The sequence below is a fragment of the Pholis gunnellus genome, assembly GCF_910591455.1.
Source record: "Pholis gunnellus genome assembly, chromosome: 7".
NCBI classification, from domain to species: domain Eukaryota; kingdom Metazoa; phylum Chordata; class Actinopteri; order Perciformes; family Pholidae; genus Pholis; species Pholis gunnellus.
This window is the reverse complement of record NC_136533.1, coordinates 16,927,515-17,045,199: the sequence shown is the minus strand read 5'-3', so window position 1 is coordinate 17,045,199 and position 117,685 is coordinate 16,927,515. Positions and strand designations below refer to the sequence as shown.

The window sequence follows — 117,685 nt, the reverse complement described above, 5'->3', positions numbered from 1 at the left end:
TATTTGGATATTATCTATTCCCACAATGTTTGTCTGAACCTCTTTGATCACTTTTTACATGTATTGGAAGAACATAACTAAGTACGGTGCATTTACACGTTCTGCACTCTTAACTTTATGCTACAAGACTCATGCTCCAGTCAATTGCAGAGGCAAATATTGTGCGTTTTACTCAACATTTATCTGACAGATATAGTTCCTGGTTACTTACTTACTTAGATTCAGTTTTGAAATACAAACGATATGATCAACCTACAAAATGTACCTTCTTATCTATTGAACTACCCAACAATACAGTGTTAAAACTAGTTCCACCATGACCAGCTACAGCGGTAGCTTAATGCACCAGAAACAACAATCCAATAGTATCATAGAGTTTAATATAACAATGAGTTGATGCATGATGACTCATTTTATTTTGACACTTGACTAATTACATTTAGCTGACAATAGTTCAGTAGTTTTCCTTCAGTAAACCTAAAATGTGGTATTGCTTCTTAACTTATCCTTCTCTTCTTATTGAACCTGTGGTCTTTCCAGGAAGTTAAAGAAACAAACAGGGAGATCGCCTTACAGCACTCCACTCCTAAATGACGCACGATTACATAAAACTGATTTGCATTAGAGCAACTGAAAAGAAAAAAGAAAACCCCCTCCAGGAAACAGTTTCACTTGTTTTTAGAAAAAAAATGTTTTTTAGTCTCTCTCTCTCTCTCTCTCTCTCTCTCTCTCTCAAACACACACACACACACACACACACACACACACACACACACACACACACACACACACACACACACACACACACACACACAAATCCATAGTCCCAGGTCCCCCGGCACCCCACAACCTATTATCAGCAGAGATGCCTTGGCTTACCAATGCAGAGTCCTGCCCCCTCCCTAAAACAAGGTAAAGGGAGGATTAGTGAGCACCATTTAGGGGTTCCTTTCAGGCCCCCATTTCATTTCATTAGCTTGTGACCTCTCCAGTTAATTATTTTGATCTGGCCAAAGGCTCGGCCTGCTTTTAATGATCCTGACTGACTCACCGCCCCCGTCAGAACGCACAATACTTAACACACCCATTGAGGGCAAGGAATAGGAGTGAAAAGGAAAGAGGAGAGAAAGGAGAGAGATTGAAAGTGGCATTTACCAGTCACCGGCAGAGGCTGTATGGAAGGGAACCTGGTGATGGCAGGGTGGCGTAACGCCCTCAGACTTTTTGTCAGAATATACTATTGTTCCTCATTGATGGAGTGGCTCTCCTTTTTGAAGGGCAAAGTCGTTGCAGAGCTTTAAGCTGATTGCAGTGGAAAAAAAAGAGAGAGAATAAAGGAAAGGGAATCTACTGCACCTCCTTCTTAAAAATAACAGTGATGGAAAAAAAAGCTGTTCTTTAGAAATCATTCATCTGAAGTGTCATGGCACTGAGGAATTGTTCAGTTTGCTACGGGGCCATTCAGAGGTGAGGGATACAGTTTTGTGATGAGGGTTGTGTTTCATCCAGAGAGCATACACACACACAACAGAAAATACAAGACATCTATTTGTGTAGACTTTCAGGTTAATCTATATTATGAGTGTTGAATCTCATTGTATTGTCTTTTTAAAATAAAGCACATACAATTAATGTAGCAGGTTTTATGAATCAAATTGCTCCACTCCTCTCCTCCCGTCGCTCTGTTGCTGTGCTGCACTAATTGCCTGTATTTGTTAATCATGTGGGTGTTTGCGAAGGGATAGCTGCCGTTTACCCACGGCCACGCAGCTCCATATTGAACGCAAACACAATAAAATCTAAGCAGCTTGTGCTATTTAATGCCCAATAAGCATGCCACCCAATACATTTCTCATTTTAAGCAAACACGAAGGATGAAACGTTTTAGAGGTGGAGCAAGTGGATGGTTGGGTTATTCTGATATTCTGTCCCCCCCCCCCCCCCCCTCTCTCTCCGTTCTTTCTAAGTCTGTTTTTGAGCCTTGTATTTGCTGGCAGCGCTGCTGGCCAGTTTACTCTGTCTGGCTATGCATGTAAAGAGTGTCCCCTCTTTGTTCCGGCCTTGGCCCGCAGCCAAGCTCCCCCTTCAAAACTTAAGCCACACACACACACACACACACACACACACACACACACACACACACACACACACACACACACACACACACACACACACACACACACACACACACACACACACACACACACACACAGTACCCCACTCACCCCCTTTTTTTACTCTCTCAAAAACTCTCTCCCTCTCCCCTGCGCTGCCCTCAAATTGCAAACAACAAAAAAGGAGGATAGAACTGCAGAGACAAGCATCACTTTAAAAGGCAGGTGTCCAGAACTTTTCAGTGCTCGTCGATTTCAAATGGAGACCCTTTAACCTCCGTGCTTTTCTAGCTGGTGGCTGAGGTAGCCAGTCAGAAGCCTAATCAGTCTTGTCTGACAATGCTGGGAGGTTGAGGGCTGTCAGTCCTTCTTTCAGACATGGGGCTCCAATGAAGCCGTGGCAGGGGAACCCCTGATTGATTAGTGCCTCTTTATTGAAGTGCGTGTGTGTGAGCGAGAGAGTGTGTGTCTATAGGGGCCCAGCCAGGAAGCTTTATTTAAATCCAGCCAGAGAGAGTACTATAATTATGACTTTTTCTTTCTGCTGGCCGGTTAAAGCTGACAGAGAGGGTTCTTATGGCTCACTTCACCCTCTCAGCCTCCTAAAGAGAGATTATTACTGGCCCCAAGAGCTCGGGCCAGTCAGGCTCATCAGAGTGGCTTTATAGACCTGAGAGAAGGGCCGGGTCCAGAGTAGGACTCAAAAAAAGACACACAAAAAAGGGTGGAGGACTGAGCTGAAGACAAGTCACTGTGTAATCCCATTTCAGCCTTATTCACTGATGCCAGTATGTCAAATAAATAAATAAACGAAACCAGACAAAGCTCTAACAGAGAGCAGCGTGCCAGTTCACCGCTATCACTGGCATTTAGATGCGTTACCCCCCCAACAAACAAACAAACAAACACAAACGGAAGCCGACTAGGGGTCAGCTGAATTAGTAAAATGTGTCTGATCCTGTGTGGCCTTGCTGGTAGGAGGTCTTCCTTTTCTCCCTCTCTCACTCCGTCTCTCTTTTTACCAGGCCATCCACTATCAGTATATGTGTCTGCAGCGCTGGCTGCTCCTCAGCTCTGCTTCCATTGTTCAATGACGGCCCCTATCTGCTGACCATTTTGAAATGTGTGTGTACGCACTTGCAATGTAGGTGGGCTGCCTCACAATGTATGCATTTCGGCTCACTTTCATTGACCTTTATCTCAAATTTGGAAGATCACTGTTTCGCTCTCTTTGGTGACACTTTTGTCTATAAGCGGTTATTGCAGGTGTGTTTTTGGAGCTAACTTCTCAGAGATATAAACAACGTTTTCCCGAGATTGTTGTCGCAGACAACCAGTTCGTAATAATGCAAATGTCAGGACTTTCATCAGCGGGTCATAGGCTCAATCACCATTGTGTTATCTCATTTGGTGATAGATAGTGACTTTTTTGGGGGGAGTTTTTCCTGTACCGAAGTGAGGGTCCCAGGACAGAGGATGTCGCATGTGTACAGATTGTGAAGCCCTCTGAGGCAAATTTGTGATTTTGGGCTATATAAAATAAATTGAATTGAATTGAATTAACAGACATTTCTTGAAATGAAACTCTTCGAGGCTATTACTTCAAGTAAAAATAGCAATGGCGCAATGTAAAAATACTGATTGCACACTTGGTCCCTCTTAAAATGTTAAACTACAGTATTACAAGTAAAGGTTTTACAGAATGTAGTGTCAGCAAAGTTACTTAAAGTATGAAGAGTAAAAGTACGCAAAGAAAAATGCTCCCCCTGAGTGTTATATTAATGTACTGTATATTCTATTGGACATGAGTACCATTTTACTGATGTAGATGTATTCTAAGTACTTTACATACTGAGGGTTAATTTAATCTAATAATGCATTACATTTTATAAGGTCAACATGTTTGTATTTAAAGTCTTAGTTCACAAAGTAAGCACTACGTTTACTGTCAAGTAAATGTTACTATGTAAAGAGTACAATGTTTTTCTCTTAAATGTGGTGACGTAAGAATTAAATATGGAAACACCTAACTCCACAAGTCTCAAAATTGTACATACATGAGTACTGTTAATTTGATTTATTACATTCCACTACTGGACAAGGACTTTGCGGTTTAGTATCCACTTTTATTGTGTGTGTGTGAGGGAGAGTCTGTTCACATTGTATTTGGACCATTATAACATGCACCTCTGGGTGTGGCGAGACTTTAGCTTTACTGACAGTAGTCACTTTTTACATGTGCAGACCTATGACACACACCTACACACACACACACACACACACACACACACACACACACACACACAAAGGCATGCCAGACCTTCAGGTTATCCTGGAGTCCTTGAACCACATTGTGATGCGGCGCTCCTGTGGTATCGACACAACACATCACAATTACTGTCACTCCTCAAACCTGACCAATTTATTGTCCGTATACCTACACATGGAGGTGCACCTCTGTGAAGAGTTTCTGGGTAATGTTCGGTCTCACTGTGCTTTAAACTCACTGAATATTCATCAGTGAGTAAAAAAAGAAGGCTAGCATTAACAACATTCATAGATTTGAACAGTTCCTGGTTTGTGCTTTTGTAATAGCTTCCTTGAAGTGCAGTACTTTCAACTTGAATCCCCCTGTTCTTGACTCACTGGACGCAGTGACAGACCTCAGAGTCAATATTTAGACTCAGGCAGAAAGCGCTTGGCTTTTTCCCCCTTGTGTTTTTGTTGCCAGCCGTTTTAACCCAGGCCGTCCCAGGTATCTCTCTTGTCATTTGACTCCCGGGATTAACACAAGCAAAGGGTGTAATCCTAACACTTTGAAGTGTGTAAGATCTTAGTATCTCACATCACACAGAGCCCCCGAAAAGACCTGTCATTGTTATTGATCTAAAGAAACTGTCAGCCTGCTTTTTGGCTTTGAACATTTTCTTTTCTACTGTTTTAGTCATTGAGAGGAATGTCAGAGGCATTTCTTAGAGAGTTACAAAGAAAGAAAGAAAGACAGAAAATGAAGGCTGTGACTCACCACATTCATTGAATTCAATTATCCACCTCACAATAAGCATTAACAACCCATCTCTCTTTGAATTTCTGCGTTTGGTTTTCGTTTAGTTTTGATGGCGTGTGGCAGCAGGTCTGCTGTGCTCACCATTAATCACAGTTCTTTAGATAACAACCCCATTCTCTCTTTCCTCTTTATGTCCTGTCCAGGTTCATGGCTTCTTCGAGGATCCACAGGCATCAATACAGCTACACCTGCTTAAGCATTAACCACGTCAACCATAGGTGAATAAATGCACAGTCCCTCACATATCCTCTCTCTTGACATGTCAAACACACACACACACACACACACACACACACTCACACCTGTGTTAGGCATGTCTATAAATTAGAGGGGGAAAATTCCGACATAAGCCCATTTATCAGGGGGGGAGGTGAGCGATTAGATATTGGTGATAAAGATTTTGAGTCAACATCCTGGCAGGTGCGGAGCGCTTTTTACTGCACACGAGTGACTCCACTCCTGGGTCTTTATGGGCAATAAAGGATGAGACCCTTCTTCCCTTCATCCGTCCCTCCTCCCCCATTCCTCTTCTCTGGGCAGAGTCCAGGCTGAGGCTTTACCACTCTGCAGACGGGCAGAGAGCACACCACCCTGTAATTTATAGGTATCCCACAAAATGATTTAGTATGTCATCCAAGTAATCATCAACCAAGTATAAAGAACGCAACACCACACGGATGGGTCCAACAATCAGCGATCTTTAAGCCAGGAGACCGCTGTTTGTTTCCCGGCACTTCCTTATTCCTTATAACCCAAATGACACACTTTTTACTGAACCAAGTACAAAAGTACTTTAGTTGTCCAAACCTAACCCAAGTATTTCACGATCTATTCTTAAACCTAACTAAATGGGTTTGTCGCCTGAACCTAACTAAGTATTTCACAATATTTTCCGAAACCTAACCAAGTAGTTTAGTTATCTAAACTGTTGTAAACTTGTTTTCTGTGAAGAAGAAAGACATGTGTTGCTGGCTTTCGCAGGAAAAGGCAGAAAAAAGTAACTTTTCCAAAGATATCATACCAACTGTTGTATGAGGATAAGTTGCCTTCATTATTGAGGGACACTAAGAAGATTTCTGTAGCTAACTTAGAGTCAATATGTGATATTTTACTTCAACAATTTAAATGAAAGTACCACAAGTAGTTTGACTTCCTGTCAGCCGTCTGTCTCCTATAAGCTAATTATTTAATATGTATTGCTTAATTAATTTAGAAAGTACCTACAGCGCAATTTATTTCTAGATCCCACAAATTTCTTATCTCCTGCTTCCCTTGTTGGCCTACCTACTGGTGTACCCTGTAAGTATTTGGTATTTCATTGGTACCCCATATGTACACAATATTTACTTTATTACATAGCCACAATTATGAAACCATTTGTTTAGAAATCCTTACAGTATCTGCAATATATTTGAGAACAATTTCTACACATATTTTGAGTCAGTGTATCAGTGTACCAGTGTACCAGTCTAATTTCAGGCTGGTTAGCTCGTAACACTTTTGGAGGCATCAGTGTTGAGAGAGTTTGACACCCCAGAGTAGCCCAGAAGCATACACTGTTCGTCATGCTGTGACAGGTTCTAACTCATAAACTATAGATCACCCAGCTACGATGACATGACAAATGCAATGATTTCAACCACCGAATGTTAAGATGGGGCATCGCCCTGTTCTGACTGCTGAGGAAGTTTAATTCAATCAATGCATCCGGTCATTTAATGAGAAAGGTGTACTACTCCAGGGGTTGAAGTGAAGGGCTGTCTGTTTGACCCAAAGGCGTCCAGTGTCACTGCAGTGATAAGTAATCTCCTTGTAGACACAGGAATGTGTGATGTGCTTTCACCTCTCCTGGGGGGTCCACATTCACTCACCTCAGAGACAGCAGCGAAGACCTCCAGCAGCAGCAGCAGTAGCATGAACCCTCCAGTCGTTACGAGCCACCTACTGAAACCGGCTACTCCATCAGACTTTGACAGGGATGAAGCCACTGGCTGTGGAAATTAACTAAGTTAGCCATTCAAATTGTATGGCAGGCAGGGAAAATCTGGTCCATTTGTTCCCTGATCAATCAAAGTCCATTCTTGGCCTTCTTTTTGGTTTGGGATCAGAGAATTAGGTTGGATTGTCTTCCTAGTGATCCATTCCTGTGATAGTTTCATCACAATGGACAACAGAAGAATGCCAGTTGGTTTTCCTGCAAGGATTCTTTACTGTATTGGACAAATACAGATGGATGGACAGCATGGACAGGGAGCTATTGTTACACGGTGAGGAGGTTGTCCTGCATCTGCTTCCCACTGGGACCGGTTACTCCACTCATAGTCCAAAAAAAAGTCCATTCATTCAGCCATTGTTGTGTTTTATGGTACACTGATGAAATAAAGAGACAGTTTCTGTCCTCAAAATTCTTAAAATCCTATTTTAATTCTTGTCATATCTCATATTTTACCCTATAAATACTAATTGTTGTTTTTAGACAATATTTATGTGGGAAAGTAAGGACATTTTTTTTTTTTGCTTACAATATCATCACTTTATTTCTATAGGGTAAACATGCTAAAGGTGAGCTAAAAGACAATTCTCCTTTTTCTTTACCTCTTCTCCTTCTCTGCAATTCCTTCTGACCGTAAAGGCAGCTAAACACGCATGGACACACGCACACACCCTGTATTGGTTTGCTTGTAAAGAAGAAAGATGCATCTTTAATAACCCCCTTCAAGATAGCAGAAGGAAAGGAGAGTAAATAGAAATAAGATAAAGCAAAGAGGAACCAATAGCTGGTAGTCTGGTGTGCTGCCACAGTTTGCTTAATGTTAAACCAATAAGATAATACTGGTACCATGCAGTCTGGAGTCGCTCCATTCAGAGATAGAGCTTGGACTGGGGACTGTTTGGCGTGTGGTCTCGGTCCCTGTATCAGTGGCTCTGATTTTCAGTTAGATAGTAGGGCCAAAACGTGTGTGTGCTAAGTAAAAAGATAGTGTTTACAGCACCCACTTATTGGCAGGTGTAACTTTAAAGCGGAGTGTGCAGCCATGTGAACTTTGCCCCTCACGCTGCGAGAGTTGGTCAAACAGCCTTTTAACAGAAGATGTTAATAAAGGGTAGGTGTGTAGTAAAGTTTCAAACAAGATAAGCAAAGAAAGGGAAGAGAAGCAGAGAAAGACAAGATGCCTGTTCCGCATAGAAGAAGTTGAATTTGACCTAAACACCCACCACCCTGTTTCCTCACAGCTCTCCACCCCACAGCTCAGCCCCCTTGGCGCGTGCCCCATATACCCTCCACATGTGTGCGCTCCAGCGATGCTCCTGTGCGACTGAGTGAACGGGCACTTGCTAATTTGTGACCCATGTGCAAAGGAAGGGATAATGGTCGGGCTTTGGTGGGGAAATTTGGTTTAAGGCGCAGCAGAAAGTTGTCCAAGCAGCGGGCCTTCACAAATGTGACACGCACCCACGGGCTCAGGGCTTTGGGGCCTGAATGAAGGAGAACAGTAGAAAGACAAGTGGACAAGAAGTAGGTGAGATTTGTACTCTTCGCCGATCTCAATGCTCTTGCAATATTTCATGTGATTTGTTTGGCCTATCTCATGTTTGATTTAGTAAGTGCGTTTGCATGCATAATAAAGAAAAGCGCAAGCCCAAACTTTGCACTTTGTGTGTGTTTGTCATACACTGAACACCAGTTGAGGTACACAGTGAAAAGAAGAGTGTGTAACTTGCGGTCCCTAAGGCTTCATTGCAGACACACACGCTCTCACACACACAAACACATTGATGTTTTTCCTCAAACATCTTTGGATTTTGTTCTGTTGGGCTGGCAAATCAAGATTCCCAAGTACCAATACAATTTTCCGTTTGGAAGATGGAACACAGGTCTTTGTTTATTCCCCGCTTCATTCAATTACCCCCTGTTTGGTTTGTTTAACATTTCATACTCATGATCTAATTTTTTTGTTTGATTGCTCTTCAGATCTGTAAATGAATGCCTCAGCTGAGCGCAGAAGCTGCATGTGGTGTAGAATTCATTAAGCCTCCTTGTCCCCTGCGTGCGTGTGTGTGTGTGTGTGCGCACACATCACAGAACGACGGCATCCCCGGAAAGAAAGTGTGTGTGTACATGTGATGCTACGGTGAAAGGCACCATCTGTTCCATGTGACAGTAATGAAGTGAGGGGCATTGTGGTACAAAGCCTCAGACCCATTCATCACAGCTGTAGGCGGGCCAAGCATATTCCCCCTGTCTTATAGGGATACCTCTACACACACACACACACACACACACACACACACACACACACACACACACTGCAACCCCACACATACTTTGCTATTGCCTAAATGTGTGCGTATGCAAACAATTATAGAACAGTTATTCTGAGGGACAAGTGTTAACTCTCTATGAAATACCGATGCTTTATCAGTGAAATCTTGCGCAAGGTTCATTTGCATGTCGTACGTCATACCTGAACATAACTGTAGGAAGAACGGCACTGCCAGGTTATGTGGGGTCATTTTGAATTTGCAGTTACAACCCTGGGCTCCTGCTGTACTAGAGAGGTTTGTAAATCATCTAGATCAAAACAAACAATTGAAACATGAGCTGCAAAATCTCCCGCAGAAAAACGAGGAGGCCCTTTTGTTGTGACAGAGGAGGGTTTTGGTGTTGTTACGCCTGTTTTGTTTGATTTCTCTTATGTTTTACCAGAGCTGCTCTTGTCACTGTAATTACACAGTAAGTCAGTTTAGAATGTTCTGCATACATTTTAACATCAACTGATAATATAGAAAGTAAGCAATAATAACGCTTTACACACGGGAGATACATGTTTCAACACCTATGGTCCACCTACTCAGCTGTTTTCACTTATTTTGCCTGATCAGACTCGTTCACAGGACCATGTGGGCAGGTTATAGGCTATTTTCAGAAGAGACATTTTGGCATGTCACAGTAAGAAAAGCACAGATGTAAATGCTAAAAAGAATGATGGCTGAATACCATTTGGCTGCTTCAGTTTCAGGGTCCTGGTATTGTCATTCCTTCTCACTGGGACACTTGAATAGTGTGGAGGCATCGTTAATGTTATAAGTAACACCTGCTTTTCCTAATCTGACAAGTCAAAGTGTCTGCTGTAAAAGGGGCATGTTGACGTTTCTCTGATCCACCCGGCAGTAACAGTACAATTTACATCGTAATCATTCTGATTTGTTCCTGAACTTCAGCTGAGAAGAGGTCTAATCAGTCAGAATAAATGGAAACACCTGTGTGCAAGTGCAGAGCCTTTAAGTTGACCCAATGACCTCATGTTTGCACACACTGTCTGCTTTGATGCATTTAAATCCAAATATAATAATCTATATTAAACTATATTACGTTTTTTTTATTTAATAGGATAAAATTACTTGCAATAATATTTTAATGTTTGAATTGTTAAAGCTTTTTTGATTAACCACAACCACAACATCCATTTACACATTTCTAATAAGGAATTACAAAAACATTAGCATTTAACTTAGACATTTCTAGGTTACCACCTCGAAGGTAAAATAACAAGATCATAAGACCTGATTTTGCACATCACAACAATGTATGGTATACCTATTAAATGTCCCTCTGGCAAACAGACTCAGCTACTGTAGAGGTAACTGTGCTTTCAAGTAGTGATCAGTTGCTGCTGCCCAGCATTTGTCGGTGTTCCAGATTTGGACTCTGCAGGAGGTAAATCTGTCGCTGTGGCTACTGGCTACTGTCTACCCATAGTTTTCCCAAATAATACAAGTTGCTGCTGACCACCTACTGTATCTTCATCTCATCACAAAAATATTTCAATGGGTTATGGCTCAAATAAGACAGAAGGGATGGTTAACGATAGGAGACCTGGCACAGCCACACAGATTGTTTTCAGTTATTGTTGCTGAACAGACGTCTGCTCAGGTTGAAGTTTGGTGGTAATATTAAGTTCACCAATCTCTTTGTATAAATAAAAATGATGAAGCTGTATTTTGTCCCAAATATGCGCAACCAGGCAATAAGGGAGATATCAAATATGCACAGTCTGTGCCGACCACACAGTCCTGTTAAGAGCTCTAAGCTGTAATAAGTGAAAACACCTGTGTGAGAGGATGATGGGTGGGCAAACTGAAACTCATTAATACAGTAAACACCTGTATTGGCCCAAACCACATAATCCAAAGTTGAGGGTAATGTTGCCCCACTTTTTAAAGGTAAATCTTATGCACCGCACTTGGAAATTAGGACCCGATAATGTTCTTTAGTCTGGTGTTGTGAGAGCATGTGGCTGCTCTCACTGCCCTTTCCTTGCAGAACTAACTGCTGTCTTTTTTTCACATATTGGTGGCAGCATTGTGTTTTCAAACTGCTTTAAAGCAGCCTCAGCATGCAGTGCAACACCGTGAATGCCTTTGAGGAGAGACTGTCCGAACATGTGCACCGTTATTTTAAGAGAGATCGAGGATGCAATATGATTTAGAACAGCTATAACCACTTTTGCATTTAGGTGTGGTTGAATTACATACCAACAAAATGTAATACTCAATTCATCATTGCACCAACACTTGCTGATCCATGCACTGCTGATATTTATGGTTATTTTGTGACAAGGACCGCCAAATTATTACACCTTAAAACAGAATCTCAGCTAAATACTATAACTGGAATTTATATCCTGTTAAATCAGGATCTGATTGTTTTCAACACTACCCCCATCTGTCCATTCAGAAAACTATTCTAACTCCTCTTACTATGCAGGACTCTCTGTCAGCGTCTGATCTATTAGATAAACTAAGGCAGACCTCATCTCTGTGCAAATGATGAGAATCATTGTTCAAACATGGGACATCAGCTGGAAACGCTTTATTCCCTACTGTGTTTAACCAGACAGGGCTTTCTTAATGCCACCAGCACTAATATTGACTCTTACGGCCTAATCCCTCAACGTTTTGCCTTGTCTCAAAACTATGAATGCCGACATTAAACAGCCCATTTATCATATTTTCAGGGACTGACTGGAGGTGTCCCGTCTCTGGGACCTGCCCTCCCTCCTTTCTCTGCCCGCTGATTGTTTTGTCGGTGCACAGTTCAATGCCAATACGCACTTTCAGTTTCGTTGTTTAGATTTGGACCCCCCCCCCCCTCCCACCAAAACTACCACCACCCCTCTATGCTCGGCATCTCCCTAACGGACATACAATGAGGTTCATTCTCTCCACTTGTTGCCCTCTCCCTGCATGAGTTGCTTGTGTGTCCTCCATCTTTACACTATATAAACACACGCTTTGTACATAACTGCCCTCCGTGACCCCAGACCTGACACACACACACACACACACACACACACCTACACACACACGCACACAAACACACACACATTTGCATGTTTGTATGACCACACATGCTTGTGCTTGCATTAGTACACTGGGTGTTTGTTTGTGTTTGTGTTTGGAATTGTGAAGTCTGACTGGGTTTCCTGTGTGATTCTTTCTCTCCAAACTCGGCGTGAAGTGTTGATCAACTTGTTCTGCGCAGGTTAACTCCTCCCATACTTTTGAACCTCCTCTGCTCAAGCGACCTTCCCTGCTTCCTTTCCTCGCCGTGCGTGAAAAAGTAGAAACCTCCAAGACTTGCTGACCATCTCAAACTGATATTTATTAGGGGATTATTGCACCGGAGTGCAATTCACCTGTTTGCTCACCATTACAGACTGGAGCAGAGTACAACATTTGCAGCTTTAACAGAGTGACTGTTGGATACAAAAAGACGGTATAAACTCCCTCTTCATGATTGGAAAGCATTGTTGTCACTTGCAGTTTTACAAATTGCTCCTTACATCTTTTAATGGTTCTCCTCTTCTTGGTCTGTTGTGTGCAAGTTTAATTCTCCTCTCTCTTCATCGCCGTCCTTCAGTCCCCGACCCGCCCTCTCTCCTCCCCGCCTCCTCCCTCTCCTTATTTACTGGGTCGCTGGTGTGCCTCATGCTCTGTATAGGGCCCCACTTTGCATTTTCCTGCCTATCAGAGAGCTTGTGTGTGTGTGTTTATGTATAGGAACCCCCCTTCTCCTGCTAGCTGAAAGCGTAAAGACAGCGTCCCTCTCCTTCAGCCCAGAGGCTAAGTCTACTATCATGCTAATGCCCATGTCCTGAGACTAATAGGTCCTTTTACACTGGAGGTTTTCATTCCCCTTGCCTCACTAAAGGGTTTAGTGCCAAGGCCCTTTCTCTCCTTCCTAAACTTTTAAACAGGATAAATATTTCTGTGATTCCTCCGCCTGGACGATGGGTTTGGAGACCGTTCTTTGTATAATTGGCTCCAATGGCCTTGTTACGCTTTCTGTAAATACACCACGCAAGATGCAAAAACGCACAATTAAAAAGGCTGATCAAAAAAATTTGAAAAAAACAGGATTGTGCTGTGCATATGAGAGTATGTGTCTATACGTGGGTGTATGTGTGTGTGTGTGTGTGTGTGGATTTTGGGGCATGTAGGTGTGGCTGTGTTTATGTTGGAATGATTTAGATGAAACTCTTGGTTTCTCCTCGTTGCTCCCTATAGATTTAGATGTGGCAGTAAATCAAAGTTGTAAATCAAAAGCTTGTTCATTTATTACCTTCAGGCAATTATCTTCAGAGAAAACCTTCAAGAAGACGGCGAGTCTTATTGCAAACAGTTGTAATGTAAATAAAAAGAGTTATTTCATTCAATGCCATAAAGGCATTATTTACTCTTAAAGACCGTATCTTCATACAATTCACATTTCTTTAAGATTCACATTTGTCTAAAACATATAATCCCCTGTATTCTTGGTGGTGTAGTGACTACTCTCTGGCTTAGTTAGAGGACCATCGTAGCTGGTGAGCTAGCCGTGAACACACTAGCAATTAAGTCAGGAAGATCCAAGTGCTATAGCTCAGTCATTTCCTATAAGTTATATCCCATAACTTTCCAGCTCACCGTTCCCTCAATGCTAGGTTCACTTTTGACAGTGATGTGTTAATTGGTCAACAGTGCAAATTCACAAGTTCACCAAAACTAAACTAGATGCAAAAGAGTTGCACTGATTTACTTTGCTTCATAAGGGAACCAACTCGCAGCAATTCCATTTAAATGATTTGATTTCGCAATGACATTTTGCCATTTTGAATTAAATGAAGGTATTAACTCTTTCTTGTACACAGACTCTCAGATGGATCTTTTGGCAAAAGTTCAGAGTTTGATGTTCAAACTCTCTGAACGTTTAACCAAGCTTGCATAGTTTCTAATGATGTCGAATATGTCCATATATTGTGTATGAAAATATTACAAACCACATCTAGATTTTTCCTTTTGATGTTCACCACTTATCCACTCAAAATCTTCCCAAGGCGCTTCAATGACGTCACCTTGACAACTTATATTGCTGTTGGATCAAACAACTGTGTGCTGTTTTAACAACTCCTCTTTGATTCAGAGCTGATTCCCTTACTATGTTTGGGGTTTTGCTTATCTTTGCTTTGCTTTATAACAAACAGACAAGGCGTTGGCAGCAGACAATCGAAGCGTAGGCCAACCGCTCCATCCCTCCAAGTGTGAAGCTTCCAAACACACACACAACATTGGAGCTGTAAAGGCAGGCCCTGCCAGTGTTTGTATTTACATCAAGCATGAAGAAGGAGTCAGATACCGGTGAGTTGTTGTTGTGACACTCCGGCAATCGCAATTCCAGGCAAGAGACTAAATATGATTTCAGCAATGACTTTGCTTCTCCAATGTATTGTTGCGTAACAACCTGTGGTAGACAGTTCTCTTCAACTTGGTAAAATGTATAAATCAACCACTGCTGTTTTTCTTGTGATACATCATCTGACAATTCTGCAGTTGGCATTTCATGAAATGTGTTCACAGTGTGAGTTATGAGTTTTATATGTCACGGTTATAGAAAAGGACTGAACTTTAAAGAAAATAGCATGATAGTTGGGAGGCATGATTTATTAACTTGACCCCTGGCAATATGCTCAATTGCAGTTATATAATGTATTAGAGTGAAATTCATAAAGTAATATGACTCCCTCTTTCTTTTTATATATATATATATATCGGGTATGTGTTATATATATATATATATATATATATATATAACACATACCCGACTAATAATATTGGCTCAACACATACATCTTATACTGTACATTCACAGACAAAAACACATAGCCTATTAGAAGTCAGTTGGCGGTTGAGGGCATTCTCCTGCTATAATTTGGCGTGGGATGTGACAGGCAGGTCTGCTCACGTCTCAGCACACACAGCAGAGAATGAAAGTAGCCTGGAGCAAGGATGGATTTTACTCAGTAAGCCTTTGTGTCAGCGGCAGCAGAAAGTTGAGGGGAGAACATAAAGCATGAACAATATTTTTGACTGTCGTTTCGAACAAGTTCTGAAGTTAAAACTTTCAGTCTGGTTATGTTTGCTCTGTGGAGTAAAATGCCAAGTTGTGTACACCAGGGTCTGACCTGGTGGACGACACTGAGGTGCATTAGCACTAGGGCTGGCTCACGGGGCCTCAGACCATGTCCCCAGTCCACTTACTTGCACTGTCAGATTCTGTATGTTTACAAGTCTGTCGTACCTTTCTTTGTGTGGATCTGTCTGTCCTTATGGATCAAGACACCTCCCAGGTCTCTTCCTTCTATTCTCTGATGGAGGAATGTATGCCCTGCAATCCCGATAGCAAAGGGGACGAGCCGATGCATTCTGACAGCTCTGTCAAGCACAAGAAATGGCTGCTGGCTGTCCCTGATGCTGCTGGGTACCACCACACATACACGCATGTATTCATGTACATACCTATGTACTAAGTGCAAGTACACAAAGCATGAATAGAATTTTAATTCTAGCTTTTTTTTCCCTCCAAAATTAAGAAAACATATTTCATTAACTCATTTCAATAAATCCTTTCTCTTTTTCTCTCTCCTTTCCTTTCTCTGTCCTTCTCGTTCCTCACACATATGGAAACAAGTCAGTGGGCATGTTGAGACTGAGTAACAGACAGTTTCATACCAAGCCAAAAGAAAAAGATCGCCGAAAGCACGCATCGTTGTTTCATATTGATACTGCCAGTTTACGTGCACCAATTGCATTCTTTGCACAGTATTTTGTGCATATATTCCCTTGTAGTGCCTTTTTAATTCATGGTTCATGAGAAGATGTCTGAGAGGAGGTAAGGAGTTGCTGTCTCTCCCTCTACCTGTCAAGCAGAGACAAAGTGACACACACACACACACACACACACACACACACACACACACACACACACACACACACACACACACACACACACACACACACACACAAACAGGGACGCTGTTAAAGAAACGTAGCCACTTTTTTGTTTTAGTACACTACTGTAAATAGGTGGCAATTATATTTTAGGTATAGTTACAGTAAAGAAATATGACTTTACTATTCTTTGCGTACACAATTTTCTTTTGCAAAGCCTCATGTGTCAAAAGGTTTCATAGTATAAATAGATTTGCATTGATTCACACACACACATGAACACAAGCATTACATATATCTATTCAAATATCCAAAGGGCACACAGTTCAAGAAATGAAATGGGCTGAACTGCTTTTCATTATATCCACTCAGGGACTATTTTACAGCTGGGATACTATATGATGCAATGTTACTGTAACTACATAATAGAAAAAAGAATACCCGAAGTTCTCATGTGCCAAAACTTGTGGTTCCTATCAGGTGTTCGGAAATGGCAGGTGTACCCTGAATATATGACTATTTGACTGTTTGGCTGAGAATGAAGGCAGACTGATCTTGAAAAGTGGACTAAGAAAGGTGAGAGGAGAGAGGAAAAACAAGGAGGCAGTTGTGAGGAAATTAAGTGACCCTCCGGGCAGTTGTTCCTCGACTTTCCCACCAAACATCTCTCAAGGTGAAATATGCACCAGTGTGGAAATATGACAGATAACAGTGTCATCTTCTTTACAACTCTGACCTTTTAACTTTCTCTTGCTTGCTGGCTTCAGGCCATTTATGAACTTTTGCTGAAAATGCAAAATCAATGGTAGAAACAACAAACAATATTGCATTTATATCTTGTGCTTTAAATTAGCATATATATACAATACTGAAAATTATCTATAGATATTTTTTCCTGTATTACTTTTGAGGAAAGATAATGAAACTCCCAATATGACCATATTAAGGTCAATATCCATCCATCCATCCATTTTCCTCCGCTTATCCGGGGTCGGGTCGCGGTGGCAGCAGGCCAAGCAGGCTGACCCAGACTTCCCTCTCGCCCGCAACATTTTCCAGCTCATACTGGGGGATCCCGAGGCGTTCCCAGGCCAGCTGGGAGATATAATCCCTCCAGCGTGTTCTGGGTCTTCCCCGGGGTCTCTTCCCAGTTGGACGTGCCCGGAAAACCTCCAGTGGGAGGCGTCCAGGAGGCATCCTAATCAGATGCCCGAACCACCTCAGCTGACTCCTTTCGATGCGAAGGAGTAGCGGTCAATATATACTTCAGTTTTGTAATATTATATTTATTAAAATAAATGTAGAAAAATGACTAAATTAGCTGAGATCAGTCCAAAATATCCCTGAAGCAACAGATAGACAATAAAGTGAGAGAAATGATATTAATCGTTATATTGTTTCAAGACTTGTCTTGAACTGCACTTTTCTGTATGTAGCTGTGTTTAAAATATGATTGCAATATAAATTAACAAAATAATAATAAACAAAAAGATGGAGCCACAGCTCGAAATACTACTTTCCATGAAAAATTACAGGAAAAATACAAGCGCAGAGTTAAAACAAAGTTACATTAAACACAAACAGATTGCAAAATACTTATTTTTAACCAAAACTAATTGTTTAGACAACTGCCGACTGCAGTTACATGTGACTGTAGTGACTGAGATTATTAGTTCTGAGCACTAATCTTTATGTTGAAGGCAGCCTCTCTGAGCCATGACATGCTGTGATTGACAGGTAACCTGCAGGGGAGAGGTCCAGCTATGCACACGGCTCTTCCCTCCGTCTCCATGTGTGAACACCTGATAGCTAGTGACAGGCAAACTGCACTGTCTGAACTTTGTTCTCTGTCTGTGTGTGTGTGTGTGTGTGTGTGTCTGTTTGTGTGTGTGTGTAGGTAAACACCAACTGCAACCACTGCAGCAGCAAAAATCTGTTTATATTCAAACCTCTTTACTTTTGCTGTATTTAGGAAAACAGGAGCCACTGGGAGTGTCATTCATCGTGGTTTAGCTAATGATTTCTCACCATGGCAGGAGTAGCTGTGGGCCTGGTATTCCTGACATCCAGTTACAAGATATTAGCTCTCACATGTCAATCTCCAAAACACACACACACACACACGCACAGTTTTACAGAGGGCGCATTAGCAAAAATGACGTGTATGTATAATTTACTGTTTGCCTCCCTGTGTTGACAGAATGATGTCTCCAAGTCTGTTTATGTTGAACACACGTGCATGTGCACATAATAACACACACACTAATGCCACCGTTAGAGACTGTTATAAAGAAGAACATCAGGAGAAGAGGAAGGATGATGACAGGAATGAAGACAGGTCAAGCCTTGCTCTTTGTGTGTGTACATGTGTGTGAATAGGAAGTCGTGATGAGATATATTGCCAATGCATAAGAGAAAAGAATATCCTGTTTGACCCTGCGTGACCTGCAGTCTCAAGACAAAAACATCAGACCTAACTCTTGTTTCTTTTCTGCTGCTGAACTTGGTATATTTGAGATTACTGTAAACATTAGCATATGTGTTACCTATAGCCAGATGAGACAGGCAATCAGATATGTGGCTCATTTAGATTGTTGTGCTCTTCTGCTCAACAGTGACTTCATTCATTTGCACAGTTCTCTATTTTAGAGTGTTTTTAAACCCCAGAGAAAGGGAGGTTTTAATATTTTATTTTGAATATTACATTTATTTTTTGCCTGCCTTGCATTCTGCAAGGTTGGTTTTACCGAAAAAGTAAAGTAAAGCAAAGAAGTTTGGAAAACATTTACTCTCTAAAATATTGCTCAATATATTGTAAGAGAAATAGCAGAATACTTACTCTCTATCCCGAGCCATTAATACCCCATAATGAAGACAAGATTCACTGTAAAAAAACAATGTCATTGCAAAACCTCGTCTGGGAAATGATTTGGATTAGAGATTATTAATGGGAGTCAAGGGAACATGAGAAAAGAAGTCTCACAATGAAAAGGTGCCAATTTTGTGTTTGACTTAAAGTCAAGTTTGTATTATTAGCACATGGCGAGGCCGGTGGAATTAATCTCATTCCAGATGCAATGGCTGTGACGGTACACCACAATCAATATCAGTGCAAAAATAAGGACCAAGGCACCAAAAAAAAAAAACACACAACTCGACAAACAATTACATTTAGGCCATTTCTTTGTGTGTTCAACAACAGCACAGCCTTGTGGAAGAAGCTCCGGTTAAGGCGTTCTGACCCGCCTCCTAGTCACCTGTAGCTCCTGCTGGAGGGGGAGATGCTGAAAAAGATGGTGAGCTGGGTGTAGAGGGTCAGCCGTGATCTTGATTGCCCGTGAGATGGTGTGTTGTTTGTATATGGAGTCCAGTTTGGGCAATTTGCAGCCTATGATTTTAGATGCTTCTGTCCATTTTCTATATTCTGTACTAAGGTGTGTTTCCATAACAAATAATTGATAATCACAGGATTCTTTGGATTATGGCTGTGTAAACTTGGACCTATAGACGCTGCCATAGGTCCAAGTTTCTGTTGGGCTTTTTGAATATGATATTTGGCACCAAGGCCCGATTTCAGGTTATGTGTGTGCCAAGGAGCTTGAAGACTTCTTTTATTGTAATTGATTGACTTTCGAGGATGATAGGTGATTTTATTGATTGTTTTGTTCTGAAGTCGATGATCATTTCAGTATTCTACTTTTCCTTCAGTACCAGGTCATTTAACCTGCACCAGTGGACTGACTTCTCTACCTCCAGCCTGCCAGCCTCTACATTTTCATGTCTGCCAACACTATGTGTTCAAATGCCTTCATAGCCACCAATGTTATGGCTGCAGGCCTGTAATCATCAAAGGAGCTGGGACCTTTTGTTGACTAAGCGAGGAGTTGTAGATGGCCGTGAAGACTGGGGCCAGTTGGTCTGAACAGTAAGGCTGGGTTTAGATGATCTGGTTTGGGTTTGCTGCTTTGCTTTTTGTATAGCTTATGAAACACCATTGTTGCTGTATTTCTTTTGATTGTGAATGGGGAAAATTGATGAGAGGTTAAGAATGGCAATGTGTTTCCAGTGAAATACTCAAACAATGCAAAGAAACGTTCAACCTGTCTGGTAGTTCGGGGTCTGCATCAGTCGGGGTAGGTGCGGTTTTCTTTGTAAGTGGTCAATTCTTGAAGACTTATTCTATTGTGCCTTGGAGTGGTTTATGACAAATTTGTACTCTATTTTTTTTTCTTTCCTTATTGCAGACCTGAGTTCATATCATGCCTTGCATTTTCCCATGTCCCCACTTTTATATGAGGCGTTTCCATTGGATTACGTGAGATCCGGGGTTTATTGTTGCCATATGATGTCACAGATTTCATAATGCAGATGTTCTATGTCTGAGAATTCGTCCAGGGTTTCACAACTTCTAAGTTCATGATGATCTCACAATATTTTCAATTACAGATAAGTAGATGCAGAAATGTATTTAGGAATCAAAAGAAGACAAGAAATCCTTGACTATCTTCACAGCAGACAGTGTGGCAATTTTATGATGGCTGAAATCAATTTCACTGCTTTAGTTTCAGGGTCCTGGTATTGTGCATGCTAGCTTGCCGTCTTGTCCTTAATTAGTAACACCAGTTAATGTAAAGCAACACATTATGGAGGGATTATCTGAAGTAATTAAGATTTGATCACTGACATTTTAAATTCTTATGTGGACTTCAGTTGAAATGTGATGTATGGTTAAAGTGCTACAACTGGAAAAACCGTACATTGCCTGTCATGAGAAACTATACTTTGACTTTACAAAAGAAGCGATTATGATGTTAAAAATGTAGCAACAATGCTGACATGTTGGTTGTTCATCATCCAACAATGCCATAAGAGAAAATAAGTAAACATGTTTTCTGTTACATATTTCATGGGTTTCCCCTGCACTCTATGTGCCGCATTAACCTTCTTATCTCTTGAGTCCGTTGTGTTTTTAAGGCTGCCGTTGTCTGACCTCAGGCTAAACCCTTGTACTGCAGCATTATTAAAGCACACACCACAGTGGCTAACCTCCAACCACACAGTTGTTCACTTTTCACATTTTGTGGGCCATTGTGTCGGCGTGGTTTTCCCCGAGTGGTGACTTTGATACCCGGCCAACTTCAGTTAGTTTGAAGCAGATAACAAAATAATAAATAAATAGCCACTCCTTAGACACACTGACTTTTTCCAAGGTGTAGGCAAATGAGATGACGTGAGGAACACACACCTCTTCATTACTGTAGATGCTCCTCGGCTGTTTGGTCGGTGAATAGATTGAGACACTTTGATCCCGTCGTTAAGGAGGATGAATAAGAAAGAAACAAACTGTGACAGATGACTACACACATTAAGAGACGCGTTAAATGCTCTTGAACCCACACATGTCCCAAGAAGAATATAATTACTGTAGCACAGGTACTTTAACAGTGATTCATCATTGTCATAATCAAACAGATCACTTGTGTGCTCCTCTCATGCAGTTGTATGCTATTAAGATGACACACCAGGGCATGGTGTCAACAGGAGGCACTTTAATGTGTCCATTTTCTTTCTCTCCGTCTCTCTCACTTGCTCTGTGCGGTTGATGGAGGTGATGTGAAAGTAGACAGATGGGGTTGGCAGCAAGACAACAGGCTGTTGTCCTCTGCGTCTGTTACTGGGCTCTCTTTCCTCGCTCCCATGTATCCCATGTGCTCCGTCTCCTCCATCTCCTCATGTAGTCCCGTTCTGTCTTCACACCCTTCTCTCACCAACATTGCTCACCGTACTTATTTTTTTTTACCACTTTTTCCCATTCTATTATCAAAATGTTTCCCCATAATTCTCTCTATACCCCCCATCTTACCTCCGTCCCCCTGTCTCCATTCTTTTACCCAGTGCCATTATGGCCCCATGCTAACGGAGGCCTTCATTAAATGTCAATTATACACCAGAGACCACACAGTGGAAGGAGAGGACACAATGATTTCTGACCCCAAAAGGTCAACATGCTTACAGGCATTCAGCTCTTGTTGAAAAACCGTCTGTCTACTCTGAGGTCGTAGCAGACCCAAATCCAACCATCCAATATATAAAAAAAAAGTGTCATCTTATGCTGTTTGCGAAATACTTCACGACATTAATATGAAGTATTATTCCCAATGAACACAGGTTGATAAAAATAGAAACTTCACAACAGCAAAAGTGTCTTGTTTCTTTTTGTGCCAACTCCCCCCAAAGAGATCACAGCGTCTCCATATGTGCACGAGCATGGGAATATTTTGATCACACATCTGTGCGGTCCCTAGCGTGTTGCTGTGCGTGGCTCTCATACCGCAAAAAAGACCAGGCCAGATGGTGAGTGTTGGTAGGGGGGGGGGGGGGCGCCACATGTTGTGAGTCTCCATTCAGACAAGCTGTGCAGTATGGACATGCCCTCAGCTCTAAATAAACCTGTGGCAGCACCTAGGGTGGAGCCTATAGCACAGACAGCGGTAGATAGGAGGGTGAGACGGAGGATAAAGTGAGTGAAGGGATTTTAGCAGGGAACGCATAACAAGAGCACTGTTTGTCGTTTTGGGTGCATACTGTGCGCTGTCCCATATTTTGTCCTGAGCTCCATGTCGCCCTTTGTATACTTTTGCGCATTGTACATAACGGCGCAGCTCTACATTACTGGACTTCCACACCAATGTCTCCATCTTCTGACCCTGTGTGAACCAAATTGTCTGTCATGCAACTACGTGAGATAATTTGCACAATACTTTATGTGTGTGTGAGACAAAGACATGAGGGAAAAGATGGTGTGAATTTCCAGAAACAGACTGTGAGACAATAAATGTGAAGGGAGCGATAGATAGAGAGCCATCTGGCAATTTTTTAGCTGGCCTCAATGAAAGGGGGGTATTCAGAAGGATTCGGTGTGCAACCCCAAATGAGTGCAGGGTATATCTGAAGGAGTATAAACCCCAGTGAGACTGAAATTCTCTGAATTTTGCCAGGGCAGGCTGTATATAGATAAGAGCACCTTTATCACAGGAAAGATGTACCATTGGGAGGTTTGTGGGGGTACATGCAAACCCACCGGCGCAGCAGTTTTATCTTTTTCCCTTCTTTCCAGGGATATACTCCCAGATTACTAATGCATCTCCCTGTCAGCAAGGGCTGAAAATAGGTGAGCACTGACCCATTTAATCAGACTTGTGCTGACCCCTAACTAAGGTGAGAGCAAGCGTTTGGTCAGGAGCTACAGGAACGACTCAGATCATGTGCGCCCTGCGGTCTTTCAACTGAAGGTAAAGTGAGGTGAAAATTACAGGTAACGGCTGAATGGAGCAGTTTGACTTTGGGATAATCTAATGTTTCTACATAGAGGTCATGGTATCCCTTTTGCATCACTTTCCCACCCTCCCTGCTCGTTTCAAGGTAGGATACTCGACTCGAGATCACAGATTGTTTGTCCAGCTAACTGGTTTAGCACTTTCTGAAAGGTGGAGAGAAGTGACAGAGGGTAGATTCTCGTGGGAGACTGATGGTTAAGTTCAGCTAGCTCGCTGACCCACGTCCTCCCTCTCTATCTTTCTCTCTGTGCTTCTATCTGCCCCTTTTGTGGCCCCTGGTCACCACCTCTGGTCCTCTGGCCCCTGACATCCACCCCCAGTGTGCTCCTGTCCACCCACTGCGTCCCCTCAAAGAGCCCCCGGGTCAAAGCAGCAGCAGTGAAGGTGAAAATGCATCTCATCCTCGGCCCGTTTGTTCAAGGCTGCCATTATGCTGGGTGGGATCAAGCAACCAAGTTCAGTTCCAAGATAAACCGACCCCCCCCCCTCCTCACTCTCTCCTCTCTCTGTATCCCCAGGGAGATTCACCCCCAGGCGGAGTGTCTTCTCTCTTTCATTGCACCCCATCTCTGGCAGAGGACCTGCTCCCTGTTTATTCTCTTTTCAACACCCCCTCTTTTGTACCCTCCTTCTTTTTGGTCTTTCGCTATCACGCCTGCGCTCGACTCTTTCTCATAACCCTTACCCATTTTTTAGTTCTTCATCCTCCACGTTCCCTCCTCTTTCTCCTTACTGTTATTTTGGCATGACTCTTTATTCCCATCTCATCGTTTCTGAATCTCTTCTCTGATCTTCTTTCCTCCTTCCATCTTTCTTTCAGTGTGGCCTAGACACCCCGTAGTCTGGAAACTGGCCCATCCCAGCCCTGCCCCTGAGGCCCTCCGCACGGCCCCGTGGGTAATGGGCATTGTGTATTCCCACTGATCCCTGACGGGGCCATATTGTGCCTCGGCGGGATGTCAGAAGCACAAAGCCAACCGGCCTGCCACATTGTCTCACACTCCAAATGAAGAAGTTCCTCCTCTGGCTCCCAACACAGCCTTGAAATGTCAGCAGAGAGGGAGGAGGTGTAGGATGGTGGTGGTGTGTGTGTGTGTGTGTGTGTGTGTGTGTGTGTGTGTGTGTGTCTGTGTGTGTGAGGGTTGTGTGATGCTCATTAATGCACCAACACTCCACTCATTTGGATCTAAATCTCACAGCAACTCCAAGAGACACACACACTTGTGGGTGCTTACTCTCATTCTTACAAGGATTTCTTACATGGAGATGAGTGCACACACACACACACACACACACACACACACACACACACACACACACACACACACACACACACACACACACACACACTCACGTTGGGCTTCGATTCCAGCTGGGAAAAAAGTCTAGATTTATAATTACGAGCTGTTTTGCTTTGTAAATGTTCTTGTTTCCACCAGCTATCAAAGCAACATGTATTTCAAAGCCAGTAGTTACTTGGAACAGGTTAACACAATACAGCATTATCTTTTCATCCACATCGGATTTTCTTTGAACTTGAACACAAGTTCACTGGCAATCTATCTGCTCTGTCATGTCACACCGTGACTGTCAAAGGTATTCAGATGCTGCCGATGTGCAGCTAGATAAATAAAGATAAGGGGCTTCACAGGCAGGTCTTTACCTTCACAGCTATCACAAAGCTGGAGTGATTGGGAAGAGACGTGCCATTCGGACCTCTCTGTCAGCCCATGTCCGTCTAATAGAAGTCAATATTAACTGTCTGGAGATAAACTCGGCCCCAGCTTCTAATTTCCTGTTGTTGTTAGTTTTTTTCTATGTCTGACCTTGAATTGATTGATTTAAAATGTAAAAGTGTGACAGAAATATTACTTCGCTCATGGACTTTATGGTGAGCGATATTGCTTTTGATCACTAAAGGGCTGGTGATTAGACGTTACCGTCATTGTTTCTCTTTCAGGTTATCTAGTTTTGGTACATTAACCATCACAACACTTCTATATGAGTAGTTTTTGAAGTGCACAGAACAGACTATTTCCATTTAGTCATGAGGACTTGTTGGGTTATTCATAAGAGGGATGCTGATTTGCAGGGTATCAAGATCATTTAAAGGGTCAGTTCACCCAAATAAAATATAATCATAATCTCCACCTGCTCCATGCAGTTTTAGTTCAATCAGAAATGTCAGAGGCGGACCCAGATGACAAAAACAAACAAACATACTACTTGCATGGCCTGATTCTGCCAAAGGTAAATGATGTGATTTTTGTAACTTCCCTATATTTTGCTATATTTTTCTCAGACAAATATGGTTCTATAAAGTTGTTTAAATTCCACGCATTATTAGAGGAGGATAATGAACCTGTGAATGAAGCTTCATTTGGTTTACTTGTCTAAGTGCATATAAAGCAAAGTAACCACTTAATCAAATTATCCCTGCCTGTTTACAATGCACTCTGCTCTGCACAGGAATGTTGATCTCACTCAAACATACCTTCACCTGTTACCGCCATCACATTCCAACAATTACATTTGTCAGTTAACAAGGATGGTATTTGTGTAACACTTACGTTTACCAAAGCCTTACAGAAGTCCAAGTAGTAGTTGAATGAACCAAAGGTACATGTGTGTTTTTATTTACGTTGCACTTCCTCAACAAACCCGCTTCCACCGGAGTGTTTCAAGAAGCTTAATGAAGTGGTGTTTGCGGGTGTAAATGTGTGTATTTGCCTGCCAGCTGGAGCAGCCAGGTCAACAGGACGTCTGAGGCTATTGCCTGCAGGTTGAGCAAACTGCCCCGTGTGAATCCAGTGTGGGAGCTGTTGACACTGAGCACAGTTAGATTGTCTGTGGCTATAATACGAACATGGCCGGGGCTCAAGGGGCTTGGCTTGGGGTCGAACCCTGCTCTGCTAAGTTGTTCAGACAGTCTGCATGTCTGAGCTGAAGAGCACTAATCCTGACAGCACCGGCCACGCCAGGGTCCACTCTCAAAAATGCCCATATTGCAAAATGACGGTGACGTTTTTCAGTTTTTTCTACCTTCTGTTCTCTGCTCAGTTCTTAGATCCCATCTGTTTCTTCCATCATCTTATTGCCACTTCTGTCTCCTTTCTTATCAGAGCCCGTCTTCTGTGAAAGTTGTTACTTATTGGTTGGAAATAAAAGGAATCATATATACTTTGTAGTTTCTACCATCATTTATATTGGTTATGATAATGTTGTACACATCAGAGACTTTGATGAGAACTGGAAACGACAAAAAAAACGTATGTAACTTTTTGGGATGTGAAACTGGAAGTGAGCGAGCCTGAAATGTCAGTAAAAACCCCTATTGCCCATCCTGTCTGCTTGAAATAACATTTTTACACAGCTAATTTGCAAATGCAAATATGTTTTGTAAGAGATGTAATGCCGCCTGGATTATGTGCTGTGAGAATTTCTTGTCTATTTCTACTCCTTACTTGAGTCACTGACAGTTGGTACCCACCCTCTTCTCTTGTAGTCGTGCAGTCTGTACATGCACATCTCTTTAGTCAAATTCACACAATCTCTCTGTTTTACATTTCAACTGTCCCTCCACTCTCGCCTTCTGTCTCTCACTCCCTCTCTCCCCCTTCTCCTTTCTTTGACTTATCTTTCCATTCTGCAGTAATGAGTGTGCTGTAGCTGCAGGCCTGTCCGTGCTCTGTGTTAATCCTTCCTTTCAGCTGGAGGGCCATTTAGAGCACAAGCACCCAAAGCCTGTTTCAGAATTTAATTAAACATTCTTGGTGTCGCTGTGTTACCTTGCACTTGCTCTCTTTCTCTCTTTCAGACATGCACACGCCCGCATACACATACACACACCTCCACCTAAAAAAAACAAACTTCCAGACGATTCCCACTCCACAACTTCAATTTATTTGTGAAGACATAGGGTTTTTCCAATGTCAGTGTGTACTCTTTACCCCTAGGGTCCATCTAGTGGAATTAATGCACATTAGATTTACCCTCTAACTTGGCAGTGGTTGTGCCTCATACCTGTCTGCATGGTGGATAAATTCAGTCATCCGTCACACTCATTGCAACTGTTTGATATGAAGTACATTATCAATACAAAATCAAATAAGTGACAAAGCAGCAGCAGTCAGTGATGCAGTTCAGGTCATCAGAATATGTGCGAGTCGTTCCGTGACTTGCTCAAATGTTTATTTTATTGTTCTCTGAGTGACACCTAACAGGTGCAATTGAAAGGGAATTATTGCAAAATGGCCGTGTTATTCTTCTACTTAGTGATTAGAGTAGGGCCTGTTACAATTTATTTGACTGCGAGGAATTTGCTCCAGGCGTCTCTGCAACCTCATATGGCTGATAAAGTTTCAGCTCCATAAATCAAAATCAGCACAAAAAAACACCTCAACCCAATGGCTCATGTGGTGAGCACTACAAAACACCCAATGCGTGCGTGCACACACCTTTTGTGTACATTCATGTTTGAGACAACCGCAAAACATTTTTCTCCAATAATGGAAATTGCTCCGAGTGGCGTTTTGGTCGTTGCCATTCATCTTTGGCTGTATGTGTTGTTTGTGGCTTGGCTAGGGCTTCTCTGTCTTTCTGCAAGTCTGGTACACGTCTGGCAGGTTGTCATGGCTTAATGATCAAACTCTCTGAGCTCGAAACCTAATCAGGAGGTGGCAGAAGGCTTTTCATTTCTGTCCCACAAATGTACTTATAAGGAGGCATACATGTATGTATGCAGGCTCTGCGCACACATAAACACACACCATGAAAGCATCCACCACGGCACCATGAAACAGTTGGACAGGTGTAAAACATTCCGCGGTCAGTTATGCTTATCAGCCAATCAGGACAGCGAGTCGGGTCAAGATAAATAATTTCTCGCCAATCAGATGTTGAGGAGGTCCAGAATAAACAGCGCGAGTTCCCCCTCGCTGTGAGTGAGTGTGTGTTATCTTCCCTGGACTAACAGAGGCCCTCATTCATACTCAGGTCTTTATAACTGGCCAAAGAAAGACTAATTTGGGTGGAGGTTTTTTTTTGGCGGAGGGGGCAGTATGGGGGAGCTGTATTGTTTGCCTAATCCGCAGTGACTGGGAAGTTGTACGCTGTGCAAATAGCGCATATTTGAGCAGCTCCGCTCCAAAGTAAAGCCCCTTCTGCCCCAAACGTTGAGATAAGCATTGGGCTTGGTTTTATTCAGGGAGCAATGTCTTAACGGTCAATTTTTTTTGGCTCTCGCTTATGCCATTTTGTTTCCCATCAGAGCTGCATAACACATTAAATCCCACTGGGTGTACTGACATCAGGAATGATTTGGGACAATTGTAGAATCAGCGCCTGTATCTGCAGAAAGGATGGAGAGAGTTATAACAATTTTCTTTTATTAGAAATACATTTGCAGACAGTAGAGATAATAGAATGATGGAAAAAACTCTGGCTTCAGGACTCCCTTTTGAGTTTGTGTAATCATTTCTTCCCGTCTCTCTTTGTGTCGTTTTCTCTGGCCTCTTCTTCTCCTTCTCTCTTTCTCTTTCCCCAATACCTGAGCTTCATGTTGGAGAAAAGCTTTTTGATAAAAGTTTAGAAAAGCACTCTGATTTAATTCAGTGTCCCCAAAAGTTCTCTGTGTGGTAAGATGTGGGGTGCTTTGATTTATAACTAAAATGTGGACAGTCAGCAAGTCAGCATGTCATCCTTCCAATGTTTCATTAAAATCAATCAACTGGGTTTGCAGGAGATATTATGAGGGTCACCAAATAAATGTGCAGAATTTTCTCCATAGTCATTTATTTAAAATGTGTCTCTGCAGTACACCTTTGAGCCACAGGGGAGAGCCTGACTGGTTTTATTGTTCTGATAATCTTATAACATTGCATCTATTATTAAAGTCTAGGGTACATTCTGTTTGTTGTAATTATGAGAGGAAATAAAAAGAATGACATATTTATTTGATCATATTTATAAATGATTTAACATGTTTATCATTTTAATAAAAAATGCACAAAACGAAGTTGTGATTAAGCAAAGAAATATGTACAAAAAAATGGCTGGTTTACCTATTCAAGATGATACAAGGTGATCCATGAATGGCAGTGAAATTGGAAAAAAAAAGGTTTGCGAAACACTGAGCTGGAAAACCTGCAAATATGTCAAATAATTAACCAACCAGTAGTCAACCAACCAGTCAGTTAGGTGAGGAACGTGTTACATGTAGTTACCGGTGAGACAGGAAACACTTACCAGAAAGGACGCTTTGAGCAAAAGATCCATGATTTTGATTACTTATCAGATGCCAAAACATCACACAGCAGTTTCATACCATACAGCATCATGCTCTGAGCCTGGATTTTACAACTCCGGAAATGTACTTTACTTTATCTTGATCTTTTATTGTGACGATCACAAAGTAAACAGCATTTTTCATCATCATTCTGGATGATGCAACCTTAGTCTTTCAGTCAGTCAGTCTACTGGTTGGATGAGGTCCAGGTCTTTTAGTCTCACCCTGGGCAGAGGGGTCAAGGTGAGACAGCACTGTGATGTGGTAATTTTGCAATTTTCCTTTTTACTCTGCTGCTTTATGATGGTGTGCCCGGCGAGAGTGGTTTATTCTCTCACAGTACAGAGTGTGCATGAGTGGGACAGTCGTGTGTTTGTGTGTGACAGTTAGTTGGCATGGTCAGGCCTCGGTGAAACGTTTCACCTTGTTTGACGTGGAGCTTGAACCACGGCCTCAGGCTGCATACGGAGTGTTTTGACGATGCGTCAGTGTAAATCCAAACGATCTGACACACTCCTTTCTCCACAGCTTCAAGTTTCTTTTCACTTGGCCCGAGGCTGACTTTACTATCTTGCCCACTATTTGACTTTCAGATCAGTCAATCTATTACATTTCCATAGCGCTGGTTTTGAAACACTGCAGACGTTTCGGGCTTGGAGCACATAAGTCAAACAGAGTGCACGGGGAGGTTTGATAAGGAGTATGGGCCCAACAGCTAAATCCGCTGTTTATTCTATGGCTTTTTAAGGCTCAATAAATTCAGACAGCTGCAGCAGTTAGCGCCATTGTGTTACCTTTTGAATTATTGTGATAGATCTCTGTATCAGAACTTTAAAGGCCTTGTGTAGTACAGGCCTTTCCTAATCTCCTGTCATCTGCATAGAACTGCATAAAACTACCGCTCACAATAGCAGCGCCGATCAACACCAACAAGGCTAACTTGTCCAACAAAGTGCTGCTTTATTTCATCCACCCTTTAAAACACACAAGCTGTAATCTATGGGGGGAGTGTTTGGATTTGAGGTCTGAATCTCTCAAAAGCAGTGCTCCCCTTTCTTCCCTTTTTCGCTGTATTGAGGAATTCCCTTATCTTGCCCCACCAGTGGCGTAGCACAGAAAAGAGCAGGCCGCTCTATTGTCAGCCCCTTAGAGTTCCAGTCTTGTTTGATAGTTTTTTCTGCGGGTCACTTGACACCCCCCTCCTTCTTTTTTCCAACACCCTCCTCATGCACCCTCATTGTTTGCCTCTTCTATTATTCCCCTAACCAGATTCAGTGTGGGGATGTGGGGGGGGGGGGGGCCATTGAGAGGTGGATGAAGGGAGGATAGGGAAGTTTGTCATCGGTTTGAAACAGTGAAAGGCCTCAGTCTGCCAGCAGTCAGCCAGGGTGAACCAAAAAGTCATGGAACCATATGGAGACAATCAAATTACTTTTTTCTCCTCTCTTTGCCTTTCTTTCTTTCATTTTCTTAAAGGAATTATCGCGGACCTTTGCATTTGCCACCCCAAGACAGGGAGGGCATAAGTGGAAGATGTGACCAAATTCCACCGCTCCTAATAAGTTAATGAAATAATGAGATCATCGCTTGTCCATCAGGCCCTAAAGGATTCTCGGGGAAATGCCTTGCTCTAAAGGTCACATATCCCAGACTTCCATGGAAAAACGTGCCCTTTTTAGAAAATGGGTGTGCAGCACAATATAATAAACCTATTTATGTTACATAATATATATTTAAAATGACATGTGGATAAATATACAATATATTTAGAAACACATGTCTCTCCACCTCTTGTGGCACTAATTATTCTGTTGTTCAAATTAAGTGAAGCACTTGGTTGCGCTGACACAGCCGAGTGAAAACTGTATGCACTGTATACGCATTTTCCAGTTAAGGCTGATGACAGAGTTGTAGCTGATGAAAAGGATCACTATTTTTGCACCTGTGAAAAATGTTTTTACAATTTCCTCTCGGAGTTGCTTTCATTTGCCATGGTAACAAGCTTCCCTCCAGTCATTTAAATGGCAAGGTAAGTGGAGAATAGCCAGAGGGTGTTTCATGGGACCGAGGGACATGCACGTGTTTTGGGGTAAGAACTCACGCCAGAGTCAATGCCTGGGTGGCCAATTAGCAAAAAGGAAAGAAAAGACCCTGTGCTATCAACCAATGACGGCTGGGGGAGCAGATAAAGGGACGTTTTTTTTTGTCTGTTTTCCTCTCCCTTTCCTCCCACCCTCTGTTCCTCTTTTACTCTCTAACTCTGTCTGTCAACTTGGTGTCCACAGCAAAACTCCAACAGAATACGCAATGAGGATTACTAGACTGGAAGCAGTGGGATTTCTAGGGTTGTGTGCGTGTGCGGTTATGTATGTATGCGTGGCCATGTGTATGTGTGTGTCTCACTTGTTTGTGGAACAAAAATGTCCTAGTGTGTCCCTAGACAGACATTTGGCTGTGTCCCATTGGCCATAGACGATTACAAACCCTCTCTTTGCCTCTTCACACTGGCCCACAGTGCTCCACTCCCCCTGGCTAATGACCCAGTGAGACACATTCATTCCTTCAAATAGACCACAGATCTGGGCTCATCTCTGATATTTCCTCAACAAAACATTTGAACACCAGAGGCTGATAACCACAAAATCAGGCACATTAAAAAAAATCACACCCTTGAGTTTTTGTGCTCTTCCTTCTATGTTGCTTTTTGTGCTTTCTGAACTTTGACAAGTTCAAGTTGCAGAAAGCAGTTGCTACGACCATTTATTCTGAGCTATCCTTTGTGGGATTTCTAAAACACCACAGAGATGAGACTTTATCTGTTATCTCAAAATGTAATGGCTGGCAGGCTAATGTTGATGCTAAAGGCCCGGAAACAGACCACCGAGCTCCAGTTGTTGTACAGCGCCTTGTGCAATTGCTCAAGATGCTTCAAGAGATCAACAAGGTGGTGGTTTAACTGCGTTCCTTCCAGGCCTGTTCATTAATGACTCGAGAGTAGATGGAGTGTAAGAGAGACCTGTGGGAGCCTGTCTTCCACTCGCCTTTGCTTCAGCCTTCTTCGCCTCGCTGTGCCCCTCCAGATATTCCACAGAGCTGATCCTGCCTGACGCCACGCCGAGCCCTGAGCACGTTACTCCCCTTTCAGCAATACAGCCCTTTTATACACATCAGGGTTGTAGAGAGTGGAACGCTGCCAATTGTGGGAGAAGCTAAGAGCTGCAAAAATGAGTTTTGATCAAGAAGATTCATTTGAATGTGAACGATTCATTTATTGATACTTAGAACATACAGTTGTTGTTACTGAAGGAACCAGCAGAGGCTTACTGTGCATGTGTGGTTCACATAATACTATAAAGACTTCTCTGCTTATATGTTCAGCTATGCACACGTGTATGAAAACGAGTGTGTCTGTGCTGTTGCACAAGCAGCTCGCTTTAATGACTCCAGGGCTCGCTGTTGAAATTGAGAATAACTAATGAGTGTGTGCCGGTGGGTGTGCACGCATTTCTGTGCAAGCATGCATTTTTGTGTGTGTCTGCGTGTTGAGGAGCGCAGGCCTGGAGTGGGGTGCTGCTACTGTGTTTGGGTCTTTGTGGCTCTCTGTGAAGCGGGGTCGACCTTGTGGGGCTCTCCTCTGGGGCCCAGACAATGCCAGTGCAGGATTATCCACCCCGGGACAAAGTGTGTGATTACCATGAGAAAACAGCCAGCTCCAGCCCCATAGCCAAGGACTGCCAGGCCTGCTGGAGAGGTGGGCCGCCACTCATTAGCTGCAGGGAAATGCTGAATGCAGGCGCACACTCACCGCCTTACACGCACACACAAGGAAACACAATGACACACACGCACATAGTGACACGCATGCTCATACTGATACACATGTGCACATGTTCACAAATGTAATTTGCGCAGACATTCTTACACAATTATTACGTTTTGCAAATGTATGCAAATTTGAGCCTGTTCCCACAGGGAATTTGGACTTCTTTGTTATTTATATGGTAAATGCAAAGAACCGGAGCCAGTTTAGACTAAACCAGCGCTTTTTATGCAAAGCTAAACATGCAAAAACAAAAATAAATACAACATGAACGTAAAAAGTGTCGGCCGGAATTCGAGCGAATAGATGTCATAGCATTTTCACTGTTAACTCCAGTAATATACAGATTTGTTGTAATGGTATGAATAACTATATCCCTTATCAATATGATGATAATTTGTGCTTATGACCAAAATGAGTTCATGTCAATTAGTTCCGTTATCCAAATGAATGCTTCAGAGTAAATTGTAATTAAAAACGAGCAAAATGATGCATGATATATAGACAGTGTTGCTTCGTTAATGTTCGTATTTGCATAATGTGCATCATTACTTTGATGACTCAAGTATGCTATGCGGTGGCAGCGAGAGTGTGTGCTCCATAATGCACAGACAGATCGGTATCCCGTCCTGCTGCGATGACCTCAAAGAGAGCCACAGGTCTATTGAAGAGTTTGCATCTTAAGCCCCTGATCAGTGGATTTCCCACCTCTTCACTGAAGAGTCTTTCTGTCTACCCTGGATTAAAGGGATGAGCTGATACTCCCCTATCTCCTCATCCATCCCTCTGTCTCCTCGGCGGAGGATGAGAAGAAGACGTCTTTTGTTGGAGGGAGGTAAACCCACTTGAGTCGAGCTGGGGAGGGTCTTCGATGGAGGAGGTTTGGGGGGGAGGAGAGGAGCAGACGGTAGAGGGAGGATGGGAGACATGATTACTGATGAGGTCGATGTTTTTAAAAGACGCCTACCAGAAGGTATCTCAATCCATTGACACTAGAAGACAAGCAGACACACACACACACACACTAAGAGAGAGGGAGAGATTATGAACGCATTGTTTTAACTGGGTGGCACCTCTCGGTCACAGGGGAGGTCAAGAGTTCGGGCCGTTGCTACTTTGACCCCCTCACAGTTACAGCATTTTTTTGTGTGACGCCACTCTTTTATATTTCTTAGCGTTTTACTACTCTGTGCTATTTTACGATCTCTTTGTTTCCTCATTGTTGGAGGGGTAGAAGTAGCACGAGCAAGACGGATTGAGCATGGTAGGGAAACTTCTCTTTGCTCTGTTTGACGTCGTCTTTATTTCTTTCACCATTATCAGATTATCAACTTTTGTTTTTTTTCTTTTTCTGTCATTTATACTTATGGGGCACTTCTCCTCCACACTTCTTCCCCTCTTTCAATGCATCTCCTCGCCCTTCCTGTTCTTCTTTCCCTCTCCAGGGTGGGAGACAGGTCACAGCTGTAGGGGGACGGCGAGCCTGTCACGTGTTGCTTTGTCTTGGCCTTCACCAAAACATACCGACACAAGTAACCCTGGCGACTGCCTTTCCTTTAAACAACCCTACTGTAGTTAGGAGGAAATGGCAGCTTTCCTCCTGCGGCCAGTATTCTCCAGTGACTCCCCCGAAAGGTCACTTTGACTTTTAATTTCTCTCCTATGGGTATGATTCATGATCTCTCTTATATGGGCCGGTTGATGTTTATATTTGACTTCTGGAAGAGCTAAAATAAATTCAGATCTGATTGGACACACGGCTATTTATCTACCCGGAGATGGCTGCCAAACGCTATTCGCTGAAGCAGGAGTTAGTGAATGTCACGAGAGAGAAATGAATCTTGGTGTGTAGCTCTATAAATATTTGACTCTCCTTCCTCGAGCCCTCACCGTGAGAGGAGGCTCTGCCTATTCCTGCTCTCCTTACCGGAGGGAACAGGGTGGCAAGTCGTCTGATTAATTGACTTAAAGAGAACATAGATCATGTTTTTTGGAAGACCTAGAAAAAGTTTGGGCCTATCCTCTGTATCCTACAGAACATCTTATTCAGCATTAAACCTGAGCCTGTTATCAGTGAAACATTATGCCGCTAAAGCCTGCCCTGCTTCTTCCCACATTCCTTTGCAGTCTCCTCTTTGAACTGAGCCAAGTATGTCTGTTGAAACCAATTCTTGCTCAGTGTATTCCCATCTCGGTGTCTCTTTTCTATTTCTAGCAACTAGTTAAAGGGCAATTTGGGCATTTTTCAACTTGGGTCGTATTTCACACACTGTCATCACCTTTGTTTCGGGAAACGCAACTTTGTGGTCAGTTCGGTTAGGCGGCAAGTTGTCCCAGAAGTGGATCTCTATACTGTTAACTACAACAGCTAATCCATAAGGCTGCAGTCAGTGTTTACTTTTGTACAGATTCAGGAAACAAAACCAGGCAAAACAATTAGATTTGGGAAAAGTAGGGTAAGCCTCCCAAAGCTTTCCAAGTAAACTTTAATTTTACATAAATCATTTCAGGGAAATGCAGGATAGCCATCGTTTTATCTTAAATAAGTTGCTGAAAGTATCAAAGAGCTCAAATAGAATAGATATCCGCACACTTTATATTTAGCTTTCGCCTCAAGTACCTTCATCAGAGCATACATGGTTCAGCTGGAATGGCAGGTGTAGGAACAAACAAATCACATCCCAATCACTGTATGCAGAACATGAATCATTTCAACCTCTTTCCTCTGAGTCAGATTCAAATAAACACAGAAAGCCACCACCCTAGATTACCAATTGTAGCAATATGCATAGCGATCTATTGTCGGGACAACTAGCCAGCTAACCAAACTAGTTCTCATTTTCCTGAATCTCACATTCGGTTAGCATGACCCATAGTCAGAGTGTGTTTCATAATTATATATATATATCGCATATTTCCTCTTCAATAAAACCCAATAAAGACACAAATTAGAAAATAGGTTGTCAGTTTTCAGCACTGTGTGTATATATTGCTCTGCTTTGCAGTATGGCGTCCCGAGGGTATAGCTTTCACTTGAGTGCGAGTGTGTGTTTAAATGTGTGTGTGTGCGTGTGTGTATGTGTTTCATCTGTGAGATCATCTGTGAGTATCACAGATGGCCTGGGGTCCCTTTGCTGACATGACTCTCATTTATAACCATCAGGGGTGGATGTTGCACCCTTGCCTCTCTACCGAGCTCATTCTCCTTCTCCTTCTCTCTCTCTCTCTCTCTCTCTCTCTCTGTTAGACACACACATACACACATATACACACACAAACTATGGACTAGTGCACTCTACCTAGCAACGCTCGGCACTGAATGGCATCACACTATACTCCCTGGTCCAACTCTATGGTCAGCGGAATCAATGGACATCTGATGTTTGAGGATCTGGCTGCTGTCCACAAGGGGGACTGTTTGTCTTTGCTGATCTATCATCACAATCCACACAGCATTATATCATCTTCCATTCATTCAGATGCATAGATTCAGTTGAAAATGAAGAAGCTGCGTTTGACAATATATGCATAAAATGAGACCAAATATAATATTTTGGAAACTGATAAATCTCTCTATTCAACAGTTGCTATGCTTTTTCAAATTCAAGGGAACTCAACAAGCTGTTACACATAACCCCCCCCCCCCCCCCTTTCCTTCCTATCAATCCACACAGCAACCAGTGCTCATTGAAGAAAAGGATCAGCTCCTTCTGGTGTGTTCCCTCGGCCCGTTTAGCATAGGTCCCCACCCTGGGGCCTTCGGGCATGGCTCTGTGCCCTGACACCGGAGTCTGAGGGAATGCGTACCCTGCTGAATGCTTTCTAATGGCTCAGAATGGTCTTTAATGAGCTTGAAGATGCAGCGCTCCGTATGGCGTTGTTCACCTGGGAAAATCACAATCTGTGCACCCCAGGACTGGACACAGGCCGACGTATATAGACACATACACACACATATACATGGCCAGCACATACACGCACACACACACACACACACACACACACACACACACACACACACACACACACACACACACACACACACACACACACACACACACACACACACACACACACACAGAAACACACTTTCAACTGGCTTTTTGCAGCCTCAGCGCACTATTGTCCTTTAAGTGAATAGAGCTGGAACGTGGTCAGTCACGGTTGCATTAGGGTGCTGTGTGTTTGAGGACTGATGTCTGCTTATGTGTGTGTGTTGTTGTTGTTGTTGTTGTTTTTTGTGTTACTATGTCTACTCTTGTGCTTGTCTTCTCCAGTCTTGCAGGTTTTCCATATTACATATGTATTGAAAGAAAAAATATTGTATTTATTTACTAATATTGCTTATAGTAGAATAAATATGATGTATAAAACGCAATGGCCCCCACTTCTCTTCATGCTGATGCTAGGCCCTAATTAACAATAGCGGTACCACATATAACCCCATTCATTCCCTCTCTCCACCCCTCCAGCCCCCTCTAATTCCACCAGTCTACTATCTGCCTCACAAGTCTCTGGGGTCTCATAAAGTAGCACACCGAGTTTGGACAATCCAACATGTGCTTTGTTTCCCCCGACCAGGGCTTTCTCCTCATTAATAATTTCTCTGTCTTCTAACCTTTTCTGTATAACCTTTTCCTCAACAGTTTTCCTGGCTTGCTTCAGTTGTTCTAAGTATTACACTTTTTTTTGACTTGCCTTCTACATCCTCTTCTATACACTTCAATCTTTTATACACCACTCTTGTTTTTCCCCTGTCTAGTCTCTCTCTGTCTCACTGCCTGTCTTTCGCCTGTCACCTCTGTTCGTGGCCACGCAGCTGCAGGGATTTCTAACATCCATGACCAGCAGTGAGAGGTGCTCTATCAGCAGAGGGTGTGAACGTGACCAAGCGGGGACTTCCCTCTCATACTTGGACCACAAAGGCAGGATGGTCTGAAACAGAAAATCAGCACCAACAGAAAGGCACCCGCTTTTGTTTGCACTAAATGGATGCTGCCCATTCACTTATTCACTCCCCTCCTCAATCTTACTTCTTTTTACTTTTTGGTTTCTGTCCTCTTTTTTCTCTCTCACACGCAGTGCTATTAAAGGTTTCTTTCTTTCTTTCTTTCTTTCTGTGCTCTAGTAGCATTACAGTTGAGTGCACATATCACAAAAAAGTCAAAGGTGTCTTTGATGTAAATCTCCTATCCATCTTCCTTTAATAGTTCCTTGCAGATGTGCACTCAGCCCCTCTCCCCGCACCTGAGTTTTACTGTTCCACTTCACAGAGCACCAGTGGTCAGGTCAGCAGAGCACGGTAAGTCTCGGCTTGCGGGCCCCCGAGTCAGGAGTTCGGGGCCCCTACTGCCCCCCAGAGGGAGTGCCCGTAGACGCAAGGGGAGGGCCAGGGCGGCCCTGTTTGACAGCTCAACACACAGGGTCTGCTGGTGACCAGGGGGCCATCGAGGGGGACAAACTATACTACTTTAGATCGCACAACACCCCGGTTCCATCCCCCAAGCCCCCGGGCTGTTGTTCCCTTGGAGAAAAGGGTGTGTTTGCAGGAGAGACCAGGCGAGGAGAGGCAGGGCCCAGGACAAAAGACGGTCCTCCGGCCAGCACTGTTCTGCATGGTAGCGGCTATATTCTTCTCCCCTCTTTTTTGCCTTTTCTTTTCTTTGGGTTAGCTGCCATTGTGGGGATGTGATGGAGACTGGGGGGCAGATATGATGGATGGAACTGGGGAGCATAGACAAGTTGGGGGGGCTGCAGGGATGGAGAGGCCCGGTGTCGTGCTCCCTGTCTGAGAGGAACGTGCGTGGCATGGGGTGGCCCTAGGCGGTAGGCGGACTCTGGCCGGGGGGGGGGGGGGGGGGGGGGGGTTTATGGTTTCTATGTTTTGTGTTTCATTTTGTAGGAGTGAAGATGGAAATGGGGGGAGGATGCAAGCCTTGGTGAGAAGGAGTGTGTCGGGGTCCAATGCAGAATCTATGGCTGAGGAAATACAAGTGAAGAAGGATGTTAGGTGGGGAATTGTTGGAGTTGAGGGCACATGCTGAAGAAAAATAATCACTGTTTTGCAATGTTTCCCTGATGAATGATGACTCTGCAAGAACAGTCGTGCACAAGCAGATCTGTTCTCAGGTTGATACATATTGGCCAGTATTCCAAAAATGTTGTATATGATGCACTTAAATATCAAATATTTTCATGATATATAATTTAAAACTTTAACATACAACTGCAAGTTGAAAATACAGTCAATAATTGGCATTTTCATAGGAAGAGAGTAGAGACTAGTGTGTTGCACTGCCTACTGCCTTTATGTGTGTGTGTGTGTGTGTGTGTGTGTGTGTTTGTCATTGTGCACGTGTGTGCGCGACTGTGTGCCCATAGTATGTGTGTATTCTTGGGTGCTGCTGAAAAATGTGGAGCTCAGTTCTCTGGGGGTGAAAAGACAGATGAGGGTACAGAGTTAGAGTGAGGACACAATACTTCATCATGGACACTGCAGAACCAGGCCTGGATAAAATCTTTAAAATAATCATCATATGGCTATCCGTTGGCCCACAACATATAATACCACACACACGGTACATGATCTTATCATCAATTTTGAAGTTTCACTCTGCTTTTTCTGTGCTCATGTTCCTTGCGTAATCTACATCTTCCTCTTTATTTCATCACATCGTGAGGATTAGGAATACTAGTATTCCTTAGGGACTACCCTCCTCCTATGGCCTTCTTACTGCACCTTGCACTGTGGAATGTCCTCTCAACAAATCAATGTCTTCCTGCTTCTCGACTCTGCTTCCATCTCCCACTGTCCACCTTGCAATGTGGAATGCTGTAATCCATAGATAATCATGAACTGTTTATAACCACAGGAACACCTTTCAGTAATTTGCATAAAATCTAACCCCCATTCAATTGCCTGACACCATTCAAATTCAGAATTTCTTGCAATTTGACCGGTAATTGCAAAAATAAATGTATTATCAAAGACCTGTTTTTATCAACAGCAGAATCCACTGTTGATGCTCCTTTATCTTGTTAACCAATTATTTGTTTTCAAAGCTTGTTTGAAACGCTTTAGATTGCTGTCTAGGTCACTGAATGGGGCTTTAAGACATTACGTTTGAGGTTGTTGCCTTTAAGATAAAAGCAACCTCATACCACTCCCACTGTACCCTATCAGATTAGCTGGAGGTCTTTGTTGACACATACAGACCACCTGCTGCATGACAAAATGCCCTTACGCCAAACTTTCACTCTCCTCTCATCAAGAAAGATAGCAAACCTCCTCCTGGTGCATCACAGACAGGAAACAAACAAAAAGGAAACCAGGACAGACGCCAATCTTCCGCCCATCAGATACCAATCAGGGCCTGGCAACCTGCTGGCATCCCTCTGGAGGACTGAGATCAGTATCTGGCAACATGCTGGTTGTCCAGTAGCCGGCAGCCTGGTGGCTGTCACCCAGTGCCCAGAGAGAGACATCCTCTTAGGGCTGGGACAAAGGTGGTCGGTCCTCAGGGATTACCCATTAGCATGCTAGTCAGTGTGTTTAACACTGGTCTGAATGGAGAGGACAAGAGCCAGCACCCTGGTCTATTCTTAAGCAGGGAAGTGTTACTGTTTCAGCTGCTAATGCCGGTCTGACTTATGCATATATACACATACATGCATATCAGAGGAATTTTTGTTTCTACCAGTATGTTTACTGAGGTAATGACAGCTAAGATGTGACGCCGTATATCATCAACTTAAAACAGACAATTCATTCAATAACTACAACAATAAACTAAAACCTTTCCTTGACTTCCTACCAACAATGTGGTCAGCTGACCTTTTGAACTTATGTGTTGGTCCTTTAGCGGTTATCAGACTGTGACATCCGCTGACTTAGTAGAACAAATACATAGTGTTTGTTGTCAGATTTGCAGAATCGGTGTGATTGGTGACAGAATGGCATGAATCGCATAGAATGGCAAGATGAATGCATCCGTCCCATTCTGGGATTCATGCCACAAGCTATACAAGGAAGTTGAAACCAGGTGGAAGCTGAAATTATTGCTGATTTATTAATTCTGTGAAATTAGCCAACTTCTCAATGGTGATTTAGCTATCTGTATTTTGGGGTGACCACAGTCTTTCATTTTCTCTCTCTGTGTGTGTTGCCTAATGATGCGTTAAGACGCCTGTATGGAAATGTGTATTTGTGAATCTCTGTGATTGTCCTCAATGATTGTGTCTATGTGTGTCCGTGATTGTGTGAAATGCTCCTTTTTTTGGTGCTGCTGTGTGTGTGATTATGTGCTCAGACTTGCTGGCTGGTGGCTGATAATGACACAAGAGGCCGTGTGTTTGTGGATCTCTAGCTGAGGAGATTCCCACCATGCTCAGCGTGTCTGGGCTCTGTGTGTTTTTGAGGTTGCACGCGTGACTCCGCCAGCTGTTCTATTCTCCTGTTGGCCCCCTCAACCCTACCCAGCCCTCGTCCCTCACCGACCCCTCCTTCTCTCGGAGGCCTGCTCTTCATCTGATAAGGGCCACGCTGGCCAAACCCTCGGCAGAGCTCCTCAGAGCCCCTCAAAGCTTCTCCATGCTAACAATACACCCTCCTTCCCCTCCACGCTCACACCATTTACATGTGAAAACACTGGGCCTTATCTCCAGTTCACTGGAGCTATGGCACACCGGCCAAGAGAGTGTGCATGGTCCTATATGTGTGAGCAAAAGTGCATGAGTGAAAGCAGGTGAACACATCCCTTTATATCTCTTCCTTTTTCCCGGAGAGAAACATTATCGGAAAAAATACACATCAGCAGTCAGCGCTAGTTGAAAGAATTAAGGTCTTTATTGTCAGTGGGACACAAGCCAGCTTTGTCACACTTGCACTGTATCCAATAGCTAATGGCCAGTAATGCCAAATGAAAGACCCCCAAGAGAGGAAAGGTAGTCTATCTTTTCTGTCACCTTGGAATATTGCCATGATGTCTGTGAACAATAGTCCCCCTCTACATGAACACAAACACCACCACTTTCCTCACTACGCCCACAACAGCCAACTCAACTATTACTCCTCTTCCTTATTGTCATGGTTTGCTCCCGTCTGCATCATTGGCCACTGAGGGCCCATTGACTTAAGAGTATTGCGGCTTGGTCTCATGTCCTGTGGGGTCATAACTCAAGGGACAGCGTCATCTGGTCCAGCAACACACTATTTTACAGCAATTGTAGAAATATTCTTTCTGCCCATTTAACCAGCTGCCAGCAGAAATAGACCAGACAGCAAAAGAGAAGTGTGCAGGCTTCTAATTAAAGTCTGTGTAGTTAAGGACTCGGGCTAAGCAAACATGGGCCTCCGCCATCAGAGTTTAAGATGAGGTAAAGGAGAACGGGGTGATGAGAGAAAAGCGCCTAACACTGGAAGAGGAAGAAAGGGTGAAGGGAGTGAAAATGCAAGATGTCTGAGTGTGGGAGCAGGACTATTACGATGCGAGGGGCAGGTAGGGGCAATGGGAAGGACAGGCGATAGGATGGGTGTGTGTGCTGTGAGAGATGGTATCGCATGTTATCTGATATGTCATAATGTGATGCGGATATTGGAGTGGGAGGGGCAAAATGAGATGTAGGGTTTTGGGGTACATTACAATGAAAATAGGGGGTGACTGGTGAGATAGTATTCATAATATTCATATATTCAGTGAACTAGTTGTCATAAGAGATGTAGATAGTTGCCATGAATCTAAGATGTATGCAAATCTTGAACATTGTTCAAAGATTGATTATTTTTACGAACAAAGGTTTGACAGAACCTAAATTTGACTTTTTAGATTACACCAAAGCAGGACAGAAATGAAGAACTTCAGTTTTGAAAATTGGACGATTCTGTGCTATGCTTTGTCCAATATGGTGGCATGGGGACCTCTACTGGGGGAAATATAGCGCTGCAGGACTTTTTTTCATCTGCCAGTGCCATCCACATCATGGATACTTGAGGGGACTCCAGCAAGAGCGTATTTCTCTCTCCTCCAATGTTTTCATTTAAACGAATTCAAACAGCAAGCCAGCAGCTGTAATCGCTTTTTTTGTATGTGGACAACTGCATTTTATGAGTTGCAGGCCTTACAACCTTAGAAGTATTTAAACTGTTAAAAGGTACTGGGATGGTTATAATATAGTGCACAGAGCCAGTAAAGTAATGCAGGGTCATAATGCAGGAGTTCGTTTTCATAACCCAGACATGGCTACCAGCGATATGCAGTTATGTGTGTTTGCATGTCGTGACTGTTTGAGCCAGGTAAAAGCAGACTTAGACTACAAACTGGGCAGTACAGTAGGTGGCTGTATGCAACTTATAAGTAACAGTTGCAACCCTCAGTCAGACCAAAACAAGAAGAAGAAGAAGAAGAATGGTACAGCTGAGGCTGGAATAGGAATATCAGTTTTTGGATGGAAGATCCCTTTTTGGCTGTCATGAGCTGTCATTTATGAACCTCATTCTTAAAGACGTATGAAGGACGAGATGTAATAATAAAGTACCTCATTAAAACTGTCATAGTATAGTATGCCATGAAAACTGTCATATAAAAATATCACGGTATAGTATGCCGTAAAAATGTCCTGACCATTATTTTAGTATTGTGTGCCATAAAAACCTGTCATAACAATATCATAGCATGGTGCCCAGTCACTGAATTAATTACATCTGGGAAGGGAACATTTAATCGGCAGTATGAACATGAGGAATAAAAAAATCCTCTTCTTACAAGCACCTGACTACTGCTGGAAGAACTACAAGAGATTGTATCTGTAGACATTGTAACTTCTAATATTATTTATTATTACCAAAGCAGTTTCTAACAAAATCATGCCAATGGTAAGAAAACATTAAAACTTTTATAAATAAATACAGTCGTTCTGCATAGAAAACAGTTGCATTATTAAATATGACTTGCCACTAACCAAAAATACGTATGCACATACTGTATGTAAAAGTGTGTGTGTGTGTGTGTGTAGCTGTTACAAATTGATGAAGATGACACTCTGAGTCATCTCTGCTCTTGTTCCCCAGCTCCTCAGCCTGTTTTGAGCAGTTTACAGACACTAAACACAACCACTGTGCATAACATGTAGATGACATGTAACATTGTTTATGATATCAAATGACAAACAAGACAAGTAAAAATACCACAATAAAGGTATAAGTACAAACGTTAGGACGTAGGTTCAGATAATTCAAAAAGCTAATATTAAGTTATATTATTTCATTACTGAGCATGCAGTATAGTGAGTTTATTATTTTAATGTTAAGCATTTCATATATGTGATGGAAAAGAGAACTATTTTTTTACATCAAGCTGTCAGTAGCATTACCTGCATATAGTACAAAGTACTACATAGCATATAGTAATTCTCCAATAAGAGTTGCATCTCCTCAGCAAACTGCTCTCCTCACTATAAAGGCAAAAAGACAAAAAAGGCATTGTAGGTTAATAAACATAACTAAAAGACTGTTTAAGAAAATGCCTGGAAGTTATTACAGTGACATTTTATGGAATACCATGATTTTTAATAACATTTTAAAGACATAATATACTGATTTTCTATGACATTTCAATGATATAATACACTGTGCTATCTTTATGACATTTGAATGTAATTATATATTATCACATTTATATGACAATTGCATGGCATACTATACCATGACATTTGCATGGTATATAAGACCCTGACATCTTTTGCAGAGGTAACAAAATGTAAACATGAAAGTCAACGGTGGCGAGACTGTACGAGGGCAGTTACTACCGGTTGAGTTTTCTGATTGATGGATATCAGCAGGCCATAGTTTATATTGCTCTTAATAATTGTACATTGTGGCCACAATGTGGCGTCTTTAATGGCACTGCAACATATGTGTCTACAGTCCATAGATATTTATGTGCATCTATATCTTCAGCTTTTTTGGGGGACAATAATCTGATATAGTTCACATCGCCAAGCCCTAGCTATAGCATTCCATTTATTTGCATACAATGACATTTCTCAGACATGTTTCAGATTTTTTTGTGGCATACCATTTTTGACATACTACTGTATACTATGATGTGTTTTATGATTTTTTATGTTATATTACAGTTTGTTATTTTTAATTCTTTGGACATTTTATGTCATAAGATACTATGTTGCTATTTTTTATGGCATGCCATATAAGTGAAACATGTATTAGATACTATGCTATGACTTGTTTTATGTTATTTCCGTGGCATATTATACTATGACATTTTTGTTGAATTATTTTGTGGCATACTATATTAGTTTTTTTGACCGTTTTGACAATTTTATGATTTGTACTTACTATATGCTATGACATTGTTATGTCATTGTTATGGCATACTATAGCATCACTTTTTTTAAATAACTTTTTTATGTCATACTATTTATTTTATTTTTCTGGCACACTATTCTTTACATTTGTATGCCATTCTATACGATGATATTGTAATGATATTGATGTCTTTTATGGCATACTATGTTAAGACGTAACCCATGGCATAGTTTTTAATGACATTTGTTTTGACATGTTTTACGTCACACTATACTACGAGACTTTTTTCACCATGTTTTATTACGTACAATATTACGTAATTGTAAGTCATACTATACTTACTGAAACCAAAGTATCAAGGTAATATCTTGCTTTACTGGCGTTTCCTTCCAATGAGTTCCTCCAGCATCCTCCGCTTGTCTTGGATCTCATGTCGGAGAGACGGAGACGGCTGAGCTGCTTCTGATGAGCCTCCCTGTGTCTCTTAGAATCGTTGTCTTCTGTGATTGTTTATCCATTTATTCAATCTGTGTTTTGAATATGTATTTTATACTACTTCATGCTTGTACTCCTCAGAGGGAAATATTATACATATTACTCAACTACATTTACTTGACAATTATAACAACTAATACTTTTGCAGAATAAGATTATAAAATAAAATGCATTGTTGAAGTTCAGACAAGTGGTACTTTAATGTTAACCACATTGTTTCATTCAGAAAAAAACATTCCAAGGCCCAGAGTTACTATATTTTAGAAGAGTATTTTTATGTTGTGGAATGGTACTTTGTCTTTAGTAAGAGATCTGAATGCTTGCACACATTGTCGACTCAGATAGCATTCCTGCTACTAAATCTTCATTATTTGGGGATCTGTGATATAAGTGTTGCCTGTCTGGGGCGCAGACTGGCGGTAAAGCTTCAGATTTTGCAATATTCATATTAGATTGTTGGGACAATGTAATACTAGCTACACACAAGACCCGAGTCAGAATTTTGTATTACTTTCAAAACACAGAATATCGGGGATAAAAAGATCATGATGGGCACTCAAATGTGTAAAAAGTCAACCCCATGAGATCAAATCAGGAAAAAAAGGGAATTTGATCTTCAACATTCCTTAAAACAAAACCAAGATATAAACAACAGAACAGACAGACTGGCATACATGTTGTCCTGAGAAATGGCTTCCAGTAATACAGCAAATAACGTGAATTCTGTTTTTACTCCATACGCCGTTGTACATTTTAATATAATAAAGGTACAGACAGTTGTGACACATAATCAATCCTTTGGAGGGCGATATCCTTGGGCTAAAGTTAATAATGATTATCTTTGGTTTTATTGTTTTTCTTGTGCTTGCATCATTACTTCCAAAGCACAACTACAATACACATGTCTCACTTTAAACTCTATTTTTAAATAGATTTCTTTACTTGCCCCGCCTCCTATTTACAGTGTTTGAAATGAAGGAGAAAAAAAGGTTAAAAGACAATCTCAAATTTATAAACACAGATCCTTCAGATATGGATTTGATAGACATTGTGTCCTGAGGATGATTCTCCAAAATGACACAGAGTTATATACATCATAAAATCTCAAGCAAAATTTGAACAATCTGATCTAAGAGATGATATTCTTAAATGAATATTTGTGCCCAAAAACTAATCACATACAAAGTGACTATGGGGCCAAACTGGCCCCCAATAAGGCATCAACAAAATGAACATTTCTTTTTTGTGTCTCCATAAAAACACAATTGGTCTTCAAACAGAAATGTAATAGTTAGTCGTAGAAAAGAGACGGGATTCTCTGCTCAGAGGAATGATGTATGCAACTCACTTGGTAAGGATATATGCTGACCAAGTGAGTTTAATTTCTACTCCACTACATTATTTCAATATATCTCAATGGTCCTTTTCACATTTTAGCTTGAATTTATCCAAATGAAAACAAGACATACAATTGTTGAACATATTTTCTAAAAAAGGCCTCCACTGCTCATCGAGAAATATTTCTTAAATTTAAAAAAAAAAAAAAAACCTTTGAGGAAACACTTTAATGATATGGGTTTAGTACCACTAAAGAAGTTACAAAATGTTATTTTTTTGTTATTTAACAAGTCCACTGTAGCCACATTATCCGGTCACTGTTCACACCAACACCGGAGAAGCAGATTTAAATTGAGTACCTATTATTGAGCTGCTCTTGTTCAAACAACTGCATGTGTTCTTTTAAACTGTGAAACAAAATGACACAGCACCAGTGTATCGTCTTCATTTGGACCGACTCTTAAAAGTGAATCAACTTCAGTAAGAATAAGGCTTCAACATGTCATTGCCAAATGATGAAGTACAGCAAATCATCCAATCTAGCCATACTCCTCAACAGTATAGACTTTATCTAGAGTTTAGATATTTAATATTGAACACAACAATAATCTCTTATAAACCCCGCTAGAGAAAACACTGTAGATGTGAAGTATCCAATGGATGTGTAACTGATTTGGATGCAGTGCAACCATGGACTCAGCAGGGGGAGCCAACATACTAGATCAGCCTAGCAGGACGAGCTCGTCTCAGTCCAGCGCTTCAGTAAGCCGATGTGTGGGCAGCAAAGTTAAGGACACTTTTTAGTGTACAGTTTCTTAGTCCTTGTTGGTTCCTCAGCAGGTCTCTGCTGTGGGCTGTCCTGGTCTCGCGGCCCTGCAGTCTGGTCCTTCAGCCCTGCAGTCTCTGATTTCTCACTAGTTCTATCGAGAGAGAGAGAGGCTACAGCTGGTCCGACTCCTCTCTGGAGCTCAGACTCGGCTGCGTGCCTGAGGCTACAGTTCTGGTTGTGGAGGCTGCAGAGGGATGTGCTCTGGGGCAGCTCAAAGGGTCTTGAGGGCCCTCATATTGAGGCAGCTCGCCCTCTGATGGAAGCTCCCCATCTGAGAGGTATGGAGGAGGGGGGAGATCAAACCAGGGAGGCCGACTAGGGGAAAAAAACAGATAGAGGGAAAAATGTGATTTCAAAGGACTGTACAATACATATTTTTGACCGGCATCCAGCCAAAGTTCTGGATGTACACGCCTTCAATCATACTGTGCTGATAATCAGAATATCCTTCTCTACGTCACTTCACTACATTGCTGTGTATATTTGAGTAATTTATACTATTTCTAAATAGCAAGAATCCTCTATAAAATCATTTATTTTATATAATTAAATAAATACTATATACTAGTAAATGAGTAACCAGGTGAGTAAGGGGTTACTTGATTGAGAGTCACATAAAAGCACCACTGAGACAGATGCAGACAGATATATCAGAAAGCATCCTTTACAACTGATTTAGTCTGTGTAGATGGAAATTGACTTACTTACCAGTAAATCAAATTTGTTTAATTATGTTGAATTAAAATGATAAACTAAATTAGATGAGACTTAGCAAGAGAGACAACGTGTAACGCCACTACTTCTGCTTTGATGCTTTCATGCTATTTTAGCTTTATGGACACAGTCAAAAGTTTATAAACTTCCACACAGCTGTTAGAATCATCACTGCTTTCACCTGACATCCAGGACAGCTTGTGAGTATGATGGAGGTGAGTCCATGGAGAGTCCAGAGGGATAAAGGGTCCCAGACAGCAGCTGCAGTGTTTGAGGAGTCGAGCTATACTGGCCCCCTGCGGTAGGCGAGCCGGGGGAAAGACCAGGGCCTCCGGGATGGACGTGGCCCCGGTCCAAAATGACCAGACGGGAGAGCAGCAGGGGCTGGTGGTGGTGGTGGTGGTGCGAGCTTCCTCTTACGCCTCTGGGCAGCAGGACGCTCCGCTTCCTCTGGTGATGGAGTACCAGGGCCAGCAACGCCACCACCAGGACAAAGATAACTGCGCTGCCAATGACGGCATAGGTGATGCTGGGGTAGTAGCGCAGACGATAGTCCAGTGTCACAAAGTCCTGCCCCGGAGCTTCTGTGAGGGGGGAGAGGAGAGGGAAGGGCATGAAGAGCAAATTGAGGATGGATGATGTGGGAGGTTGGGGGAAGAGGGAGGATGAGTGGTGGCAGGAGAGACAAAGAGAGGCATGGAGGAAATAAGGATGAAGAATAGGTAGTTGAGGATACAGGAGGATGAGTGGTGGAGTTGAAGAGCCCGGGGAATGGAGAAGGGAGTGAGGAAGACTGGCATGAATATAAAGCAGTGAATTCAGGTCCATTCTCAAATGTGTTCTGTGTGATTCAATAGAGGCGGCCACTCTTGGAGATGAGAGTGCTACATAATAAGCATAACAGCAGTCAGACTCTCCCCAAGAGCTTTTAGAGACCAAGAGAACAAATGGCGCAGCGTGTTCTGTGCAGAGGCTAGTTTTGAGCCCACAGTTCACTCTTTATCTTACAAAGAAAGAGAAAGAAAGAAAAGAGAGGCTGAATAATTCTTCTTGAGGGCAAAACAGCTTGCAGCGATTTGGGATGAAACACGGCATGAGTTGCTCAGCATTGAAGATGAGAGGAGGCACCAGGGGACGTCACACATTACCGTGTTTGTCGCAGGGAAACAGGGAGTCAGCAAGCTACCTAGGAATCCAGGGAACTTCACGTTCGCGATGAGAGAGAGAGCCGTGGCCAGTGGCAAGAAACGCAGAGCAGTCAACTCTCTGCCTGAAATGAGGAAAGGGAGTACTACAATGCCATAGAGCACTGCAGCTTATTATTATTTCAGATGGGATGAGGGAATAGCACTTAAACCTTTCCGCTGACTGATATTACAGAGTGAGAATTTAAATCAGCCACTCGGGGTGAGGCTCGTGTAAATGGCGTTTCTGCTGCTTACCGGCAGACAGTACTGTTGAACTAAGGAGAGAGAGAGAGAGGGAGGATGGAAGGAATCCAATTTATTACGGACCTGCAGGAAGGCTGTGCTAATGAGGAATGAGCGACATAAAAGTATTTTACAGTTGCTGTTTCAGTTCAAATTACACTTTTGCCTTTGGGGCCTGGAAACATCAAACATCCATGTGCCTCCTAAAAAGTTCAACCCGCCCTTTGCAGTACTTTGTATGCTCTGTGTTCGAGGCTTCTGTGTTGCGGCTTAACAGACTGTGAGAGCATTAACGCCTAATATACAATGACTCACATGTCTGTTCATTAGCCATCATGCAGTCGGTTGAGGATATTGCCTCGAAAGCTTGCCAGAAAATGACTATTGCGAGATATCTCAAGGTTGAATCAATAGTCCGAAAATGCCTCCATCTGTAAGGATTACATCCCCTGAAACTGCAAAGAAGGCAAGTCCATTTGGAGCTTTTTGAAGTACTCCTGGCTTATATGGACTTTGGGGATATTGCACACGGTAGAGATTCTCCAAACACGTACAAGCTAGAACTACAGGAACAATGAAATGAAACGTGCAGAGCTCCACAGAAAGTCAACCAATGTGACCCTGTAATGGTTCACAAAGCTATACTGACTAAAGGGAACTCCACTCACTGGTTCCAAGTGGATTATGTAATATATTTTTATATGTACTGGAATTCAAATCATGCATTGATAGAGGTCACAATGTGCACTTAAACGAATAGTTTCACATTTTGGGAAATACGCTGTCTTGCCTGGAAACAACTTACCACCCTGTACAGTATATATTAAGCTACAGCCAGCAGCCAGATGGCTTAACTTTGCATCCAGACTGTAAACAAGACACAAGGAAACGGATAGCGGGCTTTGTTTGTTCACTCGGTACAAAAATACCTCAAAAGAACAGGTCAAGGTTTCAGCTTCCTCTGGGTTATGTACCATAATATATCTTTGCCGGGTGCAGTGACTGTGCCTTTCCAAGAAATAGTCAGGCATATACGACCTGTTAACCTGTTTGTTTTTACACTCGCGCATGGCACAGATGGCAAGCCAGCTTCGAGCATGCACAAAGGCATTTATGCTCAGCGCAGTGTTCGTAGCAGCATTCTCCGAAACACCAGAGGGTGAACAAACAAAATGTACTGTGACGAAGCAAGAAGACGAGTGTTACCGGGAAAACGACCTAAACCAACCTCCACAATGCCGAGAAGCAATTGTGATTAACTGTAAACTCATATCTCATATTCATGCACTACTTTAATTGCCTTTATACAAAGAAGTCAAGTACTAAATGCATTTAATGAATCAAAGGTTGAACATCCTGTAAACAGTTGGATTTTCTCTGTCATGTTAATAGTGCTTTAATCAGTGAACTATTTGTGACAGTCACAGCGAGCACCTACTTACACAAATCCAGAGGTGCATGATCAAGCGCCGCGACCACTTGTGGAGCCTTCGCAATCGACGCGCAAGCCGCGATGATGTCACTAGGGCAAGCATAAACCTAGCGGTGCTGCAATGAGCCCTTTTTAAGTCATTTTTTTGTGAAGAAAAAAACCAAGATATAATGTGGAAGTTGGTGAGCTTTATTCAGTTACCATCTGACAGATCAAGGCGAGCTGTTTCCAGTCTTTATGCCAAGTTTATCTCTTTTATCTACAAGATTTACCAACATGTCAAACTTCTTTGAAGAACCATTAAGGGTTGGAGAAACTATCAAAGCTCAATATTTGTCAGAGCTGTTTCTGGACAAAGCAGCAAGCCATCATTAGAGGATGAGTTTTTCTAAAACTTGTTTTTGCGTTCTTCCAGACGCCATGCTGCATGTTGCCTCTGTCTACCTGACCTTGAAGGCCTGAGGGAGTCTTCAGCAGTGTGCGTTTGTGTTTGTGTGCACACATGCAGTTGAATTCCCAACGACAACCAGCCTGGCGTACTGCCTATTTATGTACCAGTGTGTAGTCAGAGGCCCCATGCCTAAATTAAATCGAATCTAATTCAGATGCTCCACCCGCTCGCTGCCCCAACCAGGCCCCAGCCAATAAAACAAGCCCCCTCGACCCCTCGACCCCTCCCTTGTGATTAAAAATTGGCCCGTCGCTACCAATTAATTATGAACTGGACTCTCAGCAGAGAAAGGCCAAAACAAAGAAAAATGATTTCCATAATTACTGAGTAAAAAAACCACAAATAAAAAGGGATCACTCCGCTGCCACCCCATGCTGCCGATCGGGTTTCACTGCAGTCCTCTGGGAGCAGAGAGAAACACACAAAAGGAAGTCATAATGCTGCAACATTAACAATGGGAGCCAATTCGGAACATTAGTGATAAGTGAAAGGCTGTTTCAAATCACACAGGAGATGAAAGGACAGAGAGAAAAAGAGACTGAAGCAAGCTTCTTCTCTGTTAGAGGACGGGGGTCCTGTGTGTGTCTGCCCCCCCGCTGTGAGTGTGATTGAGCTTCACGTTCTGTGTTTCAGACCATTTTGAGCTGTTAGTTGCAGTTACGGCTCAAAAAAAGGTGTGATCACCACATTCAAAGATAGGCGAGGGTGGTCTCACAACAACAATGCTAATTCTGATTCAAAAGAAAGGAGTCAGAATCACACACCGGTACCTTACGGACACATGCACACTTCATCTCCCTTGATGGCAGAAATTGAATTTCTCTGAAGTATGAATTCACTCAGTCCTGGATAGCTGAGATGGTGTGTTTAAGGTACATCAAAAGGAAACATGGGACAGCCACAAACTCTCACCTATGATTAAATATTTATATTTCAAATTCTATGGATAAACATTTTTTCCCCTCATTGCCTTTTTAAGATAAAAGTCAATAACCATTTGACTGACAAAATATTAAGTTTAACTTTGCATTTTACTGGCTTTCAAACTTGTACTGCGCTCACACTACATGTACTCATAGTGCCTACTTTGTACCTCATTCGTCTGATGGAGGTGTCATGATCAAAGTTGAACATCAAAGTTCACTGGCTTTTCTGTCTTGTCTTGTCAAATCTGACGTGAAAGGCTGAGGTAGGCTACATTTGTGCTGTTGACCAATAGCAAAGCTGCCTGGACACTGTTGAAAGTGGGAGGAAGGAAGTAGGGCCGTCCCCTCTTAGTCGACTAATACGTTGTTTTGGTCCAAGTCGACTCAGATTTCTCAGGTCGATTAGTCATTTTTTAAGCTTTTTTCATACTGAATGACTTATTTCCAGGAAATTTAGGACCACATCTCTAGTACACACAATATTTGAAGTGGTGCATTTGTGTGGTTCTTTGTGGAGAAACTTAGTTGTACAGATCTGTCAACTAGATCAACTAATCGATGACAAAATCATTTGAGTGTTAGTCAACTAAGAATTTCTTTTGTCCAGAAAGCCCTAGAAGGAAGGTGTCCTTTTAGCTCATCAAGTCTTGTATGAAGACAGCAATAGACGACTCTCTTTACAGCCGTATGAAGGGGATCCATGCCATCTGCATTCTCCAACTGGAAAGAAAATGTCACTGTCGGGATACAATTACGCACGGCAAATCCGCTGGTTATGTTTTGTGCAATCAGCATCAGATCGTTGTGATGTAACCACAGAAACCCCTCGTGCTTATGTGCACATAGAACGTGCCATTTCGATTCATTATTCTACAGTTTCTTGGCACTTGGCAGGGCGCACTCGACTGCGATTTGGCCGTGCTGCTGGGTTCATGAAAATAGAGCCAGCAGTGTGCACTTGTGAGCACAGAGCAGCAACTAACCACCAACTTGTGGAGAATAAGAGATATAAACATAGGGTAAACATGACACTATCTCTGGACCATTTCGGAGTGTTTCTGAGTGGAGCTTCATATAGTAGACTATGTACTTAATGTTCCACATGAATAACCTTACTCTGCAGCTCCCCCGGTGACATTGGCACCTATAAGAGTGCTTCTATACTCTATTCATAAACTCATAAACCTTCCATATGTGGAGGCTTGGGGAGGGTGGCAAGGTGCAGCCTCTCAACTCAGCCACTTTAATTACATCAGAGTGCATTCTCCCCTCCCCCTCACCACTGCTGTGCCGCTGGTTCACCCCCCCCCTCTTGCTTCTCCTCTAATGCCTCCCTCTTCCAGCCCCTCAGCTTCCATTGCTCCATCCTCTCTTCTGCACCTGTTATTCTGCTCTACTCCCTTGTTGCTGATAATTTACTGTCATGGCGATGACATGTGCCCTGCTTTTAGGATATACAACAACTATACTAAGCTCGGATTATGCACTCAATGGAATGCTTGTCAACAGCAAAAACCTGTCAACTCTCGATTTTCATCTTTCTCTTTCTCCACTTTCTCTTTCTTTCCCTTTACACTCTCCAGCCTTGTTTCTTCTTCACTGCCTTTTCTCTCTCTCACTCTCTTTTTCTTGCATTTCATTATCTCCCGCCTGCATCAGTCTTGTTATCCCTGTACGAGAGGAGAGAGTTATAAAGACACGGAGGGGTCACAGACACAGCACAACAGTGGACAGAGGAGTGGAGTTTAAAGAGGTCAGATGTAGAAACAGATGTCGACATATCCAAAGGGAAGGAGTGGAGAAATGGGTATATACTGTAGTGTCTTTCTGAGTTTCATGCGCACACATCTCTCCTCTACCACAGACTAAGAAAATTGAACTGCACACACGCTGCTCCAAACTAGCTTTAAATCTATTATAAGAGACAGAGTCCCACAGACCCCCTGCTGTAGCCCTTCAGTACCGGGAACGTATACTTTTTGCCTGGATCACTTTTAGCGTTGCTCTCTTCTACTGTACATCTTTGTGCTATCCTTTCTAAACCAGCCGAACAAGCCTCATTTTCTGAGATGGTTTCCTTTTTTTCTCCTTCTTTTGTGTGAAAACTAGCACTGGGTTTTTCAGGGATAAATTGGCTTGGCTGTATTATACATAGCAGTATATAATGGTACTCCCATAAGTTTTTTTTTCTCTCAAATAGTGATATCGGTGTTGGCCTCTAAAATCCAGTTTCTTTTGGCACCAGTAAATTCATTCTTTGGTGATCAGCTTCAAAATGTAAGTAACATCGGATTCTTATACATCAAGATACTGTCCACATTTTAAAATCTGAATTATTCTCTCTAAGAACACAACTGTGTGTAATCATACATTTGTTTGTCTGTGTGTTTTACCAGCAGATACTACTGTGGAGCACCACTTCTAAGAATAAAGAGATTTCCATTAAACTGTAACACAGCCCATGAGCAATGAGCTTTCACATCAACATATTTCTTACTTGAAAACAGAACTCCATTGAGAGGTGCTACAAAACAAGATGAGACAGAGTATTGCTACACACCCACACATTGTGGGCTTGTATGCAGCTACTGAAGCAAAGTGAAGGCCCATGCCGGTGCACAATAGCCTATTGAGCACGCAGTGATTAAAACCAGCTCTGAAGCACTCCTTTGTCTGTCTTTAATCAAACTGTGCTGCAGATCAACAGCAGACATGTCATTAGGTTGCCGAGTTACAAGTTGTTGTTTTTTAATAGAGAAAATTGCTCTATCCTGATTGGCTACCTGCCACTGAATATGCTAACTAACAACTGTCAGAATACGCTCATCCAAAGATGAATGAGCAGAGTAACATGAAAGGAAATGGGGCTAATAAAAGACTCCACATATCTTAATTGCCACACTTAAAACGCCGCTGGATAAAGGGAATGGGGATATTCCCCCCCTCTGGCTCATTCCTGAGGGGAAAGATAGGGCACAGATGTGCTGTACTTTCCCTATGCACTGAAGACTCATTTCACATTCACAAAGTGCCATCTTTAAAAAGAGTCCAAAGTGTCTGTGTGGGGGTGTGTGTGTGTGTGTGTGTGTGTGTGTGTGGGGGGGGGGGGGGGGGGGGGGGGGGGGGGGAATTTCCGTTAATGCAGTCACTTTGTCTGACGCTAATTACAGGTGTGGGGCTTCTGCCTCATTTGGCAGCTCGGTAGCCACAGCTACGCCCACAACGACGGGGGGACAAAATGAGGTGCAGAACCAGTGACAGACTTATCAGCACATTCAGTCCAGTATGTGATGAGAAGAGAATGATGACACCACTAGGGGGCAGACAGCTCTCATGTTTACTTGGCAACGTGCACACATACACTCACACACACACATTCACACTCTGTCCGTTAGTAGTGGGCGGGCATCCAGAACAGCGGGAGGGTGTGCATTGGGTTGAGGGGTGTGTTGGGGGGAAGGGGGGGGGGGCATGCCATCTGGCTTCAAACACCCTAAAAAAGATGCAACCACGTGCAATTATAGCGTCCCCAGATACAGTGTGCACGCCAACCAGGCACATCCATACCATACAGTACGTTCATCAGAAAAAGGGAAAAAAGTTCAAACGCATCGACGCACCCACACATTCACACACTCGCTGCTTTCAGATGCTCATACGAGCAAAAACAGCAATACAAACAAAATCCCAGAAATCCTTTCATCGTAGTCCAGAGTGAGCTAACTACACCCATGCCACATGGTGGAGAAACCAGAAAGAAAAAAAAAGACGGTGGTGAAACTACAAACAGCAACTTGTGGGTTGTTTGGTGCACTCGTGCATTGACTCACTTCAGACTCAAGCAGCAGAGAGGAATCTAGAGGGTGAAAAACAAACTCTTAAAAGTGACTGTGGTGGCTACGGTCGCAATAAAGGATTATACAACTGAAATTATCCAGCTTCTACCATCTTTCTAACTCAATTTACACATGCTATTAAATGTAAGTCTGCATCTGGAATATAACCCGAACCCTTCGTTGCATTTACTCCCAATAATTGGAAGCATTGCAATTTGGTCACATTTGTTATGCTAAGCAGGCGAGTTGGTGGTGAGGTTCATACAGCAACATAACATGCAGGTGAGGTTACGATATCTTTTATTTCTCTACAGGAGGCATCTGAAAACCACAAGTTTGTCTGCATCAACTGTGAATGTTTCAAAGGTTTCTAGTTGACTTTGGGGATGAGAATTGTCCTTTATTGGTGCATCAACTTGGCTCGTAGCAGAGCAGAGCCTGAAGTGGTTGTATTTCAAACTCATGAGCAGACACTGTCCAATAACATCCAATCGCTCTGCAAGCCAGCTCAACTCCAGAGGTGGTCTGGCTGTTCCAGCCACATGCTGATCGTGTTTGTGTGCATTATCACCCCCCATTAACATACGACCTTCTTTATCTAGATAACAAATACAGATACAGATCAAACGTTAACTCCAGTTAATAAATAGTGTCCATGCCTCATCCCAGCGAACGTTTTTCACTATTGCAGTTGAGATTCATGATGTTTGTTTGTGTGCTGTACCTTACAGATGAGACACATCCACTCAGGCAACACTGATAAATGGCATCCTTGCTAAGAAGCTGTAAAACACTAGGGGTATATTTCAACGAGCAGAAACCTGGAAACACTCGACGTTCTCACTGCGTGTCAGACCAAAGTCTGTAAAGGTCCAATGTCCTCAATGAAAGAAGGTTGGTTGCTGCTTGACCCAATGTGTTTATCACTCTGACCTGCCATCGTTTCATGCTGCCTGCGTTTTAAAAAAGAGCGAGAGCTATCAACACAATTGGATTTTAGAAAATGAGACACTGGTTGTAGAACTTTAAAGAGTATTAATTCTTCGAAATAAGCGTTTTCACCACTCTCTCTCTCTCTCCTCCTCCTCTCTTGAGATCTTAGGGTTCGTGCCCTTTACTTTAGCGTGCGATTACCCTCGTTGTCCTCTGTTCTGTGTTATTGTTTTTACAAACCCTCCCTGCCAACACACTTCCCCTTGGTGGTACATAAAAGATTGATTGATTGAAAGCTGCCCTGCCAAGCCACGCCAGGAAGCAAAGCATGTTAACTGCTCTGCGACAGGACTGTTCCAGATCCCTTTGGCATCCCAGTATTAATATTCATGTCCGTGCTGTCACCCTCTTCCTGTGCCCCATCATGTACTATACGTCTGTTCTCGTTAGCATGCACAGAGATAGAAGGACTTATTGGACAGGCTGTGTGTGTGTGTGTGTGTGCGTGTAGTACTCTATAAGCCTGCCTGTCTTCTCTTCTCATTTAAGACGTGTTTATGTCTTAATGGTTTCATGCAGTTGAGCCTGTATAGTTGTGTAGGACTGTATCTGTCTCCAGCTCTGTCCTTCTGTCTGTCTGTATATCTCTGTGTGTTTGAGTGGCGCTTTGGGTAAAGGGAGGTTTTCATGCTTCATCGGGACTCTTTTGCCTGTCCTGTAATAACTTGTCCGCTCCATTGCTTTCCACTATAAGACCCCCCATAACACTCAGTCACAGCTTACTGTGGGCTGCTAGAAGAGTAAAGGGGAGATGGAATAGAGTTAATGAATGATTCCAGCATCTGGACAACATCCACGGAGGAGGAGGAGGAGGAGGAGAGTGGAGGCATAGATGGGAAGGACAGGACAGGAACGTTGAAGGGCAGGTGAAAGGAAGACAACTGCCTGATACTTTCAAGGAGCAGCTATTGCGAAAAGGTTAGACGTTGACTATAAAATAACAGAGAGCAAGGATGGGGTCAAAAGTAGTGCAGTGCAGCTGATAAATGAAGTGAGTAGTACAACAGTAGGTACTTGTAATAACAAGATGTTGGACCGGGCGACCTGATAGCCGAGTGCTGAGTGTGGATATCACACGGGTGCAAAACATCCTAAGCAGCGGGTTCACGATTTGATTCCTGGACCATTTGTTACATGTCATTACGCTTCTTTCTTTCCCATCACATTAAATACAGGCTTTAGAAAAAAAACTGTATAAAAATACAGATCACTGCTTGACTATAATGATGATATCCTTCGGCTTGGGACAGGCATACGAGTGTCATACTTAATTCCTAATATTTAGGAATGACAATATTTGGTTCTCATCTTTTATGTGTGGTGCAGCATTTGGAAGTCCTTAAATTGAGTTGACACACTGTACGTGTGTCTGTGAACTTAAGCATATACAGTACAGTATGTATGTGCTTATAGATACATTTCTGTAGTATCTACTTGGTGGTTTCTTATAACTCTAAAAGAGGTGGGTTTTGACGCAGAAGTCAAATTCAATAGAGGAATAGTTTTGACATTATGGGACGTGCCAAGAGATAGATTACATGATCGATACCACTCTCGTGTCTGTCTGACATGTTGTGGGGTGTTCTGTGCTGGACTTATTCTTTCCTGGGTGCAGCGACTTCACCGTGTCTTATCATCACTGTGAGTTTGCCAGGCAACCACCTGAGACTCACTGAGGTCACTGCACCTGGCCAAGAAGTAGTCCAGCACGTAATCCATGGAAAACCAAAAACATGCTGTTCTTCCTCGTTACGACCATAAAACGTGATAATCATTGCAGTGCAGGCCAGCTGTTTCCCCCTGCTTCCAGTCTTTATGCTGAGCAGAGCGGACCGGCTTCCTGTTTAGTGTGCAGAGATAAAAAAAACAAGTTTCCACTACTGGATGTACAGTACAAAGGACTTAATGCTGCTGCTGACGGGGAGTGGTACAGAAGAGTAGCCTCTGTAGCACAGGGGGAAAGACTCTAAGGTATGTTCATGAATAACAGGCTTTTCTGTGTTGGTGAAAAGATGGGCTGTGGATATCACTTTTGCTTGTTTATCACAGAGAATCAGCCTCAGTAGGAGCTGCAGAAGCAAAGACGCGTCATTCATTGTTCTATTTGTAACAAGTTGCAAGCTTCAACTGAGGCACAGAAGTGGGAGTATCAATTCTTTTTTCTTTTTTTTAGAAACCCTTTCAGTGGCTATATTTTCCTGCAGGAAAGGGAAGAATGGGGCGGGTGAGAGGTTGCTCAGGATCGCTGTGGGGCTTTGACTAAGATCCCCTCCCGTCCAAACGACGGGTACGGTCACCATGGCAACTGTTCTTTGGGGCCGAAAGGTGAGTTAGGAAGGGGAGGAGGCTGGCTCGAGAGTGGACACGAACAAAACTCGCATGCGCCTGACGCATGCGCGCTGACAGATAACACCCAAAAGCCAAGATGTGATGGAGCTGAGTGATAAGACTGTGGAGATTCAGAGTCCTATTCAGGCCTGAGTGCATTTGCAGGCTTCGACCAGCCTCTTCAGGATGAGACTATTATAAACTGTAACCCGCAGCGAGATCGACAAAACAGCAGGCAGGCTGACATGCAGGAGTCATAGAGGAGACACAGACTCATCTGACAGCCTCTGTGACAGGGGGCTGATATGAGACGATTGACTGTTGAGGGAAAATTGGATTTAGTGACTTATTAAAACTTTAATATAATACAGAAGTATCACCGGTTTGGGATTGAACGTGTAAGAAAAGCTCTGGCTGACATTCACAGAGAGTTAGGATGTTCATTAAGCTCAAATGTGAAAATAAAGAATGTGAACGTCATATAAAATGAATGGATTTTTTTTCTTCTTCTCTGAAATATAATAGTCCTGCCAATGAGGATGGTTTAGGGATGTTCAAATCGGTGACAACAGAATTATGTAAGCACAGTAGTGCATTTAAAAACCCTGCTTTAACATATACTGTGTGTCCTAGAGGGCAGTATTATGTAAGGACTGTGGATGAGCATCCTTGACCATTAAAAATCTGAATTTGAAGTAAAGCGCCACATTTTCTTTCCATCACAGCTGGCCTCTAAAATGAGCTGGACTCATTAGAAGTCGGGTACAAGGTCAAAACATGATGAAAGACTGTTTGATGAAGAGGAGGATAAGGCGGAGTTGATCAGCAAATGATGCTTTCACTTTCGTCAGCGTATACCGGGCATAATACCAAACACTTTCCAAAACATGCAAGCTTCCTCTAGGAAATTAATCAGTTTGTGGAGAATGTGGAGGCGTATTTGGAATTGTTAATGCATCACGATGAAACTTGCTTTCTTTTAGGTCATTGCTTGCTATTGTTACATGGTGTTTACATTGTGCATCGGGAATACTTAAAAAAAGGTCTTCTCTGGAGATGTATTCATGAAGACTCCAACATTTGAGAGGCAAGCACACCTTGGAAGACGCCTCTAAAGGTGGCATGAAAAGAATAATGTGAATATTGTAATTCCTTCCGTTACACATTTGCATTACAGTAGCGTCCTTGACTACACTGATAAGGAAGTGTCTTGATTTATTGGGTAATCAATCTAAAAAATGTGTTATGCTTACAAATGATGAGGAAAGGACTATTATTGAAAAACTAAATGATATAGTCCTCTAATACAAACATGCTGCAGCTGTCACTCATCCATGTGTAAATGCCTGTAGTTAGGATGCTAGTGCTCATCCAACTCTCCGAAGGGCGCTACACCCACACCCGCATACAGTAGTGATCAGATTAGTGCATGGTTATTGCTGCTTGCTTTAAGTTGAGTGTGCGAGCTGCCTGTGTAGATGTCAGTTTCATCGATTGCATTAAGTTAAGCCACCGGTCTTTCTCGGGCTGCCACTCACAGGTTCACCTGCTGAGTGCGAAGGTGGCTGACATGTATTCAGATGAGCTTCAAGCTGGTTCACAGGGCTGCAGCCTTTTGTATTAGTGTTGACACATTATAACAGACACAGATACAGTACAAGCCTTTGTGAGCATTAGGTGACATGTTTTTTTCTGTTTGTGTAAAATCCAATTATTTATATATTGTTTCCAAATACATAACATAATGTGTAAATGATATCAAATCTGAACACAAACAGCAGCAACACAGAATCATGAAGACAAACTACATGTTTAGGTCGTATTTTATAGCATTGCAAGTAAAAGCTGCAGCACTCTCAGGTTTAACTTAACAAGAAACCCCCCCACACACACACACACTTGCAAGAACATGCATGAGCAAACAAGTAATACATTCCTCTTGGTGACATTATCTCATGAGAAGTGGGGGCAACAGAAGACTGTGTTTCAGTGAGTGAAGTTCCAGTTGAGAGCCTTTGATTTAGTTCTCAGAGCAGATCACAGTCACACAGACAAGATGAAGTCGGACCTCTTTCTTAAATTACACTGCTGAAAATGGAAAAGTTCTAGAATAAATCCAGGTATTTTCTACCTAGATTTATTTTCTAGCTGATTGTGAATACGATTTCATCACTGAAATCACAGAAGAGTACCGTACATCAAACCTGCCAACAACTGATTTTTAGATCACTTTCATACAATATATTGCTGCATAAAGTAATAAGGTGAGAAAATAAACAAACGGGCCCGTGAATGAGGTGCAAAGCTAAAGGGTAGGCCAGCATGGACCGCCTACTCAAGGTTGAACTATTAAAAGGTACAGTGAACAGCAGCTCACCCGCCCCCACATGAGAGGCCCACTTTATCCTGGCAGGCTACGCTACGATAAGAATGAGCTCAGAGAGGAGAGGGGCACGGGGAAGTCAGCCTGGGATCTGGCTTCAGATCAGGTGGGATAAACCCTGCAAAGACACACACACACGCATACCATACAGTATACACACAGTAATGGATATGCTGACACGCAAACATGGACACGCCAACAAATCTGTAAATCCAAAGAAAAGGCCAAGGAGACACACGCAGAATATCAGTGTCCACGCACAATGCCAGTCCTCCCACACGGCCTCAGATCTGCCCTGTTCTTCTCCCGGTTAAGAAACGGAGCACGACCCTTGATGCCCATTCCACCATCTAATCCCCTCTCCTTCCAACAATAGGCCTGGTCAGGCTGGCGGAAGCGCGAGGAGCCCCTGCGTCTTTTATCAAAGTCGAACAACAGAACAACACAGCCTGTTGCTGAAGGTCTATGGCGCCTGCTCATATCTCTGTGTTCAGCTAGAGTGGAATCACTTGCCTGTCTGAGTGATTGGAAGTGGAGCATGATGGTCAGTTGTGCAGCTCGTACACATTTGCTCCGAGTGTGACAGATTGGGTTGAGGAAGCAAGGAAAGATTGGGGATCAGTGCCTATGGGGAGGCTAGCGCCTGGAGGTCGGAGATAAGGCTGATCCCAGAGCGTTCCCTGAGATCAGAGTTTGAAGTCAGGACCTTTTACATACGAGAAGACAAAGGAGGAGCCATTCGGCGAAGACCGCCGGCCGCGCATGCTGTGCGGTCTGAACGAACAATGGGGAGCTGTGCTGACAAAAAGGAGGAGGGGATAGAACAAAAAATCCCAGCAGGTCACCCTCTCTATGATCGTTTGCAAACTCTTCAGCTATTATTGCGTGCCAATAATTCTCTTGTCTCTCATCCTCTTTCTCTTTCCCTGCACATACATTATGTGCACATCAAGTGGAGCCCACAGCTGGAACGAGCTGACTGACGTCTCAAAAAGACTGCATAGCAATGTTCCATAACATGTGACAAACGACATCCTTTGTCACCTCTTCCCCTGGCTATTATCAACACCAAAGCTTCATTAACCAGAAGAAAATAAAACCCCTGCTGTTGCTGAGGTGTGAGACTTTAACACAACACAGCCAATTAGGATCAATGCCTCTTAAATCAATGATGCATGTACTATACTGTATAGTTCTACATGCACAAGAGCCCTGTGGCTTTTTGGCAGAATTGAAGCAACGGGGCTCACTGTGTGTTTAACCTTTACGAGTGGAAAAGGAAGATTATTTTTTCCTTTAGTGTACAGCTTACTGGCTCTATATAATTTTCTCATTTCTATCCTTACACGCTCGTTCCCCCACTTTAGTTTTTTGTTCATCTTTATCGACAGCATTCTTCCCTCCGTTTGATCACTAAAAGCTTAATGAATGTTTGTTTTCTTTCTCCCTCCCAGATGCCTTTGATTCCCAGCTCGTATCAGACCTTCGTCTACGCCTGTTGATCCTTTATACGCCTTACTCTTAGGAGAGAAGCAGGAGTCTCTTTTCATGGCTTAGACAGCCACATTAATGGGTTCCTCCAAATCAATAACAGCCAGCCGCAGTATATGTTAATGTACACTTACGCTGCATCATTTCCAACGTAATTGATCCTCGTCCGTGCACTCGCACACACCTTCGTTTGTCTCTGTAGTTAATGCTTTTGAGAATATGCACATTTATTCCGGGCCCCATCCATCAGCACCAGGCTCAGGCATGCATGCACATAACACAGAAACACAATCTCCAGCCCACGCAACCACAGATGAGGCCGACCACACATCAAGCTATGGCACACAGTGCAAGAGTGTCAACTCAATGACCATCTAATTAATAATGCAGCTTCCAGCTATTCATCATCAGTAGTCTGAGGGAGACGTCTGATGCTGTGTTAGGGAGGGTGATCATGTAGCGGAGGTGGAGGGTTTCTGTGCCGAGGCACAACTTTCACAGATGCAATTACCGGATGAAAAAGCAGGAATTCCATACTACACGCTAAAACTATACAGTGTATAAATAAATACTGTTTTCACAGTAATGTGTTTTTGCAGTCAGTGTAAGGTAGTTCTGTTTTTTTTTACAAACAGAACAATGATATTTCATTAACTAACTGTATTGTAACGATAAAAACAAATGGGACACATACTCAAAACTTTAAAAGTTAGTATGTGTGGAACTGAGACACAGCAGGCCATAACAATGATTACATGTGGCTGTACTGATCATCACATACCAGCAACAAAAAATGCTATTTGGAAAAAAACAGGAACAGGTCAACATTGTCAGACTAACTTAACTTTGAACAGTTAAGTTAGTCTGACAGATTAAACTGATCAATCTGCGTAGTATCATTAGTAAGAAATGAGGGCGATACGAGTTAAAAACATGTTTCGAAAGGTGAATAACCAACATATTTTCAACCCTGTTTAAGAGTTCAAGACATTCTTAGAGAGAAAACGAAACTCGATGAGGAAAACACAAATTGATGATATTTCAGTGAATACAAACACAGCTGAAATGTTTCCCAGTAGACTGGCAGAGCTGGAAGAAGCTGCTTCGAGAAACTAGGCTAGTAAAACACCACTCGAAAGCCGTCCCTCAGGAATACACGCTGGTCTAAACATCCACATCTATTGTGAGTGGTCTACAAGGAAATCGCCCATTCAAAGCAAAGGCCCGTAAAGAGTTTCTTTAACAATTAAAAGAGTAAATAAAGGCACATTATAGCCACTGTGTGGTGCCTTTACAGGCAATAAGAGTCAAACGTTTTGCAACATGGCCGATAACCCTGATGAAAAAAAGCTCTCTAAAGAACTATGGAGCTACACTGTGTGTTGTTTTATTTCTTATTTAAACATCTATAAAATAGTCATTTTTTCCAAATGCAATAATCACGCAGAAGAAAAAGAGAACTGTCGTCCGCCTTCAACTTTCAAACACTTTCATTTGAGATTGCTGTTGGCAATGAGGCTGATTTCAGAACCAACACACCTGGATGACAGCTATTTAAATATTTCTCATAGAGGGAAGAAGTTTCTCTCTATTTCGGTATCGCTTTGCAGAGGTTGTGCAGCGAGTTCTTTTCTATGATATTGTATGAAACCGTTTGAAATGCTCTACTGCACTATTAATTAACTGACGAAACAAACAACTGACCAAAGTCTGGCGCACCAACTGCTCAAATGCACATTCAAATTCCCAATAATGTCAACAAGAGCAAGTAACACTTGAAGCGCCACCCACGTCCCATAACGCACGTACTCCCAACACATAAAGAGGAAACAGAAACACAGCAACACATCAATATCTCACCAGAACTACATGCTTGTAAAGCTTTCATGGAAAGCCAAGAAGTTGTTAAACATGCTCATCAACCATCAAAGTGCAATTATGTGTATGTGAGTAAATCTTATTAAAAAGATATACAAAGAAATACTTAACCAGGACCACCAGTTTTACTGACAGTGACACTGACTGTCAAAATCGCTTTGATCAATGCTACATGCCCCGAGATCTGAGCTTTTCTAAGTCTCGGAAGAGCATGCGATGCATTTTTCAGATAAGAAATTAAAGCATTGTGGAAGATCATTAATACTGCAACCAAAAACTAACTGCCATGCCATACTGATTATTAATAAATAATCAGTACTTATCAGTTAACCATTGCTTCAGATGGTATATGTTCAGCTTTATGTGAAAACATCTGTCAATGTCTGTTCTCATGCATAGTATACTCGTGAAAACTTAAATACTAATTCAGAAAGGGACAAATGTACATAGATAGACTCTACTGACTGTCAATATCACTTCCATGTTGTTTACTCATCAATCAACAAAATATGTGTGTTTTATAAAGAATTGTTTAAGGTAAGAATCAGCTTTTATTTTGAATGTGATAATAATTCAGGCCTTTTCGTTGGGTTGTGAGAGCAATGCAAATTGTGCACAAACTATTTTTCTTCCTCTCTGCTGCAACCGTATAGTGTAATTTGAACTACCCAGCAGGTTAGAAATGTATACCATAGATCTGTACACACGTTTGTCCTGGAGGCACACTCATCCTTGCTTTTTGCGCATTCTCTCCACCAAACAAAGCTGCTTAAGGGAAGGACCAAAGGTGAAATCCACCACACAAATCTCTTTCTATTGTTCACTGCATCTTGCTATCCCTGGCCGTTTTTTTCCCATCCTACTCCCTGGCTTCCACCAGCATGGTTTTAACATGCCTTTAGCACGTGGGCGTCCATATGACAGTATCAAACAATAAGAAGAACATAAAGAGGAAGAATGGGCGAGGCAGAGAGACAAAAAAAAAGGATGAGGAGGGTGTTAGAGGGGATGGTGAAAATACAAAAACCAACAACACTAGAGCAGGAACAGAGTGTTATTATCATCTCAAGCATTGCATTTAAGCCTTGCCCATCTGAACATAACGACCGCAGACCGCCAGAGGAAGCAAGAGCAAAAGAACAGAGGCGAGAGGAGAAAGCCCATGATGAGAGGAGACAGGACAGTCGGGCATGAGGAGGTGAAATGGTAAAGAGAAGTGATGAGAAAAGGATGGAGATGGAAGCCAAATGCCAAAACTGAGAAAAAGTAGATGGGAGGTTAATGGCACATGAGCCGGCGAGACGGGTGAGAGAGAGCAATAAGAAAAAGAAAGACAAAGCAGCAAAAGATGGTGCAGACTCCAGTAATTACCATGAACGAGAGCACTGTTGCATGCAGGGACTAATCTAAGCCCCCTCTTCAATCTCTGAACTTCAAGTTAGACCTCATTCAAAATCTCACACCCTGTAGTTTCTCTCACCTCCCTCCACTCTCCCATCAACACTCACAATCCTGTTCTCCATTTTGTTTGCCGTTTTCATCCCTACCGTCTCTCTTCTGATATCTGCCCCGCTTTGTTTCATTCCCACCTCACCACTGTGGCTCGACTTCAATCAACTCATCCTGATCACTCACTCTATTGTGTCCTGCTCCACACGCAGTGCTCCTCTGTTTCGCTCTTACCTTTGCTTCCTGTACCTGTTTCAAAAGGTTCCTGCCTGATCACTCCCATCTCGGCAGATGCCGTATTTCCTGCTTACCTTCTAATCTTTTCCTCCACTCAGTACCCGTCTTTAGTGGGTTTTCTCCCTCTACCGGCACCCATGACCCCTTCCCCAGCTACTGTTCCCATCTCCCTGTTTCCCTCCACTTCTTTGTGCTCACCCCTTGATTCCCTGTCTTTTTACACAATGAATCCAGATGGTTCTATCTTTTCTTCCCTAATCCCTCACCTCCATCAGCTTCCCTCTCGCTTTCCATCACTCTCTCCCTTGTGCTTCCCATCCTTCTCCCGCTTCATCGTCTTTACATTCACATTTTGCATTTTGTTTTCATCCCATATTAAACCCCTCACCCCTCTCCCCATCCTGTAACATTTCTACCTCTCACACTCCCTGACATGCAATTCCTCTTTCCTCTCTCCGGGGCACTCTTCTTTTTCTTCCGTTCCACTAAAGCCTTCCATCTATTTGCATTTCCCTGATGGATACATACACACCAAGCACATATATGGACGCTCACACACACACACACACACCCCCACCCACCCACCCCCACACACACACACACGAACACACGCACGCACACCATTTCACCCTCTTCTTTATCACCACCTAAACGAATATCTGCAGTCTATCACACCATATATAATTGGCCTGGCTCCTTTCCTTGTCTGTCGAGCAACACCTTCGGCTCAACCACATCATGGGTGAATGCACACTTATAGTATTGGCAGAAAAAGCATTTGCAGAAAATAACCCGGCCCATTATAGCGAGAGCTGACTGACGCCTAGTGCATCACTCAAGGGTGTCCATCAGTTTACTCGTAATTGCTGCGCACCACTTTGGTGCATTGCCACGTTTGTTGATGCAAGTGGGGATCATGCTGCCTCTTTGTGTAATATTCAACGCTGAATTAGTTACTGTCAGGTTATCATGAAGAAATCATGCATGAAAAGGTAACGCAGTATTCAGCAATGAGACGAGAAGAAATCATCCAAACCTCTTGCAATGTGTCAGCCAAGGCATTTATGGAGCCACTTATTTTGATAAGATGCAGCTGATGCCTGTGTTGATTACTCACATTTTATTCTTATATTTCAGCTTCTGCTTTTTACGTTATTACACCAGTCTTTCTGCAATATTGTGAGGCAGAATAGAGTTTTAATGCTTTTAAGTGACTATGTTACTTATGGATGGCTGCATTAGACATGCCTGAAGAAAAGATAATATGGTCAAAAAGAATTGAGTGGGGGGAAATTAAATTGAGCTCTGGGCACATAACTATCTCTTAAAAATAATGCATCTAAATTTCTCCAACATTCATCAAAGCTATCCGAGAGAATGAAATCATATTCAGTGCACTTCTTTTGCTCCGGTTTCTTAATTTCAATGCAATTTAAAAATGCAAAAACAGCATTTTTCCCGTCTTTTGGGCCAACTGAGATAAAAAAAAAATTCTCTTGTGCAAACTTATGGAAACATTTCAAAGACAAACCAAAAACAAGAAGTGATTACATTTTCCTTTTAAGTTATTTTTACTGCTGAACCTATTAGGGACTTCATTATTAATCTCAAAATCTTTCTTCAATGCGATACTGTTCAAGAAAGATAATGGCCTTGTGAGCCTCATTGGAGTTTGCACAATTCAGAGTAGGCAGGCACAATTTTCTAAAATAGCGAGTGTATTGTGAAAAGAGTGGAGGTATGGTTAACGACTGACATGATTTGACATGATGCAGAGAATGAAAAGGCTTAGACAGAGGGAGCCCCATTCACACAAACACATAGAGATCTCACCTCCGTTCTGCTGTCAGCCAACCAGTGAGTGTGTGCTGAGGGGCCAGAGAGGAACACGTCTCTCAAGCCAAGTGTCGATGGAGCCGGGACATGTTGCAGATGAGGCCAGGCATAAAAAAACGTTGATGCTGATGTGATGCTCGTAGAAGCACAAATCAGTGAGCTGATGAGCTCATTCATGTCATTTTGGGTGTTTTACATTTCACAGTGCTACTTAAGTAATCAAACGGTTCAAAATCAGATGATTTATCACGACTCAACGTTTTTGGCTGGTGCATAGCCATCATGGACAAAGCCAGCACAATCAAGAGATTAACACTTGTGCTATATTATTATTTAATGATGGAGAACCTGTACTTTGCTTGGACTCATCCATCCAGAAAGCTTTTAAAGTGGAAGTGTAGTAAGAATGGCAACAAGAAGTGACGGAAAACAATCACTTGTACAGTACACCCACGCAAGCACAATACATGAACACAAAAGTACAATTCTACCCAAAAGCAACAGTAGAGCTAGTGTTCGGAGTGAAATTCCTCCAAAAGTCTGTGGGTGCAGGTCGTCACTTGACCACCATCACCATGGTGACTGAATGACGGTTGGTTTCGGAGGGAAAGGTTTTTAATCTACAGGAGCGGAGCGGCAATGGCTGTCTGGTGCTGATTCAAGGACGGGGATGATTCACGCAGACTCTGGTCCTTGGAGTGACCCCCCCCCCTGTGTGGCCATAGCTAACCAGGCCCTTAAACAACAGCAGCTCTGAAAGAACTGACACTTAGCCTTGGTGAGTGGGAGGGAGGGAGAGAGGGAGGGAGGGAGAGAGGGAGGGAGGGAGAGAGGGAGGGAGATGGCTAGGAATGAAATATGTAATAAGTGAGGATATATTCTCAGATAAAGAAGAAAAAACACACACACACCAGATAAGAACGTAATACATTTGAACCTATCGATAACAGCCGTATAGATGCTAAATGCTACTGCCAGACCTCCAAATTTAAAATGCACTCCGTTTATACTGGAAAACAATTAAATCTCCAATTTAAATTACAGAAATAGGAATCAGCACCCCCTCAGTTCCACGTCGTAAGCCGCAGTTAACAACATCTTGCCAACTGCTTGGCCTTTCCCTCCTGTGGACCAAGAAGCCGAGAGCCCCCTCAACGCTGCTTTGTGAACACGCTTGAGGCTAACAAAAGCAAAAACCTGAAACTGTCCCAGAGTTCAAATCGATGGCCGGCGACATGTGCAACCTTCCCTATTTGTGCCTGACAAGTGTGCATTGGCTCTGATAAACTGGCACTATTACATTCCACTCCCACACCTCAGTCTACTGCCATTATATTCACCTACGCCATTTCATGCTCCCTCCCACACCTTTCTCTCTCCGCCAGCATTCTGAGTGCTTCTGACGAAGGGCATGAACGGACCACCATCTCAGCGTCACACACGTCTCCACCACAAAAATTGAAAATGGATTAACTTGTCATTTTAATCTATAGCACCTGAATTATTTGGGCACGAAGTCTGACAGGAAGGACTTGGCTGTGTGAAAAGCTGTTAGCAAGCTAAAAGGATATCAAAAGTGAATACATACTGAGGGACTTTTAATCACTAGGACATTCTTTATTCCTTCTATATCTGACTGACACTACATATTAATGTCTAGTTTACTGGCGACGCTAATGGAGAGGCAGGAGTTACGGCTGGTTGTGAGCAGACGGTCACTGTATATACACCTCCGTCTGAATTACTCGTGTTTATTGGCCCTGTAAATGGCAGGGCTGCGAAGTGAGGTTGTTGAATACATAGTGCTTATGCAAAACTGCAGATAGTGCTAGTGGATCTATCGAGTAGTTCTTACACAGCCTTAGGAGGATGTAACAAATAGAAAGCTGCAGATTACTCTCTGTGGGAGGGGAGCATCCCTGGAGTTTAAAATGAAGGATTTGACTTCTCGGAGAGCAGCGCTCCATTCATAAACCAGAAGGTTAAAACTATTTGTTGTACTGTCGGTGAATGGAGAGCGTTTGCGGCTATGTGGCGATGGTGGACGAAATTAAGCCTTTGGTTATATTAATGATTTAGTTGGACAGACATTGTTACAATAAGCCAAATTCCCTTGACAATCGCTGTGAAACAAGAAATTCTCGCTGACAGGCTTATCGAAATGTACAGAATAACCTGGCAAGTTTGATTACACACAGTCATGTTACCCAAACATTTTTGCTGACACTTCATTTTGCAGATCTTGGACGTTGTTCACTGCGTGGTGTAATTTTCATCAAACCAATCAGGGTCAAGGGTGATGTTGTCGGCCAATGTTTTGACAGTTTACTCATGTAGCAGACTCATGTTAATTGTCAGCTTGCTGCCCAACATCTCTCTCTGACTGACAGTTCTCTGAGGACCTCGAGGTCAATGATTACTCTGATGGGGTCAATGCCAAAAAAAAGAAATGTGTGGTGGCAGTTATACTCCCAAAATCTGCACGCTATCCAGTGCACATTGAAGCGGTGCGTATGCAAATGCCTACCCTTGGGTGTGCTTCTGTCGTTTTAAGAGTGATGTAAGAAACCATTCAGCAGACGAGACTATACATAATTTTGTTTATAATGCATTGTAATTTAAATCATATGTAAATGGGTGTATCCGGCAAACAATGTAAATGCATTCCAAGATGTGTCCAGAATGTAAAAATTGCTAAACCATTGTGGTCTGCAGAACTGATGTTGCCCCCTTTTGTTCAAAGAAGATTTTTTTGCGCTTTATTTCTCCAATTATTGCACTGATATCTAATCTAGATATATATCTAGAGTCTTCCTCATGTGACGTTGAGAAGCTACAGCGCATTGTGAAACTGAAAGCAGGATTGGAGAGCCTTATTGTCACACACACAGTTATTATGCACAGGAGCATGAAATGTGTGTTGTCCACTGAAAGAACAGATGCACATTGAAACATATGCACACACACGACCAAAACAAACACATATGATGCTTGTGACTACACAAAGCATATACCGTATCTTCCACAACACACAAAGTCATTGGGGAGCTTTCGATGCCCTCAAACCATCGTCCAGCCCTCGCTTCCTACCTTCACACCACCTACACTTCCTCTCACTCTGTTCCTTTACCTCTCTCAAAACAACGTCCAGCTAAGAAAAAGGCCCAGATGAAGCTTCTTTGAGATAGAGGAGATTTGAGGATTAATCGCTCTCACACTCTCCCACAGTCACCACACCATCTGATTCTCTTTTGTCTACTTGTGTTAATTAATGCGTAATGAGAGACGCTGATGTGTGCATTTTAAGTCAATTCATTTTCTTAAATGACTCTAAGGGGATGCTCAGACACTTTTAAAAAAAGCTTCAACTTCTGTGCTCGTCACATTTATAGCGAGTCTTTAAACTTGACGGTCGTGCGACCTTCGGGAAGTTTCTTTTGGAGGTTGCAGTTATTTTTTGGGAATTAAATATGCAGAACAATCACTGTCAGATCGCACTGTGCCTCTGTGTGTGTGTGTGCGTGCGCTCATGCACATGCTTCTTTGGATATGCAGAGTGGTTCTCTTGTTCTCAGCGAGGGCTCCCCCAGCATCTGGCTAAATCCTGTGAGCCTCGCGGCGGTGTTTCAACAACAATTCGTTGCAGGGGCAAACATGCGCTCCATCACTGCACTCTCTATCCCCTGCTTTGAGCAGCCCGGCAGACCAGGGAGAGCAACGAGAAGCACAGCTTTGCAAAACTTGCTTTCATGTCATTTCTGTCTCCAGAATTACATTGCTCGGCCTCGGGGCTCGTCTTGAGACGGATGCTCTCATCCTTCTCGGCTAATCGCTTCCCCTCGCTCACTTCTATTCAAATCCCGCCTTTCTCTACCAAATCACCTGACTCTCTTTGCTTGCCTCCATATTCCTGCCCATTGCTATTTATTGCTCCTTGTGACTCCTTGTCTGCTTCACTATATTATGTTTATGTTGTGTGTTTCCTTTCCTTTATCTCTTTTATCGGTTACAGGCTCCGCATCCCAACTCTTCTATCTCACTGTGTGCGATGATTGCACCAATGCATTTATAGAAGATTGTGTATTGTTACATTGCACTGTTTGCCACTTTGCCATCTCTCTGCTATTTCAAAAATCAATCACCCATCAAATAAAACGATAAAAGTGGCTCTTTGCTGTTTGTGTCTAACTGTGCCAAATTGTTAGAAATCACTCTGATGGGAAATAAAAGCACTGGAGGCATAAAAAAGCTAAGAGGACGGTGCTGCTTCTGTAGATCTAATTATCCGACACCTCGAAGGCAGGCTAACCAAATGCTATGTTATGTATGCCGTGATGATCTGTCCACTGGCAGGCTGCGCGCTGATCTCTCACTAGACTATTCAAATCAAGGAGCCAAATGTGGAGACACTGAAGCAAGTAATTATGGGTAAGCAGGAGGAAGAGGAGTTAAACAGAGGAGGAGGTACAGGGCAGGGGAGAAAGTGAAGAAGGAGATGCTCTGCTCAGGTGGCTTGGAACGGATATTGTATGCCTTATCTGTCACCTGCAGGTCTCTGCTTGCTTATTATAAAGAGGGGCAAAGTCAGAGTAGAAGGAAAGGTGAATGTGTGTGTTCGTCTGTGAGAGTTCATACAGGAAAGAACTGCAGAGAGTCAAACCACAGCGATGCCTTCACTCCCTCCAAAGTGTAGAGGCTGATGATAAAAAAATAAAGGAACAAAACACAAAGGAAAAAAAATGAAGCTGCTCTTCCCTGATGTGTTCTGAAGGTCACGACAACACGGAGCTCACAACTTCTCAACACTTTTGTTGCAACATTTGCGCTCCTTCCATACAAATCAATACTCTAAAATCTGTGCTGACAAGGAGTCTCTGGGAATATGACAACAGCACCAAACACACTCTGGCCCCGGTACATTTCTGTGAAAGCCTGTGAAAACATGCACACTACTTTGCTGGATAGAAAAACATACATATAACTTGGTACTCATACATTAGACAACTGAAAACATTTTAGAAATGGAGTCAGTCTTTGAAACCTCTCAGTTGACTATTTTAATAAGTTGCTGTTGGGCAGAACACTTTCTTTCTGTCAGAAATGGAGTAAAATAATTGTTCTCAGGATTGGCAAAATGATATATCATAAAGCACTCCTTAGATCTTCACTGAGCCCCCACTGAGGTGTATGAACATCGTATGATATTATTTATCCGAGAGTAACTGATTGAAAATGTTATCTGCCAGATAATTATTACTGAATGTTTTGTTTTACCCAAATTTTTTATTGTGTATAACATAAGCAAACATTTCTCAAAATAATCCCATATTAGGTTTTCTGCAAACAGCGAGCTGTTCGTACAGCATCCAACACAAGAGTCCGTTGTGAGACCTAATGCCTCAGACGCCATAAAAACACACATACATTCTGCCAGCTGGAGGTGCAATTGTTCACTTGTCAACGGGGAAATGGAGTTCAGTGGACACAGATATCAATCAATATTTCTGCATTACTATACAGCTCTATTCAGCATTCTGTGGCTCTGCCTTGAATGGCGCCTGAGAAGGATGACCGCGTGATGATGGATGGACTCTTTCTTTTGTTCAGTAATAAAAAATAAATTCAGAAAAACGTACTCGGCTTCACTAATCAGGTAACAAAAACAGAAGATTCATAACCGTTAGCTTATCAAATTTAGATTTGTGGGGTAATAACACATTAGCGGGCAGAATAATTATCTGCTGGAACCATTATCCGATCTGCAGTTTGTCAATAGTGTCAGATCAGAGCTATTTTTCACAGCCGAGGGAAGCAATAAACAGTTTGATTTCATTTTAGAGGAATAAATTGTGTTGAAAAGTTTCACCAGGATTTACTGTGTTCATATTCTGAAGTCTAATGTGGGACTGCCGCAGAGCTCCTTCCCCGTTTTGCCTCTTGAGTTTCGATCAACTTTCCGCTGACTTCGCCTATCTCAGCATTGGTAATAACATTACTGCCTTGTGGGCTATAGATACCGACAGTGTTTTTTGTACCCCGCACTTAGCCTGTTTAGTTATTTCTGAAAGAGTAAGTCAGTGTGACAGCAACAGCTACACAGAAGGATAGGGAAGCAAAAACACTGACAGCGTGGTCCACATTTGGTTGTTCGGGGGTTCTATGCACATCAGGGCTGCTGGCAGAAATCATGTCGCCTTGCCAGTGGAAATACAGCTGAAGTGTTGACAGAAGCTGACTGGGGTGCCATAGTGGCAGCATGAAGTGAAGCTGCCAGTGAAATAACAACGACAGGCCAGATGTAATGCAAGTAGCTGCTGCCAGTGAATGAGACACTCTATACCAGAGGACATCAGACCCGCTGTCAGGGATGACAACACTGTTTTTTTGTGTTACAATGCAAAGTCAGCACAATGTCATCTATACCATTAGATTTCACAACGTTACACTAATGATGCAATGGTGTGTTTTAGTGTGTGAAACAGGCATCGAGAGGAAGGTTCACAGCAGCACACATCTTCTGCAGAAAGTCAAATCCGTCAGTGGCTTTGCTCTATCTTTATGAATAGACTGCATAAACCATTCCCTAAGGGATGTTTTCACAAATATCCGATGAGGTGACATATTGAGTGACAGAATCTTCCAACTCCTCTACCATTGTTTTCTCCAGTTTAATAGAAAAGCTATAAATACTATATCTATTGCCTGATTATATGTAAATTCAACACACTCTGAACGTGCCAGTGGTTACAACCCAGTTCTCCCACAAAAAGTGTAGTTTATCTAAGAGATAATAAACATAGACATCGATACACATACTGCCAGTTTTTGTAGTACATATGGTCCCTCCATCTGGAACTATGAAGTAAACAAACTCTAATTGAAGTCTAAATCTTCACATTCTGTGCACAGAATATGAATCTATATTCAATTGACTAGTGTGTATTGATAAACCAGATGCCTTTGCACTGATTGACACTAGCTCTCTGTGCAGTGAAACATAGTGTCATAGCATATATTTTTACATATCATTCATGTCGGTGAGGTATAACGGTTTCATATTCTTGTATCTTTATAATTTGCTACTCATTACATACATAATCTACATTGCCTTTTGGCATTCTATACATTGATCCTGCTGAACTATTCGTGGCTTTATGTTTGAATTAGCTGTGTCCTTTCATAATTTGCTGCTTGTCCAATGTGCTCATAGCAGTTATTCAAGTTTCTTAGTATTCTATCGCCTCTTGCTGGCTTCTATGTTTTGAATTTTGGTGAAATGTGCCAGTTGACCAATCAAACCATCAACAAAGACAGTTTGAAATGTGTGAGTTAAAGGCTTAAAAGAGAGGTCAGGAACATCTCTGCTCTGCTACAATTCACAATCCAAATCCTCCTCCTCCTCAGTCTGGCCGTGTCGGATTCTCAGTGCCTGAATAGATCTTCCATTCCCTCTTTCTTTTCAGCACACATCACCATTTCATACATTTGAGTTAATGACTTACCTGCTGTGGTTAGGCAGAGCTCTTCGTCGCTGTTGTCCTGACAGTTGTCCTGGCCGTTACACAAGAAGCTGCGGTCTACACAGTGGCCATTTCGACACTTGAAGCGAGCCTCCGAGCACACCAATGGGTTGCCTGCTGTGGTTGAGACAGGGCAGAGGTCAAGGGTCAAGTGGTAGTTCAAACAGGGTCACAGTGAGAGGTTTCAAAGTTACCTGAGAACTGTGTGAGTGACTTTGAGAAACAAACTTCACAGCATACACTAAATATTCAAAAGCCAATTAAATTATTATTCTGTGGCGGAGCAATTTGTGAGAAGTTGTGCTGTGTACTCCCCATCCCATCTACAACACTTTGATTTGATTACATTTAAGAGAAAAACATGGGTTTTACTTTCTCATGGGGATTTTTGGAGCAGAAGTAAAACGTTAAAAACAGTGTGAGTTACAGTAGTAGATCATTTGATCTGGGGAGTCTGATAAAAATCGAACTGGAAAAAAAACAACACAATCCTGCCCAGCACTATCACTTCCTTTTATGTTCTGGTCTTTAGCTTCTGCGAAATGAGGCAGATTTATCTTGTGAGAAGATCCAGACAATTACACAGTGGTGACGCAGTATGTGCTGGGAGCGTGGAGCAAAGCTCCATTTAAATGGCTAGATTAGATTTGTGAGCGTGGTGCCCTGCAGGCGAGGAACACTGCCTCTGACAATGGTGAGTGATCGGCTTGATGCACGCTCCCCACCGGGACGGCAGGATTGGGGTCAGGTGAGGACAAAACAATATGCCTGATAACACACACTATACCTGGACCCTGGTGTGCACCCTTGTGTATTATTTCAATTCAATATGTGTAATAAGCTGTCTTAAAGGCAAAGCTAGACCCAAGGGTGCAGACTCGGAAGTCACAAGTGACGCAAACACATAAAGATGACTCAAACTTTATTGTAAACGTAATAGAATTTGCTACATTTCCCCACTCATACCACGTTACTACCATTATTATCTGTTCTAAATGCAGGATTTGATAGTGAGTGGAGGGGACAGCATCAAGGCATTCGTTATAAAATGACATTCTTCTGATGGGAGGGACATAAAGAAAACCTGCTGAACACTTTAAAAAGTATGAGTGATACTGATCTGGCATTACAAAACCTAAAAGCCGGACAAAAGTAACAAGGTTTTAAAAATGTAATTCTAGTGACAATCTCTGATCACACCTGTCCCCACCACCATGTCCCCATGGAAAAACTAAAATATCTTAAAATAGACGGAGGCTGGGATCTTAGTTCTGTAAGCAAGGTCTTCAAATAGTTTTTGTTCATAGTGAAACAGAATGAACCGTGTCCGTGCTCAGATTTTGGAGCAGATCATGACTCATGGCATGATTAGACAGATTGCTATTATTAGAATTAGTTGTCGTGCGAGACTCACTGCAGTTCTCCTCGTCACTTCCGTCGGGACAGTCACTGAAGCCGTTACAGCGGAAGCGTCCGATGATGCAATGGACGCCATTAGCGCAGGCGAAGAATGTAGGGGCACACTTTGACTTGACCTTAGCTAAGGACAGACGGAGGGTTGGGGGAAGTGGTGGAAAGAAAAACAATGGATTAGTCAATGTGAAGATCCAGTAACTCTTAAAGCACTAAATTATGTTTTAAGATGACAATTAACCTTGACCGTGATGTACAAAGGAAGTGAGGCTACGGTTTATTAAGTTTTTATGACAATTAAATAACAGACACACAACTGCAAGTTATAAAATGAAAACAGCAAACCATTAAACCATAACCCATTGTACAAAGTTCAAACAGTCAAACAGCTGCTTTGTTATGGAGATCAATTCATTACGCAGCTCTTTTTTTGTTGCGTAATGCTTATCTTCATGTTCTCTGAAGTATGACGAGTAAAGGGTGAGATCCTGAGCACTAAAGTACTGATAAGAGAAGAAAACAAGTTAATGACAAAGACAAAGAGAGCAAATTGTGTGGGAGAGTGTTTGAATGGATTATGCCATTGATCAGCCTAAGCAGGCCAACGGTGTTATCGCCCAGGACCGGCCTGACTGAGACTGAGTGACGAGCCCGCAGAACATCAATTCCTGGCATCCTGCGTTTAGCGCTAGCCCCTAGTTTTAATTCAAACACATTGATCTTCTCTGGCAGAAGGAGAAAAACAAGATTGCAGGTAGATTCAGAAAGAAAAAAAGACATCAGAAAATAAAAGACCTCGCTTTAGCTCAATCACTGTGACGGTAGAAAGCCCAATGGCAACTAAAACAAGATATTCAAAAGACATTGCACTCCGGCCATCGATGTTTACAGTCTATAATAATGACCCACATCTGTGTGACCTACAGTATCATCTCTCAGACCTCGGCTCCTCTACTCTGGCTCATGGATTATTCCCTTCCAGTGTATTATAATGCAAAAGCTTAGACTTTGTGAGAGCTACTCCTGTTGTAATTGTACTTATTGGAGACTAAGGATGCACCAATACTGATATACAGATATTAGATATCAGTGACAAGATTTTTTAAAAGTTGCTGGTATTCGATGTATTATTTTGACAACAAAGAACAATACAGCTTATTTATATTTACGTATTTATTTGTTACACTTAGTTTGAAAAGGTTAGAAAATAATTGTTTAGGTCAAGCCTGATGTTGCCTTGCACATACAAGAATGATCCCTGTCGCTTCCACGCAGTGAGGTTATTAATCTAACACTGGTATAGGATCAGTACTTGGTATCAGCCGATACCCAAAACTCAGGTAGTCTATCGTATCGGGACTAAAAAAAGTGGGATCGGTGCATCCCTATTGGAGACAGAGAAAGCAAAAGCTACCAATTACAGCAGAGATATTAATATGATACTAGTTAAATAAGAATAGAAGTTAATGCCAGTGACGTAACAGCATTATATACATCTTAAACATCACAGAACAACAAAAGGATGGAGCAGCCCGCACACTCAAACACACAGGGAAGGGGAGAGTGAGTGGGCATGCTAGACATCTCAAGCAAGCCACCAAACAGTTTTTTCCTCTCTGCCGAATACAAAGGGTGGAATTGGCCTGCTCATAGGTTGGCATTGTGCCGTCTCAAATGCCAGGGGCGCACATTTTTTTCCCTCTACAATGTATTGTGGTAGGCTGATTTATGAGCTCTTTCAAGCTGCGGCGATTATGTGTAGCAAGGGGGGGGGGGGGGGGGGGGGGCATAACATCCACGAGGGTTTGGTTGGAGCGCCCGTCTCCAGGATGAAATGTAATCCGCTGAACGCAGGACGAAGCTGGGATAGAGCCCGATCTCTGTGTCTGTAGTCTGGGAAGCCTTTGTTTACCTGGACAGCAGAGCCCCGAACCACCCAAAGCTCATATTGCATGGTCTATCCCATTCATTAGAATGGAGAAAAACAGTCATGGCTTTGAGCTGCAGAAACACATAAAAGAGAAGATACAATAACATGCAGCTGTGGAGGCGCAAATTGAAATTCGTCTGGCAACAAACACGGGCAGTATCACAATACTAATAACAACAACACTCTATTTCTATTTATTCCTGAAACAGAGGAAAATATAAACGTGTCCTTATTTCTCTTCTCTGCATGCACAACAATCCTGACTGCTCTTTTTTTATTTGCTTGGCAGGCTTGGCTAGAAGGACGGCTCTGTTATTGCTCTGAGATTCCTCATTCACCCCCCCCCCCTCGCCCGAATCCTCATTACCACTTCTACTGCTGGTAGGATTCCTCTGACCCAGTGTTTGTGTTCCAAATTAGCTCAAAAGTCACGCGAAGGGCAAGCGTATGAAGGGAAAGGGGTGGGTGGGAGAGACAGCCCTGGTCGGAAGCATAGCGATAATATGCTTAGCTGTATTCTGGGAATGTGTGGCCCTTTATAGCCTGAGCCGAGCAGTTTTCAAGAGGAAGAGGAGGAAAAATTAATTAGAAGGAGCAGGTTGAGGGTGGAAAAAAAAAACAACCTTCCTTTGATGATCCTGTGAAGGTTTCCTGTTCTACTCCAGGTCTGGGACTTCCAATTCAGGTAATGCTGATTGATTTTAGCACCTCTGCCTTACTCTGCAACCTATGACGATCCAGTGGCTTGATCCCTTCTGTCAACACTCTGTTTTTAGGTTTGAACCGCATTAGTCCCTTGCCAACTGTTCTTTCTCTTCTCTGAGCCTTTAGTTGTTTACGAAAAGCAGGCAGAGTGTTGGGTGACTTCCAAACTTAGTTCCAGTGTTCGGCTGAGCAGCACAAATGAAAACGAATGGTAAGCAGTCAAGCTCGATTACTTGAGGTTTGCACTGTATCTAGCAGAAAAACATGGTTGGATCACACAGAAACGCACAGTTGGAGGACACACAAACAAAGGCGCTAGAACATACACATTAATATGCCACCCCCCCCCTCTCTTTGTCTCTCTGTTTTACGGTCTCCTGCACAATTACAGGCACCCACACACTACACTGAGGTTATTTTGACATCTGCCTAAAATGTCTTCTGCAACACTGCACTGTACTTTCTACAACAATCCATGCCTGCTCTGTTGTATTTTCACAGGTTTGAACTCAAATGTTTCTATCTTAAGTAAAAACTAAATTCAAAACCCAGACCATCATTTGATAATCTATAATGAAATTTGAAAGGGAATGCTTCCGTTTGTCTCATCTTCACAGTCTTCATCTCCCCCGTGGCTCCGGCATTCATGTCAGCCTGAATCTGACGGCATAACTCCTGTTGCAGACAGGCTGCTTTGCTCTTCCCCAAATATGCACCTCTATGCCCTTCTCCACACTTCTCCCCTTTTCTCCCTCTCCCCAACTCCCCAGAGAACAGAATAACTTGTTCGGCACGGGTAGGCTCGGTCGTGATGGGCATGCATGATTGACAAATTGAGGAGAAAGACGGGAGGAAGGAGCTAACGCGGAAGAAACCAGCACGAGTGGAGCGAGTGGAGGAGAACAGAGGCTGCGAAAGAGTGGAGACAGCTGACGGCTTGAAAGGTTTCTCTGACCTTGTTGAGGTTTCTTCGGGGGAGGAAATCAATAGGTAATGGAGTCAGGGTGTAAGCAAGAAGGGCAAGGGTAGTTTCAGTCTGGAGGGCTTGGGGATCAAAATAATCATTCGGTACGTTTCACTGTCTAAGCCCTACGCGTTAGTTGTCCAATACAATAACCCCCTGTGTGCATGTTCAAAATACCAGTAATATTTTAGCAACTCCCCATAAAAGAGGCGGAGGGAAAGGCAAGGGCACACAGTGAGGAAGCAGCGAGTGAGATCTGCCAGATAACGACCCTGCTGCAATATTCATCGTAGAAAGAAACATGCCGCTTTGTTTTAACTAGTAGTGCCCGACACTGTATTGTAAAGTGACACGGCCGCAGTTTTCAGTCCTTTGAAAATTCCGGAGCAATCATTTTGCCTAATTTGTGAGTAACGATCTGACAAGGATAGCATTCAATCTAGAAGAGCAAACTAGAGGGAAATAGACGTCAAGAGACAGAATGAGACAAAGAGACTGTATGTAAGACGCTTATCAATATTTCATCCCTGTTCCTTGGTATTAATTACAGCAGCTCATTGATCAGTCAGGCATTCAGCACATGGGGATGCACCAGACTCCGTCCCATTAAACCTCCCTCTGCTTTCCTAACCTTCCCTGCTATTAGTGCGCCACATTCTAATCATTTTCTCAACATTTTCTTTTCTTTTTTTTGGGGGGTTTTCCGGGCTGGGCTCAAACAACGCATGCAAACCCAGACACGCTCCAGTTTAAGTCTTCCGATCCCACCCGCTCTTCTTCTTCAGCCGTCTCCTCCCAAATGAACACACCCACACAGACACACATGCAAACACACTCTCAGAGCAAAGGAAACCGAAAAATACAACCAAGCAGAGCGTGAACGGAAGAACAAAAACATAATCTGTCAGCAGTATATGGCTTTTTTGTGTTCAAGTCATTGGTCATAGTTCTTGTGAAAACAAACACACACTCCTAATCATAGCAAACCCTTCCCTACATGTGGTGGGTTTGAGCTTTAGCCTCAATATCTAAATCATGAACAATCTGTCTCAGGAGTCTTTTTAGCTATTTCCACCCCTGGTGTCGAGGAAAACTTTGTTGTTGATAAGCATTTAGCGGCTCTTTTGAGCTCGATACCTCGTGGGCATTTTGGGGAGGTCAGTACACAGAAAAACAAAAAGCACCATTGATGTTGCTCCAGGCTTTGGCTGTGTAATGACTGCAGAAAGCAATAAGATGATAATATTCCAGCAATCCACTGAAATGAATTCATTTTTCAACAGAATCAATAAACAGTGCATCGGGCAATGAAAGCTCCATATGGTTATATCCCTTATTGTTATGAAGTATTAATCGACTTCTAAACTAACTGACAAAACATCAGCCCCCCCCCCCCCCCCCCCCCGTGTGTGTGGGCCTCCAATTTGCTCTCCGTCCTGTGTCTCCCACAGTCCCTACGACTGTATATGGGACTCACACAAGTGACAAATGTTGCATGTTGCAGCAAAAGTTATTGAATAAAGAATGTTTGCTTCGTGAAACAGGTCACAGGTTCAATATGTCTATGATTGGTGATTTTCCCTTCACAAATAGACTTGTTTAAAAGGACTACATAACTGTTGCTGACCAGCACCACTGTGGCCACAAGAGACAACTACAGAATTATAGTACATGCTAAAAATGTGTAGATCAAGTAAAGAGGAGTCATCAAGTCAGCCAACTGACTCTGCAATTTCAGCTACGCAGCAGTAGTCATCTGAAGTGTGCCAACATTGGGTGCCGTTAGCTGCTGGTTAGACCAGACCAATAAGGCTGATGCAGTAAAAACCCTGCAGTGCATTGGATTGAGCAATAGTTCATTTCATTGCTGATGAATTCAGCGAGTCATTTGAGGAGGAAGATTGTGCTATTTCTTCTTATCAACGTTATCCACTCCTGCTTTGAAGCCTGAATGGCTAAAATGATCCAGTATCTCACAAAAACACGGGAATTATTTGAAACAAGTCAGAAAAACTAAAACTAATTTGTGTAGAAGAAAACTGTTTTTGAATCTCACCCAGCCTATTCATCATCATGTGATCAGATTTAGCTTGCGACCCCGTTTGGTGTTCCCAAACACCTGCTAGAAGACCATTCCTCTAAAGAAGAGGAGGGCTCAACAAGCAACATCCTGTTTGTGATGCACAAGTGGAAAAACGGGCACATTAGCCTTAATTATAAACTTTCTTTTACATTTTGAGCAGAATATGAGGAGACGAGCAGCTCTTTCCATGTGGTTGACGTGCTCTGATCTTTGCTCTTTTAGGGTCACTGGCCCTGCTGATGAACCGTCTCGCTAAAAGCATGGAGAACGTTGAACTTGCACAGAAGTCAGTGAGTGTAACATTCTGCATACATGAATCCCTCCACACAGAGAGGCCACGTCCTCCGCCTGCAGGACCAGTTAAGAACACAACATTTCTTTGAAATGTCTTTCTCCGTCTTTTCTCCCGACTGCATTTCTTTGATTCCCCTCTTCTTGCTTCATACATCATGTCCACTCACCCTTTCAGCCCCACTACACATCTGTCCTCGCTCGCCTGCTCATGCCCTGCCCAGGCAAGGGCAAAGAGGCTAATCCTGGCTCTGAGGCCCAGTAAGCTCAGTCAGCTCTCCTCCTTCTCTCCTCTGTCAGGATCCATTTCGTCTAGCACTCTCCCAGGCTGTCGTTATGAACACCGGGGAGCAGGGTGCTACTTTTGACCTCTTTGTGTGAGGAATTAGTCAGCAGCATGTCTCTGAATCGTAGCTTGAAAAACCCTCAGATCTGCCAACACATAGACATACAAGCACACCCGCGTGAAGCGGACGTTCAGCATTGGAGATACTGTAAGAACTACTGATGCTGTTTCATCTTAAATTCAGTTATGTGGCATAAAGCAGGGGTTACAACAAAAACAATTGGACTTGATTAAAATGATCTGTAGGGGGGTCCTGGTCTCGCGCAGTAGGACAGTAATACAATAAGCTGCATCTTTAATGCAATAAACTCAGGCTGGAGATACTGCATCTTCTCTCAGCCCCAGACTGTTATTTAAGAGCGAGCGAATGGTATTTACATGACTCAAGTTGACCCTTGTGCTAGAGGGTACCGGAGGAACAAACAAACAAGAGAGGAGCAGCAGGGCTCGGGAGGAAGGGAGAAAAGTCTTTTCTAAGTGAATAAACATTCCCCTGACCATTAGAGAGACAATTCCTGGCCTATGAGGCGTAGCAGACTGTGACAAAAACATCTACAAGTAAAGAAATAAATGACAGAGACGAGCAAATGCGGACCTGGTTTTCATGATTGTATTCTGAGCTTCCTCACACGCTGATAGCACTGGAATAAATAATATCGACAAAAAAGGCAGAAAAAACTATATTTCTGCTGGTGAAAAATGAAACTCTGCCATCGTCGGTTCATGTGTGGGTTGGACCGATATAATCCCAGCATATGCAAGTTAGTGTGATCTACTAATTTCATACAGATTCAAAAGAAAATTGATCTTTCCATGCTCCTCCAAATAATTTGCAAGTCCAAATGGATTTGTTCTCCTTTGTGTTTCCCCGTTAGCTACATAGTTTCCAAAATCCTCATTAATGAGACACCAGGGATATGTCACCACATATGACCTTTACCTCAGGCTCTGCATAAGTATTCATCGGATCAGCGATACCCACATCAGCACAATCTGCTGGATAGACAGTGTGTGCTTACAGGGGATGTACTCTCTGACTACAAACGTCTTCTGGTGCTAAAGTGGTAAAAATATAGAGACCGGTCCTGGAGCAAAATATGTACCAGACAACTCTATAGGCTCACACAATCATAGAGTTATTTCTGTGGTGGAATGCAAAGGACAGTAGGCAGACATTATTAGATACAGTTTTTCGTATTTTGTGAGGAACATGCATTTAAAAAAGACTTTTCATGGAGCTCAATGACAGAAGTGTGTGTGTGTGTGTGTGTGTGTTTGTTTTCTTAGAGGGGGGTGTCTAATTAGGATTGCTCCTGCAGAGAATCCAGTACTGCAGTCTCAAAGCTTGCAGGCATTGTGTTCTCCTCAGATAATAGACATCCAGACAGAGCTCCTGCTCTATCCACCATAATGAGTCCTCCTCTCAACTTCCTCTCCTTCGCTTGCTCCCTTGTCTTCCCCTCCCTCCCGCCTGTCTGTCTGACCCTGCAGAGCCCCTAATGGAGCTGGAGGTTCGTCTGGGGAGTTTTGTGAAGCAGTCGCCGCAGATATCGACTGACAAGTAGCCATCTATTTGAGGATAATAAGGCCTACTTATGCCAGAGCAGATAATGTAGATGTCGACAACACACGCAAATAGTCCTCTGACAACCGGTGAGGCAGGCTGAGTGTGATGCTTTATGATAACTCGCTTTTATCTTCACCAGTATAGCATGTAGTGTCAGCAACAGACACAAAAAGTCTTGCTTTGTCTGAGGGTTCAAAGTGAAACACAAATTGCGTGAATAGATAAAACAGGAGAACTTAATGCATCTCATTCTGATGCTGTTAGCCTCAATGCATCGGAATATCATTTTTCCATGTCTGACAGTTGCTGACAGTTTAAGGCCATCGAATGATGACAATCTTGGGCACAAGACCCATCCATCTAAGTAGTGCAGTGTATTCTAAGCTACAGGGATGTCAACTGTAAAGGTGAACTAACTTATATAGTCTAGGACACCTCTTTAAATGTCCCTATGTATATGTAACGTTACATGACCAAGGCATTACAAACTAAAAGATTGATTACTGCGATGTTTAACTATGCGGGCTGAGTCTGTATGTGTGCCGGCATGCAATGGGACACAACTTTGTCAAGAGTAGTCTGCCTGTTCCCTGAGCTGCCAACGAGAGAGACAGTAAGAGGAATGACGGATGGAGGATAAAAGATGACAATGAAGTGACAGAATGGAGGACAAAACCACATGTGATTTCTTTTTTGGGCAGGGAAAAAAGCAGGGTAAAAATAAAAAACCTCTGCTAGAAGATGATTATCCTTTTCTAATTGGAAGCAAATTACAAGCCATGCCGAAGCGCAGATAGGGATAGCGAGTGTGAGACAGTTAAGAGATGAATATTTGAGGAGATGGGGGCTTCCACACAGTGTGGCGGGGCCTCGGAGTCAATCTCCATCAGCAGTCTCATCTTTGCGTGGAGCTCTGGCTGAGACGGGAGGGGGAAGAGGAGGAGCAGCAGACCAGAGAGATCAAAGCGAACTAAATGTGAGGATCAAAACGGAACTATTACTGTCGCTTTACAGTAGAATTATGCATGCGCTACTATTCCTGCGCACAGAAGTAATCGGCCTTTGCTTTGATGGTATTAGGTTTTGCGCTGGTGATAAACTGTGGCCGTGGGTCTAACAGGGAGCAGGACGGGTGCCCGCTGTGAGGGAGAGGGAAGGATTGAGGAAGAAAGTTAATTTAAATTGGCAGAGAATTAGTTCAGGTATTGAGATTTTGGTGTGGCTCTAAATAGCTTATCTGGCTTTTTTTGCTTTAAAAAAGGCACAGATAAGGGCTGTAAAAAACAATGTAAAAAGGATTTGATAATGAAGTCTAAACTGGACTTACGGCAGCCTTTCTCGTCGCTCTTGTCAAAGCAGTCGGGAAATCCGTCGCACTGCCACCCACCTGGGACGCACTTCCCATCTCCACACATGAAGTTTCCAGGGATGTTGCACTCTGTGGTGAAGTTATTCCCTGGGAGAAGCTGGCTCTCTGGTTGATGAACAAATAGAAGGACACAGGAAAAAGAGAGAAAGAGAAGTGATTATTACGATCGCAGACCACGAAGAAATTAAACAGGTGGAGAGATATTGCACCCCAGCGATATGCATCGACACAGTCGAGATGGGAGACCGTTATTATCTCCATTCTCTAAAGATAGAGACACAATAAAGGCGGTGTCTCTCTTTATAAAGCTATATCAATCTGCTCGCAAATAAACAGAGGGCGATCTCATGAATACAAAAGCAGAGGGGGTCATTCAGTGTGAACGGCAATGTGTGCGTAAGACTCAAGCTTAGAGCTATAGGCAGTATCATAATCAGGCAGATAAGGAAACACCAAAGAACAATCGCATACAAACAAAGAAGACATGAAGCCTATGTCTTGGACACACACACACACACACACACAGACCAAAAATAAAAGCATTCAGCAGCATGTGCCCCGAGCTCGTTCCGGGCATTTAGTTGACGCAGTGCAGCTGTGGTATAATGGGCTGGAATGTGAAACATGGTCTTTTGGCGGAGGTTTGACACTATGCGGTGAACGGTTTAGCTCGTAAACAAAACTTTAGGGCGGTAATGAGGAGCTCCGGACAGACCGGGGGAAACGCTTTCATGCTGCAGTGCTGGAACTGGGTTCAGCTGGTAGAGGCCACTTCATTGCACTAGAGAGAGGGACGGGTGACGGTTAACCAGTGAAGTGACTGACTGGGTCACAATATGCGTCTCTCTGACTTACACGACTCTGACTGAGAAGAACAGTTTAAAAAAAAAAAAGGTGCTACGCGGTTACGTCGATATAAGATGCATCCTTTATTTATTTCTAAACAAGTCAGATAAATGAATCCACTTTGTGTTTGTTTCCTCTATCTAATCATTACAGAGACTCATTCTCGACGAGGCAGTACGCCTTACTGAGGGCTCCATTGTACTACGGTACAAATAGAAAGCTTTGACATTTCAGTGCAGCTGAGTAACTGACACATAGAAACCAAGCGCTCTTACATCATCACTCTCTTGCTGCTCTTTTTACCGCAGCAGGATTGTGGAAAGCATCGATAGATCCTCCTCACGAGACACAGCACGACCCTTCGGATCCCTCTGTCGGGATGATGCAAACCCTCTTTTGTCTCTTGCAATATACAGAAGGGGAAGTGATGGACAAAGAGCAACGGCTCCTGTAATTTACGAGGACCGGAAAGCGTTTCCGACTATCATTTAGGCCTCCCCAAATGTAGCTGTCGGTGAATACATGCAATGACAATTCTTATACATATTAGCGATTGCTGCCTTCACAAAATGAAAGACTGTTTGTGCCCGCATATTAGCGTCACCTGTGTGGTGTCATATTTCAGTCAATAGAACAAATCCCAATGGTTGCTGCAGACAGCAATTTACCATAGTGAGCCTCACAAACCAAATGTTTTTGTTATCTATCTGAGAAAACGCCACCATATTCACACAGTCTCCACCGGCTCGTCCCCTCCCGTCCTCGTTTGTTCGGCTCTTTCCGACAAAGGGACCTATACACAGAGACGCACTCTTTGGAGAGAAATAGAGGGAGGGGAACTACACAGCACCTTTCAGTACTTCTGATCGGACTTGTTCTTCATAACGTAGCCAAAATGTTATTTTTCTTACACTTTGTACGCTATGGATTCCTCAGCAGCCAGCAGCCTTTCATGAGGCCACTCGATGTCGACGTATCAACTGAACAAAATGCGACGTAAATGTCCATTCAAACCCACGCTGAACAAGTGCAAAAAGACTGCAAGGAGCTGGTGGTTCGAGAGGCATCGGGTTAATTGGAGAGTTGCTTTGAGAGGGCGAGCGTGGAAGAGAGAGAGAGAGAGAGGACTGTGTGTGTTGTGTTGTGTGTGTTTGAGAGACAGACAAAAAGAGTGAAGGTTGTGAGTTGCTCTTTTGTTAGCTTCAACGCATCTCAATGCTATAGCCCTGTCGTTCTATCGATAAGAGTACCGTTAGAGTAACATGCCCACCTCATTACGACAGTAAGTGTGGCTACACAGCTCATTAGAGATGCTCTACGTGCTTGTTAACAGTGATAATGACACGCTGCTGTTCTCTGTGAGCACTGCAACGCTCCCACGGTCACCTGGACAACTTGAATGGACACGACGGCAACTCACTCATTCATCTTCTGTGCTTTTAAGTACTATCTTGTGGAGATTTTGGGACATTATAAGCAGTTGCACAGCACTGCTGTGTGCATCGGTGGTCACACAGTGGGTGTGTGAGGGAGAACTGGAGGAGATAAGGCCGGGATGACTCTGGACGTGTACGTATCTTGCTGGGGGAAGCGTAGAGCAATTAATCAGGGTAAATATTGACTATCCCATCCTTGCCTCTGCACACCTATCCCCTGCCTCCCACCCTCCACCCTGTTTGTGTCCACTAAGGCCTTATTTAGACTGGTAAATCATAGAGCGTAGAATCTTTCCTGCTTCAGCTGGATACTTTTTTATAATTAGCATTTACATTTGCGCTACTTCTAGGAAGTTTCACTGGTTCACACAGGCTGAAACTCTTCCCTCTCCATCGTGCTAAGCTGCTGCTGCTGGTAGAGTATATAGAGTGCACCGCTGTTACCTCAATTATAATTTGTAACAAAAGGAACTCCAAGCATAAACATGAGTCTAATTTCCCAGTGGATCTGGATAATACTAAAATCACATTTTAATTTATTTTGAATATTTCTAAAGGCAATATCGTCCCTAATGCAATCTCTCCTCATCCCCTGTTGAAGTGACATGCATTATGAGCACGACTGCAGTGCTATTAAATAATATACTCAGAACATAAGGGCAGCAAACATCTCTTTCTTATTTTTTTCACACACAATTTAAAAATCCCCTCCGGTTCTACCGAGTGAAGCCAATGCGGAAGAGTCTTAAAACGTGCATTCTCTCTACTGACCAGCAGGGGGCGACTCCTCCGGTGGCAAAAAGAAGTCTGATTGTATAGAAGTCTATGAGAAGACGACTCTACTTCTCTCTTGATTTATTACCTCAGTAAATATTGTAAACATGAGTTTATGGTCTCAATCGCTAGTTTCAAGTCTTCTTCAATACAGCATGATGTTCATTTAGAAAATGATGGTCCCTTTTAGAGTAAAATAGACAATAGAGCAGAGTATGCTTTAGGGCGGGCTGACTGTGATTGACAAGTCGCTGCCGCTACGGGAGCCGTACACGCCGTCTCTAAGTCACTCCTCCGAATTCCAAATATGGTAACTTCCGTTTATTGGTTTATTTTTGGGATAAAGCGAGGAATACATCCTCCCTCAATCAACATTAAAATAAAATGGAAAGAATTTGGGGGAAATGTTGGGGATGAGTCTGGTTCTTTATATCTAATTTTCTAAGTATATGATTTTGACATGTATTGTAAAAAAGTATTATTTTTTGCATAATTGGAATTGGAAAGATCTACGTACCCACAATCTCTTCAAATGTTGTCAATTATTTAATATATTTGACCACTGTCGCCCATTTGAACAAGCAAACATCAAGTCCGTTCATAAATGGCAAGCTTCCAACTGTTATTCCACGATTTTCCACGGGTGCACTTCATACATAATGATGTTGGAAATTGCAGCCTGGAGACTTCAGTACACCCTTAGCAATTCTCTGAATATGCAAACACAGACTACAGTCCAGCCACCCACATGAATATTTTCACATCAAATGTCAGCATGCCACCCAACACTGGACAGCTAATTTGGTAGCAATATCTACTATTACTCTTAACATAGCCTGTTAATAATTGAATAACCCTTTAAGCGTATGTATGGCTTCCTTTATACGATTCTTCAGGGTATGTCTGGACATAATTGTTGCTATAATACTCAACAGGGAAACAAAGAAACAGTGCAGTGTGCTGGGGAGAACCAAAAAATAAAAGGAGAAGCAAAGCGGAGCAGATGAAGTGGAACAAATGGGAGGTGAAGATACAGCTGGACAATGTATGTAAGAAAGAGGAGCAAAATAAAAAGAAACAGAGAGGTGGACAGTAACATCATTTTCTCCCTTCAGATTCCCAGTAACAGCCTCCCTATTCCCCGTGCTCTACGCATGAAAGGTCAGTGACATAAATCTATATCTGAGAGGACTATTGGCTTAGCCGTTACTGCTTTAACCCCGTCTTCCTCAGCAGGCTGAGATAGCTGACCTGCATTGATCAGCCCTGGGTCAAAGGTAGAGCCTCGAATTGAAACAGCACCAGAAAAAATGATTGAGTTGCCTTTTGTAAGCTACGGTAGAATTGAAAGTAATGCCAAGGCTACAGGAGAAGTATCACAAAAAATATAAAGATGGGAGTTGCTCTCTAAAAGGACAAACAAAGCTTTTGTCCTCACAGAAATAGTCCCACATTCTCATCAGCTGTCTGTCCTCAATAATGCACCATACTGTGTCAAATTCACATTACAGCCTGATAATGACACTGCAAACATGAATGGTAACGTCTGCTTGTGTTGGAGGGTAAGGAGAAATATGGACTAGCTTTTTCAGGTTCAAGGATAGAAACACATTTTTCAATTGCACAGCACTCGTAACGGGCCGGCTACACAAGCAGGCTCTGAGGCGCAGCGGGGGTGGAGGTGGTTTGGTTGTCATTGTGTGTGTGTGTGGAAGAGAGAGAGAGAGAGAGAGAGAGAGAAAAATAGTCTCCATCCTGTTCCTTCAGCTCACTGAAGCGTCCAGTACAAATAAGCGCAAGTGTAAAGAACCTGGTCTGCATCAATTAAAGACACCCTACGGACAGACGGACACGGGCAGCGCAGCATAAGCACGGAGCAACAGAGCAAGCAAGGCATGAATGGGGAGAGATGGAGAAAAGGGCAGTCATGCATGAAAAAAGACAGTAAAACCCGAATAATATGGGCAACATATAGGCCTGCGCCTCTTTCAGCCGTTCACACGTTCTCCACCTCTAAAGGTCATACGGAAACTGTTCCATGTGAATCTGTGTATTAGAGAGGAAGGGGCCACAGGCTTCACATCTGCTACGTATAGTTACTGTGTGTGTGGTGGACACAGTTATGACCATGACAATGCTAAATGAGCCAAAGACCCATAGGTTTAATCTTTCACTTAACTGTAAAGTGAGGAGAATACAGCTCTTGAGAGAGCCTTCATTTCACAGCAACAAATGCATGCCATGCACACTGAAATCAGTCAATAACCAAATCCCCATAAAATCCACAACAGAGTGTAAATACCCAATGAGGTAAATACAACACAACGGCAGATTATCATTGCAATTAGGCTTTAAAAAAAAAGAGCAAAATCAAAAGTCATCAAGCAGATCTCAAGCCCTATAATAACATTTGAACACTCGCATTAATAAGATGTGATGCATCCTCAAGAAAACCTCCTTATTAGACAAAAATATGAGACGTATTTGATCATTAATTTCTCATTAAACACACACATGACGGTGTGCAGTGGGATAATGCGTTAGGTGCACACACACACTATTTCCAGTGTGTCACAGCAGAAATGTGACTGGGGTCCTTTGTTTGAGTAATTCAGTGAACTATATTAGTGATCATTGTAATCTAAAGAGGCAACCATTATTGTGTCGTGGATAACACGTCAAAGCTCATTCTTCTAGCAAAAAAAAAAGTCAATTCCCATAAAGATGCAAATTAAGGGGCATTTGTAAGAAAGAACTGAAGATAAAAGATAAAAGAAATGGGAATGAGCGGACTAACGGCATGGCACTAAGGGAAGTAAATCAAAAGCTCTTTTTGATGAAGAAAATGGGCTTAATGCTTTTTAAATAAAACACAGAATTCTGGATAAACATTCTGGATAAATATTTTTCCGAAATGCATTAGTGATCAGTAGCGACTCCTGGACAACTTCAAGATGAACTTGTGATTAACACAATGGTTTCCTCTAATTGTCTGCAGACATCAAAATAATAATCCACTGAAATGGAATCCACCATGAAGCTACATTTATTTCTAATCGGACAAATGCTTTGATTTGTCAAGAATGCAAAATGCTGCATCATATTTAAGACGTGGTGGTGGGACTGGAACACTCAATATGTAGGCCGTATCTTTTACTGCAGCGTCTAATGCGTAGCACACTCCAAAAATAAGACTTCCCCACAAGAGAAAAGCAGACAAGGGGTTGATGTGAGTCAGACTTTTCTGCCAGAGCCTCTGTTGTTCCCAGAGTAGAGGATTGTGAATATGAGAGGCCAGACGGCTGACATCTTGCCTGCTCCACATACTTGTGATTAGCGGTGCTAACCGTCCCAAAAACTATTTCAACCACTCTGAAGTCAAGCAATCAAAAATTCAAAATGTTATCCTTTTACTTTGTTAAAGTTATTTATAGTGTTTTTCATAAAAGTTTTTCATAAAATTCAAACAAATCTTGTAATTTGTAGTTTTAATGATGTATTATAAGCCGCTAGAGGTATTGTAAACAGGTCTCTAATATTCATTTATTTTGTTTAAATTGTCCTGTCAATTTAAACACAGATTGGTTGTTTACAATGTAACGTTATCAGAGATTATCGGTGAACAGAAAGCATAAATGACGATGTCCTGATCGCATATTTTACTGAATATTGTGATAGAAATGCTCTTGTATGCAGCACCTGTTGGCCTCTTCATTTGTAGAACATTTTTCTACTTATGAGGATTCAGATTTAGTTTATGAAGTACGGCTGGGCAATACATCAATATTATATTGATATTGTGATATTATAATATGGCATACATGTTGTCTTTTCATGGTTTTAAAGGCTGCATTACAGTCCAGTTGTGTCATTTACTGAACTTACCAGACTGTTCTATTATTTGCCTTTACCCACTTAGTCATTATACCCACATTACTGATGATTATTTATCAAACATCTCATTGAGTGACACATGGTGTGTATACCCTACAATATTGTCTTGTATAAATGCAATGCTATTTCTTCTTCTCTGTTGCTGTCCCGAGTTATCACTGGCTTTAAACTAAGCAGGAGCACACTCCTCTTCTGCTTTTGACACGCAGAAGACATTTTATTTTTATTGGTATACCATGCATTTGAATATCACCAAAGAGAGGTATAAACAGAGCGGAGGAGGCATACCGAGCGAGACAGTTAAACAGTAGCAGCGTGGTGGCTGCTGAAGAGATGATAAAAAAACGACTGCTTATGAATCCTCCTCAGTCACTTAAATCAGCCGTGCAGCAATATTATACGTTTCCCCATTGCACAGAACACTTAAATATTCATATCACAAAACAGCACTGTGCTTTCTGAGCCACGCACACATCTGTCTGCGCAACTAATGACATGTCAGTACACGTGTGCCAATATCCTGAGGAAAAAGAGCGACTTTCTAAGCCCACCCACCCGTCTGGCTGAATTTAATGCAAAAACACAATCACAGACCTCCTGCAACACACATGCTTAGAATCAAAAGTTAAACGTGGTGCACCGCTGCGCATGGAAGCATCTCCATATTTGCATATGCAATGATTTTGGAATGTTAGATAAGTATGAAGGAGTTGATTTACAGTGAATCGAACATAATACTATGTATTAAAATGACTCCTGGGGGGATCCTAACCAAGTAGATAAGTTGGTTCCTTCTCCGTGTTAAGTGTAAAAAGAAGAAAATGAGACTTGAGTCGACTTCGCCATCCTGGGAGAAGGAATTACAGTCCAAGGACGTCCCAAAAACCACACACTGTCAAACGAAATCTAATAAGGTTTTTGGCACCAATCTCACAAGGAGAGAGCGGTTAACTCTCAACAGGATTGGCCAAAGCACTGGTCAGTTCTCACAGGTGGGGCATAAGCCCAAACCCCCAGGGTGCATCTGGACAGCAACAAACAATGGACCACAAGCTTGTCCTCTCAGCTAAAGCAGGATTAGTCACCATCCATGCGGCGCGATAACAAGGCAATTGTTTGTCTTTGGGACTTAGCTTTTGCTGTATAATCAAATAAGGACTCTGGCTCTCAAGGCAGAAAGTCAGAGTAAATTCCTCAAGGAAGGAGAACACAATATGAGCCTTGTGATGTGCAAAACATTCCCTTCTACAGCATCTGGTTATATATCGTTTGTTGTTTGTATTGCAATCACAAAAAGGCAGAAAAAGATACATGAAATGTTGTATAAACGTCCAACCAACTAGCATGACGTTTTGACATTTTTCCTTTGAAGGGAACATAAATGTGCCGTGCAAAAATATCGATATAGTTTACTATCGCGATCAAAACACAGCCCTGTACAGAATTTTAGATGTAACAGCATGTGAACTAAAATGGCAAAACCTTTAGAGAGATTTGGCAGCAGTCATATTGCATTAATGGACTAAAAGTTGCCATTGGCTTTTCATTCTTCCCAATGTTGTTCTTTTCTGAAAATAAGGACAATATGGCAACATCCCAATACAATCATTATCTCAGAGGTTATTTTAGTTTTTCTGCATTGGATCTACTCTCTCTTGACTCGCATCAAACACGGTGTTGTTTACAGTCAACATGCCAGAATAAATGGAAGTTTTCTAACCTCCTATAGATTATGGCATTATCACAGACATTGAGGGATAACTGTGATTTTAGAGAGCATTACTCAGAATACAAACAGCCTTTATTTCCACAAAAGATAGTTGTAAATAATCCAAATCTCACACACACACACACACACACACACACACATCCAACTCCAACTCAAGCAGGCTGCACCACATGGGTCTGCCTGAAGATAGTTCGCTTGATGCTTCAATGCCCTTCCAAACCATCTGTGGTCTGTATAAATGTAAACAAAATGTGTTCAAGTAGAATATGAACTATACAGTGTGATACTGTGGCTGTTTCTTCTTCTTGCTTTAGCTACCATTTCATTTTTGCCTACAGCTATGCAGTCGGTGCTCAGTTCTTTACAGCGACCTCTTGCCCTGCCAGCTTTAAGTGCTTTTGCCTTGATGACAATATGAATGAAGTATAAAATGTCTCTTAACAGCGAGTTTATTTCTGGTTTCAGAACAAAAAGCAATGGTTTCCCACTAGGATGTGACCACGCGGCAACTAGCAGGCGTCTGGAAGGGAGGGGCACAGACAAACCCTCCTAAAAACCTCAGCCTTGTTTAAGAGGCTGCATTATTGATAGTGTATCTGTGGGCTGAGCTAGTACCAGAGCAAGACAGAGACAGTGTACCAGTTTGAAGAGACAAAATAGAAAGAGAAACCATGATTTTGACCAAAACAAATGTGATTTATTATTATTATTATTAACCACAAATGTACGTATGATTTGGAAAGTGTCAATATCAACTACATTTGTATGTTTACATCATGTTTATTACATTTGAAACTTAAATTAGGTTCCACTGAACATGGATTTCAATCTAGAGTAGATGTAAACTCGTGCAGGGTAACGGGAGGGTCAGCGGGGGAAATAATTCAGCGGATCTCTCCTCTGAACGGAGCTGCAGAAAGTAGTGGCTGTATGCTGTTTTTAATATAATATACAAATTACAGAGGTCTGTTCAAGTAATTCCCTACGACTGACTCCCTGAAGCTATTTATGTGTTCTTACGTATTGGATACATAAAGGTTAATGGAAACCAAAAATGCTTACTTTGCAAACATGAGCACAACAGTGATTGCTTCATTGGCCTCTGTCGTGCCATTATGTATTCATTAGCAGCCTCTCCTTTATGAAATAGACCTTGCAGTGACTGCCTTTGGATTTTTTGGAACAGTGACTGGCCAAATTAGCCTGGCTTGGCCAAACAAGGCCCTATTAAGCACACACTGGTCTCTCATTAATCTGTATTCACAGCTCACACCGAGCCTATAATGCCGTAGCGTTGGTTTATTTTGGCTGTTTATGATCTGTGGTGGAATTAAAATGGAGATCACAACATAAATGCATTACAATGGAAGCTCAATATAGAGGTCATATTATGGTTTTGTTATGGTCCAAGAAAAGACATTAGTAGTTTAGTAGAAAAGTAGTTTTGTTGCGGTTTTGTTTTAACCTCTTGGCTCGGGTTTCAGAGAAGCAATTGTCCATCTAATCCTCTAAGAGATGACTGTGGCATTTTCAACAGCCTATTAACATCACCTTGGGATTACCTTCACAGCGAGGAGGAGCTGATGGAGATTGGGGAGGGGGGATGAGGAAGGATGAGGAGGAGAACGATGACAAAAATGAGATTTGCGGGCAAGCTGCTCACCGCTCAGACAAAAAAAAATGTCTTGTCTGACATAAAGACAAACAAAAATAGACATAATGCGCACACAGGACAAGAACCCAATACGGTCAGACGGATATCTTCTTTCGGGCTTGAGTTCCTCATCAATCCCAAGGAGGGAGCTTCTCCTGTCAAACAAACACATCTATTCCATTCATTCCGATTCTCCACGTTGGCCCATCAGCGGCACAAAACGTCAACACTCCCCCTGCGTCTCTTTCATCACCCAGTCGACTGTCGCAGAACACACCGGTAAACAGCGCGCACCCTTCATCGGGCGCCACGACGCGAGACCCCTTTACTGAGCAAACTGCCGTTACCTGCAGAGGCAGCCAGAGAGTGAGGAATGATGCAGACAGCGGCCCAGAGGGAAGCTGACCTTAAGTTACACCTGTGAGGCTCATGTTTGCCTCGAGGCACACTGAGCTCCAAATATGACAGGAGGAAAACATCTGCAATTTAGTTCTTTGATTAAAATTGAACTATAATATTTATTTTTTTAGCACACACAGGCTCATTATGCACCGTGGAGAAGATGTACTGTAGCAGTGGGTATGATGAGAGGAGTGGGAAGGAAGAGGGAGAGAAGTTGCACTCTTAGTGTGCCTAGGGAGAGAGAGAGAGAGATAAAATGATGGAAGCGGGGAGAGCTCAACAAAAAAAGGCACAGGCTGCCTTTGTCTATCTTCTACTCTGTGTATTAGCAAGTAATGAGCTCTTAATTGTGTAGCCCGGGCCGCGGAGTCACTGCAGGGGTTGAAAAGCAGAGTGAATGAACTATATCTGGCAAAAACACTGGGGCAAAGGGAGCCTTAGAGGAACAGAAAGAGAGGGCACAAGGTGAGCGGGAGACGAAATAAAGGGATGTGAGATAGAGACACTGCATTAAGGAGAAGGGGTAAAGGGGAAATGACAGGAGCATTACAAGGCAAATGGTTATTCCAACAGAATGCAGACGAGGGAAAGGAGTGCCAGTGGTCGTTGCCTGTGACTCTTTGTCTCCTCTTCCATATCTGTCTCCTCTCTCTCTCTCTTCCTCTGCATAATACAATATCTACTCAACTGAATGCTGATGAGTCAAAATGGTAATAAGTCAAATGGAGGGTTTTAGTTTAAAAGGTAACGGGTGTGTGAGTAGTTCTCACCGCGGCAGATGATATTGCAACTAAAAGGTCATTCCAATACGATTTCAGCCTATGCGCCGTCTTTAAAAGGCTAACTTGGACATAGAAGCAACGTGACAGGAAATCTCATGAACGGTGATGAGAAAGGCCACGAGAGTACTTGGTGACCAATTTCTTTTTTTTTTCCGACTGGTAATTACAGTCAGGGCGATGAGTTCACAGCATGGGGACGTCTCATTTTCTCGTACTCTGTGATGAGCTATTCTCTCTCCGCTGTGTGAAAGAAAGTGGATGCTTTGGGAGATGTTCATTTGCTGTTGCACAGACCGTATTTTGTTCATCTAAATCCATGTCGACGTGATGACCCTCCCCCCCATTGTGTCTACTGGTTGCCACTTAAATCATCGTCGCTGGTGAGCCTGCTTCATCTGATTTCACTTCCCTTCTGAGAGATCAGCTGTATTACTCGGAGCCTGCATTATGTTACACTCACTCACACGCAGAGCCCCAGTAATGGCCAAAAAGTACTCTCACACTGCACTGAGAAAAAGCTTCATATGCCCTTAGGGTTACGAACGACAACCATTTCCTCCTCACTGCCTAACAGATATCAGATGTGGACTCACGCCCAGAGCTGCGGCGCCTTTAAACCTCTATAGCTTCCGCTGGGTCATTGTCACCGTCTGCCCTGACATCTTTCACTTGCTATTGTGTATGATGGCCTTCGCTCCACTTCTAAGCCGGAGAAAACGCAAAGAGCAGCGCTTTGGCGGCTTGTTGACCAGGTGATTGAACGTGCGTCAGTCCGCATCAGCGATTAGCGCCATTACATCCAATTTCTCTTCACTGCAGCTACACCAGTGCTATCTGTGGTTGTGGGTGGGGCTGGTCTGACAGAGACACACTACTAAAGCGCTCTGCACGGCACCGGTAAATACACCAAACCAAATGAAAACAAATGGCCTCCTTCTGAAAGCAGTTCCCACTCTTCTGGCTTGGTTTTGTAAGTATTTTTTTATTTGTATTTCCCCAGTGGGTTTATTTGCTTTCATGTGGGTTTATGGCAAGTTAATTGGGTTTGGTTGAAGACTCACTGGTGCTGATCTGAGCTAACCTGCAAGAGGGTCAGTTCCTTATGTGGTAACGTGTATGTATGCAGACTTACAGCGTACATGTGCATCCATATGTGACTGAACCTCCAGAATGTGCCTTCCTTCCCCAACTGTCACACTTTGGAGCATCAACAGTTATGCGAGTGTTTACATTTCTCTGTGTCCATATATTTACGAGTGTCTATATGTGTGTGTGTGTGTGTGTGTGTGTGTGTGTGTGTGTGTGTGAGAGAGTGTGGCTGGCTGCAGAGGTCAGTCAAGGAGGAATCCATCAATCAGCTGCTGTGCTGTTCCTTCAGGACAGATCCTGACCCATGGCGGACACGGTGGAGATGAGATTCACATAAGGGTAAAATGTGATGTTTACCAGCTTGACTGGTTTCTGTAGAAGACATTTTTCATCTCTATCGGGGGCTGCTTAGACAACGTGTACAGGTCAGGGCATCTACAGAAGCATGTAGGTATTGAAGAACCTTTTTTTTTTAATTTTGTTTCCAGCGTATGCACGTTTATCATTTTGGAAATGTCACTTGGGAGATTTAGCAGCAGCAGCAGCAGAAAGGTCAGATCACCTGTTTGATGTTGTACTGATGGACATTCCATTGTCTGTGTATGTGGGCATGACATATTTGCATTTTGGTAATTTCATTGTAGTTTAATTCCCTCAAATTAACACCCATAGGAATTAAGATAATTTGCTCAATATTATTAGAATTTACTGTCAAAAAGCAATTCATACCTCAAGTTTGTTTTGATGTGGAGGAAGATTATGTTGTATTCCTAGTTGTAAAGGGTTAGAAAAAGACTGGCCATATATATATACACATATATATATACACACTACCACTTTTGATCTGCAGCATAGTGCACTGTCAGGACATCAAAAGCCTATGAATGTCATTAGACAAGTCTCCAGAGTGCACTAACTTTTGAAGTACATTAATACAAACCTCCATCGGAGTCTTTGGAAATCCCACCAATCCTTCATGAAGTATCTGGAGTCATTAGGCACAGGAAGGCCGGGCTGACATCGGCCAGGGCATAAAAGAAATTAGTCAAATCTAAGGCCTGCAGCTTCTCATTAGAGACGGCTGCAAAGAGACGGACTCAATTACCATCGCTGACACAGTAGACCCGGGCAAGACTAATGGCTCTGGTCCAATAATGACCTAAACCAGGCCTGAACCTCCTGCCCCCCCCCCCCCCCCACACACACACACACACACACACACACACACACACACACACACACACACACACACACACACACACACACTCCACAACAAACCCACCTCCACTTTCATTTGCCCTCCCTTGCCTCTCTTCTGCTCTCCCCTGTTGGAAATATCTGAGGGTAAAAATGGGTTTTCTGCTTCTTATTCCTGAGGAGCAGGAGCCCTCTTTCGTCTTTGGTATTCATTGAACACGTGAAAATAATTTATTTTGTAGCCTAGAGCTTCTGCCAAGCCATGGTTGACAGGGAAGCAGAATTAAGGCAATTAACATGGGTTTTGCATTTGATTTTGGCTGGCGAGACTGCCTCTGTAAACAGCAGGCGGGACCAGGTGATTAGTTCCTGTGAAGATAAGCCTCCCCTGGGGCCTGTCCAAGAGAGGATTACCCTACATATAGTGTGCATACACACAGCACCGTATATACATACACATACACACTGACTCTGCTAAAGAAGAAAGAGAAAACGCATGGGGAATCAAACAGAGTGCACACTTGAAGCAAGGGGCTGAAAGCTCAAGGGGTGAAGCCCTGTTTGTGACATGACAGAGGAGAAGTCATGTCTCCGCCGCACATTAACTTCCTGCTTCTGCATCACTTCGCCTCTCCTCCTTAAAACGGTCTTCAAATTACCCCTGCCTGCCTTGACCCTTTTATCATCCAGTTAACACAGAGACTAATTATTTGGATTCGGCGCCATTAAACGAGCAGCTTTGCAGGTATGTAATAATGGGAAATTCAATATCAATATCAAGGGGTCTTGGGTCAAAGCTCTGAAATTAATTGTGACAAATAGGCAATTATTTCAAGTCAGCCGAATTGAGATTGATCTTATTTGTTCATTTATGCACTCGCCTGGAGGAGTAGCCTCAAGTGCATGATAGCTTTTACATCGCTAGATAGTTTCACCAGAGAGGTTGCTAAATCACACGTGTGTCCGTGTGAGTGAACACGCAACGTTAGGTGAAGAGAATTCCGTCGGCACCGTCACTTATACTGCATGTCTGGTGCGAAGAGAAGGGCCGGTCACGTCAGCCCCTTGTACTGTTCTCTCCATGGACAGGGCTGGATGTCAGTGTAACTGACGCTTTATCGGTCTGCTAGCATCGCTCCGTCATGCCTGGCCATGTTTCTGTGCACTGAGAATGAGGTCGCTGGAATAAGACACATCGTGGCGTGCAAAGATCTCCATGGCACATCTATGGCACGCAAAGAATCTGTCAAATTACTATCAATAACACACACCGCTATATGGCATTCATCGGGGGAAAGAAAATTCCGTGCACTCTGCATATCACTGAAATGTCACACTCTGCGGCACCTCAATTATAATTGGGAGTTTCACTTCAGCAAATAGCTTGTTTCACTTCAGCAAATAGCTCGTTTCATGAGCCAGCATTTCTAACTCGTGAGCCTCGGACTCTGAGGTTACCCCTGACCTGTTGAGCAATCCTTAATCCCTGTGTTGTGTAATAGAAGGAGAAAAAGAGTCTCTGTGATCCTAAAGATGAATCTAATCCTGAGATGAATGCATCAGCAGCAACGTTGTGCTTCTAAAACAGATTTCACCCACAATGCTATGAAGAGAATTTGCATATTTATCACACAGGACACTGAATGCTTACATAATCACTTGGCACGCAAAAGAGAGTAACAAGGAAAGACAAACGTCTGTGTGATTGCAATCAAAAAGTCTAGTGTCTAGTCAAAATAACCATTTGACTTATGATTAGATGTTTGGAAAATTGCACTCAATTACAGCATCAAAAGCTGGTGGATGGAGTTGTGCCGCTCACTGGAATGATGAACCTGCCAGAACTGTATCACAAACACAAAACAATTATGCACGAAGCTGAAGGTACGTCCGCACCAAAGTTTACTGCTGCATAATCATCACCGCAGGCATTTGGCAGCTGATATGTACAATTTTCCTACGCAGATGATAAAACATTAGGCAGTAATGCAAATAGACAAGCAAAGAAGTACAAATCCATCAATCTCTTTTCAAACACCAAACATTACACATTCTACTGTTACTTGTTTGTTTTCCATAATCTATTCCCATGGAATCCGGCAGACGGTACACGGCAAACCAAGACATCATGTTCACGGTAAGATTAGGCGAGGCCGGCTAAGAATACCAGCAGCGGTATTTGATAGACAGCATTGCTGTGCAAAGCTAAAATATTTAGACTTTTTGCAGTTCTCCGGAATTTACAAGCAGATGTCACGTAGCTCCCTCACACCGGAGAGAGTTGTTCCAAGTTTGCAATAGAACATCAAGAGAAAGTTGCATTTTATATCTACATTACTATCAAATGAATTACTGGAAAAAGTACATAAAATATTAGACACAAAATAACCAGTTGTCAGTCTTCTGTCTAGAATCCTCATTCCTCTGTGGCTGATCCAGACTGGAAACAGCCAAACAGTGAGAGATCTTATAGTTTCCCCGACTTCACCTAATGACAAACGGAGCAATTCTTTGAGTTGAGTAGAAAATATTGAGTCCATTTTCAGCGCCATAGTCATCTCAGTATCTCAAATATGAAGAACCAAATAAAAACACACACACACACACACACACACCACCTATATTTTCACCGGCGTAGAGAAACACACAGAGGATAGGTGTCCCTAATGTTATCTGTGTTTTCTCTGTGGGTGTCTGTTGACCTTTAAGGTGGTGTTTGTTTGGTTTGACAGCAGGATGCTGGAATTTCAGCCCAAAATAGCCTGTCATTGTCCACGCTGGCTGTGAGACAGAGTACAGCAAATGACGGCTGATCACGGGGGACAGCGGGGGAGCCAGCTGTCAGCCTGCCAGTGTCCGTCCCTGTCTGACAGCCATAGAGCGGGTCACTCTCCTCTCAGAGGACACCACCGTAGAGGAAGGCAAAAGAGGGGAATCCAAGGTGACGGGATAAAAAAGGAGCAAATGTGCTCCGAACTAAATTATCTGTAACTCTAACTGAGTCCCCATGCAAAGTTCAGATCCTCCAAAGTCTGCATTCCACGACATACATCATCATACAGTGTACCGTCAACTTCAGGGTCAGGCACTTGTAAAAGCTCAAAACTTCAACTCAAGAGACATCCAGCCCGCTGCTGACAGCTCGTACTCTGCAAGACTTTTAATTTAAAATGTTCAACATCAATCATGTAAAAAAAAATCTAAGTAATTACAGTCTGCTGTGAGAGTCCTGCACTTTGACCTGCAGAGCAACCTGGGACGGGTTTCTTCCAGCTATGAAATAGAACATGACGAGTTAAAGTGTTAAGTTGCCTTGATATTTTATAGGCAGAATCTGGGTACATCCAAAAGCCTAACTGTCCTCAAAGTACACAAATAAAAGCTTCCATAGTGATAGAATCAAAATGTTAGTAGCAGAACATCCTTAACCTACAAACTAAACAGCAACAAGAAACAGAATGGGTGTGGCAACTGTAACAATCACCTTCATCATGGACTTTCTTTCTGTGGATACAGCTCCTGAGATGGGACACATCTTGAGTTCAGTAGCCTATTTAAAGTATTTGAAGGTACCTAACGTTTGTGATTGTTATTTAATTTGTATTGAAACAAGATGTTGGTGGTGCACATTACATAGTGAGGACAAACCAAACGTGGCCAGACTGTCCCGGCTGCTGATACATGATCCTACAAACCTTTACTTGTTCTGGGCAGATGAGTCATCAGTGGAGAGCTTGCATCTGAATCTATCGTATTTCATCAGTAAAGTTATTTACTTGATTTTCGATAAAAATATACAAACATGTGATTGGTTCCCGCATTAGAATTCCTCTTCTCTCTCAGTCACAGTTCATTTACATTCACTTGTCCTTTCACTCTGTCCGGATGGGATGCTGCAGCTTCACTATCTGGGCATGTACAGTGAGTGGCTGTCAATAATTCTAAACTGTAAAACATTGGGATCAGTTAAGGAGAGAGGAGCTGTTTGAACTGATAAGAGGGACAGATAAAGTTTTGAAGTTCCATCTCTTCTCCAGTAAAACTGAAGTAAGTTTACAATGTTTCTGCTTTACAGTCTACTGTAAAACTTGACAGTGATAGGTAAATCTCCTGTCCTCTCGTACAGTGGGTATGTGTATGGGCACTGCAAGTGTTGTAAAGATGCACCGAGAGACTGCAGCAATCTTAAAAAGACCTTCTCTCTTTGGGCTTCACGTGAAAACGAACGTGTCAGCACATCTGAAGTTACCCTTGCCTTTAGCTATGGCACTGTAGGCAGTTCACATCAATGTCGAGCACAAAATGTCCTCACGGTTACCTCCACTGGGAATAACTAGAGATAGCATACAATGTACTCAGCAAACACAATATTTGGTGAAAAGCGAGCGTGCCATATATTCACAAGTGGACAGAATGGCTAGTATTCTCAAAACAACTCTCTTCAGTAAATAAGCAGATTCTTCCAAGGCTGACGTTTTGATTTCAGCAATCTTAAAGTGAGGAAACCATCAAGGATTGACGGAGCTTGTGCATCACTTCATGACAAATTAGTTAAGGTTAATCCCAAATCAATATGTAATGAGCTGTCTCCAAACTTTTTTCCAGTAGTAAATTTGACTCCTCTCTGTCTCTTTCGATCCATACGTATATATCCCAGGGTTCATGAAACATTCAGCTTCATGACTTATAGATCACAGATGCTCAAAGAGAATGAACACAGAACCTACATCCCACGCAGAGAACAACACAATATGACTTACACCTGCTGGTGAAACATCCTACACTGTACAAATATGCTTTGCTGCGTAATGTGTTGTTCCATTTGACTGATATATAATGAAACAGAATCCACCAAATGTATGCTTACAGTAATTAAGGTTGGTAATTCATTCTGCCTGAATGAAATGATTGGACGGGCTTTTTACAGTCACAGAGAGCCACAGCTGGAGGGTTTTTTTCCACCTTTCTTTTTGTCAGAGCATTTGTCAATATTTCAACAAATATAACAAAAGAAATTTGAAGAAGATCACCGATCCTTTGCTTTAAAGCCGCTCTGTTTTATCACACTCGGAAACTTGACTCCAGTCATGCGGCTTCGTTTACCAGCTATGGGAAACCAAAGCCACGCTGGCCCTCCTTAATCCCTGGCCTTCTCTACGCGACTGTGGCTGGAAGCATATCAACCATGTCAGCCGGCGCAAACACACACAACATCTCTTTCTCTCTTCCCCGTTCCAAAGACACGACAAAGATAAGCATAGGCGCGGAGGTTTATTGGGCCCAACCGGCAACAGTGCAGAAATACAAAGCATAATAAGCAGGAGACAATGGGATCCTGTCTCCCCATTAAAAGGGGGAAATGAGCCGGATATAGTCCGTCTTTGGTTCTGAATGAAAGAAATCCGACCACCTGGCCGGTGTGTGTGTGGCCTGGTAACACAGAGCAGGCAAGGGAGCGCACATTTGCGTTGATTGAGGAGATACTTAAGTGGCTATGTCAGGTGGCTAACTGAGCCGTATTTAGAGTCAGCAGAGTGTGTATGGTCTCTTTGCGTACAAGACTCTGGAAAAACAAAGTAACTCGATAGTAGCTTTGATAGTGCTATCACAGTTGTGGTGGGCGAGCGGGTGAACTAAGCCCTGAGCTGTTCTGCTTGGAGAGCACCACAGCAACATGTAAAGCATCAAGGTTTCTTCCAAAACTCTGCACAGAAGCAAGACGTGGGCTTTCAGAGCTCAGTGTGATTACGTATTCAAGATAAATGGTAGAAAAAAAACATGTCAGCAGGATGTTAATCCAAATGCACGAGTAATTTTAATGCTTAAACGCATGAAAACAAGCTTAAACGCACTTCTGCATTGTGTTGGTGCATGTACCAAAAGGGAAGTGGTCCCATTGACACTCTATGTATTCACAAGTACAGAGTGACAGACAAGTACATGCATTTTGAACTCCTGTGTAATATGATATCAGTGCTTATAAACTGTGGGATTGCAGCGAGTAAGTAGTTAAATGTATTTTTAAAGAATATAAAACATCTGTCTAAGTATATATAAACACACACATGTGTAAAATACCTCTACATTAAAGGAGCCCTCTGTGTTAGAGCTATACTCAAACATTTATTAGGTTGGCATGTATATCAAAATGCTGATCTTAAACAAGCACTAGTCATCCTTGGGAAATAACTGCTGCAAAGCTAATTCATCTTTCTGACACTGTACCTCAATTCATATCAATAAACCCACCCCCCCCTGGTGCATGGCCTGGCAGATCAGCTGAACATCTTAAATGTAATTACAGGCTGCACAGCCCGATACCATAAATTTGCCTTGTTTGTTACTGTATTGCAACATTCCATCATCAGCGGGTCGCGTGGCAAAATCTTATATTACATAATAGCACTGATTTATGTCTTGCAGCTTTGAGTGCGAGTGCAAGGCTGCAGAGAGCAAAACAAAGTCTGTAAGCATCCTCTGAAAGAGAGTTGGCTCACAAAAAGTGGTCTTTACTAGATTCAATAACTCATTATTACCATGGGACAGAGGCTGTACGTCTACTGGAACACAGGTTTTGAGCACTCTTTTATTTGTTTTGAGCCAGAACTACCACAACCATTTTATCAACCAAAAGCACACAGATATAAAGTTCAAAAAGAAGGCAAACTAGGCGTGACACTTGTTAAGATTAAACATTGAGGAACTTTCTCAGGCTGTGCATCTAACCCACATATTTCTGGCAAATTTCTACAATGTAATACAGACTGTGAATGTCTTTTTAGTCTTGAAATTGCTGATACACGATCCTGTGTAGTGTATGGCTCATTAAGTATGTAAAGCTACAAAATAATATCTACATCTTGTTGAGTATTACAGACATAGTCATCGGTAGACTGAACACGCTGATCTGCAAGGCTCACATATTCCATTAGGTGGTTTTATAATCCAAATTGTGAACTGCAGTAATTTTGGACGCTGTTGTGGAAATGTATTAAATGAATGATTCTGTTGTTGAGTGTTAATGCGAGTTCATTGCTTACAGCATGCATAACGATGTTTGTGACTCCTCGGTTCCACATGACACTGTGCAAGGGATGAACTGCACTCACATTTACATTATATATATATATATATATGAGAGAGAGAATATTAACCAATAGCAATGTCCTATTAAAGGACAAAAGTGGCTGGTAATAGCAATGATATATAACTTACATACTGGCCTGGGCACCAATACAGCACAGGGACACACAAACACAGAGAGTCTTGTTGACATTATTTTTAACCTGGTCAAGCTAAGAGCTAATAAAAGCTAAGAGCTAATAAAAGGCTGAAGCACAATTTGTTCATTCAAAGCTGACAACACATCAGCAATACTGAAGAAACTACTGCAGGAAAATGTGTACATCTTTTGTTCCAAAAGAGCAAACGTGGGCGGGGTTTGGCAGCCAACACTAAATCTCTGTTCCACATCTAATATTTACACAAATAGATATTTACATTTCACTTGCACTGACACGAACATATTCATGTGCACATGCTTGCCATGAACCAGCAAACAGGTGTTACCTAATGACCTATCAAAGTGTCCCAGTAAGCCACGACCGTGTGACAGTGAGCCAGCATCCACAGTGTCAGAACCCTGAAACCAAAGCAGCTAAATGTAAATCACCAACCATCGTTATTTGTATCGCTTACTCCTGAGCCTTTGCTACTGTGCCATGTCAGAACATCTCCCAGAAAGGACCTGTATGGTACCTGGAGCATCTTAGAGCTTGTGTAGGTATGCCCATTCAATGCACCTGCAATACCAGTTTAACACATTAGTGCGCGCTCACTATACTGTAGATGTGACCAAAAAAAAGTGCAATCTCAAAATGGTTTGTTTACACTTTAGAAAAGGTCTCATAAGAAAAAATTATTAAAAAGTACATTTAACATGTTACCTTAAAGCATTCTATCTAATTGGTTAACAAGCCTTAAAGGTGTAGATGGATTACATATACGAAGAGTTACTGTACAGTGGACATTCATGTTAAATTGGTTTCATTATATCAGAACTTGCAGCATATAGTTCACACATATATTCATGTTTCATGTTCCTTATACCTTATGATGTTCACACATCATTCAAGGCCGCTTACCTCTGTATCACTGATTATTACGCACGTGTTTCGCATTAACTCTGATTATCTACCGCAGGCCATCGGTAAAATGGACAATACGTGTTTGTTTTTTAGCAAATTGTAATGACCAGATATGTCACTGACTGGGACACGGCCCAAAACTACAGCTGCATAGTTAAAAGGAGTATTAATGCAAACTGGCTGTCCTCTCCTGTACAAGTGTCCTCCACTAGGGCCCCAGCTGCCATGGCGTGGCCGGAGAACAGATTGACTTGTCAACAGTGTCCTGTCAACAACCTCTCGGTCATAACCTAACCTGGAGGAGACTATAACCCCATCTCAGTTAAACATACAGCAGATGGATATGGCATGGAGGGCGTCTGTAGCAAAACTACTCTCAAGGGAAGCGGACATGCATCCATTCGACATGCACGAACCAATATAAAACTGCTGCCCCGGCTGCTTCAAATCCCAATTTCCAGACCAAAAAAAAAAACCCCAACCCGTTCAGTCGATGGAAACGAAAAGTCGGATAACTTCTTTTTTTTTTTAATAGAAGTTGCTCCACTAAGTTTTAGCTTAGGCAACTCGTCGATGAAAAAAAAACAGCAACTTCCAAACAGTGTAGCTTTCGCCGACCATACAGAGCTCACTTCAAAAGATTTTACATCGCCCCCCCCTCCTTCCTCTAACCCACCCCGCGTACTGAAGCGTGTCGGCGCCGTGACAACAACAGTAGTTTCCGTGTGCTTTCAAAAAAACTTACCAACTGTTCTTGAGCCTGACCCAGAACCAAGCAGAAGGTACCAGATCCACATCCTACGGTCTCCTGTTCCCCCCCGGTCTGCCCTTGCTGTCCCGCCCCGCCGCGGGGCCGAAAACTGGGGGCAAAGAAGGGAAGAAAAAAAACTTATCCGAGACAGCTCTGCCACTGCCTATCGTAGCCCGCTTCTCAAGTTCAACTTTTTATTTTTTCTTCCGGCAAAACTAGGAGTACATTAAGCGTGAGAGTGGTGGGTTCGCGTCGGGACATAAGTAGTCCGGTTCGGGGAGTGGGAGGGCGCACAGGCTGGAGCTGGAAGGGGCTTGGGGGGGCGGGGGTGGCGGAAGGCAGGCAGGCTGGGGAGACGGTCGCTCGCGTGTGTTTGGTGCTGCGAGAGGCGGAGTCGGAGGCAGAGAGCCGGAGAGCAGAGGTCGCCCAGTCCGGGACAGTGGTTCTCAAACTGCGGGCGAGGGACCGCTAACGGTCCCCCACTGGCAAAACCAGGAGTTGTTTGATTGCACCGTTACTCCGGTCCCTGCAAAGTTCTGTTATCTCACCTGCAGATATCCAGCAGAGACGGCACACACGGGCGAAACATGGGATAAATGAAAATGGGTGACAGATAGCGAGGACAGCACCTCCATCTACAAAATGAGGGTCAAAGTTTACTGATACGGTTTCCTTGATATGAAATAAAGATATGAGCAGCTCTGGGCAAGCACTCATTTAGTCCTGAATTACTGATAGAACTTTGCATGGGGTTATTGGTTCTACAACTAAAAGACTAATAAAGAGTGAAAGATATAACCACAAAGAGGCAGCAGATAGCATTAAAATATTAATATTAGATTAATTGCAAATCCCATTGTGAGGATGCTTATAATGAAAACCACCCCCCTCAATTGCTAGACCTATAAATAATGAAGTAGGCCTTAAAAGGATCTCTGTAACACAAACTTGCTGAAGAAATATTAAGCAAACGTATCTGATTATGGGACACTACAGAAGTATATACATATTATGTGGTCTTACATTATTGTAGCAATGTATCACATTTGATCGATGTGTCTGTTGTTGTCTCGAGCACACAAACATGAAATGATAAATCAATACAATTCCAAAGGAGGAGTCACAGCCAGGTGCCCGGACATTGTTGCTCTCAGTTAAGCCTGCAGAGATTTCCTGTAGATCCTCCTCAGTCATCGCCTGCAATCCAGAGTTTTCCTCTTCGGTTCCCAAAGCAACCGTTGTATTATTCATCAAACATGTGGACATTGATGACAGATGCTGTGTATTTTTAGTTTACGTCATAGGAGTTACTTTCAGCTCCAACATTCTAAAGTCCTTCCAAAATGCTTCACCTATAAATATTGGATAGAATCGAACACAAATAGTGGGCCAGGATAATGTTAGCCATGTTAGCTTCACTTACAAGTGAACTGAAGCAGGCTGTGAAATGAGCTGTATCCCACAACATGAAAAAAGTCTTTGGGGCAGCCAAACAGTCAACTATAACCAAAAAAGATGCCATTAAGAAAGGTTAAAGGCAACAGCTTACCATCATTTTTCATTTGAAGACTCCTTTTGATAAATTATGCTGAGACAAAGTAACAATCGGAAAACACTGAAAATTCAATACAAAGTAGTAGGGATTTTTGAAAGCCTGACTTGTACACAACAAACATAATTTGGTAAGTGGAGAGACATCCTGTTCACTTTATTACACCCATGATGGAAGGATTAAAAGTCCCCCCTTATCTCTGTGTTTATGTATGGGAGGTAAATCCATAACTTCTTATATTCCACCACACGAGGGTGGGGTAAAACAGCGCCGTCATTTCACTTTTACATTTTCTCCACCACCATTCAATCCCCCTGCATTGTGGCTTGTACGGGAAAATATTGACATATTACAGAAATATTTACAGTTCACCAGAATGTACCACACCAATGAGCAACCGGACCTATAATGCTGAGGTTTAAAATATGTTGAAACTTTGAAAAAACTAGATATGGATGCAACAGATATGGCACAAGGGAAAACTATTTGGAGCGTTCTTTTAACAGATGGTTCGCCTTTATGTAAGTTAAAAGACGCAAATACTTGTAGAAAATCAAAGCATGGAAGAGTGTTCGGTGGTGGCACAGAAAGAGAGAGACAGACGCACAGAAAGAGGCATCTTCTCTCTAGTTGCACTCCTATACAAACTCAGTACTAGTAACTTCCACACAGGAAGGAATTAAATATTTAACAACCCAGATGGAGCACTGGTCAACCACTGATACATGCATACAAAAGAGCTACAAGGCAGAAAGGACAGAAGAATGTATCGTCATGCTTTATATTGGTATTCTCATGGCAGTTGAAGTTGAATTGAATTAGAGGGAGACAGGGAGAGGGGTGGAACGACAGGAGGCTTCACCTATCAAACCTCTCTCCTCTTTATCACAGAGCTGCAGCTGTGTGCAGACAGACAACCTTGCTTCAAACAAACCCCCCTTTTGATAGCATGCTAACCTGGGGGCCTGCGATTGGGATGAGTCCCAATATCAGACTCCTCCAGCTCACTTTATATTCATTCACACACTGCCATATCACGCCAAAGCCTCGTGCAGACTCAAACTCCAGCGGAGGGTCTTGGCATGTCGCTGGAATCTGTTAAAACTTTGTCAAAGATTCCAGCTTGATAGCTGCTGCAAGGGCCTGTTGTCCTCATATACCTCCATTGCTGCCTGTGGGGCCTTATGTATTTCATTCTATTATGAGTCCCGATGTGAGATGCCTATGCATGTGCGCTGCATAACCGCTCTTGAAGCGGAGCCCTACAGTTGGCTGGTATGAATATCTCAATGAGCTAACGAAAGCAGACGCAAGGCTCCTCAGCACAAATCCTGTATACAATCAACACCAATACAACTAAATGCTTGCTGAGGAGGAAGATGATTTGTCAGTCAATGTTAAATGGATTTCATTTAGCTCCCCTGGAGTTATCATTAATGCCAATGCTGAGTTGTTTGACAAATTATACAGTCTGATCCATGAACCACAACGGTATAATCTGTTTTGGGTGGGGGGGGGGGGGGGGGGGGGGGGGGGGGGGGGCTGAAAGCCAAAAGCAGAAATGGGCTCAACTGTGTTCCTGATTGACGCAGCATTTCAGTAATGCCCATCAATTAGTTTAGGCTATCTATAAACAGCTCAGACCTAATTAGCCGCTGGGCAACAAATGGACTCATTAGGGGACATTAAACTCTAATATGAAGGTTGTTATTGACTTAATCGCAGGAGAATCCAATTAGTGGTGAAATTTGGAAAATGACTCTGAGGTAGTGAGACAATCTGATAGGCAAAGGGGGGGGAGCGTCGCAACCTGGAATGACTTTGCCTGTGGGTGATTGGTGGCATTGAGAGAAAGCGAGAGATTCAGCTGGAGATGTAGCGAGAGGTAAGGGAATGTGTAACAGGAGCAGCACAAAAGGGAGTCTGTGTGAGTGTGTGCTTGTGTGGGTGTGGAGCGAGAAAACAACACTTACAGACTGGTAGGGAAGCAGAATGAGTAAGGAAGCCGGCGGCAAAGAAAAAGTATCAGGGGATGGATGAGGAAAGCGAGAGATGAAGAAGGTGTGAGTATAAAGAGGTGAGAAAAAAATCAGGGGAGATATTGTAATAGAAAGAGATAGCAAACGAGAGGAGGAATGAATTTGAATAAAACCTTATTTTACGGAACATTTAATGCAAGCTGTAGGGTATGCTGAATGTAAATATACTGTAACTCTGCCAACAAGGGTTGCTGAGTTCACTGTCATCGAGAGCTCAGCTGATATATCACTAAATCTAATGCAAGTGCAAAATGTGGGTGAGAGAGCAATAAGACAACTCATGAGAGCTTCAGGATGACATGTCCTTGTTCATGTCAGACTGCCATCGAGGTAGCTGCGATATGCCAAGGCCCTTTAGAGGACTGGCTCATTCTCTGGTGCGAGTCTCTTGACATTCATCTTACATTTAATACCCAGCGTACCAACGTGAAGGACATCTCTGTTTGTGAGTGAGTCAGAAAGCAGTAGAGAGAGGAAAAACAGAGGGGAGGACACATCGAGGGACAATGCGCTTATGATTTCAGCAAACATTTCTGCTGGTCCAGTAGGGAGTTGTCTTTAGTGGCGACTACACAGAGCAAAACACACCTCTCCCTACTCGACAAACACAAACACACACACACACACACTGGCTTATGTGACCAATCATATTGAACCACATGCACAAACACACATAGTTATACGTTCTTGCAGAATTGTAGAATTTTGCCCACACTCATGCTCACCCAGAGTCTCCTTCATGCTCCTTCAAAGGCATTAATTGAATAATCATTCAATTATGTGACCAATGCCTGGTTCCACTGACATTAGTTAGCAAAGCTGACGTTCAGCCTGGCAGCGCTGCGGGGACATCAGATAGGCATCAACAATTGAATCAGAGGGAGACAGAAAGTGTAATTTGTGTGTGCGTGTGCGTGTGTGTGTGTGTGTGTGTGTGTGTGTGTGTGTGTGTGTGTGTGTGCGTGTGTGTGTGTGCGTGTGTGTGTGTGTGTGTGTGTGTGTGTGTGTGTGTGTGTGTGTGTGTGTGTGTGTGTGCGCGTGTGTGCGACTGTCAATCTATAAGGGCCAGGCAGAGAATCAAACGAGGAACAGATATTGATTTGGGATTTCAGAGGCGGTGGCCGATAACAATTTGAGGGAGAAGCGCCTGCAGCATCAACAATTACTTTCTTAATTAAGCTCGACAAAATGATGTACAGATTGGGATCGGTTACACAGCAAATTGTAAAATACAAGGGTGATAATAGGTATGGTAAATACAGCATTAGCATTACATTATTGCAGTGGAAAATGCCGGCATGTGACTATCAAAGAATAAGATCAAACCCTAGTGTATTTCAGCAAATGTAAATAGATATAGGTTAATGGTAAAATGTATTAAAACCCACAGAGTAAAGGTAATAATGGACACTCATACCACAGTGTGAGCAATAATCATTTATCAATTAAATGTAATGATTTACATTTAACAGTCAAATATACACAGGAATCAAGACTATGCACAGTCGTTTAAGTGGATACCAGTCAGCAGTTGTTTCCGGTGGATGAAAATCCAAATGAGCCCAAAAATAAAGCTGAAAGAGGCTGGATTTACTCTCTGTGGGTCTCAAGGCAGCACTAGTTCATTATCACGTCTGGTCTCCAAACAACAAGCAGTGGCATTTCTAAATAAACAACAGCCTCCAACAAGGTCAAGTCCAGCTGAGCATTGTGCAATCTATTCTCACTTACAGATAATTATAGACAACTGCGAGCATTCATCAAGGTTTCATTCCTCAGATTGTGTCCCTCTTTATAGGCAAAATATAAGCTAAACTGTTGTTTGTTCAATCTTAGGTGTCACTCTGAGTCTATATGATGAAATTATTGCCAATTTAGTTTAAACGATGGTTGATTAGAGAGAGCAGATACACCGGGGGCGGAACGTCAGAATGAGACTGTCTTCTGTGAGGCTCTGTTTAGGCATAGAGGAGCACTGAGCATCATGCAGCTGGTGAGAATGTCATTAGTTTTGCAGGTATGAGGTTATTAACAATAGTATTGGATGAATTGAAATGCTGACCTGATGATGGCATTAAAGGAATCGTCAGGGGATCACAAAGTTGTCACATAGCATCGTATGGGGAGCATAAATGCCTGCACCAAACTTCATGGCAGCTAACTATTGAGCCATTAGACTCTGAACTACAACTGTCAACTTGCTGGTGACGCTACATGAAAAGTGGGACCACGGTAGACTGTGTGACAGTCCATATAGGTGATGTGAAGATAATTTATAGAGATACAAAAAAAGAGATAGGATAAGGAATAAACTTTGACCTGCTGGTGGCGCTAGATGAAAAGTTAGGGGAGCACCAAAGTCATGGGCGAACCTGAGTATATGCAACATCCCATTCAACAGCTGTTGGGCCAATTCACACAAAACCATGATTGTTAACCTCAAGGTGGCACTAAAGGAAAAGCCAGGGGATAACCAAAGTCTTCAGTATTCATCCCATGAGGGCCATGAATGTCTTTACTGAATTTATTGTCAATGGCCAAATATTTCAGTGTGGACCAAAGAGGTGGACCAGCTGTTCAGCACCGCCAAGCGCAGTGATTGGTGGAAGTAGCATGACGTAGTGCTGCAAACCCCCTGAGGGAGGAGAGGCCCGCTCTTTTAACATCAACAAAGTTTTAAGAAAACTGTCTGAGAACGTAAAACAATTATTCTTTTTCATTCCATCCGTACAATTCATCCTTTTTAAAGACATTGAGTGCTTCCTTGCTGCATAATGTCCACCGCTTCAATTATATATGTTTTCCTCAGCCAGATATTGCCAGTGTCGCCTCGCAAAAAGGGTGTTCACATTAAAGTCAGTAACTCTGGTAATCAAAGGCAACATTACAGTAGAATGAGATTAAACAGAATAAAAGAACTGAACCGATTACATTTTGAGTCA

General features: G+C 42.7%; 1 protein-coding gene across 1 annotated transcript; it reads right to left on the bottom strand.

Annotated features, from left to right (window-relative positions):
- Positions 1 to 46,961: 46,961 nt before the first annotated feature.
- Positions 46,962 to 111,357, bottom strand: ldlrad3 (low density lipoprotein receptor class A domain containing 3). The gene is made up of 6 exons (XM_079162293.1): positions 111,147 to 111,357; positions 88,410 to 88,556; positions 79,198 to 79,323; positions 77,766 to 77,900; positions 49,775 to 50,177; positions 46,962 to 49,194 (listed from the first exon to the last, which is right to left on the bottom strand). Exons 1-6 carry the CDS (start codon positions 111,196 to 111,198, stop codon positions 48,990 to 48,992), a joined length of 1,068 nt encoding a protein of 355 aa, XP_079018419.1. The 5' UTR covers positions 111,199 to 111,357; the 3' UTR covers positions 46,962 to 48,989.
- Positions 111,358 to 117,685: the final 6,328 nt, after the last annotated feature.

What these genes read in the sequence shown, in the direction of transcription:
- ldlrad3 (XM_079162293.1), bottom strand. Translation starts at nt 111,198, where the DNA reads ATGTGGATCTGGTACCTTCTGCTTGGTTCTGGGTCAGGCTCAAGAACA. An exon ending in GTCAGGCTCAAGAACAGTTG is followed by an intron (nt 88,557 to 111,146) that starts GTAAGTTTTTTT and finishes TTCATCAACCAG; the next exon opens with AGAGCCAGCTTCTCCCAGGG. An exon ending in AAGTGACGAGGAGAACTGCA is followed by an intron (nt 77,901 to 79,197) that starts GTGAGTCTCGCA and finishes TCTCAACCACAG; the next exon opens with CAGGCAACCCATTGGTGTGC.